The 121,896-nt window shown below is 38.9% G+C and overlaps 3 protein-coding genes across 7 annotated transcripts; 1 reads left to right on the top strand and 2 right to left on the bottom strand.

Moving 5' to 3' along the window:
- The first annotated feature begins 38,862 nt into the window (after window positions 1–38,862).
- On the top strand, window positions 38,863–47,355 carry paqr3a (progestin and adipoQ receptor family member IIIa). Its single transcript, XM_079815145.1, has 7 exons — window positions 38,863–39,444; window positions 40,427–40,649; window positions 40,850–41,012; window positions 42,361–42,516; window positions 44,289–44,486; window positions 45,820–45,910; window positions 46,140–47,355. Exons 2-7 carry the CDS (start codon window positions 40,462–40,464, stop codon window positions 46,280–46,282), a joined length of 939 nt encoding a protein of 312 aa, XP_079671271.1. The 5' UTR covers window positions 38,863–39,444; window positions 40,427–40,461; the 3' UTR covers window positions 46,283–47,355.
- A 60-nt stretch (window positions 47,356–47,415) lies between these two features.
- On the bottom strand, window positions 47,416–100,985 carry bmp2k (BMP2 inducible kinase). Of its 4 annotated transcripts, none has more exons than XM_079815144.1 (16): window positions 100,010–100,985; window positions 73,845–73,963; window positions 73,658–73,763; window positions 72,653–72,795; window positions 66,065–66,186; window positions 64,600–64,681; window positions 63,550–63,682; window positions 62,956–63,059; window positions 61,742–61,821; window positions 61,507–61,655; window positions 61,216–61,406; window positions 56,848–56,976; window positions 55,622–55,770; window positions 55,028–55,185; window positions 54,696–54,815; window positions 47,416–49,957 (listed from the first exon to the last, which is right to left on the bottom strand). In XM_079815144.1, the coding sequence occupies exons 1-16, from the start codon at window positions 100,152–100,154 to the stop codon at window positions 48,570–48,572; spliced, it is 3,318 nt and encodes a 1,105-aa protein (XP_079671270.1). In that variant the 5' UTR covers window positions 100,155–100,985; the 3' UTR covers window positions 47,416–48,569. The 4 variants fall into 4 exon arrangements, with proteins under 4 accessions (XP_079671270.1, XP_079671269.1, XP_079671268.1 ...); XM_079815143.1 differs by having other exon boundaries at window positions 47,416–49,954; window positions 55,028–55,182; window positions 100,010–100,943; XM_079815142.1 differs by having other exon boundaries at window positions 55,028–55,182; window positions 100,010–100,943.
- Window positions 100,986–108,866: 7,881 nt separating this feature from the next.
- On the bottom strand, window positions 108,867–113,254 carry anxa3a (annexin A3a). 2 transcript variants are annotated; one of them, XM_079814388.1, is made up of 14 exons: window positions 113,178–113,254; window positions 112,808–112,836; window positions 112,666–112,716; window positions 112,388–112,475; window positions 112,176–112,270; window positions 111,976–112,089; window positions 111,704–111,794; window positions 111,545–111,624; window positions 111,399–111,455; window positions 110,427–110,520; window positions 110,236–110,331; window positions 110,077–110,135; window positions 109,857–109,979; window positions 108,867–109,461 (listed from the first exon to the last, which is right to left on the bottom strand). In XM_079814388.1, exons 2-14 carry the CDS (start codon window positions 112,823–112,825, stop codon window positions 109,402–109,404), a joined length of 1,026 nt encoding a protein of 341 aa, XP_079670514.1. In that variant the 5' UTR covers window positions 112,826–112,836; window positions 113,178–113,254; the 3' UTR covers window positions 108,867–109,401. The 2 variants fall into 2 exon arrangements, with proteins under 2 accessions (XP_079670514.1, XP_079670515.1); XM_079814389.1 differs by having other exon boundaries at window positions 108,909–109,461; window positions 112,808–112,897; window positions 113,178–113,248.
- Between the last annotated feature and the right edge of the window lie 8,642 nt (window positions 113,255–121,896).

A 121,896-nucleotide genomic window follows, 5' to 3' on the forward strand; every position in this document is an offset into this window, starting at 1 on the left:
GTATTTGAACAAATCGGTTGAGTGAATGAATTAATTCCTCAATTATAAAGACATTTGTCACCACCTACTGGCTTATTGATGTAACCTGCAGAGTTACTGAAAAATCCTCACCACTAATGCATAGACTAATGGTCTGTCTGGATTGACAAACACAGACAAATGGAGTTATACAAACAGTCTATTGTATTAAATATCAGCTCAATCTTGGAACACTGCTCAGCCAATCAAATCAGAGAAACGGACTAAGTTTTGTATGAAATTAGGCACATGTCAAGTGAGTTTATCACAAAGCCTTTATCAAGTGACTAGTCTTTGTGTTTCAGAGCTATGTAGCTTTATGTGGATGATTATCTGTTGGGTGGGTTTCCGAGTAGCTGGGTCCCATCACTTCTCAATGTGGGCCTCAGAGAGACAGAGCTGACAGAGTGATGCAGAGAGCCTGTCCCTGCTAATGGCTGCTCCATTCTCCATCATTATCCCCATCATTAGGAAATTAGGGGGACAGAAGGTATTTACTGTAAACCTGCCACCTCCCCAGAAGAGATAAATAGAAACTGATAAATGTGACTCTACTGACGTCGCCCGTCGATTAACCTTCCAATTACCCAACTCCAGCATATGCACATTTAATAATCATTAATACTTGATTATTGGTACCGATCTCTGAATGTCACTGGTGGGTGTACGTGTACAGTTTCGTTGAGAGACACAATACAATTCATCTTTTTGTGTTGCTCTCTGGTTTTTCATCTGGAAGATTCGGCGAGGCTGGTGTGTTGTTTCATGGAGAGTGGCGATTCAGCACAAGGGCAAAGATCTTGTCGGTTTTAGAGGGAACATTACATCGATGTGCAGTCTCAGCATTTGTTTTACCTTTGTACGTTATATTTGACCTCTTAATGAGACAGAGCTGGGGGCAATGAGAAACACTGGCCACACACACATATACATACAGAAATCACACTGACGTGTCCTTGAATAAATGGATTTATACACAGCACTAGATATTCAATCATACCCACGTCTTTCATCGCATCGGAACAACGCTAGCATAATGAGATGTTTCATTGCACGTGAGAATAAGTTGATGATTACTTACGCCTCTATTGAGTTTGCAATCGAATAATCAGGAAACAGATCAAGATGCTCTCGATGGATCCATTTGATTGATGCAAATTTGCAAACAAACACTTTAAGATGCATAATCACTGCACCTGTTTAATGAAATAATGCTTAGCGGTGATTATGTTCATATTATGGTTACCATTCGAAAAGCGGTCCCTGTCTGGATTTACCATTGAGTGCCAAATCCAAATTCTAATTCGTTCCTGTATCAAAGGAAGGGAAGATCTGCCCGAACAAATTAGATAACAGAAGAGTCATTTTATAATAACAAACAAAAACAGGCTTTGCATGGGATGCCGCAATTAGGAGAGCTCTAATGATGGTAATTTAAGTTTTCATTCTGATCCCTCTAGTGACAGACAGAGTCTATCAATTACTGCATTAAACCACAGAGCAGCTGCAGCTGCAGTCGCCCAAATTGTTGTCTAAACTGCTGTCGTCTCCTTCCCTTCCGTCTGCCTTAATTGCAGTTCAAGCAGTTCATCATAATCTATTTGCGCACAGCCAGTTATTCCTCTTTCTAGGAAGGGGAGGTTGGAGGTTTCAGTCATTAGCGCGCTAGCCGTCAGGTAGCAATGCTGCAAATGAGGTAGAGGGATGAGTCAAGATAAGCACTTCCTGGGACAGTTAATGTGTGCATCTCTTCAAAAAGAATCTGAAATAAAAGTCAAAGATGATTTGCTAATAAGATGCTTTGCTGTTTAGCATTAGCATGTGTAAGGTGTATTGTTTACAGTCGCATTAACATCTTGCCAGGGCCACGTTCACCAAGCCGACTGGGGCTAAATCGTGTGAAATCTCAAACCACGGTCTGACTGCGACAGACAAAAAAAAAAAAAAACAGGCGCTAGCTGCCAAACACTGCTTAAACATGGCCTTTTCCCTCATTTCAAGCCACAGCTTCTGCCTTTTGTACAAGCACTGATCGGTTGTTGCAGGGTTATCAAGTAACAGATTTCTGAAGCCTGTATTTGACTCAAGGGCTTTCTCCCTACGACTTCCTTCCCGAAACGCTCCGGCCCAGTGGACCATGAAGCTCTCAAAAATTCAAGCATGTCCAAAAGTTTCCAAAGGAGCAGATGAAGGTAGCCGGGGAGAGGATCAGCTGGCCTGCGGTTTTCTTCTGCGTGCCAGACCGTGGGATTGGCTGCAGGGCTGGGGGGCCATCTTGACTGGCTGGCAGGCAAGAGGCTTGAACAGTTTTCTTGTGGAGAGCTGTGGAAAAAGAGGGAGAAGTGTGTGGGTGTTTATATGTGCAGATCTGCTGAACTGGCGAGCTGCAAAACGAGACAAAGCAAATGTTTGCATGTGCGTTTGACAGTGCTTATGATACTTTGAATATAGCTGTCTGATTTCAATTTGAAATGTTCTGTGCAGCATGCAGTATTATAATTAAATTTTGTTATCAGTTAAATCACCACATCAACTATCTATTAAAGCATGAATTAATAATAAGCCCTTGTAAGAAGGTATCCAATATATAATTTGAAAATATCCAAAACCCCTGTTCTTGTGGGGAAATGTTTTGATCCCCATGAGGAAAACAGCTTATAAATCATAGAATAGGGAAGGGGATAGAATATACAGTATAAAAATCATTATGTCTATATGGAATGTCCCCATAAAACATGAAAACATGCGTGTGTGTGTGTGTGTGCGTGTGTGTGTGTGTGTGTGTGTGTGTGTGTGTGTGTGCGTGCGTGTGTGTGTGCGCTAGTGAGCTTGAGTCTCAGATGGTCAAGCACTGCCGGAGGAGAGATTGTCAGTCTGTGGACTGAAGCAGCTTGCCAGAATAGCAAGTGCAAGCTTTAGGCTGTAAGTGGGGACATGGCTTGGGCGAAATGTTAAACCAAGGTCCTTTGTGTTATTGCTGACACTGAATTTCATCCCTCCCCCTGGAGGTACAGGCTATGATTGGTAAAACATGGTCTAAACATCCCAGCAATATGTAACACAGACACTCAAGAAAGAGTCATTGTGTTCAGCTTTATACAACAGCTACTGTATATCTTCACATCCTGTGTGCATCTTGTGTCAAAATTCTCTTTAAATACTTTCTTGCATTTCACTTCTGATGAGTTTTGTTTCATTTTTTTAAAGTGCACAAGACATGTCCTTACTTGACCTTTACTAACCCCAGTTGTCAAAATTCCTGTCAAAACGTTTCCAAAAAGGACATTTTTAGATGAAGGCAGACAGTATTTCTTACAAGCAGTAACTTGCGATAGTTTCCTTATTTTATATTTAAATCATATCTAATCTGCCAACTTTTGTTTACATAGTACATATAATATATTTTAAGAGCCACCATGTTCACGACACCACCTGAATTATGTAAATCGTAACATTTACTTGTAGAACAACTAGTTGAATAACAGTGGTCTAAGGTTGTCTAAAGGCTATTTATGCAGCGAAAACTCTGCTATGTGTGATTGTTCTTCTTGCCCTTGTGGAAGCTCTACAGACTGAGAGCCTACTTGCTGCTGGGGCCCAAGATGTTTTCAAATCTCCTCTGTTCATGTCTTGCTGAGGGTGGCCATCTGTTTTTTCATCTCCTGGTGAAACTGAATCTGTATGCTCTCTCACAGTGTTTGTCTCTCTCTTTTTAATTTCTCGCTGTCTTTCAGGTTATGAGGACATTGTTAGCACACAGCTTGTCATTTTCTCACAGCTATCATAGCTGATAATTTTTTGTTTTATCTGCCTTTGGTTGCATGGGACAGTTTAAAAAAATACATAACAAAACACATGAATATATGAAAAAACTTTACGTGTAAAAAACTAAATAAATCCATGCAATTTTCAATAGCTTGAATGCTATTGTACTAGGTTTTGTTTCCTTTTTTAATCATATTAGATCATCTCAAATCTGTCTTTTGTTTTTATGTATATTTACTTACAAGAATATATCATGTTTCAAATGTTCAAATGTGTTATTAGATTTAAGAATTTGTAAAAGAATGTTATAATCAGATTCTGTATTCTCTTATATGGCCTAATAAATCAGCATATACTAGATATCTGATGAACCTGAGAACATTATGAGCTTGTCATCCCTCACAAAACTCCTATTTCCACATGAGAAGATTAAGCGTCAGGGGTTGTCCACTTGAAATGTTCGACCTGGAAAGTCAATTAATTACTATTCAAATTAATCAGGACATTAAAAAGCAAAAGCAGGGTCACAGTCAGGTGCTTCTTTCAGTAAATGTGCAGATTCCAATACTAATACATGAAAGGGTGACTTCAGCCATAGATCAAGGTAATTGCTGTATTAGGCAGCAAATTGGAGCTAGAATAACCAGATGCAAAGGAGATGGCCATATCCCACTTGTGTGATGGTTATTCTAAGTTCAAGGAGAGTTCAAGCATAGAAGAGATAATCACAGAGGGTCAAGTGCATTGAGACACAGAAGAAATTATCTTCTGCAAATACATGATTTTCCAAAGGGAATAATTTCCTTTGTGCTTATGGCAGTTCATACCTCATTTGATTTTCCATAAGTCTTTATTTTCCCTTCTCTATTACAGACGGATTTCTATAGCATGGGGTAATGTGTTTCCATTTCAGCATGCGGAATTTCCATCCATCGCATATGTGAGCTGTAATATAAATATATATGCATTGAGAGCACGCTTGTGTCTGCATGAAGGTTGGTGTCACTTTACCGAAAACACATTAAACAAGCTATCGACCATTATACGGTCAAAAGTCATGGTCTTCAGTGCAAATGTCTGAATATTATCTAATCTAATAAATACACAAGGTGTATATATACTTTTATGTGTGTGTAGCAATGAAAAAAAAATCATTTTAATATCACTTATTTCACATCACTTCATCTTATAACCAGAGAGCAAGTCAAGCTTGACAAAAGCCACTTGGAAGAGGATTCCTGCTGTGAGGTGCGACTACACAATCAACCTCTCCGCATCCTCCCACATCAGCATGCCCTTCAGTCTCCTACTAATTAAAGTGATACAACATCTCACAGGCCACTGCACACATCTAATGTCTATGTGACACACTGAAGTCCCTCTTTTTCACATTCTGAATTTTCTGTATTTAGATTTCAGTTTCTCTTCATTGGTGATGGCTGACAGTATCTGCATGCAGTTTCCTAGTTTAGAACTGATCAAATAAATGGCAGTTTCCATGATTTGAGTAGATACAAAATCAGAAATTGATTTCTGTTAGATACAAAAAATATTTTCTCAATTGTGTACACAATGTTGAATTCTAATGTTGAACTTGAATACATTTGTCAAGTTCTGACTATTTAACCCTGTAATCCAAGTTATTGTTTGGAAAAATTATAATAATAATAACTTTATTTATTTATGGCATATATAAATGTATCAAACCAACATTCATCCCCAAGCTAAGGCAGCATGTGGCTGAACATTTTTGAAAACGATTAAATGTCAAAATTATTTGTAATAATTACATTCTAATAATATAATTCTAATGTTTGTTTAACCCTTAATGCATAACTATTTCGCCAATCATTCTTACATATCCGGGTCCATAGCGAACCGTATCTATATCTAACACCGATGGATCACTACCTGTCATTATAATATAAAACTCTCCTGAAATTAGTTTAATAATTACAGAAGAATAAAATAAAATATATTTTGTTATCTTTTGGAGCTTGGAAGGGGTCAGTTTGAGCAGATGTTTTATACTATCATCACTGTCCTCGTCCGAGCTCATTTCCCAGTACATTCGGCATCTGTCTCATATTTGCCATCTCAAACATACCTGTTCTCAAAACTATCATTCGCCATCAAGTGACAGTGACTCTAATATCTGATTGCGTTCAGTAGGCTACTTTCTCTGCAGTAGCCTAAATCGCTGAGCCATTTCCAAATTTTGTAGATTATACTTATTGCTACACTCTACACACCTTGGGCCGTTAACGACCCTACACAATTTTAACAAAAAATGAATGGATAAACAGGCATTCTTTTATAATTTGATTATTTTTTTCTTGTTATATTGTTTATAATGAATCGATTGAGGATCACTAAGAAAGTTGATGTCTAACTTTAAAAAATGACTGAGGAGGAGGGTAGTGAATGGCATCCCGGGTCGTTAAAGACCCGAGGTATGCATTTAAGGGTTAGTGTTTATTGCTTAAAAAAAAAAAAATCACACAATCAGGATTTAAAACTATATTTAGACATGTCCCACATTTGGATAAAAGGGTGCAAACAAATTAAATAACCAACCCGATATCACGGCAATTCGTATTTTACAAGGTGGCTAATTCGTTGTACCATTTCGTAAGATTTTTACTAAATCGTCCGTATTTTACGAGTTGCCCAATTTGTTTGAATAACCTACTCCCAACACCGCCCCTATACCCGTCACTGGGGTTTAGACAAATCGTACGAATTCGTACAAGTGAGGTCGTATGAGTGAGGTCGTACGAATTCGTACGAATTAGCCACCTCTTAAAATACGTTGTTACATTGTAATTACTCAAATAAGTACTAAGTAATATTAATTAACTACTTTTACTTACTATAGAGTTACAGTTAGGGTTTGGTTTACGGTTAGTTACTTGTAATTATGCATAATTTAATCTAATTACAATACGAAGTAGTAAAATAAAGTGAAAAACATATTATGATATTTAGTTTAGTCTCCTAAGGTTGACAATCGACATTTCCAAAGTTAATTCTTATATTCCCAAGGTACATATCAGTTAATCAGGTGTTGCTGTTGCCTGGGGAGCCAGTCAAAGTATCTCCTAAAGTACCAGCTCAGCTACAGTGTAAGCTACACTGAACAGAGTGACCTACTGTATATGTAATGTGTCCCTGACTCACCATTAACTTTGCTGAGATAACAGTTTTGATTGTATGACTAAATTGGGCCTCAGATTAGAGCAAGTACCGACTACAATGTTTTATACCCTCCGTCAGCGAGGTTCCACCACATCAGCCTCAAACAAAGGGACGGTGATTTATCCACCATTTAAAAAAGCCAACTAGGAATTATATGGAAAGGTCATCCTCAATTTCAGTATAGAAATGATCTTTTCCCAAAATGTAATAAACATTTATCTGATCCTTTTATTAGCTTGATTAGAGATGACAGCTTAGTTAAGCCGTTTTGCCTGGCCGTGCAGGGTCATGACAGTTAACGTTGCGAAAAGTTTCACTGGCCAGGTTTGGTATTCATTGAGGTTTGGAGAGAGAGTGAAAAAGGCAAGGACAGCGGCCCGACTCTGTATTATTACTGATATGGGCTGAAGGCGCTGCCTGACCTGGTCATATTCATTTAGATGCCAATAAATATAGCCTTTCATCTTCACCTGATGCTTGCTCTCGTCTGCAGCTGTGTGTGTGTGTGTAGACGTGTGTGTGAACAGGATGTCGCCATTTCCTTGTGTTAGTTCAAGGTTTTATTACATGATAAACTCTCATAAGCATCTTAAATAGCAAACAATGTAATAGGATTCTGCAATGTAGTTAGATTAAATCTAAAGCATGTGGTTTCTGTGGCATTAATATTACCAAACAAAGCTGCCAAAATAGTTGTTTTCATTTTTTTTTTTTTTCGGACACGATTTCTATCTTCTATTGGCCAGAAAGAGAGATAGTCCCGCCCTTAAATTATAACATTTGGGTGTGCCAGTGTTTCTGTGTCAGGCTGGTCTGTTTGCTTGATGGAACAGCACAATCTTGAAAAAGATCTGCAAAGTTACAAAGCACAAAGTCCGCTCCAAAGGCAGCTATTCTATATATCAGTAAGCACTTTTGTTGAAGTCCCTAAAACGCCTCGATAGTCTTGAGTTTTTCTTCTAGGAATGCACACATCACAATATCCCTCATTTAAACAATTCCCACCCATATACAAAAAAAAAAAAAAAAAAAAAGGACGAGGCCTGGTTGAGAGTTGAAACTTGCGAAAATTGTGAATCACAGCGATTGACCTTTTCCGAAGGAGAGGCTTCATAGAGACAGGAACTAACCAGAGCACTACTGACAGAAGTGGAAGAGCGGTGCTGCAACAGTATAAAATATGTGAAAATGTTTTGTTTTTTTTACATTCAAGCATTCTAGTAGGAACCATGCTGTGGTAAAGTAACCTTTATGTTATTAGATCAATTCACTGTACACCGATCAGGCATACCATTTTGTTTTGGTCCCCCTTTTGCTGCCAAAACAGCCCTGACCTGTCGAGGCCTGGACTCCACTAGACCCCTGAAGGTGTGCTGGGGTATCTGGCACCAAGATGTTTGCACCAGATCCTTTAAGTCCTGTAAGTTACAAGGGATTGCGATGGATCGAACTGGTTTGTTCAGCACATCTCACAGTCTTGCTCGATTGGATTGTGATCTGGGGAATTTGGAGGCCAAGTCAACAGCTCCACGTGATGTAAAAGCAAACTCTGTGGTCCAGTTCTGATACCTGATCGGTGTAGACCTAGGGCCTATACCATGAGGCCGGTTTAGGTGGCTAGCCAGGTATGTTTCAGTTTAGTTTGCGCCAACCCTGGGTTTTAGAAAAGTGGTTTGGCTTTTAGCAGTGTTCATCGCCATAGTAAATTACTCTCCACGGATAACCTGCTCCGGGGCGGGGTATGTTCCAGGTAAGATGGGGTGATGGGGTGCTCAAACCAAAATTGAACCAATCAGCTGCGAGCAAAGTGACACATGACTGATGCAAAGTCACTTCCCTCTGTTTCTACTCCCAATTAAAGGTCACAACATAGCTAATTATTTTCAAAGACAAAATCGTCTGGCTTTTAGCGATGCTTATTTGTCATAATTGATTTGAATACTATTTATGGAATTATTATACCCTTAATCAATTACACATGCAATTTTAGTTGATCAATTATTATAAAGCACTTAGTTTAAATAAATATAAATCTATAATGGTAATTTAAATAAGCTTTAGAATCAATAGATAAAGCTATAAAAATTACTACATGTGAGTTTAGATGTTCGATTCTCTCTATACCTATATCAACTATAAACTAACTTTTACTTGCACTGATATAGCACGTTTTTTTCTTAGTTGTCCTTTTTCATATACTGCTCTTTTCTTCTTGCTGCATGTGTAAATTTGTTTAAATTCTTAATGTTTTTAAATCTCGTAATAGTCTGCAGAAGAGAGGACAGAAGTGAATCGCACTGCTTCTCTTGCGAGAAGTGATTCACAGTTCCACAGAATGTGAGTGGCACACCTAAACTCTTAAACTCAGGATTAAAGCCTGAGTTGACAGAGAAAGTTGATGATCAGTGTCATGGTACCAACAAAGCCTGTGATTGGATTGAATTGGATAGGTTTGTCAACTCAAAACTAATCCTGTAACCCTGAGTTTGTTCAACTACCATAATGGTACAGGCCCTTGGAATACAGAGAAAAAAAAGATTGAAACAAACCCAAAAGAATTACACCTATTATGTGTTTCTCAGATAGTCCCCTTAACATTATTGTTATCGTTTGAGAAGATGTAATGGCACGGCACAGCTTTCAGTCAAAATCAGCGGCTCACAGGGGAGAGGAGCAGTGACGTGGCATCATTTACCTTGGAAATAGATTAAATAAACCTTTCATCTCTTTTCATGGCTCTATCCTCAAGGACGTCTCCCTCGCCTCTCAGATTAAATGCATTCTGTCTCCTTTTCTATCATTTGCACAGATGAATGTCAAGAAGCCTTTGAGAAGAGCCATTATTTGTCTGTTTTAATGTTGCAGTATATTTATTCAGCTGTCAGGCACAAAGTCAAATGATGAGCCCATTTTCACAGATGTGCTGATAATCAGAGTGCATATTTTATAAACCTATAGCCCAAATAACATAAAAGCACAAGTGAATCTGCGTCTGGCCTCTGTGTTCGTATTTGAAAAAGATCCACTTAATGAGATTTATTGCAGACCTTGCCACGGTTGTAGTGGGTGAGGTGTCAGAATTAGTCATTGCCCTACAAGGTTAATTAGGTGATCATGTCTTTAAATAGCAAGATCACATTGCTCTTCGTCATAGCTCCTTTCTCCCTCTCTCACCCTTCTCCTTCTCTCTCTGCCATTCTTCTTGCTTCCCTTGGCCAATGCCAGAGCTCGGGGAGCCCCCACTCAGAGAACCTGTCAGCCACTTTAAGAATGCTTGGCGCCCAACGCAGGGCAAACGGGTAAGTTAGTGCGAAAGTGAAGTTGTCACTCAGCGACAGCAGAGGTGCAGTGTGGGACGGAGGAGCTAACGGCTCCTGTGCTGCTCTGAATCCAGACCATCTGTGGCCCCAGCTGGAGCTCCGGCAATGGTCTGGCACTTGTTCCGTGCCATATTTACAGATCTAAACACAAATGGCTACTGCCTGATTGTTTCACGATTCATTAGTCAGACAAGCTCCAGTCTCTCGCCAGCCCAGCTGTTACAGAGTGAACCTTTGTCACTTAATAGGGCTGATTATAACTTTCCATCAAAAGTATTGATCTGTGGCTCCGGACCTTGATGATAGCTCACAGGAATTGTCACAAGGTAAAACAGGTGAAATTGTACTGTGTATCTGTGTATGTATTTTACACACACACACACACACACACACACACACACACACACACACACACACACACACACACACACACACACACACACACACACACACACACACACACACACACACACACACACACACACACACACGTGTGTATATATATATATACTTATCAACTTCTTACCTAATTGCCTGTGGCTCCTTCACCTAAAATAGCGAAGAGAGCAAGAAAGCATATCTTCAGGTCAAGCGTTTTATTCCACAGGGGCCTATTGATTTCACATTAAGGAACAATAATAGCCCACAGTAAAATAACTCACTGATCTGGGACTCCAGACATGAGTTTGTATTGGCTTTCTGCCATTCTTGATCCTGCTCAACACTATGTGTTTAGATCTCTGTGTCAAAAAGGAGCAGGAAACATATGGTGGTTTAAATGCCCATCTGCAGGACTGATCAAATCTTCATTTATTACCACTTTGCTTTGCTAACACACTATGATTGATCAGAGCTGAGGAAATCAGGCGACACACTTCAGAGGACGGAACGCCGTGTTTAACATTATGAGAGTAAATTAGAGGAAGAGAATACTTCAAAGAATCTCCTCCTCTCTTTCAAACTGCTTAGACAACAGCAAGAATGCCTTTACGCTGCCTGAAGACTGAGGCTTGCACGCTAGACTAAGCATTTCATGCCTCAGAACCTTAAATAAGAGATTTAATTAACATGTTATCAGCTAATTAGTTCATATTGATTAATGGACTATTAATTTTCTCCAGAATCAAATGAGTCTTTAATGACTACTGGACATCAAAGTACCGGTTGTATAATTAGTGACACAAGGCTTTTTCAGTCATTCAAAATGTTGGACATAAAATAGCATTAAAAATTCAATTATATTTTACACACAAGGGAAAAGAATGCCAAAAAAAAAGATTAATCTAAACTAAAGTTCCATAAAGAAGAAAACATTGGGTTTTGGGTTTTTTTTTAATCTGGCCTGTCAGTTTGGTTGTAACAAAAAAAGCACAATTTGTTTTCGATCTGTCTTCATTCGGTAATCATTCAATAAATGATTTGTCTGCACATAACTTAACAGTTAAAGAAGCGGGCTATAAGTCATCAGGTGCTGGGTTTGATCTTCAGGGAAGGATGCATGTGACAAATTTTATCCAGTTCTGTCCACTGCCATTGCACACTTGAACTGGGCTCTTGTCCCCCATGTAACCCCAGAGACACTGGACTGGGCGCTTTCTGTGTGCATATACACAGCTGCAGAAATCAAAAATACAGACGTGCAAAATGACCACTCTGACCTCTTTTTCTCTTAGTGCTGAAATCAAAAATGCATATACTGAAGACATTCTGCATCTGTGCAGTATTTTGCACTGTCAAGCTTGAAGGGGCATCACTTCAGGATGGCTCACAACCTCATCCTTTCGTCTTCTTCCATCCCACGTAAGTGCCATGGTCCAAAGTGCATTCTACAGGGACCCTTCTGCCTCCAGTGCATCTGTCATGATGGTGACAGTTCCGGCCCCTCACACTGTTCTAAGTGATGTCTTCAGTATGGCTGCTTAGGAAATAATTGATAGGGTGCTTGGGATTTTTAAGGCGAGGAGCCGTTAAGCATCCACTGAAGGAGCCGTTCTAATGTGACGCGTGATTCACTCTTTAGTGAGTCATAAAGGCCGTGACAGAATAACAGAGATCCCTCGCTAATCAGCCACTGATGCATTCCCTCAAATTTAGCCTAAAAAAGGAATGATAATGGGTTTGTTTCAACGAGTTGCTCTGTGCCACAAGAGGAGAATAATAACAATAATGATGAATATCTAGAGCTCAGTTAGACCTATTTAAACTGACTGATACACTATGAATCAGATTAGATGTTAACGTGAAGTATATTTACCAACAATACCAAGCTGATTCAAAAATAACTTCTGGATGTCATTTTTACTGAACAAGAGCTACTGAGGAGTACGTTGATGTAAGATCCAAGACATACACTTAGCACAAAAAATATGATTGACTGAAAAAAGAACAGATTAACAAATGAATGAATGAAATAATGAAATGGGCAAATAAAAGAACATTTTGCTCTATCACACCAACCAGCCCCCACAGCACCCGCATCACTACATCCTGGCCCAGTGAAAACATGTTCCAGTGCAGAGGTGTAGCCTACTGGCACTGAATCTCATTGCCTTCCATTGGTGTTATTGTCCATCAGGCCGAATGGAAAGGAGGAAAGGCTGCAGTACCTTCCCAGCAGATGGACACCAAATATGTGCATGATTTATCTGCCCAGTGATTAACTGTGAGAAACAACACCCCACCACATGGGTGAGATATATTCATGAAAATGCATTTATTAAAAAAAGAGCAGAAGATGGAAAAAAAAGGAGAGAGAACGATTATTGTGTTTGAAGCCGAACTCAACAGATGAGTCAATAAAACAGCTTAAATTGACAAGCGCTTGTTATATGGACAGCATTAACGCTAGCAGATGGAGCTACAACAACTCTGCATCATGCTGATGGACTGTGGAAAGAAGAGTGGGAGTCCCTGAAATGTGTTGTATTGCATTTGAATATCACAAATCAAATCAATCAACTCAGAAAGTTTTTAATTGTAATTGTTTCTTATTCTGGGTTATTTGTTAAGTTTTATTTATGTAATCGGTTCATATAGTGAGGGAGTGGGACAGAAAGAAACATTTCACCACCTGAGGCGTTTTTTAAGCCATTGACAGGTTGTAACAGGGATTTGGCTACTGCTGAAACACAGATAAATATCCACCATTATTTCCACCAGTGTGTCTGGCTTTTGGACGTGAGATGCTTTTGGTCTTTGGCAAAGTATCGAGGAACATCAGCTCGAAATGCAAATTAATTATTACTAACAATATCCAACTAAAAATGAGAGGATTCGTTTTGTTTCAGCTGTTGTTATTTGGTGAAGTTTCACAGGGTCCAAATTAATGACAGGGAAACCTAAGGGAGTGATGTCTTTGAGGTCCTGCATGTGGATTTTTAACCTAGTATGATCAATGCACGGTAACTGATTATATGCCATCTAGATCATATTCCAAAAAAAACCTTGTAAATTGTCAATTATATTACGTTTTAAAATACTTATTGTTTACATTTAATATTCACAAAATGGCAGCCAATTATTCAGAATTTATTGACTCTCCCTAATTCTGCTTTTCTATCTTAAAAAAAAAAAAATAGTTAGTGCTTTATTTTCAAATAATTCCTTAATTAGAATTTAACTTTTTATGAATTACTTATTAATTTTTCATACATTTTTGAACATTTGTGCATTTCCTTCCCAAACACCTTACCGTTACATAACGTAATGTTTAAAGCACTTAATGTTGTTGATCACAAAAATAAAATAAAAAATTATATATTTTTATCAATATGGTACAATTTTATACTATTCAAATCAATGTTTATAAACAAGTTAGGTCAAAAGTAATCTAAAAATAATCAAAAAGTAATCAGATTATTTTACCTAAATGTGTAATGTATAGATTATGTTACTAACTACAGTTTTTATCATTTAATTTGTATACAAAAATTTGTAAGTAATCTACCCAGCACTGGACACAGCAACAATATCCTGAGTGTCTTTAGTGAAGTGTGAGTATGTGTGTGAATCTGTGTTTATTATTTTACACAAAACCTAAGATAAAATAAGCGTGCCAAATATGTGTCATGAGCCAAACATAGTCAATAATCTTATCACTGTTGCTAATATTACAAATTATTGTACAAAGAACAGTTTGTAAATATACTGTGTGTATGTGTGTGTGTGTGTGTGTGTGTGTGTGTGTGTGTGTGTGTGTGTGTGTGTGTGTGTGTGTGTGTGTGTGTGTGTGTGTGTGTGTGTGTGTGTGTGTGTGTATATATATATATATATATCAAGATCAAGATCAAGAGTTTTATTTGTCACATACACAGTTATATACACAATATACAACTGGCAGTGAAATGTAAACAGGTCCGCTCCATGGACAGTGCAAATAACAGTTACAGAAATTAAAATAGAAATAGAATAAAATTAGAATAAAAAGTATTAACATAAGTAGAATTATAAATAAATCAAGTAAAAGATAAAAATAGGAAATAAGATAAAAATAAAAATATAAAAATTAAAATATAAAAATATAAAAAAATATAAAAAAATAAGTGGATATGATAAGTGAGATAAACTGTAGACTTAGAAATAAGTGGTTAACATAAATATATATATATGTATATATAAAGAAGTATAATGTGCAAGGTTTATTACAGGTTGTTACGCAGTAACAATAGGAAAGTAAAGTGCAGTGCAATGGCAGTATGTGGATGTTAATGTTTAAACTGGATGTTTATGTGTGTGCGGGGGTGAAGTGAAGTCACGTGACTGAGTTCAGGAGTCTGATGGCCTGGGGGAAGAAACTCCTCCTGAGTCTTTCAGTCTTTGCCATCAGGCTACGGAAGCGCTTACCAGATGGCAGCAGGGTGAAGTGAGAGTTTGCAGGGTGATTAATGTCTCTGATGATTTTAGTAGCTCTACCTCTGCAGCGTTTGGTGTAGATGTCCTGCAGAGACGGGAGAGCTGAGCCTGAGATGCGCTCGGATAAGCGCACCACTCTTTGCAGGGCTTTGGAATCGTGACTGGTGCTGTTCCCGTACCACGCTGTGATGCACTGAGTCAGGACACTTTCTATCGCCCCTCGATAGAAAGTTTTCAGGATGGCTGGTGAAACCCTGAATTTCCTCAGCTGGCGCAGGTGGTACAGTCTTTGCCTGGCTTTTTTCACCTGTGTCTGGATGTGTGTAGTCCAGGTCAGATCCTCGGAGATGTTCACACCCAGGTATTTGAAGCTGCTCACTCTCTCTACCGGTGTCCCGCTGATCATGAGAGGGGAGTATGACCGATGCTGTCTCTTCCTGAAGTCCACAATCAGTTCTTTGGTCTTGTTAACATTCAGAGAGAGACAGTTGTCCTGGCACCATGATGTCAGTTGCTCCACTTCGTCCAAGTATGCCGTCTCATTGTTGTTGGAGATGAGACCCAGGACAACAGTATCATCAGCAAACTTGATGATCGAGGTGGAGCTGTGTGTGGACAAACAGTCATGGGTGTAGAGAGAGTAGAGCAGGGGACTCAGCACACAGCCCTGTGGAGCTCCCACACTCAGGGTGATGGAGGTGGAGGTGAACTGGCCTACTCTCACCGCCTGGGGTCTGCCAGTGAGGAAATCTTCAATCCAGAGGCAGAGAGAAGAATTCAGGCCTAGATCCAGGAGTTTGTGTGTTAGCTTAATGGGAACTATGGTGTTAAAGGCTGAGCTATAGTCAATAAATAGCAGCCTGACATAGTTCCCCCTTTTGCTGTCGATGTGAGTGAGGCAGGAGTGAAGGACGTGAGAGATGGCATCTTCAGTCGATCTATTGGGACGATAGGCAAACTGAAGAGGGTCCAAAGTGTCAGGAATGGAGGAGCAAATGTTGTTTTTAATGAGTCTCTCAAAGACCTTCATGACTAAAGATGTGAGAGCCACTGGACGATAGTCATTTAGGCAAGAGGGTTTACTGATCTTAGGTACAGGGATGATAGAGGATCGTTTGAAGGAGGTGGGGACAACAGATGTAGCAAGGGACTCGTTAAATATGGATGTAAAGAGCCCTGCGAGCTGATCAGCACAGGACCGCAGAACACGACCTGAAATACCATCCGGCCCAGCAGCTTTCCTGACATCCACACGTTTGAGTGCCCTCCGAACCTCGTCCTCCGAGACAGAGATCACGTGACCGTTGCTGCTCTGAGGGACTCTCTCTGACGCGTCACTCGCCGGAGTCGCGCTGCCGCGATTACCATCAAAGCGAGCGTAGAAAGAGTTTAGCTCGTTCACCAGCAACGGATCAGCTCTCACCTCTGCAGAGGATTTAGTTCCAAAAGCACAGATGGTCCTCAGTCCCTGCCACATCCGCCGGGAGTCGTTGAGTTGGAAATGAGATTCCACTCGGTCTTTATAGCGGAGTTTTGCGGCTTTAACGGCGCGCCGGAGGGCGTAACATGAAGCTTTGTACTCCCTCATATCCCCCGTTTGGAGACCGGCATTGTACGCGATAGTGCGCGTGTTAACTGCAGTGCGGATTGAACTGTCCACCCACGGTTTCTGATTAGGGAAGGACGTTATAGTTATTGTTTGTGTGGCTTGCTCTGTCAGTGTGTTAATAAAGCAGAGCGCCACTTCTGTGAACTCGCTGACGTCTTCAGAACTCGCGCGGAACATGTCCCAGTCGACGTCATCAAGAGCTGCCTGTAGCGTGATCTCTGAATGGGATGACCAGCGTTTGACTTCCCTCCTCACCGGGGGCTCTTGAACGAGCCTTTGTTTATATTCCGGTGTGAGGAAAATGGCGGCATGGTCCGATTTGCCAAAAGCTGGCTGTGAACGAGCTTTGTAGGCGTTCTTAAACGGAGAGTAGCAATGATCCAGTGTGTTTGCTCCTCGTGTGGGACAGGAGACATGCTGGTGAAAGTTTGGCAATACTTTCTTTAGGTTAGCTTTGTTAAAATCACCCGCGACGATGAAAGCAGCGTCGGGGTGTTTGTTTATGAAGCCGCTGGTCACATCATGGAGGGCAGATAGAGCCAGCCCCGTGTCTGCCTGTGGTGGAATATAAACGGCAGTGGCGATGACCGAGGAAAACTCCCTCGGTAGGTAGAAAGGCCGGCACATGAGAGTTAAATGTTCCAAGTGAGGCGAGCAGGATCGCGAAAGAATGGAGATGTTCCTAGGATCGCACCATTCCTTGTTTATCATGAAACACACTCCACCGCCTTTAGATTTCCCGGCCTCGGCTGTTCTGTCCATCCGAAAAACAGAGAAGTTCTCGGACGGCGTCACGGCTGTATCCGGGACCGCTGGCGTGAGCCATGTTTCGGACAGACAATAGATGTTGCAGTCTCTCATGTCCCGTTGAAAACTTATCCTGGCTCTAAGATCGTCCATCTTATTCTCCAAGGATTGGACATTTGCGAGCAAAATGCTCGGGAGAGGAGGACTGAATGCTCTTTTTCTCAGTCTGTTGCGGATCCCAGCGCGTTTCCCGCGGTGTTTTTTGAATCTTCGCCGTCGACTCGAGTGGCCATTGTTCAACTCGGCGTCCCGGCGAATCTCAGATGGAAGATTGGAGAAAGTGTCCTGAAACAGGTCAGTGTAGCGGTAACCAATTTCCAGAAGTGTTTTGCTGTCGTAACAGATCAAAGCAGATGATCCGTTGGAAAAAATAGAGAGTAAAAGAGAGTAGAATAATAAATAAAAGCAAAGTCTTAGCGGAGCGACCTGAACGGCGACCGAGCACGGCGGCGCCATCTTATATATATATATATTCAAACCCCTTTCATGTTATCACATTTGCATGTTGCAACCTTATGCTAAACTCATTTATGACTGGCAAAAAACAGATTTGTAATATCCATTAGGCTATCTGTACTATGTAATATCTTGTACAATATATATTTCATCTTTTTTTTTCCTCAGATATCCACTAACCTTTCTTATACTCCTGCTGAACAACAGGAAACTGATTTATTCTTCCCCTGCCGCCACCACCACCACCATGCTCCTCTCTAAATATCCATTGGATATTGGCTGCCAAAATGAGGGCGAGAGAGAAAGCATTATACCTAATGGTGCTTCCCTTAGAGTTGCTGAGTGTGAGACCTGGCATGAAACAGAGATATATGACCAGCGTGTCTGTGTTACTGAGACGATGCATGAACTCAACTGTGAAGATGGACCACCGCATGAAGGTCAGTGCTCAACCCCTGAGGTCCCGCAGTACTGCAGACATGCCACCCTCCTGCCCGGTCCAAAAGTCATTTGGAAGGAGACACCTGCTATTCGCAATCATATTAGAGGCACGCGGTGAGAATATGAATATTTCATATCTTAGAGTTGGTGTCAATTATTCAGATAACCCCCACTTGCAGGCTAAATTAATTATGTTGATAGAACAAGAATAGATTTTTGGAGGTTAATATGATAATGTTTATATTGAGTGTGGCGTGATGGATACAAGTCATTACTATTAATTGAATTAATGACAGAACAGGAGGGTCATTTATACATTGTCTTTGTATGTAGAACGTAGCCTACTATGCTGTATGTCAGTATTGTATTACACAGCTTCTCACCAAATAAATATATATGTGAATTTTTTTATTGAGCTGAAATTATTTTATAATTTTTCTAATTATCTTAAAGCTTCCACCAAGAAAGAAAAATCTGAAGTAAAAAAAAAGTCTGCATTAAATCAAATGCAGAATTTACTTTGTAAACTCACAGTACTAGTCTTGTGATTAACAATTAATCTGCAATTAATACACATAATATGAATTCACACAAAAAAATATGGCATCTATATGGTTCTATATGGTGCTAAAATTGGTTCTTGGCTCGTAATCATAGGGGAACCTTTTTAAGTGCTATATAGCACCAATTTTGGTGCTTCAGTGTTTCTTCAGCGGTTCTTCAGAGGTTCTTCGCCAGTTCTTTGACTAAGGTGCTATATAGCACCGCTAACTACATTTTAAAGAACATTTTAAGATATGGTGCTATATAGTACCAAATGCGGTTCCTCTATGATTATGACGAAGAACCATTTTTTGGTGCCATATAGAACCTTTTTTTTTTAGAGTGAATGTCTAAAGTCTAAAGTATTGCCATGGACAATAGACCATTTTCACAGAACGGTAAATTTGACATCTTTCTCTCAAGACGCTGTGAAAGAGAACTGGCGGTACTGGCATGCTGTGATGGATTGTTTCTGTGCACCACATACCTGAAGCATGCACACAGAAAGCCACCTCTCAGCCAGCATGCGAGTCCCGATATGAGTTATCTTTCATGCCTTCTTGAGCAAATACACACAAAATGATGTCAAAATTCCTGTTTTGACGAGTATCCACTTAAACACAGTCTTAAAGGGTTAGTTCACCCAAAAACTTACCATTACTTCTGTCATTACTAAAGACGTTGTTACAAAGTCCATCTTACTACAGTGGTTCTACAATAATTTTATGAAGCGACGAGAATAGTTTTTGTGCGAAATAACGACTTTATTCAACAGGTGCTTGTCTTCCGTTTGGGCCTCTGACGTGAACTCATGAAGAACCACGACGCATGCGCGAGAATATGACGTAGAGCCGGCGTTAGGGCATCCAGGAAATGCACACTTTAGCCCCATTTTGACCACTACGCCAAGACCTAAAGCACGATCAATGTAGAATTCAACAGCTTAGATACGGCGAGTCTTCCTCTGCTTGTAAACAAAGCTCCTTGCTTCCGGATCATGTGTCAGAACGCCGGCTCTGTTCTCAAGCATGCGTCGTGGTGCTCCGTGAGTTCACGTCAGAGGCCTAGACGGAAGACAAGCACCTGTTGAATAAAGTGTTTTTTTTTTTTTTGCACAAAACAATGAAAGCAATTACTATTTATTTATTTAGGCAATTTCACCGAATGTTTTGGCAGGGCAAGTTAATAGTGATACTTGTTAATAATAATGATATGATGACAGTTTTTATGTACCGCATTGAACTGTACTGCAGAACGACTGGTAAAAAATGTTGTATTGACTTGACCAATTTAAAGGGTTAGTTCTCCCAAAAATGAAATTTCTTCCATTAATGACTCACCCCAATGTTGTTCCAAACCCGTAAAACCTCCGTTCACCCTCGGAACACAGTTTAAGGTATTTTAGATTTAGTCCGAGGGCTTTCAGTCCTGTGAATGTAAGTCTGTGCACCCTTTGCTGTCCACGTCCAGAAAGGTAATGAAAACATCATCAAAGTAGTCCATATGTGACATCATTTGGTTAGTTAGACTCTTTTGAAGCGTCGATAATACATTTTGGTCCAAAAATAACAAAAACTAAGACTTTATGAAGCATTGTCTTCTCTTTCGTTATCTAGGAATACGCGTTCACGAGGCTCCAGTGACGCTGCAGACGTAAGACGCTGTGACGTGTTAGAGCTTCGTTTGTAGTCTGAGGGAGACGCACGCTGTACTGAGTCTCCCTCAGACTACAAACGAAGCTCTGTTGCACCAGATAACACGTCACAGCGTCTTACGTCTGCAGCGTCACTGGAACCTCGTGAACGCAGATTCCTAGATAACGAGAGAAGACAATGCTTCATAAAGTCTTAGTTTTTGTTATTTTTGGACCAAAATGTATTGTCGACGCTTCAAAAGAGTCTAACTAACCAAATGATGTCACATATGGACTACTTTGATGATGTTTTCATTACGTTTCTGGACGTGGACAGCAAAGGGTGCACAGACTTACATTCACAGGACTGAAAGCCCTCGGACTAAATCTAAAATACCTTAAACTGTGTTCCGAGGATGAACGGAGGTCTTACGGGTTTGGAACAACATTGGGGTGAGTCATTAATGGAAGAAATTTCATTTTTGGGTGAACTAACCCTTTAAGTACCGTTAGGCAACTTTTGACTTACATATTAATATATTGGTGTTGTTTTAAAGGGGACATGTTATGCCCCTTTTTACAAGATGTAAAAAAAAAAGTATCTGATGTCCCCAGTGTGTGTATGCTCAAAGTACCACACAGATCATGTTTTATAGCCTGTTAAAATTGCCACTTTTTTGAGGTGAGCAAAAACACACTGTTTTTGTGTGTGTCCCTTTAAATGGAAATTAGCTGTTGGTTGCCTGAGGGCAGAGTTTCAATAGCTTGTGCAACAACAACAGAACATGTCAGAAACTAGTGCCGAGTTCACACTGCATGATTTTAGCCCCTGATTTTGACTCGCCGACAAGTTTTGCGAAAATTAGTTGCCTACGCCGTGATATTTTTGCCATGCTAAATATCTGGACCTGTAGGCGATTCAGAATCCTGCTGTGTGAAATGTGTTCTGATGTCCACGTGACCGCTGTACCTGCCCGCTGTAGATTCATTTTTATAGTGTTGCCATAGAAACCATAATTCAGAGTTCGAGGACTTGAACAGCTCCGAATAGAACATCACGCGTTGTCATCTCAAAACAACTGTGTGGCTTACAACATGGCGTGAACGCAGCTTAGATACAGGGCAGCGGGAAGTTCGGGGAGGAGTTATAGACCACAATATCAGCATTTTAATAGATGTATTTACAATTATATGAACTGTACAATTACAGAAACACAGCACAAACATTTGCTTGACCAGCCGCAACAGCAGCACATTGATTGCAAAAGTATTTATTTACCTCCAACTCTCTTTGCAGAACACAATCCTTGCTCCCCACATCTCCCCAACCATTTCCTCCTCCAGGAGGATTTTTTTTATTTTTCTCCTCTTCGCTGTAAATCAGCGCACAGACAATTTGGATAGCAAGCTTCTAGTGGGTTATCATTTTTAATAACAATTCCAGACGCAAGCGTGATCTTGCCTTGTTTCCTTGTCACATCTCGTGTGTGAACCCTAGACTGTAAAAAGGTGTGAACACAGCAGCAAATGAATGCTAACCCAGATAGTCATGCAGTGTGAAAGGAACTGTGATCTGGCGACTTTTAAAATCGTGCAGTGTGAACTCGGCATAACAGTGTTCAGTTCGAACCAGTTCGGACTCAGACAATAATGCCCACGGATACAGAGAATATATGCTGCATGGGGATAGAACAGGTATAGTTTAGTTTAATTCCCGTTTTTTTTTTACTTATGTTGCCATCTTGCTTTTATCCACTATAGTACAAGCCTGTTGTAGCGGACCCTGTCCGAATGATGGCCAAAACTTTACTGATGAGTTTTATGAAGTTTATTGTTCATTACACAAAAGACATCTGTTTTCACTCCAGAAGATCACTGTAAGAGCTGAATAAAACAGTACAAGAAGTGTGCATTAAAGTCTTATCCATAAACTCTCTTTCCCTTGCATTATCATCAGCATACACAGCGAATTACACAAAAACACTCCTTACAACTAACAGTAATCAAATAAATACAGACCTTATACCTTTTCAGTGGGTGCTTAATAAACTGGTAAACTTTATATCCGTAAAACAACTCAGATGAGCTGTAATAAAGTGCACAGACAGTGTACAACTCACTCTAGGTTGAAACTACGCTAATATATGGAACAGTCTGTCAGCGCCGTGGGTGGAAACGTGCAGATTAAGGGGCGATAATATTATAATAAATCCCCTTCCTACGTCAGAAGGGGAGAGAAATCTGAGCGGCCCGTTGTTTCACATGCTTGTAGAAAAAGGCTTACCAAAACAAACTTACTGGGTTGTCCTTTACCACGTTTTCTGGGTTGGTGGATGCACCAGGGACCCGATTATAGCACTTAAACATGGAAAATGTCAGATTTTCATGACATGTAGCACTTAGGCAATGGTCTCTTGCTACAGATTCTCCCTGAGGGCTAAGCCCCCCCTAAGGATGAAATCCTAGATCCGCCCCTGGTACATTCCTGCTGTATATAATGCTAAATGTAGGTCCTCTCTGCAAGAATTTGATCAATGACCTTGCTCAGCTCTTAGTGCAGTGATAGTTCAAAGCTACTGAATGTTTAACCTGCTAGGTGGGAGTTTCTGTCCCAGAAAAGCTTAATTAGCTAATTAAAGCTCTTCTTCATTAAACAAAATGAGAAAGGAATAGAGATAGAGTGGTTGGTGTTACACAGATGTCCGCCGACCTTATTAACTGGCAGTAATCCCACATGTAAATGCTGAACAAGGATTTTTCTGGGGCGTATAGGAGCATCCGTCCCCTTATAAAAGCTTATACTTTAAGGGTCTGTGTAGTGCATGGAGGGAAGGGGAAGAGAAGATTTTTGTACATCCCCTACGCCAATATGACAGATCTTTAAAATCCACAAGCCAGATCCTGCGTATGAATTTCCTTTCTGTCTCATCACAGCGCTATGCGGTACAGCCTCCTCTGACTCATATTAGCTCATCATACTTAATCTTGAGTAAAATTTACTAGTCTGTGCTAAATGACTTGCAGCCTTCATAGAGAAGAGATATTTATTTTTCTCAGGGCTAATGACCTGTCCCTTGGACCCACCCTCTGATGGTTATTTACTAGGGCCCAGATGCTTAGGCTCAAAATGAGTGGTTATGTCAGCAGGGGCCATCCGTCATGGCTGCCTCCTGATTGAATCTGAGAGATCCCATTGACATTGACTCTGTGACTTTTAAGGCCATTACCTACCGCCACTGCAAAATGATCGGCTCATCATCACTTGTGAGCTGACAGCTGATTAGCAACAAATTACCATCAGGACGGCGCTCTGACATCCAGGAGGAACAAAGCAGATGAGAACTAAACAGTCTAAAGTAATAGGCCGCGTCTGGGTTGCAGCGGTAGGTGTTGCATGCGTCATGAATCTTATGATAATCAATGCTACTGTTGTTAAAGTTTATTTGGTATGCATGCCTATTTCAGGTTACTGGTGAGAGACACAATTTACAAATATTATAAAATGAAGACAGTCAAAAAAAAGATCAAAAATCATCAGTGTTCTGTCTCACACTGTTTGAAGGTTCATCAGGAGAGTCGGGGGACAATTTCAATAAATCATTATCCACCCTGTATGTTCAGGTCTTTGTTGAAATACATAAAAATTCCACATGTAATAAAGACATACTCACTTCTGCATTCATATGCTTATGTGTGTATTTATGCTCGAGTGTATTAGTGAAGTCTTTTCTTAACAGCTGTCACAGTTTTCCTCTAGGAGCCGTATGATCTCTGATGAGTTGAGATAGTCCATTTAGTGGCTGGGATTCATTTTTGATGCCTCTGGTGATCTGAAACTCCTTTAATTGCACAAAGCTCCCATTGCCCCTAGAGTGGAGAAGTGCATTTCGCTTTTCATCTTTCTTTCAGACTCTGAGCTGAAGTGATGGAAATACCTTGATGGTGATTCTCTGTCCTATTTAAAGCCCATGAAGACACTTCACTGCTGCAGTGTGCTTGCATACTGACCAACCAAATGCTTTATCCATAAAAGCAAAATCCCTTGACTTGAGCTGCCAATTATCAAAAAACTGGTATGTGATCACCGATTTGGTGAACGTGATTTCACCAAGTACAACATGTTCCTGGATCAACATCCACCAATCAATCCATCAAATTTGAGGGACAATTTTACATTTTATGCCAAGTTTACTATGAAAAAGAAGTTTATTCAAGCATGCTATTTATTATACCACATTAAACTAAAATCTCCCTGTCTACTTTTTATGTACTTCTCAGAAATACTTTATGTACTTCACATACTTAAAATTGCACTTACTGTATGTATACTTGATTTATACTGATGTATTGTAATGGAGGCCAGCTAGTAGTTGCTGTGCGAGTAAACCTCACTCCTCTAATCTCAAGAGATGCTCTAGTGACTGACACTATAGGTTGCAGCCTTTAGCCTCCTTGTTAGAGCGTCTGACTCTCATGCCGGTGGACCCGAGTTTGAGTCCCGCTTGGAGCGGGCGGTACGAACAGGAGGGGGGTTACATTTATTGGTGCCATGACCCGGATAGGAGTGCGGTTTACAGCGTGTCCTAACTACACGCGACACGATAAGATTCCAGCGACAAGCAACATGTCTGTCCACACCAGACACGACAAGACTGCAAGATGCAACAATTCAATCAAAAACCACAGCCAATCTGAACAGCGTGTGGGCGGGCTCTCACGGCTAGTGTACGGCACCAGAGATTAATCTTGACGGCACTCGCAAGGAAATGGATAAGTACATAATCAAATTCACAAATATTACACCATTTAAACATAACTAAAAATACATACTGAGTTGCTAAAACAATCTTTGACATAGAATATACTTGTTTGTTGACACTTTGAACGTTCTAGTTTCAATTTGTTTAATTTCAAGATCTGAGGTGAATAATCCTTTGTTGGTTTTAGTACGAATAACAAAGCTGGGAGCACTAAATGATATTCAAAGTCACATTGCACGCTTTTAACATTAAATAAAGGACATAAACATTACCGTTTCTAAGATAGATTAATTGCGTTTCGCCGTCGTGGCTGGTTAGGACAAAAACTGCCTAAGCTACCTATCAACAAAAGCTACCTATATATCTATACACTTATACTCATCAAGCTGCATTTATTTAATCAAAAATACAGAAAAAACAGTATCCTAGTATTGTGAAATATTATTACATTATGTTCTTTTTAACTTTTTATTAATCAAAGAATCTTGAAAAGAGTATCACAGTTTCCATCATTGACATTAAATCCTCATATTAGAATGATTTCTGAATGATCATGTGACACTGAAGAGTGGAGTAATGATGCTGAAAATCCAGCTGTGATCACAGGAATAAATTATATTTTAAATTATTTTAAAATAGAAAACCATTATTTTAGTAATATTTCACAATATTGCTGTTTTTTATCAAATAAATGCAGGCTTGATGAACATAAGAGACTTATAATGCTGCATAATATTCAAAAATGGTAAGTTAATATAATAAAGTCATTTCACGTAACCATGTCTTTGATTAACTTCACATAATAGGCCTGTAGGTGCCGGTGGCACTTGGGTTTTGTTAACTTTGATAGTTTCGTGAAATAGTAAACGGTGTATCAATATACATAAATACAAGTGAATTTAACACTACTTACCATTAATGCGACGTTTGCTGCTGTGGTTTTGTGCAGGGATTTGTTTGTTGTCAGTTAAAATCCATTTAGTTAGTGATGCAATTTAAAAAATGACACAAACCGCAGGAAATCGTTCCACAAACGTTAGTTCGTCTGTCCATGTAATTTTCAACCGATTTATGAATAAGAACAGAAAATTACCGCTCCACTTTACATCGCCCAATGGAATTTGAACGTGCTTTGCCAGATCACGATTGGTTGGTGTATATGACAAACGGGCATTGGTGAATTGTGTAATACTTATATAATATATAGATTTGTAATTAAATCAACACATTAGCTCTGATTATGGATGAAAAAAAATATTGGTTTACTTTTTTCCCGTAAGGCCACACACTCTCTGAAAGGACCATATTTGGCTCGAGAGCCGCTTCCGAACAGTGGAAAATCAGCTGTCAATCAAAACGCACGCAACCCATAGCAACGCGTTATGGCAACGCCTCAACAGAAATTGTCCGACTTTTGAGCCGTCCGTTACTATTGTATACATTGTCATGTTATTATAATCACATTTATTTAGTTTTATTGACAACGATATTATCATTGATATTTGTCTGAGAGGGGCACTTTTGATTCATTTTGAAAAAGGGCAGGGGCTCGAGCACCCAAAGCCCCCCCCTCTGCACGTGCCTGCTGTGCGAGTAAACCTCACTCCTCTGATCTCAAGAGACGCTCTAGCGGCTGACGTTAGAGGTTGCAGCCTTTAGTCTCCTTGTTAGAGCGTCCGACTCTCATGCCGGCGGACCTGGGTTCGAGTCCCGCTTAAAGAGGGCAGGTTCGAACAGGAGGGGTTACACGATCATCAAACATTAAACAGCATAAAAGTTCAAAACTGTCTACCGAATTAAATGTCGAACCCGTGAAGAGGAAATGACTGTGAACTTTGGAAGTGTTGTTGAACTCTACTACTCCATTTGTGTTTTGATAATCGCTCTGAATCCCATCCGGACGTAGGGCCCTATTCTAACATTCTGAGCGCATGGTTTGAAGTGCATGGCGCAGGTGCACTTAGGGCATGTCCGAATCCACTTTTAGTTTAATGACAGAAAAAGCAGTCGGCATGCCAGGCACATGATCCAAAGAGTTGTACCTAGTCTCTTAATGAGTCATGGGTGTGTCAGAGTCTCATCTCCCATTCCCTTTAAAAGCCAGTTGCGCTTGCTCCATGGCGGATTTGCTATTTACATGGCGGAATTTGCAAGCAGGAATACTGAACGCTTCTCCAGAGAGGAATCTTTTATTTTTAATATTTAAAAATATTTGTAAATATGCTGCTGTGTGTATGCGCTTTGTGTACCCGCCTATAGGCGCATATTACTAATGCGCCCTTTAAATAACACAAACAATACTTGCTGTATTGTTGGCGCATTGCTATTTTGAGGCAACTGAAATCATGCATTTGAGAATTTGAGTTGCCTCAAAATAGCAACGCCCAACAATGTGCCTGAACACACCTCATTTTCAGACCAGCAACGCCCATGGGCGAACTATTTATGCTATTAACAACACTGGACGTGAAAATGATAACTGTGTCGGGCTGAAACTAGCAAAAACACTAGTGTCGTGCCTGCGGTTGCATTGCGCCTGCATTGCGCCGGGTGTATAATAGGGCCCGTAGTCTTTGACAAAAATTATTTTCTCAGCTTTTTGTTTTTTTATGGAACTTGCCCACATTCAAGTGTTGACAAAAAAGGATGCATGAAGCCAGAATAAAATGTTTTTAAAATGGAAAGACTTAAAGTATAGTTAAAGGTATATTTAAAGTATATAAAATTAATACTTGAACATAGTATACTTAAAGGTGCCCTGCCACATTTCATTACTTTTGTGGTAATGTCTGAAGTTCTACCGTGGACTCTCTAACATTTTTTGTAGAAAAAATGCCTTGGTTACCTTGTTTCAAGCCATTCTAGTGTGGTATAGAACGCCTGCAGGAAGACTCTACTCGATTTTGCCAGTTCTCATTAATTTTCAACGAGCTAAGCTGCTTGACTCTGATTGGCTAACAGCTAGCCAATGAGAGCCTGGCTATCAGCATCCTTTACCAGCAACAAGTAGAGGAACTTTACTATACTGTTTACTATCGTCTGGAATCGCTGCAGAAATGGCTTCTATATTGCCTTATATATATGACCCTGAATCTGAAGAGGAGACAGAAGCACCACAAGAACCGCAACCAGCTTGTTTAGCCATGGATGTGTCTGAATGGTAATGTATGTGTAAGTAAACCATCAAACAGATTGACAAGTTATAAAATGTATTCGTGGCAAATGTCTTCTGACATTTTCCCTTTTAAAACATTACACTATTGGCAAATGGCCAAATATGCAGAGGTGGGTAGAGTAGCCAAAATCTGTACTCAAGTAAAAGTACAAGTACTTACTGAAATATTTACTCAAGTAAAAGTAAAAGTAACAATCGTAATATTTACTTGAGTAAGAGTAAAAAAGTATTCGATGAGAAAACTACTCAAGTAGTTAGTTACTAGTTACTTTCGATCTGATTGATAAGCGAAAACCCTGAATTTCAGGCTACTTGGAGAGCTTTCACACACCTCTCTGTAACACTTTACAATAAGGTTGTATTAGTTAACATTAGTTAATGTATTAGTTAACATGAACTAACCATGAACAACACCTCTGTTCAGCATTAGTTAATCTTTGTCAACGTTAGTTCATAAAAATCCAGCAGTTCATGGTTTATTCATGTTAGTTCACAGTGCATTGACAAATGTTAACAATATTTTAATAATGCATTAGTAAATGTTTAAATTAACATAAAGATAAATAAGTGCTTTATAAGTGCAGTTCATTATTAGTTCATGTTAACTAATGTAAGCTAATGAACCTTATATATATATGTATATATATATATATATATATATATAATATATATATATATAATATATAATATATATATATGTGTGTGTGTGTGTGTGTGTGTGTGTGTGTGTGTGTGTGTGTGTGTGTGTGTGTGTGTGTGTGTGTGTGTGTGTGTGTGTGTGTGTGTGTGTGTGTGTGTGTGTGTGTGTGTGTGTGTGTGTGATTAATGGTTAAACAGTGTAAATTAATGGTGTGCTGGGCTAACTAGAGCTCTTCTTAAAACATACTTTGTTCTTATATTTGTATAAGTATATAGGCTATTCTTTAGGTAGGACTAAAATACAATACCGTTTTTATTCGTATGTATTTTCTACACTTCAGACAGGTGTCTGTCCGGATTTGTGTATAAATGCAAGACGTCACATTAGGCTGTTCAATTTGTTTCGTTTTGTGAAGAAAAGGATATGTAAATGTGAAGATGTGAACGTTTGTTCGTGGACGTGTATTGTTTGGAGGATTCAAACGATTCATTGCTTGCACAAGAGCGCATATGAGGAAAACACTCGGACAGTGTGTGAAATAGTATTATAATAGGGGAAAATTTCCCATAGTTACCAAATGACCGTTAATAGTGTTCAAATATAGGCATCATTGTGACACTTACCGCTACATGTTCTTTTCAGGGTGGAATTCTTGTATGCTGAGAGATGTCAGTTCGTTTTGGTGCACACAACATGCATCGCATTATGAAACTATTCTTTTTGATATCTTGGAGTGAAAACATAGACTGAACTTGAGGCCACGGGCAATCTGCCTCCCGTAGCTCACATCTTCCGACTAAACGCGCGCTAATTATAAGCGGGTGATGCGTAGCAACCTCTCGCGAAGCAGCCTCTCCAACGTTTCGCGAGACTTGCGAAAGTTATTCACTTATTTTAATATATATAATATAATTATTACCATTTGACAGTAACGGAGGAACGCCACCGAATGTAACTAAGTAAAAGTACAGTTTTTTCACAAGAAATTTACTTGAGTAAGAGTAAAAGTACCCATCTTTAAATCTACTCTAAAAGTACAAGTTACCCAAAAAATGTACTCAAGTAAATGTAACGAAGTAAATGTAATTCGTTACTACCCACCTCTACAAATATGTTTATATGACAAAAAGGGCCATGCCTGCATTTGGAGAAATATAGTATATAATGCCCAATGGAAACGGGTTTTGTGCTTTTGATTCACGTCTTTCATATCATTCCGAAAGAAGTCAGTTCGCTTATTGCAATGGAATTTCATTGAAAGTGAAAGTCAGCTAGTAAGACGTTGCCTGAAAACCTGAAACTGTCAAGCTCTATCTGTGTGGCGAACTATTTATTTTGCCACGAAACACTGGAAAAATCTTTTTTAAAGACCCGTTGTTATAAGTTTCTTTTCTCGTTTTGGCAAGTAGCCATATAATAAGCGGCATAATGTATTGTCCGCCAGCAATTATCGGAAAATAAGTCCCTTCAATGTGCATTGTTGACATTCTATTTGTGCATAGGGCACAAGCCCGTTGATGTTCAGCCATCCTTACTGTATATGAAAACTGTCAATGAGCTAGACGAATTATGTGGGCGCGGTCTCAACATGAAAAGTAATGAGCTCAAGCAACACCACTTCATACTGACCAGCTTTTGAAATTGGCTTGATTTCTCCACTGACAGAGTAGGTAGCGGTTCATTTTAGCATTTACGACATAACACAAACACATATGTGTTACAATCGTTGGGTGTAGCAGGGAAGAGTCAGAATCAGAGCTTTCGAACAACATCAAGATCGGACAAGGAGTGCAGGGAAGTGAGTTCAATAAGAAGGGAGTGCAAATGATAATCACCAGGTGCAGGGAATCCAGGGAGAGCGGGAAAGATGATGAGGGAGTGCATTCAGGTGTGAGGCAGGGAGGATCCTGGGAAATGGAATCCGGGAGTGGAATGTAACAATATGGACCTAACATATTATTTTTAAAATACAAGTAAAAAAGTTTTGTGTGGCAGGGCACCTTTAGAGTGCAAAAATTATATAGTAAACCATAAGTAGGATGTTATGTTCCATTAAAAAAAGTATTCTTGCAGTATAAAACTACTAAACTAGTTGTTTACTAAGAGTATACTTAAACGTGTACTTTCATAAACTAAAAAAATTTGCTACAAGAATTTGACCATCAGTATCAGTATACCTAAGTTCACTTTATACTGTATAGCTGCAGTATAAAAAGTTGTAAATTAGTTGTGTACTCAAAGTTTACTGCTACACTAAAAAGTGGGCCAATTTAGTTAAGTATTGAAACAGTACACTTAAAAGTATACTAGTCATTGATATTAGTATCCTTACTACATAATTAAAAATATACTTGAACTTTTGTTTGTTCCAGGATATATATTTCACGAGTTCACACTTACATATAATTTATGGAGAGTAATTTACATGCGTATTTGGCGTGCTGTCCGGGGGGAGGGCTTCGAGCTCGGAATTTGGCCCGAACCCAGAGTACCTCCCGTGTATGTAAGTGGTTGATGAATAAAAGTGTGGAGAAGGGGTGGTGGAGGGATGCTGGAAAACTGTCAATGAACAGAGGTAAGACTGCTGCGTGTATATATACCTCTTATTGTTGATTAGCTGAGTGCTCTCCCGAACCTTGTTTATAAAACATCATATGTTGAAAAAATGTTGGGGAAAAAAAGTTTATCTGATGTTTAGATTTTTTCTGAATGGAGAGAACTCTGATCCAAACCACCTTTGTACAGTTACTGCTTTGAAATTCTCTAGCTGTAGCTCAAACAGTATAGCACTACCAATGCCAAAGGTCATGGGTTCAATTACCATGCCATGCATGCATGGAAAAAAATGCATGTAAGCCACTTTGCATTAAAAAAATGTTTTATAGTTTATAAGATCAAATTATATTCACTGTGTTACCATTACTCAACAATGCAAATGCCTCAATTAAAGATTGCATATCAGCCTTTTCAGTTTTTAACACAATTTTCTGTGAAGAATTTGGATCCTGCCTCCATGAAAAAACACAATCAATGGCGAAGCATCTCACTCATCACAAGTCTCACTCATGATGAACCTACATGAGTTTTCATCATTACTATGACAACCAGCGTAGAAAAGCAACTACATGTAAATGAAAAAAATCGGATCTGGCCAATCTAAAAAAAATCACTCTATCAATCAATCAGTCTAAAAAATTCACAGCACAGGATGCATTTCAGATCATTTCCTGCCCGCTGTGGCTCCTCAAGCACTGCTATGCATCTGCTGCCTGTTCAATAATTGTTGGCCCTTCATGGATGGGCTTAGAGAGGCTTAGGGACAAGGGTCTGTCTCAGGGCCCCTTGACACCAGTCAGTAGTTGGAACAGTGATGGAGTTCCCCATAGCATACAGTACACTGGCATGTCTGACACTCCGTCAGGGCTATGCTTGCCTTAGTAAAGCTGACAATGTGGCCGCCCTGGGACTAGCTGTGCACATGCTAAATTTCCATTTGTCTCTCTCAGTGGAGATCCTGGGCTGTATTTCAAAACATAGCTTCACTGTCACACCGAGATGCTACCAACAACACGAGGACCCTCATAAAACATCATATCCGAAGGAGTGCAGCAGATACAGCAGAGGAGGCCTTGTCAATCCAAACGGCCTTCTTTTAAGTGACTACTCTGTCAGACTGGACAGGCACCACATAAACACATTTCAGGGCGAAATGATAGGTTACCCTGTTAAAAAAAACACACACAACATGGACCACTATACAAGCAGCACAGAGGTAATAGAGCTGTAAATGCAGTCCTACATTATGGTTGATTTCATGTCGTCCTTGTGGCCAAAGGCCATTACTAAACATTTATGTGGGGCCTGAGCCCATGTTGTAAGGTAAAACTATGCAGAACGAAGACATATCTGATTGTCTTATGTCAGCATGAAATAATAAATTGCAATCGTCTTTTTTCCCTTTCTACACAAGTCATCAGAGAAAAGAGATGTTGTGAGAAGGGTATGTCAGTGTTTTTGATTAAAGATTATGAGGGCACATTATTTAGTTTTTTCCAAAAATGATGTGACCAATAAGTCACGACAACAAATGTTTTTCCATTACTTACATGCATTACTCATCAAAATGTGTTAAGCAATTTTCAATTTATACAAGATTCAACTCATTTTAATATAACTCAGTTTAATATAATTCAATTATATTATATAAATAATATAATTCAACTCAGTTCAATATAATTTAAGTTGAAATTATTTATACAGCCAATAAAAAAGAAATAAGAAGGGTCAATTTTGATTTCATGTGACTTTAACAAAATATTCATATTTCAAATCTAACTGGTCCATGAATCTGTTAATTGGCACCAAACAATCATAGTCTACTGAATATTAAAGCATATGCATGTTCTATATTTAACATTTATTTAGACCGTTTGATTTATAGTAGGATGTCTGATATTATAATAAAATTCTAATTACATTTCAATTGCATTTTATTTTGTTGTTTTATCAATCATGCATAGTGTTCCTAGATATTATCTTAATCCTTGTGCGTAGCCATTGTCTTTTTTCTTAATATGGAAATGAGGGTCCCAATTCGAATGCCTGGTGAGGTCTGGGACAGAATCCCTCCAATCATTTCAACCCCAACAGAGAAAAAGAAAGAGAGAGAGAGAGAGAGAGAGAGAGAGAGAGAGAGAGAGAGAGTACTCTGTATGCGTTATGTCCACATTGACGTGTCAAGTGTTAGATTAACTGCCCTCTCAAGATCCTTTTATTTCCCTGTGCAGGGCAACGCTCATTTACATAAACAGATAATCCCTGATAAAAATTTCCATTAGACAAAGGTGAAATGGATCAATTTTGTCTGCCAAGATAAATCTTACATTTTACACCGACAGGGTCATTACCCAGGCCACATTTCAGAAATAATGTATTTAAAAATCAGCCGATAGCAGCCATTTCCAGGTTTCCAATTACCTTTAAGAAAAGCTTATTCTGTGGACAATAAAGCACATTACGGCACAATATGATACAGTCCATAAAGATCACACTGTTTGATGAGAGGTGAGAGAAAGCTCAGCATATTTAGGGGGAATGTCACAACCCCGCGTTCCCGCAGACGGCTCTCTGCAGGTGCCAGGCAAATGTTCTATTACCCCAGTCCAAATAGATTAACAGTCCTGTTAAAAAAATAAACAGTATTTTTCCTCCGCTTTTTCTCCGCCTACACCCCTCTGTCCTTCTCAGCTGATGAAAGGTGGTAGATTGACAGGGGGTTGCAAGGTGATGCCACCAGCGCTGGAGAGAAAGAGAGAATGAAAATCTCATTAGTCTCTCCTTCCACCCCAATTCCCAGACCCCCCTAACTGACCTTGAGACACCCCCACCTACCCAGCCATCCCTCCCCTCCGCGGTTGAGGTGAATCCCTCGCATCGCCTTGGGTCTTCTCGGAGCTCGGAGCGCCGCTGCCGCTGAGGTCAGACGCAGGCGCTGCTGAATTAGTGCCAATCCCGCAAACAAGCCTGGGCGTGAGGTAGTCCTGTGGCGGGAGGAGATACAGGGCCGCGGAGGGCAGACGGTCCTCCCTCCCCTCCACCGTGCTGTCTCTTGCTCTCCCCTCCATATCAGGGAAAAGCAGCAGGTCCTAGACAATCTACCTCAATCACGGCCGTCGACGTGCAAGGATGCATCAAAAACATCAGCGTAATTCGGTCGCTCAAGAGAAGGCTGTAATTTTCATTGGCATCTGTGCTAGATGGAGTTATCGTCCACAAATGAAAAAAAGAATCATCATTTATGCCCCGTGATGGGAGAAATCCATTACTGTGGGTTTGCCAGCTAATGCTAATCTGTGCAATGAGCTGACCCCCAGAATAAAAACAATTCAGTCATGGTGTTGGAGGCCACAATGACAAAACACATTTCTGTGATAAGGGTCAAAGCTCTCAAATAAGAAATGTATTTCTATTCATAAGTATTATTAAATGCCAGACAATGTGTTTGACGAGCTCGTCTGAGCTAGTTCTTCCTCGCATTTGATTGATCTAATTTACAAACTAATTAATACATTTAGTTTCAGATCCCCCGTGCTGTTTGATAATGTTTCCACTGGACTGTGATTGTATGAAATGTTATATTCAAAAGTGAAGGAAAGATTTTAGGCCATTTATAGGCTACAGCATAGATGAGCGGTGACGGTTAATAGAAACAAAATGAGTTACCACAGTACCATCTAGTGGAAATTCTTAGATATACAGATCACAATTATCACAGGACTTCAGCTCCTAGTCAACACGAGAACCGTTTCTTTTGAGTCACTTTTTTAAAATTACTGTTTTACTTCTTTTTAAACAGGATTGTGTTGATTTAACTCTATACAATTGTATTAAACAATTTAATTTAAAGTGATTATAATATTAAATTTTCAATGTCAAAAATTCCTTCAGACTTGTATGCTGTGCTATTAGTCTATAGCCTACTAATAAATGCTGTTTATCTTCTCCGTGAATTTATTTTTAGAAATACAAAATGTATATAGTAGGCTAGCCTACATTGAATAGCAATTTAGAGGACGAATTTTTGTAAAAACAGCTGTGTAACAGAAAATAGATACAGGGTGACATCTACAGGAGGAAATATGATTTCACTCAGTAGGCATTCTCTTTTTGCAGATTCTAGCATTTACAAGACCAATTTTTATTCATTTAAAAATGTACATTGCAAAGAAGTTAAGCATTTGTCAAGCATTTTTTGTGAAAAAAAGATTATTGATAATCATATTGTTCTATAATTTGATGCTTTTATTTTTTTCTTACCGTATCATATCATGGTCCATGTCAAAATACATTTCTCATAATAAATGTTAAAAATAAAAAACAACAGAACTTTATAGTGAACAAATTCCCCCTCAACAGCAGCTGGTCTTTAAATTCCCGAATATTCTATTTATTTTACGTCATCAAAGAAAAATAAGGCTTTGTAAAGGCAATATGCAATAACAATCATTTTTATAAAGAAGTGCGCATTTGGCATTGTTAGAGGGGTTAAAAAAAAAAGAATAATAAGAACCCAGTGCCAAAAAGCTTAGTATGTCTGCTTGAGTCCCATAGTCAGGCTTAAGATTTTCCCCATAAATGAGGATTTAGAGTATTTTATGCTGACAGAAAAAGTGACACAAGGCAAACAGTCATTAATATTACAAGATATTAATCTCGTTTCAGCAAATGCTAAATGCAGAAGAACAATTGCATTGTCCGACCTAATCTCTTGCTTATTTTTTTGGGGAAATTGTTTTCCCTTTCTTTTGGCCTCTGGGGAATTATAGTCTTGGGGCCAGATGTGCATCTTATTGAAGAGATAACTGTAAGTGAAAAAAGAGGATGCCTTTATATTAAAGCTCAATTCCTCCCAATATTGTTATGCAGATGGAACTTTCACTAAGCTGAAATCTCTGATCATTGCCCCAATTGAACGTCTGTGAAGCAGAAAAAAAAATTATGAACACAATAAAAGACTGCCAGTAAACAGTTAAACTATTTCATGTGGTAGCATACTGTTCTTGTTAAAGTCAGAATTATTTTTTCATATGACTGACTGAGTACTTATAAGTTATTATATTTTACTATATTAATAACTAATTTATGCATAATTACTGTACGTGCAACCCTTAACCAACCCCTATTCCTAACCGTAAGTATTAATTGGTAACACTTTATTTTACAGTGTCGTTGTTACACGTTACATGTAGTTACTGTAGAAATAACTAAATTATGCATAATGCAACTAACCCTAAACTAAACCCTTACCCTATAGGATAGTTAATTATTATTACTCAGTTATTAAATGTATAATTATACTGTAATATTGACACCTTAAAATAATGTGTAACCTAATTATTATTACTCAGTTGTTAAATGTATAATTACACTGTAATACTGACACCTTAAATTAAAGTGTAACCCAATTGTTTCTTATAAGTAACAACTGCACATATTCACTTACAATTGAAGTCAGTGCACTAAAAATATTAGTCATTTAGCTGCATTTATGTTCATGTGAAATCTATAGATCTGAATAAGGGCCTCTTTTTGATTTTATTTAATGAAATTATGACTATTTCTCTTCTATACATGCATGTGCATAAAAGTGTATAATCTCTGGATAGGATAAAAAATGAATTAGCTAGTTTAGTTATTTCTTTGAGGAAAAGCAAAGCATAGCAAATGGCATTTGAAACTGCATGTGGTCTTCTTTATGCTCTAAAACACAAAACTGCCTGTACCATTTTGCATCAAGGCCGGTGCAGTGGCCTTCTTGACTTCCCACTGTTCAGGAACTGGCGGCAAACTAGGTCTCGTCAGATGGCTCCAGAGCTCTCTCAAAGTGTCAGCTCCCCAAAATAGTCTTGTGACTAGACTACAGACACCAAACAAACAAAGGCACTCTGATCATGGACGTATCAGTCTGAGTGCTCCCGAAGCCTCCCTCCGTTCCCCGTATCGTGTTAATCAGTCTCCAGGGAGCGGGATCGGACACGACACACATCCTATTGGAGCAAAGTGTGGTGTCTCCCGCCTGCGAGCTGGACTTCGGTGCAGGTTGCGGTGGAAACGTTGATGTGCACCCTCTGTGTGGACGGCAAGGACAGAGGCACGGCGGCAGCAGATGTCTCGTGGCGGAGATTATAAATAAAAGCGACCAGAGCAGGGGAGCACTGACGGGCCTTAGCGAGGCCGCTGTCAGGGTGGCAATGTCTTTTACTCGCTGGATAGTTTCTCAGCAAGACACTTGGCCAACCTCTTCTAACAATGACTGTGTCCTTGTTATTGGACTTGATGCCTGCTCTTGGTTGGGGGCCATATCATGGGCACCAGTGGAGAACCGTGTGTGGCGGTTGGCTTGCTAAGAAGCATGAGGTTGAGAGGGCGAGATGTAATGGAAAAATGATTGAGTGTAGAGAGGTTGAAGGTCCAGCTGTATGTAGAGTTGTTGTGTCTCCTCAGTGACTAGTTAAGTTAATTATAAATCCAGTCAGTAAGGTCAAGACAGATGTGCAACCTGTTTTTAAGATCAAATCAGACTTCTAAACGTCCTCTCAGTTCCCCCAAAAAAGGTTCAATTAAAAAGATAGGCTACGTCAAATGCCTAAGCCTATTTCCACCACATAAAAATCATGCAACATTATGACATAAAAAGACCACGCTATATGAGATTAAACATTTAAATTATGATAAATAAATAAAAAGTCATATTATATAGCCTTAAAAAAGTCAAAATTATGACAAAACAAAAAAGTCGATATTTTGCTTTTTATACTATTTTTGACTTTTTACATCATAATTAAGGTTTACCAAAGCGTGATTTTAAATGGACTGAGGAACAAACCCAAACTAGTTATCATGGACGTTATCATTTACAAATAATTTAGATAAAAGACATTAGAACCACAAACGGGATGGAACTCATTGCTGACATGGTGGATTTGCTGCAGTCAGGCAAATTGCCTTGGCATGCTGTTGACAGCCTGTTTAAGAATGAAGTGCTGAAAGGTGAATTAGGAGTGCTAATGAAGAACACACTCCCACTTGAGAAGGTAATTATCTTGGGTGTAATAGCTGAGGGAAGATTAAGTGTGATTCTAGCCCCAGAGGAGTATCACACAAGATTACACCTGAGATGTTTATGAAGAGAGAAAGTCTTCTTCAAAACGTGTTGACAGCAGTCTGCCACCTACAGGTCTCAATTCAGTCGACGAAATGAAGGAAAAAGGGGTGTTTTCGTGGCTGGCTGGTATTTTCAGTGGATAAACACTTCCAGCGATTAAACATTCAGCAGGAAGCATTCATTTCGAAAGATAAAATTCAATTCTTAAACAGAGAACAAAGAACAGTGTGTGACAAACTCTTTTTTTGGGGATTGTATTAGGTCAAATGAAAAAATAAAAATAAAAAAATTGAATTTCTATTAAAATTAAAATTGTTTACAAATTTTATATTGAGAGAATTTATAAAAGATAATCACTGGATAGAAGAAGGGTATTAATGCCTGTGGTTACATGTGACATGAAATAATCTCTCTATTAGCCTGTTAGCAGCTAGTAACAAACAGTACAACTTCCTGCTGCTCTCACCGGGCTAACAAGAGTCTGAACATGGGATATTAATAATACTCATGAGCTTTATAGACACCAACGCGGATTCTTCGGTGCGGATATTTATCTGATCAATGGTAAGTTAAGGATTAAACGAACACTTTAATCCGTTTCTGTAATAAACCCACGAGATACAGTAGTGATTAGCATTTAACGTTAGCCGTTTACAAAATTTAGACGGTACTGTGAGTTTGATAGCTAATTTAGTGATAAATGTAACGTTGATTATTTGGCTAGTTTGGTATTGATTTTGTTTAAATGAATAGTTTGATATCTTAGCAGGTTTATACGCTGTTTGTGTAAGTATTTTGCTATAAGCTTAGTCAACTGTTGGACAGGGACAGACACGTCTGTTTCTGTAGCTCAATTGAAAGCTTCGTTCCATGCTATTTCACAACAGTTTCGTTCTAAATAAGGTTTGACATTTGTATTATACAGCCCCGATGCGTTTTTATTTATTTATTTATTTATTTATTTATTTATTTATTTATTTATTTAAAGTGGGTTAAACGTGTAGACATGAACACGAACAGGGCTGCGTTTCCCAAAACCATCGTAAGCTTAAGTTGATCGTAGAACAATTGCCACCAATGGTCTCTACGATCAACTTAGGCTAAAGATGGTTTTGGGAAACGCAGCAATATTTTTAGTTCTAATATTATTTGTTTAAATTTTAGTGATTTTGTTTTGTGCTTTTGTCATTAATATTATTTTGTATTTACTTTTAGAGCTTTATTTCAATTTAAGTTTTATTTTTTGATCATTTTAGTACTCCAGCTTATTTTATTTCAGTTAGTTGCCAAATGGCATTTCTAATTTAAAGTTTGTCATCTTATATATTTATTTTGGCTTTATTTCAATTAATGAAAACAATTGCGAATAGTTTTAGTTAGCAATAACAACACTGATATTATGGCATTGCATTATCATCCACTACCCCTAAAACCATCTGCCCTCAGATCATAGCTCAATACTTAATAATCAATAATCAATAATCAATACTTAATCTTGTCAGATATTTGTGAAGACATATATCCAATACATTTTGTGTGTCTGTAGGACTCTGAGTGTGAGATTGGGTGACATTATCCATCATGCCATCAGCGAAGGTGCTGAAGAATACCCAGTACATTGAATTGGGCAGTTACCAGTACTGGCCTGTTCTGGTGCCCAGAGGAATCCGCCTGTACACTTATGAGCAGGTGCCGGGATTCCTACGGGAAAATCCTTATATCACTGATGGCTACAGAGCCTATCTGACCTCTAGACTGTGCATTAAAAGGTAAGGTCAGGTTTTATTTGTAACCACCTTCTAACTGTGTATTTATGCAGAGTATATTTTTTCAATAGCAATATTTTTTGCATAATTTTAATGATGTAATATTGATGCATTGCTAAGCCTGTTTGGAGAAAAAAAACAGACCTTAGCTATTGGAAGAAATGGTAATATAGACGCCTGATATAATCTTACCTGTTTTGTAGCCTTTTCATTCTGTCCAATGAGACTGTAAACATCTGGAGTCATCTGTTGGGGTTCTTCCTGTTCTTCACGCTGGGAGTTTATGACCTGTTGGTGGTGTTGCCGATGTTAGGAGCTTCCAGAGAAGACTATGTCATCTACTCTATAAGCCTCTTCTGCTTCCAGGTATGTCTGTGCTGCTTGCATCATGCCCTCACAATATCACCTTTAGGGAGAAAACTCAAAATGAGGAAAAACCTAAGCAGTTAAGGGTGCGTTCACACTTGGCATGTTTGGTTCAATTAAAACGAACCCTGGTGCGATTGCTCCAGGTTGTTAGAGCAACCTGGAGCGATTGTTAGTGCGGTTTATTTGAACATGTGTGATCCGAACCCTGGTGCGCACCAAACAAGCGGACCGAGGCCGCTGAAAAGATGGGTCTCGGTCCGCTTCCAAACGAACTCTGGTGCAGTTCGAATGATATATGAACGCAACACGGACCAAAGACATGTAAACAAACCAAAAACAGGAAGTTGTGAAATGCTCATGCATATCGGTAGTCGCGATGTTGGCCATCACAGTTCAGTACTGGTATAATAACCACATCCCAGATCTTTGTCTGTGTTTGTGTGTGTGAAGGAGGGATTCCTGCTGCTGTTTTGACTCCTTTACACATTTTATAAGCTCTTCACAAGTTCTCAGCTGGTCAAAATACCATCATATGCAGGCTATGCACACACAACAAGCGCATTTATCCCTGCACACAGCATTGTTTTGGATGTTCGGTAAGTTCCGTCTGAAAATAGGCAATACGTCATAAAAGCTGACCAAGTAGGTTGTGAAATTATCCCTATGCCTTTAGTTTCGGTCATAAAAATGCCATTCTGAACGCTAATCGGACTTGGACTAAATGTTTTTTTGGGGGTTTTTTTGGGTTCGGACCAAACGAAGCAAGCAAACTGAACTACAAGTGTGAACGCACCCTTAATAGTCTCTGTTTGAACTTGAATAGTTAACACAGTAGTTAGCAGTGGATAAAGTGTTTCTTTTTTTTGGCACGACAAACAAATCATCTCTAACCATGGTTGCTTGTTTGGATCAGCTCCATCCTTTTCAATAAAAACTGATCTTTGATCAGCACTCTCAATCAAAAAGTCTTCCTATGATCCTTGGACTGTTGAAGGCCTTTGCTAGCAGGCTTTCCACATTCACTGTTGCCAGGGTTTAGAGTTAAAACTTATGATTTTATCACCTAAACTCAGGCCCGTCTAATTCTAGATCTGTTATTGGCTGCTCTCGTGCCATCGGTAATAGACAGAAATGGCAGCTTCTTTCCTTGGCAGCCTTTCACTAAAGCATCAGGATTAGGCAAAGTGCCTCTGCACCACCCTTGCTTATTCTCTCATGAAGACATAATTATTGTAGTATCTTTGTTTGGCTGTATAGGTTCATCGTGTGAGTTTGAGCTTGTGTATTGTAATGTCAATCTGCATATATGGCCTACAAAATCGTCAGTATCTGAACATCTGCTCAGGTGTGCATGCTGTGTTCTGTGGGCTATCACCTGTTCTGCTGCCACCGATCCGAAAAAAACAGCCGCCGATGGATGGCACTGGACTACGCGGGGATCTCCATCGGAATCATTGGCTGTTACGTTCCAGGAGTGTTCTACGCATTCTACTGCAATAATGTACGTGCAGGGAGCACTGCTCCAGTCAAATACTATCTGATCATTCACATAATTGCCCTCTGGTAAACAAAATAGGTTACTTGCGTGCAATTTTTAGGATGTATTTTTAGGAGGTTGAATTGTCTAATAATCCAATAGGCTTGCGGTTGTTGTCAGCTTACTGATGAAAAAGTCACTCGCATTGTGTATGTATTGTGGAATGGAAATGAATGGTCACTGGTCAGTGTATATGGGAGTGCCATTAGTCAGGACAAATTTCCCTTTGGGCACAATGAAGTGTACTGAACTGAGCTAAACCATTCTGGCTTGTGGAGGTGGTACTGGAGTATGGTACTTCCCATAACTTCATAAATGAAGTAATTAGTGTTTATTGGTGGAGTCTGATCCAAGTAGGACACATAGGATTTCATAAGAAAGACACAAAGAGTCTACACTATGTATGATAGGCGGTCATGGCCAATGTGGACAGGGGTAGATGAATTAGGTGGTTTGAGGTGCATCGTCCCACAGTGGTCTCTAGCAGCAGATGGTTGGCCTGCTTTTGTTGTGGGCATATGTTACCTGTGCAACAGATACAGAGCAAGAGTTCACCTATTCCTGGGGAAAACAGTCTGGTGTGTGTGTGTGTGCGCTGTGAATACTGCATGGAGAGACTGGTTATACGTGTTAAGTAAAGAAAAATTGCCATTATTCTATTGGAGTAATTACACATTAATATTAATTCCTTAATCAGATGCTTTTATAAAAAGTGTCTGAAAGGAGTCATGCACCCAAAAAGGATGCTTGTCACAATTTGCTCACCCTCATGTTGTTCTAAACATGAATGACTACTCTTTTCTTCCAAAGAAGATATTTTATAGAAGACTGGAAATTCGAACAACATTGGACCCCACTGACTTTAATTATACCACCAAAAAAACATTTTTAACAATGTGTTCCACAGAAGAAAGTCAGGTAGGTTTGGAACAACATGAGGGTGAGTAAATGACTCATTTCGTGGTGAACTATTCCTTTAAAAACGAGGAATAGTATGAACGATTTAATAGGAAAGTTGGAAGTGCAGACACCGAGAGCTGTCGCATGTTGACTTTTCTCATGAGATTACTGTAACACTATGGTAGATTATCTTTGGTTATGTTGTACGATAGTTTATTCCTCCCTTCCTGTTAGTTTGCACAATGGACCCCCTGTGGAGCGGCTTTGTACTGCCTGTATAAAAACGACGAGGTGCCGCTTGGCGTGAAATCTTCTTTGTTTCAAGATTTTGGTGCAGTTTTCTGAAAGCTTGGATCTTGGATATCCTGAGCAAGCTGATTGCTCTCGTCCCCTCTCCTCCCACTTGCTGTTTGCTGAGCACCAGCGCTTTTGGCCACACTGCTCCACATGGTTCTCCCCACATATTGGAAGTGCTGGCTTATTGTGCCCCAGAATGCGGCAGAAATCTGCTCCAGCCCAAAGCAGATGGCCGTGTTCGTGGACCCACTCCGTCACTCCTGTTCCCCACCATATGACATTCACACGTGGGTGAGCCATCTCCACTCTCCCCCTGCCAAGTGTTTAGCTTTGCTTTTTGGATGACTACTCAATCAGCCAAGCGCCCCAAGAGAAAGAGAGACTGATTTCTCCATAGCTTTTTTTTTTTTGCACTGGTTTTTTTTTCTTCATACAGAACAAGTGATTTTTTTTGTGTGTGTCTGTGTTGTGCACATTAAGATGACTTCCATGTGTTTGTGGTTCATGTTGTTTTGTCTGGTTTGTGTAACTGTCTGTAGTACTGGCGGCAGGTGTACCTGGTAACCGTTCTGGCCATGATGCTGGCAGTGTTCTTTGCCCAGATACACCCTCATTACTTGACCAAGAAGTGGCAGAAGCTTCGCTCTGTTATATTCTGTGCTGTAGCGGGATACGGCCTAATCCCCACCTTTCATTGGATCTGGCTCAGTGGGGGGTTCAGCTCCGACATAGTCCAGGTAAGAGTCCACTTTACAATAAGGTTTCTTTAGTTAACTACATTAGATAATATGAACTAATAATGAAGTGCATGTTTTGATCTTTAATGTTAATTTCAAAACATTATTAAAATGAGTTAATTAGTTAATGCACTGTGAAGTAACGTGAACAAACAATATATAGCTGGATTTTTAACTGACGTTAACAAAGATTAACAGATATAGTAACAAATGTATTTCTCATGGTTAGTTTAAAGGGATAGTTCACCCAAAAATGAAAATTAGCCCATGATTTATCACCCTCAAGTCTTCCTAGGTGTATATGCCATTCTTCTTTCAGACGAATACAATCGGAGTTATATAAAAAAAATGTCCTGGCATTTCCAAGCTTTTAAATGGCATTAAAAGGCTGTTTCTGTTTTGAAGCCCATAAAAGTGCATCTATCCATCATATAACTGCTCCACACGGCTCCGGGGGGTTAATAAAGGCCTTCTACAGCGAAGTGGTGCATTTGTGTAAGAGAAATATCCATATTTAAAACTTTACAGTCAGGACATTTTTTTATGTAACTCAGATTGTATTTGTCTGAAAGAAGATAGTCATATACACCTAGGATGACTTGAGGGTGAGTAAATCATGGGGCAATTTTCAATTTTGGGTGAACTATCCCTTTAATGCATTAGCTAATGTTAACAAACGTTAAAGGGATCGTTCACCCAAAAATGAAAATTAGCCCATGATTTACTCTCCCTCAAGTCATCCTAGGTGTATATGAATTATACAATCGGAGTTATAAAAAAAAATATCCTGGCTCTTCTAAGCTTTATAATGGCAGTGAATGGCAGCCCAAAATTTGAAGTTAAAAAAGTGCATCCATCCATTATAAAAGTAATCCACACGGCTCCGAGGGGTTAATAAAGGCCTTCTGAAGCGAATCGATGGATTTGTGCAAGAAAAATATCCATATTTAAAACTTCATAAAGTAATATCTAGCTTCCGGCAGACCACCTTCCGTATTCAACTTACGAAGTAAGTGTAATGCCTCTTGCAGTTTAAAATTCTTACGATATGTCCAACATCATAATTACACCACGCTTTTTTTCATAAGTTGAATTTACTGCCATTATAAAGCTTGGAGGAGCTGGGATATTTTTTTAATATAACTCCGATTGTATTCGTCTGAAAGATGAATGTTGTATACCTCTAGTGAGTGTATCAGGGGCTAATTTTTTTTCTTTTTGGGTGAACTATCCCTTTAACCTTATTGTAAAGCATTACCGCTTTAAGTATTTATATGCCAGTATATATATAAAGTAAATACATGCACACCAACATTGTCTCCTTTTTTTTTAGGAATTTATTCCCAGAGTGCTGATAATGTATGTACTTGCTGTAGCTGCTATCATCTTCTACATGTCCAAAGTTCCAGAGCGTTATTTTCCAGGTACTGTAAAATGTAATATTTCTTACTCTTTCAGCCTTCACATTTGGAGAGCTCATTGTGGCATTCTGACATAAAAGCAGGGCTGCATGTCACTTGTCAAATTGAATAGTAATACTATATCCAAAGTAAGAAGTTGTTCAGAGTGATGGACTAAACCAAAGGCCATACCTGCCTTACCCAACCTCAGACAAGTTAATTAATGGTTTAATGCTCTTTTTGCAATCTCTAGGTCAGCTGAACTACTTGGGCTCCAGCCATCAGGTCTGGCACATGTTGGTGGTGCTCATGTTCTACTGGTGGCATCAGTCTGCACTTTTCATAACCAACTACCGTCACTCTCACCCTTGCTTAGACTACCGTCTTCGTTCCTAGAGGAATGTGGGATAAGAGGAACACCACTGAAGACTGTTGTATTTTAAATTATCTTTAAACTGGAACACATTCAGTGTTCATAAAATGTTATTGCGAGGTGTATTGTTTTTCTTCTTCTTCATTGTAAGCTATTTTGACACTTTTTTTTATACATTTTGTATAAGTGCCTAGATGTGTCAGTCTAATTAAAAATGATAGGCACTTGATAAGGTAAGCAGTGTTAGGCTTTTAAAAGCACTTTTAAAAATCAAGGTTAAGCACCATTTTACAGCATCTGCATGCGTGGGTTTCTACATCTCTATAGATGTACTTCTTGGCTAACATGCAGGTTATGTGGGGTAAAGCATTCAGTATTATATCTGTTCAATTGTATTTGTTGTTTACTGTTTGTATTTGAAACTAAAATTCAATGACTCACAAGCTTAATAGTACCACATTTTGATTTGGGTTTGTGTGAACATTAATTTTTTTTTAATAAATGTATATAAAAGTCTAAATGAGACTTTTAGTTGTATAGTCTTGTTTACAACATTGAATAAACCAAAGAGATTTGTTCAGTATTCGTGAAATAAACACATCTTAAAATGGTGAAAATCATATTTTGCAGGTTGCCGCACAGCATTGTCATGTTGTAAATAAACGCATCAGGATTATGTGTAACGATGTTGGCTTATTTACCTTTTGGTTTAGTTTATCATTACTAACAATGGAAATTTAAAAATTCTCTTGTGCAATTGTGTTTAACATTATGTATTGCATTTCAGCAGTTTGTAATCTCAGTACAACTATTGAGTCACAAAGTTAGGATTGTAATGTGAAATACAGCTAAATGTTTTCAGTACATTTTCTGCCTTACAACAGCGAACAAGTGTACATTTTTTTTTTCTCCATAGACCAATGTGTCTTCAGTGCTTAATGGTAGGGTGACGTGCTGTTAGTCATTTTTGTTAGCTGTTGATTCATGACGCTGTATAATGTAACACTATTTTAACTTATTTTTTTTTACCACGTTGGTAATATGTTGTGATATGCGTTTAGAGCTGAATAAACTTTCACTTTTTCCTTTTCCACATAAGCTGTAGGCTATTGACCATTCTTTTAATGACAGTGAAAAAACTAAAATGGACTCGATCTCCAAAAGAAGCTTTTATTGCATTGTTAGAGTGTAGTACTATGTAAGAAAAAAAAGAAATCTTGCAATGTTTGAGGAAAAAAAAGAACACTTTTTTGCTCTTGAATGTTTCAACTGCAGATATTCAGTGATGATAAATGTATCTAAATGGCCCTTTTCATCAGTTACTTTGTAATACCCTTCATGCGTCATACTCCAAACAAATGACTGGTATATAAATACACAAAACTGCATTTAGCACATTCTTTTCCCTTTCTACGAGAGCTCTAATTGTTCACGATTGTAGGTTACCGGTAAGTACATACAGACGTAGTGGCAAATCTGATTATTGATAACACCAAAGATGTAAGGTTATGCTTGGGGAATTATTTCTACAAAATCATAATTAATACAAACAACAACAGTTATAACAATGTTGTCCAATAAACTGCAACTTCCCTTGTGTGGTCAATTTACTAAAGGGACAATAATATTAAGTCCCTTTTAATGTATGTAGGAAGGACAGTCAAAATATAAGAATTTAAAACATCGAATGCACTTAAAAATTTAGACATATGCACAAAATTGTCTATGTGAATGTCTTTAACATGGAGAATGCCTACACTCAGATGATTCCATTGACAAAAACAGGCTACAGCCATTGTGTATTTGAGGTACTGTTACAGGGCGGGGAATACCCAGATAAGGCTTCATGGTGTTCATGTTGGTAGATTGGAGTTTTACCAACTCAGTGGTCAACGATGGACTACTAAATTGGCATTTTTCCTCTAAATCCTATTGAAATGAAGGATTATACACACATCTCTGACATTTTTTCTTTCTTTTTTTACTGAGCACAGCGCTTATTGTAATGCAGCATAGAAGGCTTTCTAGCACGTAAAGGCTAAAGAATATGCTTCAAAAGCCTATTCAAAAGCATCCATAAACCACAGGTTTAAGTCACCAAAAGTAAAAGAGGTGTTAACAGCTGTCCAGTTAGGTATTAAAATACTTGCAAAACTACAAAAGTTGAATGTTATCTAATTTAAAGGCCTGCGTCCCAATGGACGGCACACAGAGATCACAGCACAAAGCTGCCGTCCGTTAAAGACATTTCAAAAGGCTGCAAGTACTTTGCATAATGTAGCGCTGTGTGTGTGCCGGAAAACACGACATTCACTGCTTTGAGGGGAAAGGTGCTGCTCCGAAAGGGTCGAGATCCATTTGTGGGGTTTGCGGAGCTCCGCTTTGGACCACCATTTCTGTGAAAGGTACAGCTCCAAAGTCATCCATCTTATTTCCGTCAAACACTCCGTGCAGGGAGCTGGTCCTCTGCCTGCCATTGGTTGAGTTGATCTCACTTTTGTTGTCTCCCAAGCTCTGGTGCTGACCGTGTCGAGTGCCATCTTGCGGATGAAAAGGCTTGGCTCCAAACGGATCCAACAAGACCTCCTCTGGGGGCAGCGCAGCTCCTTTTTCCATCACCTCGCCCAAGGAAATACTGATGTTCTCTTTGGAGTCGGACGTGCTGAGGAACTCGTTGCTGCTCTGCGAGTCCCGTCGGCCTACCTTCTTGTGCCTTCGCACCCGTTCGGGGGTACGGAAACTAGGCTTGTTGCTCTTCCTGCCTCCAGTAGGTGTGCCATGGTGTCGCTTCCCATTGCTGCCACTGGCCTCTTGCTTGGTGCGCCTCTGCCGTGAGGAGAGTTTTTGAAGGCTACGCTGCTTCTGCCTCTGTTGGGGACTAGCTGCTTCATCGAAAGGTGTCTGGCCAAAAACGTCGTCCTGGTTCTCAGAGGTGGGTATTACGTGACCGGGCTGGAAAGGCGAGAATCCAAATACATCCACGCTGTCGGGGGAAATGGGTGGCGTCTGGCCGCTGGGTCCATCGCCACTCCTGCTGGACCTGGATAGGTTTCTGTTGAAAGGAGCTTTGGTGAATACGTCAGGCTCTTCCGCAGCGTTCTCCTGGCTCGCCTGCCTAAAAGGGGCTTTGGCAAAAATATCTGTGCTCTCTGGTGACATTCTGGGCTGACCACTGCCAACAAAAGGAGCAGCACCAAACACATCCATAATGCTCGCGGCAGGCATGGCGACACTTGGCGAATTGGGAGGAGTGATCACACTGGCTCCAGATTCAGCTTTCACAGTTCCCGGAGGAAAAACCGCAGCCTTCTCCTCCGACGGGCCAAGTTTTGCTTTCCTAGACTCACAATCTGAGTCTGAACTGTGTTTGTCTTCCTCTTCCTCGATTTCTTCCTCAGAGTCCATGAGTAACGGCCTCTGACCCAGGTTCTCAGGTTCGGTGTCTTCATGTTCACTGTTGAGACCTTCCTCCTCTTCTGCCTCCTCGTCTTCACTACTTTTGGGAGAGGGCGGGTCTGACTCAAAATCACTGTCTGATTCCTCGCCTGCTTTCTGAGGCAGTGAACTAGTGGAGCTACTTTTTTTTGTCACTTTGTGTTCCTTGACAGATGACAGGGTTGTGTCTTGCATGGCTGGAACAGCCACAGCAACACCCGGCTTCTCAACTGGATGCTCCGCTGTCAACCCACCAGCTCCTGCTAAATGAACACACAAAGTTGACAGTGAATGCCTGATGTACACAACATGTACATTTTAAGATGCTCGCAGTGGGACAGGTGCCTATACTGCAGTTCTCCCATAGATGCAGAGAATTGTCACATAAAATCACTGAGAGCTTTTAAAAGAAAGAGACCTACAATCCTACAGCAGAAGGTTTAAATATAACAATAAATTAAATGGTGAGTACAAAAGTGTTTTATTAAAAGCTGAAACTAAGAGAAAATTATTCATTTAAAAAAAACCTGTAAAATAACTGGAAAACTGATTTTTAATCAAATACCTTTTCATGACTCCCAAAATGGTAATGTATATTACAAATCTAGATTTTTTTACAAAATATATTAAACACACCACTATATAGCAGTAACACTAAACCAGTGCATTAAATTCGACAGCTCCAAAATACAAAAACAAGTGAAACTAAAAGACTTTACACTGACAATTATAGAAGTATAAAATGAGCACAGAAAAAAAAAAGAAAAAATTCTAAACTACAATAACCCTGTCCAAAAACAAAAAAGGCATCATTGTACAATGCATTTAAAGCTACAATTATAATTTAATTTGGATTTTGTTAGTGTAATGATGTTTTATATCCTATATGAAGTAATTTTACAATTGCAAATTTTAGGACAAAGCTAATTTTTGAAAATGAGTTGAAAACATTAAATTTACAGTTTACCCTGCAGTCTCACCTGACGCAGTGTTCAGTGTTCCAAAGATAAATTCTCACCCTCAGGCAAGACTTTGTGATTCTTATTGGATAAAAAAAAAGATATTGAAACTAATCATAGATATTGAAAATGAAATAGACTATTTTGTATTTGTTCCTCAAGTAATTAGTTTAAGCTAGTATATCTTGCTACATCATATCACAATATTTGTCAACATGTATAATTATTGAGATATTTGTCTAATTTCAAAAGACTGAAATTCTCGACATGCTTAGGCAGTGCCATCCTCCCCCTGCTGAGCAGGCAGAGCTGCGGATCTGTTATCATCAAATCCATCCAAACTGGCAGAGCAAGACACAGGATTAGCCAAACCCAGTTCTATGTATATGATGAAGTCCAAAAATATATAAATAAAACAAAGTTAAATAACTAATTAAATAACTTCTACTACAATTGGTAGGGAAGGGGTAAAGAGAAGAGCAAGAACAGCACGGGAGGAACGAAACTGTGGTGCTTTTCGAAGAAATCTGAAGCTTAGAGGGGGAAAAAAAATACACGAGCAGACTGTTTAGACTGTCCGGATTACAACACATCTAATCACGCCTACCTCCTGGAATAAAACAATCCACAGCACGGCATAATGGAACATCCTTAATCACATAAGAAGATCGTGACCAGAAGAAGAAGAATATTGAGTGCTCTTTTCCAGGCCCATCCGATTACACACTGATGACGGCTCTAGTAAAAACGGCCAGAGCAAGTGGCCAGCATGTGGATGTCCAGACCTCTCCCTGCTTTGTTTGAATAAGGAACATAGGAAATGTCATATTGCTCTGAAAACCACATATCCATCCAGTGGATTACCCAGACCACCCTTCACCCAGCTCAGCAGATGCTAAACTGATTGTCTTTCGGTCTTCACAATATATGCAAATGATTTACGGACAGTTCAGATAGTTCATTGTCTCTTACCTCATTACGTCCAAATGCCTCTGTTCTACATGCAACTTTACCAGGGATTTCATAAAGAGAGAGAGAGTTTATTCTATTGTTTAAGAGCCATTTTAATAAGCTTCCCCCTCTGAAGACCAGTTACCTGCTAAATAAGGTTTACGGTGTTTTGAGGTCCTCATATGTAATCATATATTAGACTTGAGGGCGTTTTCAAAATCAAATTTAAAACAAGAGGTACCCCAATCGTTCCAGAAAGGCTACATTGCATGCAAGCTTTTTACCGTGTTAAAAGGGGGGTGGTGAAGTCTTGCAACATTTATTATTCAGACCAACAACCTTTTGCTGCTGTCCATATTCTAAACACATTTTATATTAAATTGTATATAATATGTACATTTAATGTTATCATTAAAGTTTAAAATTAAAACCTGTGATTGGGCTGGCGATACTGTTGACCAACCCACCACTGTATCAATGTCATTCAGTTTAGAATAAAATTGTTAGACAAAGACAGCCATGCTTTTATATAATAGGAGGAACATCTTGCTCTCGTGGTATAAAGGTGGAAGACATCAGAACATCTTATACTCAAAGCATTAGTCAAATGCTCCTGATATGAGGTTCTATAACAAAAATCAACAAATGTAACATTGCTTTTAAATAAGCTTTATTTATAATTAGCATTGTATAAAGAAACATACATTATGATACATGATATGATAGTATGATAGTATTTACATCAGTTTGTCAACTGCAGACTGGACATTAGCAGCTTATGCAACTGATGCTGTATGTTTGCAAGTATGTACAGATGAGAGGTCACTGAGGAATGGTGGGGCTGTGAACTTTTGTCATCTACAGGAACATATGCAACAAAACAAACAGTGTTTTACACAGCTCGGACACCGGTACCATGATCTCTGGGGCAACAAAAGGCATGAATATTAAAAGCTGTTGTAGGAGAAACTTTATGTATTAGCGTCAACAAAACTATTAAGAAATATTAAAACAAAAGTAACCTACAACTCCAATATGCAAGTGGATTTAGTCACTCAGATGTTTTGCGTACACTTGCTTAATTACAAAATGGCTCAAAAGACTTTTAATACAAGTTGTGTGTTCACAAGTCTGTCAGTTTTAACTGTCCACCAATATCCCACTCCATCAAGATGTCTCTGAAAATGGCTGTCTTTATCTAATACAAAATGGTAACAAGCACATTAAACTTTAAAAAATAAACATACATTTAAAAAAACCAAACGTGTTCTGATAAAGCAAAGTAACTTGAGTGGGTGATGAGATGAATGAGTACATAAAATTAGGAATCCAGAACACGGATTCGCTGAACTTTATGGTCAACTTACCGTTGGGAAAACAAAGGTTCAGTAAACATTATGGTAAGCCCTTGTGTAAACTATTACTAAATGCACAGACACAGTACCTCTAAATGCATGTGACATTTACCATTAATTAAGGCTCAATGCTGCCAATGTGAGTGAGACAGCAACAAATGGCATGTGATATGTGGTGTGGTTAAAGTAAAAAGGCTCATACATTATTAGACATAGCGTTTTCTAAGGAAAACATAATCTGTGACCAGAAGAGTTCTAGCATAGGCTACATAATAATAAGACATCACATTATGCAAAAGAATGGGGGGAAAAAAGGGCTGCCAACTCTTAGTTGCTTGTGTAGATGCAACAGTTTCTGATTATTCGGCTAACCTCCCTCAAGTTAACCTGCCAATGTTCCCTAAATTGGCAACTTAAAATATCTTCACAGTAAATTATAGAAAGGAAAAAACAAGTCTCAATGAGGAATTTAAAGCCAACTCTAACACTGGAAGAGAGACTTGTGTTCAAATCCATGAAAAATTGGCATGTTTACAAGTAAACAAAGTGAATATGAGGATCGCTGAAATGTTCTATGGTCTGAGGTCCATAGAAATTGTACCTGAGAACGTTTGGCACTCGCTGTTGCTATCAACAACTTGCTATCAAGCACATAATAACTGATTTGAAGAAAAGAAAAAGAAAAAATACATATCTAGTAAGTGGAAAATTAGGTTGCTCAAGAATATGAAAATCTATTCCATCATGCCAACCTGATGCCTAAATGCCAAAATATTAGAAAAAAAAGAAAGAAAATTCCCTTAAACTTGTACATTTTCTTCTCCTAGCTAAAGGAAAACCACTTTTTTCTGCTCTGTTCATTATAAACATACTAACATAAAAATATGGTTCCTGAGAGAGAGAAAAAAAATCTAAACTGACAAAGCAGAGTACAATCCACACTGATAATGAGATTAGACTTGCACGTACATCCCTACACCACTATATAAGAGTTAGCCCACACTATTAAAACTAAATCTATTAAAATATTTTTAAAAAGATGGAGATGTGAAAAGAAAGAGCATAGCATACATTTACACCTATAATATTGCAAGTGCACAGACAAAAAAAAACGAAAAATAATAAAAGAAGAAAAAAAAAAAAATTACAAGGCATGAGCAACAAGCATGGAGGCTATAAAGCTGTGGTTTTGTGAAGTATAAATAAATCCCTAGAAGAAAATAAAAACTTAAACCAACATATCATGTGAGTCTATATTTCTCATCTCTTATAGTTCCAGATGCATTATTTTATAATCTGCAAATTCGCTCTATTTATATGCTTGCATTTTACTATTTACTATTTCCAGCCTGTCTTATCTATATATAATATCTAAAGCTATGCATATACCAGATATATAGTGTCTTATTTAATTCTTATCCTATGAGCAGTGATAAATGGAATCAAAAACAGTTTTCTAAGACATAGGGTTTGTTAAAATGACAATATTGTAACTGTCTAAATGTATATATTTAAAGAGGTTAAAGGAATAAATGATAACATTGATTCGGTTTGTCTCCCAGCTCCAGATGTGACAGCGATATGTGGTGTAGAGGTGCCACATCCAGCGAGCAGAGAGACAGAAAGGGGTTCGGGAAGAGCAGGAATAGGGGAGCACAGATATGAGGAGAGAGGAGGAGGACGGTAAACAGGGAACTTTGGTGAGGGTCCTTTGACAGCCGGCTGCTAGAACTTGCCTGCGTTGGCCAGGAAGGGCACAGAGCCAAACGGATCCTCAGGGAGTGAGGGCTGCAGTACCGGCTGCTGTCTGTCTATGCTGCTGGCCTCCACGCTGACAGATCGCTCTACTGGCTTTTCTATGGGGAAGAAGACACATTGAAAGTGTTAATGTAGCAATAAAGCAGGATGTGTATGCCCTCTGCTGGAGAGGGTGTAGAATACTAGAAAAGGATAGATGTGTGGATGCAATTCTAAAAAGGAGAAAAAGCGATGGAGAGAACTACATTAAGAGCCACTGTGACATTTACAATGGTCAGGATCTAAAGAAAAAACACACAGAGACACTTGCTTGCTCTTAGAAGGTCAAACTCTCGATCGAGAAGCTCCTCTTCTGTGAGTTTGGAGAAATTGTCTTCTCCAAATGGGTTCCATCCAGACATATCAGGAGGGTTATTGACAGTCTGAGGAGAAGGGCTCAAGACCTCCACAGTGGACACTGGGTTTCTACTACAACAGAAAACGGGAAATGAGTGTATTAAATTGATGTATTGAGAAGACATGTATTAAAAAAGTGACAGTAATAGAAATACAATTAAAAAAAAAAATCTATTTCAAATAAATGCAGAGTTTTTTGAAGGATCATGTGACACTGAAGACTGTAGTGATGGCTGCTGAAAATTCAGCTTTCCCATCACAGGAATTAAATTACATTTTAAAATATATTCAAATGGAAAAGTTATTTTAAATTGTATTAATATTTCACAATATTAATGTTTTAATCAAATAAATGTATCCTGGGTGAGCATAAGAGATTTATTTAAAACTTTTGAATGGTAGTGTAATTCTAAATTCTATCACAGGACCAAAACGGCAAACTAAGACTCATTCAGTAGTGAGACAGTTAAACTGAATCTACATCAGTAATAACGTCCAAGGTGCTTGCCTAATGTTAGTGAAAGGGGTCTCTACTGGAGAAGGTCCGGGAGGGTTAAAGGAGGTCAGCGGGGCCTGGAACTCCAGAGGGGAGATATAGGGCACCTGGACTGGAGCACACTGCTGCTGCTGAACAAAGGCCTGCTGGTACTGATGCATCTGTAAGAAGACAAGCAAAAGAACTCAGTTAAACTAGTAATCCGTGGCCCCATTTTCATAGGCCTGCGGTTGTGTGCTAGTGCTCAGAACATATACAAGAGACATGAAAGAAACAGCCGTATCACACCGCAGTTATAATATTATTGCAGCATTTGTTGTGATGCTAGGATAATTGTTGCAATGTACTATCCTAGAGGAAGATTTAAGATAAACTCAAACCGATTTCACGTGCATCGATATATTTGGCAAGTAGTTGCGTAATAAACAGGATAGAATGTAAAATAAAACTCTTTCGGCTAATTCAAGACCTGTGGTCATGCTGGATATTTTGTGATAATGACTAGAAAGATGGCTGTTCATCATCCCTTGCTTAACTTTCCGCTTAATATAAAAGTGCTTTCTTCATACAAAATGACCATGAGGACACAGGGAGATAGAAAGAGAAACACAGACAGAAAGAGCGCCACAGAGGCCCTTGAATTTCCCTACAGTGTAATTGCCTCATATGTTACAATTTAACACAGAGAATCGGTCGATTTCACCACCACATTCAATCCCCTGATGGTTTTGCATGGAGCAGATTGCATCTGAAATTAAACAGATGGTAACCATTCGGTGGAAAATGAGCTAAAAATTGCTCCGCCTTAACATTATGTATTTAGCGAAAGTCAGTTAGCAACATTTCCTCTTTTAGCATAAATACAACTCAAAGAAATTATTGACGGCTACGATTAGGCGACATTCACTTGGATGGAAAAACAGTTTGGCACTGATTCAGTGAGTGAGTGGGGCCAAATGAGTATTTGAAGGCAAAGACAGTCTAATTTCAGACTTCTAGGAAAATTAATTAAATACAATATACAACATAACCTACTGACATGCGCATAGTGGATACATTTACTTTTTAAAAAGCAGCACCATCCTTCTCAATGCATTTTACTTTCCTTCACAACTTTCATTTATAAATAAATCTCTCCTATATTAGAACTGCATCTATTTCAAATTGGGCAAAATTCCTCTTTAAGAAGTGAACAAATGGCCCTGCCACTAATGTTCTGGGTGTATGAGGCGTCTCACCAGGGCAGTGTAGTGAGCCTGCTGTTGCTGCTGGGATTGATATATGGGCTGCTGCTGCACCATCATCTGCTGCTGAAGCATATGCTGCTGCTGCTGCATCTGAAGACTCTGTTGCATGGCCTGATGATACTGCGAAAGAGAGAGACAGAGATGTCAGTGGACAGTCGTGATGAGTGTGGGAGTTTAATTTATGCTTCTCAATATGTTCAGTAACACAGTGCTGTCATAGGGTTTACACCATCACATGGTATAAACCTACAGCATCGTACATTTAAAATTCAGACCAGCAGGCTTGAACTCGAGACGACAGGACATTTAACACAGAGAGATCACAACACTGCCAGTTTTTTTGTTGTTGTCGCAAATAAGAATGCATTTTTTAATTTAACAATATGATAATAATATGAAAATTTGCAGTTTGCCAGCTTGGCTAGAATTTTCTTAACCACTCCCCTCCAACCATCAGTCTGCTATGAGCAAGAGTTGAAAAAGGGGTGCACTAAAATAAAACCCTGGCCTTTATTCAATATTACGTTTTAATAGGAAATGTGTCAACACTGAAGTAAAGTCATTTGCAACGTCCAGTTCACGCAGACTTTAAAAAGGTGCAATTCACCCCTGGCAAGATGGGATTTTAATAAAACTTGGCTGTCTAAATATTTAATCCGTGCAACATCACTAGAGAAAAAGGGCTGTGGCATCCTCTTTTGCCAATATCCTCTTTATACCCATAATGCACTTGATTTTGGAGCCATCCGACTATCTGTGGGCAGGAATGCAAAAATGCAGAAGTTCGACTTGTAGTCTTAAAGGGATAGTTCACCCACAAATGAAAATGTGATGTTTATCTGCTTATCCACAGGGCATCCAAGATATAGGCGACTTTGTTTCTTCAGTAGAACACAAATTAATGAAACAGAACAGTATTTATATAATTTTTTAGTTTCGCGAAACTCAAGGCTGTTGGACATAAATACTGTTCGGTTTCTCGCACAAACCGATCGTTTGGTGTCTTAAGACATCGATGTGCCATCACAAACTGCAGGGTTTCATTTGGATTTGTCCGTGCATGTTTTTTTTTTACTCATAGATTTTGTTACATTTTGTTACCATTCACATGCATTATACGACAGCGACTGCAACGGTTGGAGTTAAAAATCTTAATTTGTGTTCTACTGAAGAAACAAAGTCACCTATATCTTGGATGCCCTGGGGGTAAGCAGATAAACATCACATTTTCATTTTTGGGTGAACTATCCCCTTTAATAAAAGATCTCAAAAGTAGAGGTCGACCGATAGTGGATTTTACAGATACCGATAACTAGGTTGGACCGCACTTGCCGATAACCGGTTAATCGACCGATAGTTTTTTTTTTTATGGATACTGGAAAAAATAAAAAAAACAGAAAAAAAACATTAAAACAAGTAAAACAGTGCTGAACTTTATTACAAGGAATAAAAGAACGGTACTGATCCATGAAAATGTGCCAAATTAAAAACCTATGAATATTAAAATGAGAAGTTCTAACAGAAAAAAAAAATTCTGAACTTTTTAACATTCCAAAAACATTTAAATATTACAGGTCAAATTTGTTCCTTTAGCTATAACCTAGAAACATGCATGCAACAAGGATGTATTAGCTTACATGAACTATAAAGCATTACGCAATATACATTTTTACAGCATGTATTATATGAGCACTATAATTGTACCTTGATCATACATGTTAGTCCATAGTGCATTAACCAAGGTTAACAGATAACATACTAACAATGAACAATACTTCCACAGCATTTATTAACCTTAGTTAATGTTACAAATGAAGTCTTATTGTAAAGTGTTACCATTTCATATAAATCCAAACAGTCTGCTTTTTTAGAAGCCGATTATCGTTATCTAAAAAAAAAAAACCGAGTGCGCTTCTGCTTTCTTTCGGCAGCATGACGATACAGTTTGCTTTCTCACGTCACTAATTTTATATATGCAACATTTGGGGCGGACTTGCGTGTGTTTTTATCACATTGTTTAGCCTGCTTTAGGTACTGCTAATGTTAGCGTCATCTCAGCCTCGACGACAAACATACACACAGCTGTTCTTCACCTGTTAATGCAGCATCTAGTCAACAAATTAATTACTTTATAATGATTTGTCAAAAAGTACTGTGGTGTTCTGTATTCGTACCGTTTCGCTGTCGTGTTTTAAACACGCATCTGATGTGTCAGCACTCTCTGTGCAGCGCGTGCAGCCACACGTGTGAATGTAAACAACAGTTTTTATTTGGCCTCTAGAGGCCGCTCTCGTGCTATATAATGCCAGCAGACCCTTATCAGAGCTCTCATACTGTGTAATAAGAGCGCACCCGTCTCTGCCGCTCCAGCAACGGACGCAACCCGGAAAAACTATCGGTTGACCTCTACTCAACAGTCCACCGGATGATGCAAAATGACGCAATTTGGCAACTTTTGCTGATTAACCTTTACGTATATTACCGACACTGTAACAATGCTGATTGAATAACGGCTTACCTATCTTTTATGATTGCTTGTAGTTTCAGAGTTGGCCAATGGCCATCTGACCCATTAAAGTCGGCATGAAATAAATTCAAATGAATTCATCCATGCTTTTTTATTTTGAACTCTTAATTCTTAATCAAAACGTCGTAACTTCCTGTTCTGTGAAAATAACCTGCTCATTTCCTACAATCAACTGTAAGGTTTCATCCAATTCACAACCGATGGACAGAACCAATCCATTTCTCAAATCTGTCACAATACGGAAGAAAAGATCTGTTGCTACTGTATTGTTACAATATGACTTGGAGAGATGCATTAACCAGAGAACCAGCAGCTGTGCTTTGATAGTCAAATTAAAAACACAAGGCACCACCTGTTTGTGTAGCGCTGCAATGCCAAGAGACGATACTGACAAATGTATTATTATGGATTCACCGAGTATTGCTATCTATTTCTGATGCAGAAAAGTTAGTTCATGCATTCATGACCTCGAGACTAGATTACTGTAATGCTTTATTAGCTGGTTGTCCTGCATCATCAATAAACAAGCTACAGTTAGTCCAAAACGCAGCTGCTAGAGTTCTTACTAGGTCAAGAAAATATGATCATATAACACCAATTTTATCATCTCTACACTGGTTACCTATTAAGTTCCGTATCAATTACAAAGTATTGCTACTGACCTATAAAGCCCTAAATGGTTTAGCTCCAGTGTATTTAATGGATCTTCTATCGCCCTACAATCCATCGCGCTCTTTAAGATCACTAAACTCGAGGCTTCTGGTCATTCCTAGGATATCTAAGTCCACTAAAGGAGGGAGGGCATTTTCACATTTAGCTCCTAAACTCTGGAATAGTCTTCCTGATATTGTTCGAGGTTCAGACTCGCTGTCCCAGTTTAAAACTAGATTAAAGACGCATCTCTTTAGCCAAGCATTCACATTAAAATTACCTTTTATACTACAGTTAAATCGGATCAAAAGCATTAATATTCTGAACAGCAGCTATGCAAATTATTTCCCATCTGCTTTTCTGTTGTTATCTCGGGACACTAGTCCCGAGGTAAATAGTTTGTCAGCTCCAGTTTGTATCCAGCCTCTCATGGAGACTTCAGATGCCCCAACACCTGTGATGAGACGACTCAACGCCTGTGAAGAGACGACTCAACGCCAGCGTTGTTATGGCCTAAATTAATACATGATTGATTCTTAGATCAATCATGTAGCTCATCAATCATCTTAGATCGTTTTCTCAGATTTTGCTTTAACATTCTCTTTCTAACATTTTTCAATGTACATTTATGAAATGCACTTTCTGTAAAGCTGCTTTGAAACAATGTGTATTGTGAAAAGCGCTATACAAATAAATTTGAATTGAATTGAATTTCTAAGCAATTTCTGAATGTAACACCTATCAAATTAATGTTCTCAAACTAGGAAGTCATTCCTTAAAAACAAAATCAAAACATGATAATGTTTATCAGAAACAACTAAAATTGCAGAAAATAAACTGTTCCACCATATTCTTGGTAGTTTATTATGTGTAAACAAGTCATCCATCATGTGCTCATGAGAAGACCACAATATTTCATCCAAATAAGAACAAAACTGTGTCACAGCAAGGTCACAACACACACACGCTATTTATGCCACTAGGATTTTCCAGTTTCTTAACTGGGTCAATAAATATAAAACATACACATCTGATGCTGATATGAACCCTTGAAACTGCGCTTGTGCCTTAATAGTCATTTTAAAATATCTGCAGGAAATTGGTTTAAACACATCTACAAAGAGCCTTCAGTAAGGCCCAAAACCTGCACACTGGTCTTGACCTCCTGAGCCACTCATTACCTGTTGTATGTACTGTAGCTGCTGCGAAGTGACTTGCTGTTGGTGGTGGATATTGTGCTGTTGCTGCTGCTGCTGTTGTTGATGATGTAGCTGTTGTAGTCGAAGGTCTCCAGGTTGCAGTTGCTGTAACACTCTGTTCTGTTGACTGTTGCTCGGCATCTGCGCAGCCGACTGCTGTCCATTTCCAGGAGCTGAGACAGGAACACACACCGTAAACGGTCAATGCTAATTTCTCCAGAGGAAAAACAGTGCACAGACCATATTTAAGAAAATATGGATTATATTGTTCACCTTTCTGGCCGTTGCTAACTGTGCCTGAGGATACAGTCATTTTCACAGGAGTTACAGAGCTGGACAAGGGCAATACATTACTATTTGCAGCTTTGGGTCTTTGCCTGGGTGCGATTGATGTTTCTGTTGGTCCAACTGAATCTGTTATTCTAATGAAAAAAGAAAGGAAAACATGCTACTTAAATGGTCTGTTGAATTTAAACCATGAAAGTAACACAAAGCTCTAATGTGTTACCTGGCTTTTGTCAGGCTCTTCTTAGCAGCAATATCACTAGCAGTAAGGGGCTCCGGCAATGAGGTGGGAAGGGGAGAGTTCTGTGTGGTAGAAACCCCCCCAAAAAACATAATCAACAATGAAATAATTAGAATTCTGAATCATACTAGGGGATTTACAAAATAAATAATCAGTTCAATTAGCTTCCCATAATCTATGGCTACATTCAAACTGTCTGTACAAATCCGATTATTTGTGTATGCGATTAGAATCTGATCATCCTTACTGTGTATCTTGATGGTTCAGATCCGATTAGTGTATTTCTCGTGGTGCTCTGTTTTTTGTTTTTTTTAGAAAATCTGTATTTGTCTCTTTGTCAATGTTGTGTAGGTATGCCTACATCAAAAACAACAACAATACAGATGTTGTCTTATGTCAACATGCAGTCTCGTGTTTTAAGTCTTATGAGGCAGCGGCAGAAACGTAGGAGGCTGGAATGTGCAGCTTTATTCTACCATTTCCAGTGTTCTCAAAATTCAGAGTTGTGTAGAACAGGCTGACTAACAGTATATTGTAATTTTCCACTCAACCTGCAATTCGATCTGCAAAAAAACCCTGTTTCCTACAACAACATCTGACATTTTATGTTGCATAAGAAAGTGACATAGGCAGAAAAGCCTGTGAAATATCAGCAGAGCAGTCAGATGTGATTTGAACAGGATTTCAAAACACATATGATTTTACTTTTGGATTTTTTAAAATTGTGTAATGTCATGTAATTTTTTGCAGCTAAATAGAATCAGATTACAGTCAGATATGCACAAAAATTGAATGATTTGGACTGGCAGTCTGAACAAGGCTTATGTCTGGAAGCTTGTTTCCGCCACAGAACAAAACATTTGAAAAGATAATTGGCTTTTTTTCTCAGAATTGCAAGATATAAACATGCAATTACGAGTTATAAAGTCAGAATCGCAAGTTATAAAGTCAGAATTGAGAGATATAAATGTGCAATTCTGACTTCTTTTCTCACAGTTGCGAGTCCAATTCTGAAGAAGGAAAAAAGACTGACTTTTTTTCTCAGAATTACAAGTTTATCTCACAATTCTGACTTTATATATAGCAATTGCATGCTATAAAATCAGAAATGTGAGATCGCAATTGTGAGAAAAAAGTTGCAATTACCTTTTTTAATTCTGTAAACAAGCTTACATTCTTATGTGTCAGTAACTTACAAAAAGATTTGGCACTGGACACTCCTTTCCAGCTAACCGAAAAGCAAAGTAAGAAACTTGATAGATGTCAGGTCTCTTGTCTTGATCAGGCTCTAACATGTATCCTGTGGAATGACAGAAAATGGCCATTATCAGATGAGTTAAGGGTGCTTATATTCAATCAAGAACAGATCACCCAAAAAAAGAAAATTCAGTCATTCCTAATCAATGGAAAATTATGACAGAATCTGTGGGCCCTTTTTGGATGAACTACCCCTTTATGTGGAAATGTATAAACAATCATAGACTCCCCAGATTCTAACCAGCCCAATCATATGCCAAGAAATTAGAACATCTCAAAATATCATATTTTATGTTTCAAGAAAGTCATACAAGTTTGGAAAGACCTAATAGTGACAGAATTGTTATTTTTGGGTGAGTTCTCTCTTTAAGAGGAGCTGGGACACAAGTATGCAGTACCGCTATACTACCAGAGGGTGACGCTATTTTTTATCTTAATTTTAAAACTCCACCACAGCCTGTGCACACACCCACATTAAACCATTTTACACTAAATCATTTCAAATCTCTTGGGAATATTTGAAAGCTGCTTACTTATTAAACAGTGCAACTTAGAGGAGAATTTTGAACCGTCCTGAACAGCAAAGGTTCCGTCACATATGGCAACTTGACTCTCCCCAAATGGAAGTGTGAAGAAACACAGCTTGTACAACAAGCATCCAAGCGCCTGGGAAAAAGAGAAAACAAGAAACTGTAATTCCACACAAAGACATTCAATGCATCAGGTTTCACTGCTCTAACAAGTAAATACTGCACTGTGACAGCACTTTTAATGGCTGACAGCTGCTCAGTGGCGTATGAGATTAATTCTGAGAATTTTCTTCTATTTTCAGACGGAGCAAATGGGCAGGAAGTATTGTCATACATTTCCTCTTCCTACCCAAGCAAGTTCTGACACGATGACCATGAACTGCTACCATCTGCACTGGTGAAATGAATCACAATGTGAGCTTTCCACTGAAGGATGTTCATGGGAACTGAGGGCAGACCATTTCTTTTCTATTCAGTCCAGCATTTGTTTGGAAGGAAAAGCAGTGAAAAGAGGCTAGATTACCTACCTTTTACAGCATGTCAAGTTAAAGAGGAAGTTTGCCTTCATGAGGCCCTCATTCCTGTCTTTACAACACTGCCAGAAATCAGGAAACTCTTTTCTTTACTGCTTTCCATCAGGCCCACATGCACATAACTGCTCCTCAGCTCTAGTAAACATGTCTGAAATGTGTCTGATTGCATCTTGTTACAGACTAACTTAAACAAAATCTACTAATTTCTACACCAGTGCACCTTGATACATGCCTCAATTTTTCATGACGCAAAAGAAAACATAAACAAAAAGATCAACTTTGAAACAATTTCAAGGATAGCTGTAAAGCACACCCCTGAGAGCCCTCATTTATGGAGGAAACCGGTTTCTCATTTGTGTCTGCTTTGTCAGTCTGACCAAACCAGCTCCCCAGCTTGTTTATATGTTGGAGACTGACATGGGAGGGAATGAAAGAGAATGAGTGGGTGGAGGAGAGGGAGAGAGAGAGAGAATATATGTATGTGTATGTGTGTGTGTATATGTTTGAGTTCAGTGCCTACCCAGATATCAGCCTTTGTGGTGATGGCTTTCCCTTGGTACAAGTTAATCATCTCTGGGGCGCGGTATGACAGAGTCGTGTACCTAAGCAGAGAAGAATGAAAACAACGGAAGGATTAAACGCATTAACTCCCTGGCACCAGAACTAGTAACAAGAAATGACATCATCTGGACAAGCTTAACACATTTTAAAAATGTCTTTATATTACATGGACAAAATGTAAATTCGCTGAATATACAAGCTTCGAGAAATCAACCACAGCCATTTTCTGTTATTTTGTCCACTACAATATGCAAACTTTGACTCTCTAGAACTACAATGCTCAGAATTCACAAACGCACTATCATAGAAAAGTTTGGGGTCAGTTTTTATTTTTTGAAAGAACATTTTTATTAAAAAAATACATGCATAACAAATGCTTCTTGGAGTGAAGTGGACAATCATGAGATCCTGCCTTGTATTTGTATTTTAACACGGTTATACTACAAAATAAAATTATATTAACAAAATCAACATCCTAAGTTTCTCACACAAAACATGCCTTGAATGAAGACTTGAATGGACTATTCTTTTAGAACTTTAAATGTCTTTTTTGGAGCTTGACCACCTGTTGCCCGCTAGTCCTCACCCCCTTGTTACATGAAAAACAACATCCCTGCATTAAGGAAGCCCCTCTATGATAAATGAGTAAATAAACACATTTCTACCGCTTCAGTATTCAATAATTTGTCAATTATTTTTAATTTATAATGATACAGATGATTTCTATTTTAAATGAATGCTGTTTTTTTTTTACTTGCTATTCAAAGAATATTGAGTTTAAACCAAAAATATTAAGCAACACAACTGTTTTCAACATTGATAATAATTAGAACGGTTTCTTGAGTACCCAATCAACACACTAGAATAATTTCTGAAAGATCATGTGACACTGAAGACTAGGGTTTTGATGCTGAAAATTCAGTTGTTTTGCCATCGCAGGAACAAATTACATTTTCAAATAAACAGTTATTCTAAATTGTTACATTTCACAATATTACTGTTTTTACAGTATTTTTGTTATAATAAATGCAGCCTTGGTGAGCATAAGAGACTTCTTACAAAAAATTCTTACCAACCCCAAACTTTTGTACAACTTGTACAATCGCTTGCACAATACCCCATTTCTGGACAGGGAACGGATTAAATTTAATTAGTCATTTGATGAAACAAAGTAATGTTATTTCAACAGTAATACTAGTTTAGCAATTACATAAAAAAAAGTTAATAAAAGACATAAAACTGGCATGGTAGTAAATGAAATATACAGGCGAGGGTTTATCAAACAAAATATTTGACTGCATAATGAGTCCAATCATTATAATAATCCTCAAGTCCTGTGCTTGATGTTACAAAAAAAAGTGAAAGTACCATTTGTAAATCCCACTGTAATTCAGAACTCCCCACTGTATTGTAGAAAGTCTTACTTCTTGATCTCATCCTCCACGGCAGCTATACCATCTTTATGTGGAAGCAGAACTTTGTGCGTGGCACTTCCAAAATCACACAAGACGTAGTTTCCCTGGTCATTCAAGAGGAGGTTTTCTACCTGTAAATACAAATTTGTTAGTGATCTTTGTTAATAGGTCAAACTACTGTAAATTCCAACAGTCAAGAGACAAAGGCAGGAGAGGAAGGACATTTAATGAAGACTATTCTTATAGTACTTTAAATGTCATTTTTGGAGCTTGACCACCAGTGGTCCTCATCCCCTTGTTACATTTAAAACAACATCCCTGCATGAGGACAAATGAGTAAACAAACGAATTTCTTCCGCTTCAGTGTTCAATAATTTCCCAATTATTTTAGACTGTGATTGGTTTTGACTGGTGGGAAAAAGTGTTCGTTTGAATGGCACCATTGGCCTGTTCCCACACTTTTCTGCCAAAAGGGCGGCCTTGTTTCTTTCAAGCACTGCTGTTTTTTACAGACACAGCATAGCATGCCCATCTTTGCCTGGGCTTTACTAATGTTTGACACTAATAATGTTTGTGAGCAGAGTAATTGGTTTGGAAGATCATGTCTGGTATCACTGTGCTGAACTGGTATGGTGAGGACATGCTTCCCTAAACTAATAAGGAGTGTCCTAAATGTACCCTTTCAGCTAGTCAAACACAGTCAGACAAAAGAGAATCAGTGATCAGCCAGAGTGGCTTATATTGCTTTCCAAGATTTATGAAATCACATACATGTAGATGAAAGTGCAGACACGTCAGTGCTTGTGTCTACAGCTTTACACCTGCAGTGAACTAATTTAATTGGCTGCGAATGAACTCCATGAAAATAATTTATATCCAGGGTTTGACATTAACTTGTTTGCTCACCAGCCACTGTGGCTAGTGGTTTTTCAAAGTTACTAGCCAACTCAGCATTTTCATTGGCCACAATTTTTACAATGATACCATGGGCAAAAACTGCCATATAGATATTTTTTATATAAACTTATAATTTGGCAGCAGGTATATTAGGCTGCTGTCACCTTAAAACCTGACACATGGATCCATTATACTGTTACACATGCGTTTTCTTTCTCAACGGTTTACATTCACTTAAAACATAACGGTTTATGTGAATACTCACCAAGACCAGCATTTTGACATTATTTTGTGTGTATTTGATTGTTTAAGCGCCATAAGCACTGAAAAATAAATTAAATTAGTGCTGAGAGGCAACATTACAGGGAGTGCAGAATTATTAGGCATTTTTTTTCCAGGCACATTTGACCAATTCCAAACCACAGTAATCCTAATAACTACTATTGATTTAGTATTTAATAATGTATAAGTGATATATAATTGTTCATGAAGGCTGGAAATGAAAATCACCTTATATTCAGGTGTGCAGAATTATTAGGCATGTTTTCTTTTACAGATAAATTGAGCCAAAAAAGAGATTGAACTCAGACTGAAAAGTCAAAAAGTATTAAATGCCCATGAGAAGGATGCAATACTAATGCAATACTAGACATTGCAGTTAAGGCGTGACCATTGGACAGTGAAATGCTCGTTGGGTCAGCAGGATCTGACAAAAACAGGTGGTGAAGAAAAGACACCTGTTAACTGCAAAAAAAGAAGTCTCAGAGACTTCAGTTAGGTAAAGAATCCTAAAAAATGACCCCCACTAGATAAGAATCACAAGCTGAAGTGTTGTAAAATACATGAAGAAGGTTTTTTATAGGCTTTATGGACAGATAGGTTGAGAATGACTCTTGAAGGACCAGCTCCTCATCCTCTAGTTTTGGGAGTTCATTTTTAGTCCATCTCTGAAAAACGGACTTCAGGATGGACTAAAATGAACTCCCAAAACGTACTGCCAGATTCTGGAAGATGAATTCTTCAAACAGTGGTACTAGAGGATGTGGTGCTGGTCCTTCAAGAGTCACTCTCAACCTATCTGTCCATAAAGCCTATAAAAAAACCTTCTTCATGTATTTTACAACACTTCAGCTTGTGATTCTTATCTAGTGGGGGTCATTTTTTAAGATTCTTTACCTAACTGAAGTCTCTGAGATCCTGACACCTTGCACTTCTGGAGACTCCAGGTAGGTTGCAGCTCTGGAAAATGGTGGCGCTGGAGACTAAAGGGTTCCTGATGGTTTCACCCTTAATTCTTCACCTTAATTCTTAATTCTTTTGCGGTTAATAGGTGTCTTTTCTCCGCCACATGTTTTTGTCTGACCCTGCTGACCCAACGAGCATTTCACTGTCCAATGGTCACGCCTTAACTGCAATGTCTAGTATTGCATTAGTATTGCATCCTTCTCATGGGCATTTAATACTTTTTGACTTTTCAGTCTGAGTTAAATCTCTTTTTTGGCTCAATTTATCTCTAAAAGAAAACATGCCTAATAATTCTGCACACCTGAATATAAGGTGTTTTTCATTTCCAGCCTTCATGAACAATTATATATCACTTATACATTATTAAATACTAAATTAATAGTAGTTACTAGGATTACTGTGGTTTGGAATTGGTCAAATGTGCCTGGAAAAAAAATATGATCAGAAAATCAACGTGCCTAATAATTCTGCACTCCCTGTATGTGCGCGCAATTTATGTGGGAATGAGTAAAATTATGCGCAATAAGTGCAATTTCACTCAGAAATTCAAGCCCTGCTTTCCTTGCCATTAATGCTTAATAACACTCCTACCCCGGTGGCTGGGATATACATTAACCTACCAACATCCGTGGCATAATTTTTGGAATGACTTATCGAATATTGCTGAACTACTGAACAATGTTTCAAAAGAATGGAAAATACTGAACAAAGACTTCGTTTTGGCGAGCGATTCGTTAAATGTCTCTAACATGACTGTTGTAGCTCGGCAAGTTCTCTCATGTGAGATGTTATGCGCACACACTGAATTTGGCTTCTCAGCGAGCGCTAAAGTTGTTTTTCTTCTGCATTAGCCCATGTTTTAAATATTTTTTTTGTGGCTCTAACCAAAGTAAACTTTTTTTGCTTTAAAGACATTTTTTGTTCAAATGTTCTATAGAAACTAAAAAATTCGTTGCAAATTGAGAACTGTTTATTCTTAAATGATTGTTTTTTGCAATTGTATGGCTTACTATGTTTCATTAGAGCTTGTTAATCTTGAATATAACTTTGTTAATAAAATAAAAGTATTGAAAGAAATCTTCATAATCATTTTTAATATGGCAATACTGTCAAACAGACATTCTAACTATAAACAAAACTGGAGCTAATATGTTTTTTGGTTAAAATGTAAAGTTCATGTATTTGCACAGCAGGATAATTAGTTACCAAAAATGTATGTTAAGAATCGTTTTGGGAATCGGATCGTTACTCCCAGAATCGGATCGAATCGTTAAGTGCCTTAAGATTCCCACCCCTAATATATATATATATATATGTGTGTATGTATTAGGGCTGTAACGATTTGACCAAAAATAAAAACCTCGATTAATTGAACATTTGACCTCGATTACAATTAATGAACGATTATTTTGCTCTTTTTTTTTTTTTTCCCTCACAAGTTTTTTGAGTAAGTTCCTGATAAGGTTTGTTCTGTAAATATTTTCTACTATTAAAGGTGGATTTTTTTTTTCTAATGAAAAAGTGCATTTCTTTGTGATTTTAAAATACTTGAAGGAAACGGTTCACTTTCAGCAGTTATTGTCTATGGAGCAGATTTCTGTTTGTTGTACATCAGATACAGATAAATTAACACTGTAGGCCTACATTACATTTATTTGAATGCATTAATGAGAGTGATTGTGTGTGTGAATTACATGTCTCTATTCATTATGAAGCTGAGGTTTGTACTTAATTCAAGGGTATTAAAATAACGGTTGAGTTTCTAAGCTACTTTAGTGACTTTACTTTAGTCACAGGACAGATCCTGCATTTCTGTGCTCCTCTGCGCGTGATCTTCACGTGATGTGCGAGCTTCTGTCGGAGTGTTCGTTTGTCACAATAAATCAGGCATTAGTTCAACATAATACACATCTGATGGTCGAAACTCGCTTTAATGTTCAAACTGACAGGGCTTAAACCACATTCAAATGACAAAGCTTTGCGAGGACACAGGTGAAAGAGGTCTGCCTTCAGGGCGCGCGCGTTGTCGCGTTTAAACGCATTTACTTGACAAACTTTACGAGCACGAAAGTGAAAGCGGCTTCGGGGCTTGCGCGCGCCGTCTCTCTCTGTGTGTGTGTGTGTGTGTGTGTGTGTCAGCGCGTAGGCTATAAGAACAGCAATTAACTGACCTGTATAAACTGTGTAAAACATGCAGATACTAGGGATTCAGGCCATCTATAAACACAGATAACTGCTCCTGCATCTCTCTGTGTGCCTGCAAACTGCACTTGATGTGACTGACGGGGCGGAGTCACGTGAAAACCGAGATAACCGACATGGGAAAAATACGTCGGTTAGAGGTTCTGAATGTCGGTTTCAGTTATTTTTCGATTAATCGTACAGCCCTAGTATGTACAGTCCCCTCCAAAAGTATTGGAACAGTGAGGACTATTCCTTTATTTTTTCTGTAGACTGAAAACATTTGGGTTTGACATCAAACAATTTATATGAGACAAAATATCAACATTTCAGCTTTTATTTCCAGGTATTTACATCTGGATCTGATACACAACTTAGAAGATATAACCTTTTGTTTGAACCCACCCATTTCTCATGTGACCAAAAGTATTGGAACAGATTAACTTAAAATAGATTAAAGTGAATAAGACTTAATATTTAGTTGAAAATCCTTTGCTTGCAATAACTGCATCAATCCTATGACCCATTGACATCACCAAACTTTTGCATTCTTCTTTTGTAATGCTTTTCCAGGCTTCCACTGCAGCCTCTTTCAGTTGTTGTTTGTTTTGGGGGGTTACTCCCTTCGGTCTCTTTTTTAGCAGGTAAAATGCATGCTCTATAGGGTTTAAGTCTGGAGATTGACTTGGCCAGTCTAAAACCTTCCACTTTTTGCCCCTGATGAACTCCTTTGTTGCTTTGGCACTGTGTTTTGGGTCATTATCTTGCTGCATGATGAAGGATCTCCCAATCAGTTTGGTTGCATTTTTCTGTAAATTGGCAGACAAAATGTTTCTGTACACTTCAGAGTTCATTTTGCTGCTGCCATCATGTGTTACATCATCAATGAAGATCAATGAGCCCGTCCCAGAAGAAGCCATGCAAGCCCAAGCCATGACATTAACGTTACCTCCACCGTGTTTCACAGATGAGCTTGTATGTTTGGGGTCATGAGCAGATCCTTTTTTTCTCCAAACTTTAGCCTTTCCATCACTTTGGTAGAGGTTAATCTTTGTCTCATCAGTCCATAAAACTTTGCCCCAGAATGTTTGAGGCTTGTCTCTGTAGTTTTTGGCAAATTCCAGCCTGGCCTTCTTATTCTTCTTGCTAATGAGAGGTTTGCATCTTCTGGTGTAGCCTCTGTACTTCTGTTCATGAAGTCTTGTGATACCTTCATTCCTGCCCTCTTGAGGTTGTTGCTGATGTCACTAACAGTTGTTTTAGGGTCTTTCTTTACAGCTCTCACAATGTTTCTGTCGTCAACAGCTGATGTTTTTCTTGGTCTACCCATTCGAGGTCTGTTACTTAGTACACCAGTGGTTTATTCCTTCTTCAGGACATTCCAAATGGTTGTACTTGCTATGGTCAATGTTTTGTGCAATGGCTCTGATTGATTTTCCATCTTCTCTCAGCTTCACTATTGCTTGTTTTTCACCCATAGACAGCTCTCTGGTTTTCATGTTGGTTACACGTCTAACTATAAATGCAGTCTGCACAGGCAAAACCCAAATCTGAAACTGAGTGCAGACATTTAGTGCTATTTATTGTTTGAATAATCAATGTAATAGGACACACCAGGGCAACAAAACACACCTGTCAGTCACATGTTCCAATACTTTTGGTCACATGAGAAATGGTTGGGTTCAAACAAAAGGTTATATCTTCTAAGTTGTGTATCAGATCCAGATGTAAATGCCTGGAAATAAAAGCTGAAAGATTGATCTTTTGTCTCATATAAATTTTTGGATGTCAAACCCAAATGTTTTCAGTCTACAGAAAAAATAAAGGAATAGTCCTCACTGTTCCAATACTTTTTGAGGGGACTGTATGTATGTATGTATGTATGCATGCATGTTATATCAAGATAAAAATGTGATGATATGTATCGTTGATGTAAACAATATGATTTTTGATATAGGAGTTAGATTTATCCTGTCATCATGTACCAAATCCAAGTCTTCTGAAGAGACATGATGGCTTTATACGATGAACAGATTCAGTATTCCGTATCGCATTTTGTATCGAATCATGACATGAGTGCTTCGTTACACCCCTAATATATTATATAGAAAATTCAACCCACCAAAGTGGCTAGTAGAAGAGACTGCGTTACACGCCACTGCTGAAATCCACCCACAATTGGTGGGTGTTAAATGTCAAGCCCTGTTTATATACATCTGGAATTGCTTAGAAATATCCTGTAGTTGTCTTGCTAAAGCAGTGACTGTGCTGTACCTTCAGGTCTCTGTGGATGATTGGAGTTTTACACTGGTGGAGTCTGGCAACAGCTTCACAGGCATCACAGAATATGTTGAGCACCTCCTCTTCAGTGAATCCTACATGCAGCCGTTGGTTCATCTGCTTCACCACCTGACCAGCTAGATGGCACACATTAATTCAGTCAACAAAGTAGGATCAGATTAGGAACATCATGGGGGTTAAGGAAAACCAAGGCCTTACATAATCCATTAAATCCAGATTTGTTCAGTGTTATTTTAGTATTATGTATATATTATTAGAGTATTTATTCATATCTTGAATTTTCTTTTATTTTGTATAAATTTTCTTTATTTTTTTGTGTAAGTTTAAGTCATTTTGTAATTTTTTTATTTCTATTTTTTATATTTCTATTTAGCTTTAATTTATTTTTATTTTAGTTTGAGACATTTTGCCACTTAAATTAAGAAAACAAAAAAATAGAAATGTTTAAGTTGAAGCAAACATGCATATTATATTTAAGTTTTATTTCAATCAACAAAAACATTTTCAAGTTTTTGTTAATAATAGCAACAATGTATTTGTTGTCTAATTTCAGTTGCCTGCAGAAGCCAGTTATAATCATCTAGATAAGAACATCTTACAGATACATTTCAAGGTATCAAAGCAATGCATTACTAAAATTGGGAACCAAGAACTGGCTCTTATTTAGAAATACCGGAAATTGCAGGACATTCAGTTCTGCTAACAGTTCTCTAAAACAGCTGCCTCTAAAACTGGATGTAAAAACCAGAAAAGGTAAACAAATTTAAACAAATTCAAACATTTATTTATTAGTTCGTATTTACAGTTGTAAAGGTATTTCACTTTAAGATTAATGTGAGTCGAACAACAGTCAGAGGGCTGTTTACTGTGATGCAAGTATGAGCTTGTATTTCAGGAAAATTAAATCACACAAGGACACACAGAGATAACTTTAGATTGCATAAGGACCAGTTTAGTATGAATTTAAACCTGTATTACCCTTGCAATATTCCATCAGAATCAGAACCTCCCATACACTGTCTCCCACTGCACTAGTGGTTGAGTCCAGATACCGCACAATGTTCTTGTGGCCCGACAACTCTTTCTATGGGGACATAACAAAAAAGATTTTATGTGTGTGATGTATTGATGTACTCATACAAAAACACATCTCAGCTTGACTCACCATGATTGTGATCTCCCGCTTGAAGATGTTCAGATCGTGGATATTGTTCACATACATCCTTTTCAGGGCACATCTTACACCGCTGTGCGTGCGGGCCAAAAACACCATGGAGAAACCTCCTGGATACACACACACACACACAAATATATACAGAAGGTTCAGATGTTTATCTGGTCAGCGATCTCAATCTTCTCAATCTTAATGAGCAGTTTGACCAGTGATAGACATTAAGCAGTTTAAACGAGAGATATCATAACGATACGATAAATCGTTATTTTGAAACATCGTGATATAAAAATGTGACTATGTATCTTTGATGGAAACTGTAAATGATATGATTCACAATAGAGTTACTTTCATCCAAGGCTCGGCTTACTGTATTTATAAGGTATAATGAAATAATGAAATCGGAGCGATTTCTGTCCCTCCATTACAGTCCATTCCACTATAACTTAAAAGATCCCAAAGAAAGTATCATAAAAGCATCATAAAATAATAAATCGAGTGTCTAATCCAAATCTAAGCCTTCTGAAAAGAAACGAGGGCTTTATATGATGAACAGATTTACAATGGCGTGCATACAAGGACGTTCAAATGTTTGCGCCACACGCGAAAACAACATGAGAGTGAGTAAATGCAGAATTAAAATTTTTGGATGAACTAACCATTTACAGTTTTGCTTCCTTGCGATTAGAACTGTAATTGATTGGATTGATCAAGACTGACATCTTGCACTGATTTGGGACCTGAGTCTGCGCAGTAGAGAGCAGGAAGTAGAGCTGCTATATCAAAACCCCACCCACACTCCTGCAGTATCTGTTAGTACAATTTACTGCAGAACAATTCATTATGTCAGTGTAAATAAACAGTTATGGAAATGTAGAAATTAAAGCTAAAGCTCCAATCTCCACCCAAAAATCCAGAAACAAGTCTGTTGGTGCCTCAGTGTCAACTTCGCTCAGAGAAGCTGTCAATCAAGTGCCACCAAAAGGACCTGTTTGGACCCATTATATATTATATAATTCATTGTACAACAGGCCTAAAGGTTTTTAAACCAATTTCAATGAGTAAACTAATCTATCTAATCTTATCCTCGCAGTGCGTCGGTTATGCAGTGATGCAAATTAAATAGTAATATTAATTTAATAATAATCGTTGCCTAGTAAGAATAAGAATACAAAGTTAATACATTAATAATTGGAAATGCCAAATCCTCTTATAGCTAATGCATTTGAAGATATCTCAGGCTATCGTCAATACACAATATCATCGTCTATTGGCACAACCCTATTGTTTATACATTTTTATAAAAAAAAAAAAAAACGATTAAAATGAAACAAAACAATAAAATGCTGAAATGCCTTTGTAAATGACAATGCTGAAATAAGCAAAATGGCTGATATCACTGGCAGCAACTACACTGCCATTTAAACAGAGACAGTTGTGGGAAGCACTTTGCACCAGAAATGAGAGTCGGAACTGAACAATTTAAAAACCCATTACAACAGCCTACGTCTCATTTTTGAAGAAAATTGAAGACATCTTTTGTAATAGAGTTCCTTCATCTCACTAAACTAAAATTGGAAGACTTGGGGGGATGCTACAATGCTAAATGAGTGGACCGAAGGACAGAAAAGGCTGAACTTTATTTCAACCCAAGATGAATTTAGGAATGGTTCATGTTTAATGCAGGTATGAGACAAAGAGATGTCCTCCCAGTGCAAGTCCTCTGATATTGCTTAGTTGCTCAATACATAAAATGTATTTTCAGGAGGAAAGTATAAACGGAGAGAGGCAGTCTTAAGCCAAGTTAGGGATGGGCTCACTGTTGGCAGTCACTTGTGAACAAAGTTAGCCTCAGGAGAAAGACAACCTTATACGGTTGGTTCACCTGAAGTTGAAATTCTGACAAGTTTACTCAACCTCATATTGTTCCGCACTCATATGACTGGCTTTTTTCTCTGGAGAAGAAAAAAAAAAGATGACACTGCTTTTTCCCATAACAAGGCTGTCAAGCCGCAAATTAAGTGAAAAAGCACCTTAGAACTTCAATAAAAGCAGTTCATACAACTTGTGTGCTAAATTCAAACTCTTCTGAAGATAAAACGTATCTTTGTATTGGGAAATACAGGCAAGTTCCAGTAAAGGTCACAGAGATACTAAAACATGAAACATGCAGTAAACTGTAAAAAGTGATGAAGGTTAAAAAACTGATTCCATATGGGACAACAACAGTAGCTTGAATTTAAAGTGAGAGAGTGAATTTAAAATATAAAAATGCTCCTCATTAAAATGTTGTCATTATTTATTTATATCTAGCCACCTTGCTAAAGCCTCTGTGCTTCAGTGAAAGTCATTGAATGTGTGTATTGACCGCCTACACAGTGGTGAGGGGATCTGAACCAACATGCAGCAAAGAGGGGTGCCATGCCTCCGCAACACTTCTCCCATCAGTTCCAGGGTGAATGAATCCTGGCAACGTATGACTGGTGAGCATTTTCTCATTAACAGCATGCTGAGTCACGGAGCGGTCTGCAGAAAGAGAGTGCCCTGACACAAAGGAGGACCCACAATGCCGCACTTGTTGCCTAACAAACTCGTGCTTGTTTAGTCGCCCTGATTTGAAAAAGTAAAGAAAAACAAGTAGAGAAAGAGAAATATATATAATATATTTTATTGTATAGTATAGCATTATATATTATATTATATTATATGATATTATATAATTAATATAATATAATATAATATAATTAATATAATATAATATAATATAATATAATATAATATAATATAATATAATATAATATAATATAATATAATATAATATAATATAATATAATATAATATAATATAATATAATATAATATAATATAATATAATATAATATAATATAATATAATTAATATAATATAAACCATCCAGGTTTTCCCATGACCTTAAAACCCAAGTTGTAGTAATTCCCTTTTGGTGGCCCTTAAAGAAAACTATTTAACTTTCAGAAAGCATTTTGCAGTGGTCAAGCCTACAGTGTTATAACACTGACTGGAGGGGTTGGGCAATGCTATATATCCCTATTACCTAGCACAATCGTTGACCCACATTCAGAGGTGTGTCCCAATTTGTGTACTTAAAGGTCCCATGGCGTGGATTTTTTAATTATTTTATAATGTTTCGATTTTCAGATTTTAGCCCTGTGGCTTGAATGCTCTGTTTGAAGGGGCGTGTCTGCTGTGAGACGTCAGTGAAAACGCCCACTGTTGTGATTGGCTGACATCTTTGCATTTGAAATAAGTATTAGATTTTGTGGCGGAGGGGGCGTGGTTTAGTGAGGTCTGCAAGCCCTGCCAGAGAAAGACGGACTGGGCACTCGTGGACCAGAGAGATGGAGAGCTGGAGAAAGATTGCGGACTCAGTTTTATTGAATGAAGTTGTTGAGAGCGCCGTGAGCGCGAGTTAATTTTTTTGTATCTGAGAGTTCTGAATAAACACGAGTCCCAGTCACGCAGACCCGGTCTTCTTCCTCCTTATTCTATGAACTTTGTTACACATGTGGAATACTTTTACTATGTTTTTTTTACCATTACAGCTGTCGATATTAACGAATCATTAAAGTGTTGATTATAGCATTATTTTTAGATATTTTCCCATCACATGAAAGGCTGCAGTGATGAGCATTGAGTAGACAGACATGGCTGTCTGTTGATCGCGTGAATGCAGTGATATCGTCATTGCAATGCGTTTTCTCTCACAAAATGCCTTCACCACAACTAACAGCAAACACAATATCGATATGAATACAGTAAGAGCTTCGTTGTGCAGCATAAAAGCGTCATTCATTATAACGGCAGTTTGGGTAAGTGTGCAGATACACTCGCGACGTGAGATTGACAGCTCGGAACATTATAAGAGAGTGTTCTTTGATCGCTCTCCGTAGACAATTTAAATAAAAGACATGATTTTGCTCATTTCGGTATATGCTGCTGTTCCGAAGTTCGCCGCTAGTTGTCAGTGCACTCCCAAACTGACGCAAAACTGGCAAATGTGGCAGCATAGAACAAAATGAATACCGCAGTTGAATCTCACTCAACGTGCCCAAAACTAATTATTAAAGAGAGGAGTAGAAGTGAAATTTGGAACTTTGCTTATAAAACTGGAACCATCAAACCTTGCCAAGCATCGGCCATCTGCTCATCCTGACTTGTACAAAACATTAAGAGATCGACAGGTGAGTGGATAATTCAAAGATTTCAAACGATCTAATTTAGACATTTATTTTCTCTTTTAACACTGATCAACGCACATAAGATCGTCTCGTTTAAATATAATGAAATCTCCAGCGTTCGTTTCAACCAATGATGTTTAAATTTCATAATATTTGCATGCATACTATTGCACTTTTTACATTCGCGTAATACATAACCGACTGCGTTTATGTGACTACTCACTAAAGATGGAAATGGTGTGTATTTGACTAAGGAAAAACAACTTAATTTGGAATGCGCAATCTCTTTAGAATTGTGTGTGCTTTGTTGGTGTGAGCGCAAAGAAAGCTCTCTTTCAAAGAGCTCCCATACCATGTATTACGAAATGCTATAAAATTGCTTGCATGTTCAAATTGGCAAGGTTAAAAAATATGTGGGCAGTGATTTCCATCAGCTGTCCCGAAACGAAAGCAAAAGTGTTGAATCTGAGTGTGCAGATTGCTTTTATAGTGCATGTGCGATGTCTGTTGAAGCCAGAATTCAATTTGCTCATTTTGAGAGCTAGGGAAGGGAGTAATGCTGAAGTTACTTCTCACAAGAAAGTTTTCACATGACTGATTTAATGTGATAATCTTCGTTGATTAATTTAATAATAAACATTTGCGTTAATTTTCCTCGCTTTATAAACCCCAAACTTGCGTGAGTGAGTAAAATTATCAATGCCAAAATTCAGACCCTATATGGTATCGATTTAATATCGGTACTTCGGTATTAAATTGTGGTATCGAGCCATCCCTAGTCTGAGCTTTCATTTTCTCAAAGGCAGAGCAGGATACCCAGGGCTTGGTTTACACCTATTGAAATTTCTAGCCACTTGGGGACCATACAGGCTAGGGGAACTCATATTAAATGTTAAAGGGTAACTTCAGTGATTTAGCATTAGGCTTTGTATCAGAAGAAACCCCGTAGTATATTTGAATTATGGTACTTTCCCCCCTCATTTCCCCCTGAGACGAGATAATTAGGCATTTTATTTCTGGAAAAAATCCTCCGATGACGCAAATATCGTCATTTTGCGTCATCGGAGGATTTTTTTGGCCAGAGGCTAAAAACTACAGCCAGTAGAGGGAGCTGTTCCGCATGTTTTCAACCCGCCCACAGGGGAGAGATCTCACACACAGAATGTAAATGCGCTCGGCCTCGGGCATTCATAACGGAGTGGTGCAGATAAAAGTGAGTGTCTCAACTTTTCAATGAATTCCTATGAAAGTTTAGCTTCCATATATGCGATCAGAAAGCGCGCCAGACTGGACACGCGCTGAGAATGACTGCCGCGCTTACCTCACCTCAGCTCTGCTCAGCTCTTACTTCCCTCTCGTGATTAAATTAAATCTGATTCCTGCAGCTGCGTTTGTGTCCGTGACTTTTGTTCGGCTCACTCACACTTTATTGAAAAGACACGTTCAGATTTTAATTGTATTAAATTCTCTAACTGAACGAAATTATTGTATTATGAAGATCAAAACGACGCTGGGGGCGGTGTAGGGAGTGGCCTCGTAGGGCAGGGAAGCAAGTGCATTGGGAGTTGTTGTATGGGAGTTGTGGGAGTGCATGGGAGTGCATGGGAGTTGTTGTCTTTCACCCACATGAGACAAAAATAAATTTTCTGTCTTTTCTCAGTCTAGAAGGCACCACATTCAAAAATAATTTCACATTTCTACTACATAAATGACACAGTTTAAATACACATTCATCTTCCCAGCACTGAAGTGCCCCTTTATAAAAAAAAACAAAGTGAAATGTTCATTTCATGGGACCTTTAATATGCACTGCAAGTCATTTTGTTGTATAAATAGTGAGAGTAGTGTTCACACAAAAAAATTCCAACAAGAAAAAGTGCCTTTTAAATACCCGTGTATTTAATCAAAAAAAAGGAAGTGAGAAATGTTGCACACTTCATGCTCTCATAGCCAAAGGGGAGGGGCTATCAGACTCAATGCCAGATGCCAAAATAAACTAAACCGCATACACTAGATAGTTAAGTACATACTATAATGCACAGCATAAGTGCAGGTTCATGACAGTGTGTGCAGCAAAATGGAGGGGCATGACAGAGCATTCTTGGCATCATATGATGGACATCTAATCCGCATTGTGCTCCACATTCAGATACAAATATACTTATAAGCTCCTCAGAGTCTGAGGCCACTGTAGAAAGCACGTCATATTGGTTTGCAACCATAAGAATCGAATTATGAGCTTCCAAATATACTAAAACGATTACTGCCTGGTCCTCTCTGCCAAATATCCCCTTTGCACAGGCCCACCTTCACTTCCGCTACATAGCTTTGAGTGAAATTTCTTCAATTTAAAGAGCTGAGGTCATCTCAGGAGGCTACACGCAAGTAAAGAAAGAGCTTTAACCAATCCATGCCTGTTCACAATGAGTTGCATATGCAGCATGAGGTCCTGCAACAGTTCCACTAACACTGTGCACAGAATAGAGATCTCAGACGCAGCTCAGAAAGTGTGTCATTGTTCACCATCATTGAGCAAGGAAAGCAGTCGCATGCAGCTGATGACTAATACAGACAAAGAACAGTTCAGTCTCAAACTAACATGCCTCACATCACAAAGCCAAAGTGCTTCTAGAGGTGCAGATATGCACAACAATTGGAGTCCTTACCCCAAAAATGACAATTCTGTCATCATTTATGTCGATCAAAACCTATATGACTTTCTTCTTTGGAACACACACAAACATTTTTTGAAACATGTTTTTGGTGGATACACAATGAAACCCGTGGGTTCCAATGTTGTTTTGGACTCCATTGATTTTTACATGGACAAAATTAGTTTTCCATTATCCAAAATATCTTCTTTTGTGTTCTGCATAAGTCATACCAGTTCTTAACGACATGAGGTTGAGTAAACAATCACATTTTGGGTGAACTACAGACATACACAGCAATCTTTTGTGCAAGCAGCACAATAAAGTAAAAAAAAAAAAAACCTCACGGGCACTGATTGAAAGTGTCTTGAATCACAAGACATGTTGTGCAAGCAAGCAGTTTTTTTTACGAGAAACAGGAAGTGTAGCCAGGCCATAAAATCATATTCGTATATACTAGCTTAAATTACACTGGATTATTACTTATATAGGTCAGGTGCTATTCTGACATACTTGTCGTGATCTAGAACAGAAGCAAGGGACACATCACTCTGTTAACCTAAGGGACATCAACAAACATACACACACAACGCAGCTGTCTCCTTCCTGAATGAAGGTGGCCTCGGATTCCGCACACAAGGGCTCATGGTAAGGAAAGCAGTGTAAGAAATCCAAAATGTTGTACTATGGCCGACTCTCAACTAGTATACGCGTTCTGCGCCTGTGTGTAAATGAGACAACTAAATATTTCTGCAGATATTTTTGTCCATATTCTTCATTCAAAAAGGGATACCAACGCTGTAGGCTGCAGATACACAAATTTTGAGCTATGATCAAATGCTTTTCTTATGCTTTATTTAAAATGCTTGCAGTTTTCTCAATTTTGTTGTGCGTTTATTTTGTTATTGAAAGGAAAGCGTAAGGCACAGTCACATTCATCTAAACGCCGCTGTCAGCAATGTGGGAGGCGTCAGATGTTCGCCAACAGTATAATCGCTGCTCCTGTATCTCGAACTACGTTTTACCCCTTAACAAAGAACAAAAAAGAACTTTGCCATGAGTCTATCGCAGCCTTTAGCTTAGGGATGCAGTGGTGTAAAGTAACAAATTAAAAATACTCTCGTTACTGTAATGGAGTAGTTTTTCTCAGGAATTGTACTTTACTAAGTAGTTTTAAAACAGTGTACTTTTACTTGAGTACATTTTAAGTGCTGTATCGGTACTTTTACTGCGCTATTTTCCTTAAACCTGCCGTCGCTACATTATGTTTATATTTTTCCTGTCAACGTGATTGGCTAAGACTAGGGGTGTAACGGTACACGTATTCGTACCGAACCGTTTCGGTACAGGGGTTTCGGTTCGGTGCGCGTGTGTACCGAACGGTTCCGAATGCAATCTTTAACAGTTAACATTTGGCTTGTCTTAAGCGTGGAACACACTTCAATCCTAGTTCCCACTCGAACATATTGAGTATTCAGTCCATTTCATCACGAAATTCAAACGATAAATGCCGCTTTGACGCTCTTTAATGTGACGACTGAACACTGTATAGGCGCGTCAATTCCGGCCACGGCGCGCGTGCACGCGATCATCTCTTCCAGAAGAATAAACATGAATTAATATCTTAAGGTATGTTGAGGATACATTAACACTTACTGAAACATCATATGTCGTGTAATCGCTCAGTCAGTGTTTCAACCGCGGAAAGATGTCAAACAGCTTGTAAACAATGTCATTCAGTGTCCACAGCTGTTAATTCACTAGAGAAATCAACTTTCACTAAATATATGCACAATATTTATTTATTTATTTATTTTAAATTCTACTTAACATCTTAGTGATGTCTTCATTATTTAATGTACGTTTAAATAAATCTGTCATGAAAATGACAGCCACTGTGTATAAATGATTATAATTTCAACAACGAATTGAAGAAAAAACCTAATTTTATAATTAGATTTAGGAGTTAATGCAAAAACTGCCTTATGAGAAGTTTACATGTTTGCACAGTGTTATTTGAGTGTTGATTATTATATCTAAACATGATATCAGCTGAATCTAGGCTCATAGTTTGGGCTCTGTTGTTAACCTTTAATATTATAGTAATAATGTACAAGGGCTCCCTATATAGTTTACAGCATTATCCTTTATAAACTTTTAGTTATAATTGAATTCATTTAAGGTCAGACAATTTTTTCAGTAAACCACTGTTTATTAAAAATATAAATAAAAAGCAATTTTTTAAAACTGCTGTACCGAATCCGTACCGAACCGTGACTTCAAAACCGAGGTACGTACCGAACCATCAGTTTTGTGTACCGTTACACCCCTAGCTAAGACAAATAATCAGTCCTGTGACTCCATGCGTCACGCGTGTGACTCCCGTCATATCAACCATAGCGTTAGTGAGTCGCGAACAGCCTAGAGTGAGAGGCACGTGTGCTTTATGAAAGGGGGTTGTTGCTGGTTACTGTATGATCACCGAAATCGTGAAATTGCCTTAAAAAACACAAAAAATTGACAGCAGAATATTACATTTTCTAATACAAGCACAAATGGTACATATTCTGTTAGCGCTGCATGAGCTTGCGGTGCCATCTGCTGGAAACACTTCATTTAGCTTAATTGTTTGCCAGGCTTCAAAGTGTATTAGGCATTAACCGATCGTCACTGCTAGATTTTTGTCCCTTACATCAATTTCGCTCAGCATGTAAACGCATTAACCTGCTTTCTGTCGGCTTATTGAAGTGCCTATTTTAATGTAATGTGTTCTCACATGGCGATTAAAATTTTTAGTCCATGTATATAGCAAATAACTTTAAAAAAACATCAGATTTAAATTTAAAGCAGATTTATTTTTTAATTGCAAGCAAAAATAATCAGTGGTGAAAATTGTGAGTTTCTTGAGTCTGATTTCTTAAGTGTATTCTTTTCACAGAGAAAACATCCATTGAAATTAAAGCAGTACAATAAATGTGTCTTGAAAAGAACGAACTCTGCTTTAACGTAAAATTGTTAATGTACAACGCTTTGCAGCCTTTTTTAATTTACCGCAAGAAAACCTCTACAGAATGGTTGTCATAAATGTATCCAGATTACTGGTTGCTTTCTCAAATATTGCATGGCTGTATTTTTAGTGCTAGCAGTCAAAAATAAAACTTGGAGAAATATTGAAATACTATTGGTGATCTCATGTTTTTTGTTCTTACTGAGAATCATCCATAAAAGAGTAAGCTACATTTTTAATTTGCAGGGTATAAGGTGGAATAACCTTCATAGCATAATAGTCACTACTCTTGAGTACTTTTAAAAGGGCTACTTTTTATTCCTACTTTGAGTAGTATTTAGGACAGGTACTTTTACTCTACTAGCACAACATTTTTTGACAAGTAACAGTGCTTTTACTTGAGTATGATTTTTCAGTACTCTTTCCACCACTGGTGAGATGTCAGCCTTAGCTTCATCTCATAGCATAGAAGGTTCCCCAGAAAGTTTCTGGGCTTGAAGCATTATGCTTTAAGCAAATGTGCTTTTTTCACCCAAAAATTAATTCAATGGTAAGTTTTGGTTACCATTGTATAGATATAAAACACTGAGACATTTCTCAAAATATCTTGTATCTTTTTTTCTTCTTCTGTGGAACAAAAAAACATGTTTGGAACATGAGGTCTTGGACATCTTGGTTACGCATGTAAACATGGTTTCCTTAATAGGGAACGAGACGCTGCGTCGCTGACGCTATGGGAACACCGTTTGTCTGAAGCCCTTATACCATCAGGCCAATTCATTGGCCAGTGGCGCTGTACGTCTCATAATGCCTCATAAGAGCCATTTCACGGAGAGAGAGAGTAAGCGAACAGAATTTACCTTTTTAATCGCCGGATCGTGTGCGCCTAGTAGAGGAGTGCTTATGCTGTCTAATGCTGATCTGTGCCCTGCTCCGTAAGATCATAATTAGATTCTTATGGTGCTCTCTTATGGCTTCATATGACGTGCTTTCTACAGTGGCCTCAAACTCTGAGGAGCTTGTAGGCGATTTGTGTGGTGCTCTCCCTCCAAGTCGACAGGAGAGACGCACTTCCCCATCCTGTAATGAGTCATTGGATGTGGTGACCATATGAGAATGGTATACCATAACTCCTTCACCTACCGGAGGATTAACTGGAAAGCCGGGGAAAGAGTTTACTCAACCTGATAAAAGGTGTGCGGAGAGGACCAACTTGCCGCTGCACAAATATCTTCTAAAGAAGAGCCATTCAAAAGAGACAGAGAAGAAGCCATTCCTCTGGTGGAATGAGTACACACAGCTAGAGGCAAAGCCATGCCACGCACCTCATAGGCCGTAGAAATAGCGTCAGTCACCCAATGAGACAGGGGCTCCTCTGTTTCGACCACCGAAACACACATGTATAGCTGATCAGACTAGACATGTGCCGGTAAACGGTAATACGATATACCGCAATAATGAACATGCACAATATTGTTATCGTGGGCACTTCAAAATACTGTGAATAATTATTTATTACGAATTATTCAGATTTTTAGAATGCATTTTAAGAATACTTTACCCATCAACCGTTTAAAATGAACAACAAGTCAAAGAGGAATGCGGAACGAGTGAAGGAGATGCGCAGAAGTGCACATTCACTCTCTGACAGCAGAGGGCGCTGACGGAACAGCAGAAATGCAGCAGTTTTCCCCGGTAACCCTCGTAAACAAAACGATACAGTGCTCGTCATCACACAACCTAATACTTAATACTTAAAGACTTAAAGCTATACATTTTCAAACTTAAATGTAAATTCAAAACTCAAACTAAATTACATGCCCTAGATATTGTTTGAATATGTTCTGACTGTTCTTCAATCACACACTTTACAATAAGGCTCCATTATTTAACATTAGTTCATTCATTAACAAAATGACAATGAAAAATACTTCTAAAGCATTTATTAATCTTAGTTAAATGTACATTTCAGCATTTATTAACACATTATTAAAATCATAAGTTGTAACTGTATTATTTAAAGGGGTCATAGAATGGTACATGCACTTTTACAAGTTGATTATACGGAAATGTGTGTTGGCAGTGCCTGTACACAACCATCCTATAATGATAAAAATACATCCAGTGTTTTTTTTTAATATCCTTATATATTTTCCCCTGTCTCAAAACGAGCCGTCTGATCGTGTGACGTTACACGGTGGACGCCCCCCCCTACGATTGTTGATTGACAGCAGCGTTTCAACACAGACCCGCCCTGAGCGAACTGTCCTCAGTCCGCCATTGTTGATACTCTGGAGCAGAATGGCGTCCAAGCGATTGTGGTGTTGTGTTTTATTAACCTTTATATTAATCTTTGCAAATCGCTTGCACGCTTCACGATGAATGAGGCTAAAGTTTACAGGGTAAGTTACATTACAGCATGCTTTCTGTGTATGACGTTCTCAATATAATTCATAATCCCACGTTTATAATGAACAACGCGTTATGTTTGTTATTACAAACTGTGTACTCGGGTGATAAAGTTAACGTGGTAACACTACACTAAGCTTACTTTTGTACATGGTTTATAACGGTGTCTGTTACTGATTAAGAAGTAATGTAAAAAAAAAAATCTTATAACATAACAGCCCCACAGAGCAGAGGGGGCGGGGTGAGCAAAGCTCATTATCATTTAAAGTCACATACACTGAAATGACTTGCTGAAAACGGAGTTGGTTTTGACCAGGTAAAATGAGTGTTTTCTTACAATACTAATGAGAATTTTTAATTAAAGTATATTACAAACTTTTCATTTAGACACTAAAGAATCATATTAACTTGTACAAAAATGTCATTCTATGACCCCTTTAATGGACCTGAGCTTACACTAACTAACAGCTGCTTTTTTAAACTAACATTATCAAAGAAGAATAACTTGTATTCTTGTAGCTATTCATTCTTTGTTATAATGTTAATGCATTAACTGGTGAGACATTATTGTAAAGTGTTACCTATTGTTCTGTATAATTCTTTTGCACTTAATCTGTTTTAAATATTTGTTTACTTTATACATTTTTGTGTATTGCTTTATTGTATTTAAATGTTTAGTTCTTTTGTTATAAGAAAGTAATTAAACCTGTTATAGTGTGACAACACTTTTTTTGCAACTTATTTCAATATCGTGATAATACCGTATACTGTGATAAAAGCTTCAGCAATTAATCACAACATGAAAATTTGATACCGGCACATGCCTAGATCAGACCTATGCCACTGGGCTGTGCAGTCGACATAAATCTTTAATACCCTTACCGGGCAGAGCCCAAGTCCAGTCCATAAGTCTGGAGGGGAAAAAACCTCCAATACCCATTTTCCACCAAAATGAACCGGGTGCTAGTTCAGAGCCGGTGCTAGTCCCAGTTCATAGTTGGTTCGACTGAGGAGCCTTCTAAGAACCGTTTGCTTTTCCACATGCTGAGAGCTACAACAGAGCCAGGTCTTACGTCACTGTATACGTCTAATCTTTCTCAGCAGCGCTAGCGAGGCAGCGGCAGGGTTGCCAAATCCGCGGTTTGCCCGCGGAATTGGGCTACTTCAACACTGTTGCCGCGGGCTGTTTTACATGTCCGCGGGTTGAAGCGACCCCAATTATGTGATATTTAGCCCCGGGAATGCAAATTTTTGTAGGCAACCATGCCAAAAAAACAAATTTTTACCCAAATGTGATTTTTTTTAATCGGGGAGGCCCCCCGAAACGCGATTGGGCTTGTTTTGAGTAACAATTGGGCGGGTTTTGTTGTGAAAACCTGGCAACCCTGGGCAGTGGGAAACACATACACACCAGACTTGTTCGAGATGCATCGGCGGTGCACAGACCGATCCACGTAAGATAAAAAAAAACGCATGAGTGAATCAAAAGCATAAGAAGTCAAATATGCTCTCGCTGGACTCATTATCATACGGCGATCGGTCTGCACAGCACCGCTGCGAACAAGCCTTCGATCAAATAATGCAAACGTTTGCCTTACTATTGATTCACATGGCTTTACGATCCTACATCGGCATCAAAACAAAACGAAAATGCAGCAAATCCAACGCATTCACGCAGCTCTGCGTAATTTGAATAGACAGAGATTACAAACAAGCAGCAGCAGTTAGCTCCATTTGCTGCTATTTCAAAAATGGCGAATCTCAAGTTTGTGTTTGACTTGTTGACCCCGTCCCCAGCGCCTGACGTAATCGGTTCTTACTTCTAGCCCAGCAATGTTTTGGTGCTACTTAAGAACCACTTTTCCTGGCTCGGAGCTGGTGCTTTGGGTGTGGAAACACAAAGAACCGATTTGAAACTAGGCTCTGGCTCCGAACTAGCACCAGCACTGCCTTGGTGGAAAAGGGGTACAAGACCACCTGCTAGAAGCAAAATGGGGTCGAAGCGACCTTAGGAATATACCCTGGCCTAGGTGGTTGCAGCAAGACTTTAACAAGGCCCTGGGCAAAGTCCATACCAGAAGGGCTGATCGAAAGAGCCTATAGGTCCCCTATATTCTTAAGAGAGGTTAGAGCCATTATCTGATGGTAATACCAGGTGAAAACACTTTGGACATTTGTATTATGCAGCTCCTTTTGAGCTCTGTAACTTTAAAAAAAAAATTACAACAGAGGGATATTTCAGGGCTCCAGACTAACTTTTTTCACTAGGAGCACAGTGGCCCCCAACTGAAAACTTTAGGGGCACAACCAGAAATTTTAGGGGCGCACGCCGTAAATCAACATGCTAACCAAATCTACTAATTTCCACTGTATTACTAATAGGGATCGGTATCGTTAAGGTTTTAATGGGATTACTACTCTTACCGATACTGCTTATCGGTACTTTAACAGTATTCTTACCGGTTCTTTTTATTATACTTTATATTTTTTATTTAAAAAAACATAATTACGAACATAATTAACATGGCTTTATAATCTGAAAAGTAAAATATCTATAGCAAAAGAAACCGCAAAGTTTGAACAAAAATATAAAACATCTAATGTGTAAATGGACCAGTGTGCAGGCATTCGGAAGGTCTGCTAACATTAATATTACAGTAAAGAACAAACCTACAAAGAAATCTAATAAAGTAATGAAATGTAAAATAACACTGCATAGTTTTCACTGTATAAATTGATAAATTAATGCTTATAAAAGCTAAAGTATTAATTCAAGAGATGTGAATATTTTCTATTTGCCTTTAGTCGATTCGAATTAATGGCTCAATCGTCAACAGGTTTATTAGACGCTGCCCCTTTAAGACCGATCGACTGTAGAACTAATAATATCATATTCTCCTATTTCTCCAAACTATTTATGCCCATTTAAGATATAAACTGTTAAAATAACTACTCTACAATCTGGTCATTTTGACACCGGCTATTTGTTTTTTATTTGATGGTTTAGACGCGCACACGAAGCCTAAAATATTAAGTGCAAGTCGGTCCATTTCTCAGCACACACACATAAGCCGCGTTGAAGTTGGAAACAGCGTCTCTTGCGCGGATTATTGTGCATTTAATAGCTCTTTATTATCAAACACATCCCGCAGTTTAGCAACAGTAGAGACTGCAGTTCACAACAATCACTGAATCTGACGTTTAGTTTAGGTTTAAGGAGAAATGACAACGCAGCTGTGAAGGGAAGGATGAGCTCGACTGAACACGGAATAGTTTTACCTCATACCATCTTTTTATAATTCTTGGAAGCCAAAATTGAAAATAAAATTCGATTAATATCACAGCACATCCCTAAAGTTTAAGCAGACTAAACTTTTGTTTAGTTCTTGGCCATCGTCCCTCATTAAGCTGACTGTGTGTTGTGTTCGCTGTAGCTCCACGTGAGAGAGCTCGCTCGCTTTCTCTCTCTTCTGGATTGCGAATGGCAAAAATGCATCACGGACAAATGGTTTAATATTATCTCGTATAGAAACGACTGGCAAAGATAGAATTTGCCAGACATAACGTCTATCAATTATAATTAGTAAGTGTATTTTCTTAATTTCTCCAGTACCGACAGCAGGCAAATTTACTGGTCGCACATGTGCGACTGGATGTAAAATTCAGTCGCACACTCTCAAATTTTAGTCGCAAAATGCGACCATTTAGTCGCACTCTGGAGCCCTGTATTTAAGCATTTCTATCGAAAGGTATATACCAGACTTTGAGATATACGCTCTGGTGAAGCTCAAGGACTTTAATTATATAGTTGGCAAGAAAATAAACAGGATGAAACTTAGAATGGAAATGAAGAAAAGAACAGGATGCTGAACAGGATGAAACCCAACAGGATGAAAATAAAAATCTAAACTTCCCATGCCTCAGTGAGGGTTTGAGAGTTAGTATGAGTGAGTGTGTCAACTTCAAGACTATCTTTTGAAATGTTGACTATTTTATTGTGTAGATATCTGTAATTTTTTTAACCCTTGAGAGCAAGACCAACCACATAGGGATGAAACGGTATGGAAATTTAACATCACGATTATAGTGACCCAAATTATCACGGTTATCAATATTATCACGGTTTTGTTCAAGTTTTATATTTGAAAATCAACAAACAAACTAAAGCAGCTCTATGCACTTTTTTAAGCAAGATTCTGTGGGATTTTCTTCCTTATAATGGCCGTCGTCAATATAGCAACGCATAAATAATAATAATTTCTCGTAAATATAATCTCTAATATTATCTCTGTAAATATATTCTCAAGCAATATTCTCATCAGTGTTCAGCAATTTAAATCTAGCATGTTTTGTGTAAGAGCCCAAACAGTATCCTAGAGAAATAATGCATATCTATATTTCCATATGATTTGACAGTTTATTTTATTAAATATCAAAATGACTGCATCATACCTGACACCTAGATGATCACTTTACAGACAGTTTTATGACTTTCATTGTCTTCAAATGCTATTAAAGTTTCAAACGTGTATAACGTTACCAATGTTGTGTGTAACTTTAGAGACGGTCCCTAAATTCACCAACTTTATGCCAGTCACATCAGATGCGCTGTGGTTCTGCTGTGTTTGTTTGAAACTATTTTCGCTGCTGAAATAGAACAAAAACAGTCATCCACTGTATGATGAGTGAATCTCTTGCGTACATCACACACACATCTCTGCTTTTAGTGTAGATTTCAGCGTGTGAGCGGCGCGCGCTCTGAACAAAATTCCGGATAATCTGAACGCCTCTGATTATGAGACATTGCATTCATAAACTCAATATAAACACGTGTGAGTGGTTATAATGTGCAACGCGATTATAACAGATGGCTTTTGAGAAGACTATAATAAGTTCAACAGCAGAGTGGCTAGTGTGCAGCCGAAATAACGTTAACTTACACCCGCAAACGGCGGTTGTTAATGGCAAACCCTGATTATTATCCCTTAAATGTTACCCTAGTCTTGTCTGAACTTGTTCGTTCGCTTCATATTATTTGCCAGACATAGCTTTGGTATTGAGGTCAAAGTCCACTTGCCTTGCGTTCGTAGTTTTGAAGTGATTCCCTCTATTACAGCGACTTTATTCTGGCATGTTCTGCAGACAGGTGACCATCTTCGATTAAGTTTCCCTCAGGACTTTTGTAAAAGCCAAAATATGACCACGCCTCAGATTTGGTCCTTTTAGAGGCTGAACAATCTCCAGAGTGCTGTCACTGCCTTCTGCCATTTCTTCTCATTCAGAAAACAGCGGTGCGCGCAACAGACTGACGCTGACTGGACAAGATTTACCGCGAGTTTTAAAATCGTGATAATCACATGCGGTTTTAATGATAATTAAATTTTATACGATATTACTAACCGTCACTAAATTTTACCGTGGTTTATCGTGAAACCGGTAATCGTTTCATCCCTACAACCACATGACAAAGTTTACCATTTATTCCCTACATGCCATCTTCTCGGAATAATTTAGAGGATTCACAAATCTGGAAGAACGATAAGTACCCTAGCAAATGGCATTGTCCACAGGGATGTTCCAGCAGATCTAGCCCAAGTTTAGACCTTCTCCTCTCCAGTAATGGAGCCAGAAATGGAATCCCCCCACCAGCGGCCTGATGTGCTGACGATCACAAATGTTGATTCTGCTGTGTATAAGAGGGCAAACAGAGGACATTTGAACAGAGGACTGTTCTGGGTCATTCCTACAGCTCTGAAAATACTAATGACTCCAAATTAGAGCTAGGCAATAAAGCTTTAAGAATGTGATTTAGATCTTGATATTTATTTACTGGTCTGAAATGCCTTAAAGGGTTGTTTGTTTTTGTTTTTTCAACCAGATGAGCCATCATTTATATCAAACAGCCACTGAAAAAAGTATTCTAAATGCTCAGAGCAAATAAATATTTAATATTCATTTTACCTACTGAAATGCATACATTCTCACAAATGAACTCTGTATGTCTCTGCTACTTTTTCCCCTTTTCATAAATCCCTGACATCGCACAGGTCTGGAAGTTGTATCTTATTTTAACAAAGGAATCTTTCATAAACATCAACGACCCACATGCAGCTCACAAATATCTAGGGATGCAGTGAAATCAGTAGGTTTCAGCTACCGAAAATTTGTCCAAAACAGCTTTTTCAGTTTTGGGCCAAAATCAGTGACCGAAACACACTGATAAAAATTATTTTGTGGTGAAGTAAATACTACAGAAAAAAAAAACTATGTAATTTCTACATTAAAACTTTAGTTCAGGCAAGAATTAAAAAAGTAAGTAAATTCTATATTAGTACTCAATTCAAGCTTGTAGAAATTAAAGCGTAAATATCAACGTTGTAAAATTAAGTATAACTAATCAACTTTTCTGATACTGGTTTTCCCATCATCCACTGGTGTTTGAATAATTAAGGAGGTTGATTTTTCGTTATTTTCCAGCTGTACACTGTTTTACCATTGCTTTTGTTAGGTTTAGTAACTTGCCGTTTTGTGACAGTTGAGTTGAGTAGAAAATGAACTCCAATACCAACTATTGAGGTCTCTGTGTTCAGTTGCCGCCTAACTTCTATTATGTAGATATAGTATCTACACAATATCTATTGTGTTATTAAATTAGATATTTCTAAGTAAAGCATACACTTTAAAGTGTGGTTTAATTCAATGTTATATTTTGAGTAAAATGTATTGCAAAGGAAACTTCAACTGTAGAAATTACTCAACATTTTACTGGCCAAGTTAAAATTACTTATATCTATATCTACTTAACTAAGTTAAGTAAAAAAATATATAACTTAATTCCATATGTGAAACTAACTTAAAAAATATGCGTGCAAAAACTTGCCAAATAAAAATTAATCTTATTGTTGTTTTTTCAGTGCAGATGTTTAATTAGTGCTTCACCGATGGCACGGTGTTCAGGTGATATAGTTTCTTAAATCTAAAATCTTTGGTGCTGTTTTTTTGTTTATGAGTGAACAAAACTTTTGTAGCGTGCCCGTCATCCAAAAGCTTTGTGCCTTGTTACTTTTTATATGAAGCAAAAGTCTCAACTTAAAAATGTCGATTTTATTACAAAATTCAAACAATAAATGTCTTTTTGGCACTCTTTAATACAGAGCAGTTCAAGATCAAGTGCACGTGAACTGTTCATCTCATCTCCTCTTTACTAGTTACAGCACGAAATAAACATGGGTGAACACCAGAAAGTCTGTTGAAAGATACATTACAACTTACCAAAATTAATTATGTTATGAATTAATTATGTAATAGCTCAGTGTTTTAACTCGGGGGAAGATGTAAAAAAAATAAAATAAATAAAGCTAGTAGGCTATACAGTGCCACTTAACGTTACAATTACCTCAAGAAAGCTATTCATATTCAAAGTTATTCATGTCCAAACTCAGTTATCTAGAAAAAATTACTCTAGAAAAGAGCATTTTGCTGAATAGAGGCACTGTACTACATATTTATTAAAGTATATTTTTTACTTGACCTGTTGGTGATGTCTTCATTATTTAATACATGTTTGAATAAATCTGTCATGAAAACAAGTTATAACAGTTTATTGTCATTTAAATGTTTATATTTTACCAACAAAATTGAGTAGAAGCAATTCGGTTATTTAAAAGTTAATATAAAAACTGCCCGTGTCCTCAATTTAAATGTTTGTTCAACTCAATTCTAGCTATTTTAGTGCTAATTACTAAATATGTTTGTTTGATTAATTAATTAATTGATTATTTATTTTCGGTTTTCAGCCAAGTGTATCCTGCATTTTTGATTTTGAACCAGAATTACAATTCGGTGCATCCCTACAAATATCTGTTAAAGAACGCTGCCTAATAATTTTCCCTTGAGTCCTCCAAATTAAACCACAATGATGCTCACAAATTTATCTCTGATACAGGCTGACCCTCTAAAAATAGAGACATGTCTGCGTTTGGAAAGAAGCTTAGAGATTCCACACTTTGCAACAACCTCTTTGATGGCAACATGAGATTGACGTCTCATTCTTTTTTGGAACATTACAGATGGTCTTCATTTTCTTTCTCGCAGCCTTGAGCACAACTCCGAACTCAACTATTTCTTTTTAAACAGTAGCAGGTAGGAAATGCTTAATTTACTTCGTCAATAAAAAGTAAAAATAGCAAATTTTTTCTATGTAAATATAAGCCAAATAAGCTTAAATCAGTCAGTCACTCTTTCTTCCTTTTCTCCTGCATTCCACAACAGAGCTTCACAATCATGACATTAAAGGGATCCCATGGTGTCAAGACTTGTATGGCTTAATAGAACATGCATGTTGTCTCTTACTGAAATATGTTGTAGAAAACCCATGAAAGATCCACGTTATTTAAAAAATCCATTATATATTTGGACAATGGGCATTTTGTTTGCGTTCTAGGTTGATGACGTAGAATGGTTGCACTCGGCAATCTACTGGCGCTACTCGTAGCTGTTTTTACCACAACACAACTCGAAAAATGTTTCAGAGTTAAATAAAACCAATTAATTGCTTTGTAATTGCATTTAAAACACACTAAATCCTTAAATTCAGCCATACAAGTCTTAACACCATGGGATCCCTTTAACAAGTACATACATCTAAGTAATGCACAACACAAGCATGCATCCATTATTTTTAAAAACAAGTTTTTAAATTTTGACAAAGAACATACCAGAAAAAAAATTATAACTGCCTAATGATTAATACAATTTGAAGTGCATGTTATTTAGCCTGGTCCTACCACACTCTTGTACATTTCATTTGTACAGAGTCTGGCCACTCTCCATTGACAAACGTTAACTTCCTTTCTGTTGAAGTTTAAAATGATTGGATCTGCCCAGAGCCACTCTGGATCTGCCATAACCAATCGCTAACGTTTGGTCGTGACATGTCATCTCAAACTAACGCACAACATCAACGTCATCGTTCTCAGCCACTCCCTCTGTTCGCAGATTAGACTGGTTAAAATTTGATCTGAGAAAACCAGAGAAAATACCGCAATCCCAGACGGAGTACTGAAGGAAAATGAAAATTGAGCGGAAGTAAGAGGGCGGAGCAAGGCTACATGTAATTAACAATTTCTTTACTTTATGGTATGACACTTGTCTGCTCCAACTCCCCATCAATATATATCAAATATAAAAGACTAATATAAGTCTCACTCTGCCGTCTAAACAATCTGCATTGTGCGGGACAACAAGTGGATCTGGTCAGATGCCAGAAAAAACACAAAACAGTTGCCAAAGACCATTCACCACATGCAACCAACAACATACTGATTTAGACAAAGGGATTAGAGCTAACAGTTAGATAATCTTCGAGTACTAGTGTTTTGACAGAGAATTGCTTAAGGAACTCTTTTGAGCCAACACACTGTGTGAGATGCCAACCCCACTCTGGCTCACAAAGCTTGAGTGACCTATTTTCTCAGAGCAGTGTAAGAAATGTGTCTGTGTGAGGTACAGCTGAAATGTTAAAAGGCAGAAATGGGTCCTCACAGAAACGTGAGGAAAACCTGACTATCATGTCTTTGTCATCTCTCACAAGAGCCACTGGGAGAATGTTGGCTTACGCCAATGCAGCCAGACCACAGAGAAGTTAAGATCATTTTTAGATTAATAAAATTAAGCAAAGGGCGATTTAACAGATAAAGAGGCCACACTACTGGTTTCAAACCTATATCTCGGCAGGTTCCTTTGCATGACTGTTTTAATTCACATGCTGCCACTGGAGGACTGTGCTAAATGTTATGTCATCTGAAGATGACACGGATATTAGAAAGGGGAGGTGACACACCAAAGAGAAACCATAACAACATTCAGCTGTTGAAAAAGACACAGCAAGCAACCAGTAAAGACAAACAGCACATGGATGAGGCCTGCAAAGAGGTCATTTTATAATCAAGTGCTGAATGAACTTCATTTCAAGGCCTTTTTCTAGAAGTAAATACTTTTTTACCATAAAGACTTTTACAATAGACTAGGCCTGCTGCAGAAGTTGGTGTTACCAACGAGACAGTATTTGGACTAGGGCTGTAAGATTAATCGAAAAATAACCGAAACCGACATTCAGAACCTCTAACCGACGTATTTTTCCCATGTCGGTTATTTCGGTTTTCACGTGACTCCGCCCCGTCAGTCACATCAAGTGCAGTTTGCAGGCACACAGAGAGATGCAGGAGCAGTTATCTGTGTTTATAGATGCCCAGAATCACTATACTAACTGCATGTTTTACACAGTTTATATACAGGTCAGTTAATCGCCGTTCTTATAGCCTATACGCGCTGCCACCGACACACACACACACACACACACACACATACGGCGCGCGCAAGCCCCAAAGCCAGATCGCTTTCACTTTCGTGCTCATAAAGTTTGTCAAGTAAATGCGTTTAAAGGCTTGCCAGTTTCAAAATTTAAAGTGATTGTGCACTATTCAAAAAAAAAAAAAGTACGTGTCCTATCAGTGCTCATGAGATATTATGTTGAACTAATGCCTGATATATTGTGACAAACGAACACTCAGACAGAGAGCAGCACAGAAACGCAGTGTCAACGCTGTCATGTGACTAAAGTAAAGTCACTAAAGTAGCTTAGAAACTCAACCGTTATAGCATATTTTAATACCTTTGAAGTAAGTACAAACCACAGCTTCATAGAGACGGTATGAGTGATTCACACACAATCACTCACTCATTAATGCATTCAAATAAATGTAATGTAGGCCAGCTGTGTCTGTATCTGTATCTGATGTAGACTACAACAAACAGAAATCTGCCCCATAGACAATAACGGCTGAAAGTGAACCATTTCCTTCAAGTGTTTTAAAATCACAAAGAAATGCACTTTTTCATTAGAAAAAAACATATTGACATATTGGCTATTTATTGGCCAACATCTTGATGTGGGTCTGGCTTGTCAGGTTAGTATTTTTGCGCTTGAATGGTTAAAATCACACGCAATTTTGTCAAAATGTCAGTTTTGGCATGTATTCAAGTAACAGTCAGTTATGTAAAGCTGACCATGGATCATGTATTAAATGCTTAATTAATACATTACAATTTAACAAAATTTAACAAAAACTAGGCTAAAACTAAAACAATTCAGGTGACTAAAAAATGACTAAAACTAAATCAAAATTTGCTGTTTAGCTGTGACGTCTTGTGCAAAGAATGAAACCCAAAGGACTTTGCTCAAGCAGCATGGCAAAAAGATCAAGTTATTAGTTTGGCAGTTCTATAAAACCAATGAGAAAGTTCATAGTTATCATTATTTACGTGAAACAAGGCCAGAAAAGTAAAACTGACAGCGACTGTTTGGACCTGTTTGGATACTGAAAGATACCTATCCATGTGAGAAAACACAATCGATGCTGGGAAACTAAAAGGACACGTTCCAATAACTTAACACAATAGAGGCCATAAGATCAACATAATTATGTCAAGAGACCAAAGCTGATGTAACTGGGAGACAAAATGACTGAACTCTCCTTCACACGTAGACTTACGCACACTTTCAACTGTCAGTAGGACATATGGGCCCTATAGCAGAGTAGTAAAGGGGATAAGGAAACCAGAGTGGCAATTCTACCAGCACATGCTCAGTGAGTGGGGCAACACCTCTGTACACGACTCATTCAAGGTCAGTAACGCTCTTATCGAAAAGTGCAGTAGAATGTTAAGGCACCTTACATTAGGAACCGCTCTCTACCGGTTTGGTGTCAAATGACAGGTTTTGTTTTAGTAAAAGTTCAAAGACCGAAGCAGATTCTGCCAGTCACATACTGAAGAAGTGAAACGGGAAAATACGGAAGTCACGAGTGGTTTGTTGACAAAAAGAAGTCCTTACAGGGTTTGTTGGCAAAACAAAGCAGACCTTACAGGGTTTGTTGGCAAAAAGGTGAGCAGGTGGCCGGCCATTAAGTGACCACACAAAGCTTGTTGATGCATTTTGCATTTAATACAAATGAAAACTAAATTACTCTGACAATTTTCAGACACAAAATAAATCTGTCCCCCGACAGGTGAAGAATCAGCTGTTTTACAGCACAACAGACTTCACTTCTGTTCAAGCCTCATAAAACATCTCATTACACTGCAAATCACATGGACAAGCTCTTTGAGAGCTACTGTAAAGGGAGAAAATGACAGAATTAACCCCCCATCCTGAATCGTAGTCCCCAGCCCAAATGCCAACCCATCCTTTGCCAACTCCTCAGCGGTCTCTAATGAGTTGCTTGAAATAATTTATTGAAATAATAAAAAGGGTCAGGCTCAATAAGCAAACACAAAAGAAGCAACTTCCATCACAGGACAGTGTTCTGTGCCAACACACTTTTAAACAACAGCAAAAGGGCTCATCTATTCATCACTCGAACAGCATGCAGATAATGTGGATTTGATTAAAAAAATTGTCATTTTCAGAAGCACAATTTCTTTTGTGGAATAACAAATTCCAACAAATTTTACTCCAAAAGTGACTGAGACCGTCATCCTCTCCTGTTGTGCTCTATAGAAGAAAGTCATATAGGCTTGAGCTTGAGTTGAGTAAATAATTTTCATTTTTAAGTAAACTATGCCTTTAAAACTCAAATTAACAGTATACGTTCAAAAACAGAACAGATTTTCATTACGGTCTCTTTTCCCAGGTTTGCTGAAAAAAGTTATATGATGGTTTACAGTACTGAAAGATGCCTATGCACGACTCAAAATATAAAAACTGATGAACATTCACTGCTGGGATATTGAGAAGATGCTTCTAGGGTGGCTCTATGTATTTTGTCCAAATGGACAAATTTAACTTTAGGAAACATTACATAAAATAAGAGTATATATATTAAAAAAAAAAAAAAATGATACATTATATAAAATTATCTAATGAGAAAGTAAAAATAAAAGCACTTCAAACTCAACAGCTGTTCAAAACTAACGAATAGTTGTTTGTGAGGGTGAACTTTTGCACTAGTGGCAAATTATATAATTGTGTGCAGTCAGCAAGTTCAAGGCTGCCAACACAGGACTGACAACATCTACATGGGAAACAAACACCCTAGCACTTGGCTTACAGTCACATTAAATGACAGAACTGTGAGAAATGATGAAGTATTTTAGATGACGCTGGGCAAAACAATAAAACAGACTAACCACTAGGATATACAGAACTTAACAGTTGAACATGCCATTAAATAATGTGCAACAACTGAGAAAGATAAGAGAGCCACCATACAATGTTTATAACTGTCCGGGAGAGATTATCATCAAGACACCAAACTACTTAAATCTCTGAAGTGAGAAAACTTAACTCTAAAAAGCTGTGCCCTGTAGAGAGAGAATAAAATGACATATGTGATCAAATTAGTTTTACGATCTCAATATATCAATAAGTCAGTGTAGTAATTGTGGGGCAATAAAACAATTGAAAGTTTGGGCCTGAGCTTTCACCAAACTTGAAGCTTAAAGTTTAACAAGGACAAGATGAAAGAGACCGGCCATTTCTTCTTTTTGTTTGGTATGCAGTGGTGACAAACATTAAGTCAAGATTTGGGTCAGCCCAGACCATCTGATCCAAAACCATGTGATCAGTAACAGAGGCACAGCCAAGAAATGACATTATATTATATTGAAGCATCATCACGGTCAATTTATGGGAAGGACAAGCACAAAGCAAGTTCCTCTTCTCATGGCAAGGAGTTACACTGCTTTTCTAAAGCGTTGATGTGGCGAGCTGCACAGTTCATCCTTTCTGAGTGAAGTGGGGGTGGGGGCTCTTATACACTCCACCAGTAGGTTTTTCCATTTCATTTTTACTGGCCTAAACAAATGCATCCATTACCTTCAGCGATCAGCTCCTCCACCGTCACTTGGTATCGACCGACAGCAAACACCTTCCCGATATAGTTGCTGCTTCCAGTACCAGATCCAGAACCACCCCCGAGACTTCCGCTCTCTGACTTCGGCATACGCGAAAACTTCTTCATTCTTGCCTCTTGTGTTCCCGCCTACCCCAAACGGACAGTTCCAAACAAGCCAAAGACGATTAAAACGCCAATCTGATCATCTCCGCTCTTTTGTCCAGCATGCTGAGAGATCTGCTCTCCCGAGATGCGCCAGGCACTTCAGTGCCCGAGGGACGCAGAAAGGCGTATCTGAATGCTTCCTTATTTCCCCCAAAGCCCGATGAAGCAACTGCATAGAAAAAAACCGTCAGGACAAGCGTTTTGTCGTTAATGAGTAACAACAGCACGAGTGATAACGTCCACGCTGCTGTATTTTCAGGCCGACTCCAGATTCGGCTGGCTAGCGAGCCTGTGCGAGAGCTGGAGAGACCATTCGCCTCGCTAGCTGGCTAACAACGGCGAAACGCTCTGTTTAGCCAAAGCATGCTTTTGTATTCAGCCGAAAGCTGAAGTTGGTTGAAGTCCAGGTTATTTGAAACCAGTGTGAACAACAAATAGGCAGAAAGTGGGTGTGTTAGGCGGAAGCTACGCTAGCGAAACTCTTAAACGATGACTGCAGCCACTTCCCCTTTGGATACCGTAGTTTAGTTAGCCAGCTCGCTAGCTGATTGGCTTCCTCTATCTGCTTGAGGAGGACACCGTGTATCATAGGAAAAAGTACTAATACAAATAATCCTGAAATCCTCCTAGCGGCCGAACGTTTTTGGTGTTGTGAGCAGCGTCTGTTATTTATTTTTTTTAACGGCAGAGCGGCTCCTCGTGCTCTGGAAGTCCCCCGTCACACTGATAAAGTTCGAACTCTCGTGACTCGCCGGAGAATTAGTGGGAGGTTTGTTATTACCCAATCCGACTGTCTGACAACCTAACTTTGTTTTGTCTGATTTCTTCCTATTGTCATGATTGGTGTGCGCGTGACGGGTCCTGTATATGCTCTTCTCTGATGGGATAGCACGGATGACTGTCTCTGCCTGCGTTTTTTTTTTTTTATCAGTTTGCTTGATAAAGATCTTAACCAATAGTCCGTTGAAAAGACTGTTTGGGAGTGTGAGGTGCTGAAGTAGTGCAACTGGCACATTCCACGAATACTGTAGCCTACACATGCACTATACTGTCCTACGGGGTTTTTCTAAGCATCAGAGGCACACATCCAACGTTTTGTTGTTGCTGTTTGTTGTTGTGAGAATTCATGGATAAACTATCATCTAACATAAAATTAACCTGACTTGAAAAGAAGCTTGCCCTTTAAATAGAGATTAAATGAAACAACGAATTTCAATTAGCAATATCTATTACCAAAATATCAAGTTCAAATTATGTTGACCTTTTGTACAGCATGGTACAGTTATTAAACAAATTGTAGTGTCGACTATATTTCTCCAGTTCAACCATTACAATTATTGTAATAAAAAATTACTAAACAAATATTTTTCTTTAATTTAATTGAAATATGGCATTATAACTACAAACCATCATTTGGTCCCAAAATAATCCTGCCTCTGAGTGACAGTGAGTGAATTTTCAAAGATGACACTCATAATTGAATGTATAAGTTATGTTTAAACAGGGAACTGATTCATCTCATATAATGTTGACAAAGATTACGTCAGATTGAGACAGTCACATGATGTTAACTAGTCTGGACTGACAACACAAGACCCTCTGAGGAAAAGGGGTATAACAGACATACCTGAGGGTCCTCAGGTATGTCTGTTAGTCAGTTCATGAAAATGCCCTGCCCTCTAATGGTCAAACACTGCAAAATGAGCAGGTGCTTCCTCATCCCAGAAAAAAATAACTGTAGATATTCGATGTTAAGATTTGTACTCTGCAATGTTCATACCACTCACATTTTGTGGATCAAAAACTTAGTTAATCTTTATAGTTAAACAGTCATATTTAAGAAAAATGTTAAGGGATGTAAAACGAAATGCATATAATGCTTAATACAAATGTGTGATCTGTTAATAGCTACAGATGTAGGTCAATGGAGAGGTAGAGGACTGAATTGGAGTTTGGGATTATTAGATGGGATTAATGAGGATCTGCTGTTCCCTCTGGTGCTTCTTCACCTCAATACAGATCAACTCCCCTGACTGTGCAAAGTTTCATCAGCGGCAGCTCCCTGAACAGATGACTCAACGATGTGCACATCACAAGAATGCCCAGATATCGTAGTCTACCTCATCATAATGCATGCAGTGATGATTTTTATTGTTGTTGTTTTTCAAACATGGCATAAACGCTTTGTTGACTGTTCAGGGCTTAACACTAGGCATTTTTCTACTGTCCTGCCTGGTTGGGACAGTGGTTAAAATTTTTACTTGCCCTACCAAAAAAAAAAGATTGTTTTCATTGTTTGACCCATGCAACCTTATTAAGGTTTATTAAGGTTGACATCAAATTTCATTCTCGATTACAATTTTGATAACACAGCATATTATATAGGCTAATATATACTGTGTGTATATACAGTAGCCTATATATATATATATATATATATATATATATATATATATATATATATATATATATATATATATATATATATATATATATATATATATATATATATATATATATATATATATATATATATATATATATATATATACATACACACACACACTCACCTAAATATTATTAGGAACACCTGTTCAATTTCTCATTAATGCAATTATCTAATCAACCAATCACATGGCAGTTGCTTCAATGCATGTAGGGGTGTGGTCCTGGTCAAGACAATCTCCTGAACTCCAAACTGAATGTCAGAATGGGAAAGAAAGGTGATTTAAGCAATTTTGAGCGTGGCATGGTTGTTGGTGCCAGACGGGCCGGTCTGAGTATTTCACAATCTGCTCAGTTACTGGGATTTTCACGCACAACCATTTCTAGGGTTTACAAAGAATGGTGTGAAAAGGGAAAAACATCCAGTATGCGGCAGTCCTGTGGGCTGATAGAAGAGCAACTTTGACTGAAATAACCACTCGTTACAACCGAGGTATGCAGCAAAGCATTTGTGAAGACACAACACGCACAACCTTGAGGCGGATGGGCTACAACAGCAGAAGACGCCACCGGGTACCATTCATCTCCACTACAAATAGGAAAAAGAGGCTACAATTTGCACGAGCTCACCAAAATTGGACAGTTGAAGACTGGAAAAATGTTGCCTGGTCTGCTGAGTCTCGATTTCTGTTGAGACATTCAGATGGTAGAGTCAGAATTTGGCGTAAACAGAATGAGAACATGAATCCATCATGCCTTGTTACCACTGTGCAGGCTGCTGGTGGTGGTGTAATGGTGTGGGGGATGTTTTCTTGGCACACTTTAGGGCCCTTAGTGCCAATTGGGCATCGTTAAAAATCCAATGGCCTACCTGAGCATTGTTTCTGACCATGTCCATCTCTTTATGATCACCATGTACCCATCCTCTGATGGCTACTTCCAGCAGGATAATGCACCATGTCACAAAGCTCGAATCATTTCAAATTGGTTTCTTGAACATGACAATGAGTTCACTGTACTAAAATGGCCCCCACAGTCACCAGATCTCAACCCAATAGAGCATCTTTGGGATGTGGTGGAACGGGAGCTACGTGTCTCCATCAACTGCAAGATGCTATCCTATCAATATGGGCCAACATTTCTAAAGAATGCTTTCAGCACCTTGTTGAATCAATGCCATGTAGAATTAAGGCAGTACTGAAGGCGAAAGGGGGTCAAACACAGTATTAGTATGGTGTTCCTAATAATCCTTTAGGTGAGTGTATACACACTGTTGGGGAAAAATTTAATCACAGAAGATTTAATCTTCCAGACCTGTTTTCTCTATTGTGTTTTAAATGAGTCAGATCAAAGAGGCCTCACCTGTGGAAGCCATACATTGTCCCTTTTATCTTTTATTGCTCTTGGAATCTGAGTTCCTGGCTAACATGCTTTGTTAGATGAAGATGAAGGACCATTGTGTTTCTTGCTTTTAATTCAAATGAGATCCAAGACAGGAGGGGGACCATTTGTGTATTGTCTCACCTCTTGCTCAAGGCGAAACCTTCAGTGGGTTTCGCCAGATGTATGGAAAATTACTGAGGGGGTTGTTGAGGGTATAAAAGTTTGTGCTTTCTTTTGTTTTAGCAGTTCACACTCAAGGTAGCCTCGAGCGGCTGCGTTTGACCGTGGCTCTTCCTTGCAAGGAAAATAAATCTTTATAAAGACAATTGGATTATGGTTTGTCTCTTATTAGTGATGTCAATGAATTAATTTTTGCCATTACAACACACACACATATATATATATATATATATATATATATATATATATATATATATATATATATATATATATATATACTGTATATACACACTGTGTATATTATAACATTGCTTTTCAGGTAGTAGTATAGTTTAAAGGTACAGAAATTGATAAATGTAAAATACTGCATATTCTTCACTGTATTAATTAAATATAGATTATTCCTTATTAAAGTTACAAAAGTTATTCGGTTAAGAGCAGTGAGTGGTTTATTTTTATTTGTCCTTTATTGTTTGATTAGCATTCAAATCAAACAGCAGCAGAAGTATTAGGACGTAATGCACGGATCAATAGTGTTACACATGCGTCTTATTTCTCAACTGTTTACATTCACTTAAAGGGATAGTTCACCCAAAAATGAAAATTAGCCCATAATTTACTCACCCTCAAGTCATCCTAGGTGTATATGACATTCTTCTTTCAAATGAATAAAATCGGAGTTATATTACAAAAGTCCAGGCTAATCCAAGCATTAGAATTGTATTCATAGTTGCTCTGTTTTTGAAGTCCATAAAAAGCGCATCTGTCCATCAAATAACGTGCTCCACGCGGCTCTGGGGTGTTAATAAAGGCCTTCTGGAGCGAATCGATGCGTTTGTGTAAGAAAAATATCCATATTTAAAACTTTATCAAGTAAACTTTCGGCCAACCGCCTTCTGTGGAAAAGTGTTGAATGTTGAAAGTGAAACTCAAGATGCGTACGTGACGTCATGACGAGCGTACCTGGTCGCGTTAGTCTTCCGATCGGCAGGGGAACTTTCAACATTTTTTCCATAAATTGAACAGGGAAGGCGGTCGGCCGAAAGTTTACTTGATAAAGTTTTAAATATGGATATTTTTTTTACACAAACGTATCGATTCGCTTCAGAAGGCCTTTATTAACACCCCAGAGCCACGTGGAGCACGTTATTTGACGGACAGATGCACTTTTTATGGACTTCAAAAACAGAGCAACTATTACTGCAATTCTAATGCTTGGATTAGCCTGGAATTTTGTAATATAATTCCGATTTTATTCATCTGAAAGAAGAATGTCATATACACCTAGGATGACCTGACTTGAGGGTAAATAAATTATGGGCTATTTTTCATTTTTGGGTGAACTATCCCTTTAAGACCTAACCGACTATGTTTAGGATGCTCGCCAAGATTACATAATTTTCTGTGAATTTGTTCGTCCAAGTGCAAGAAGTCATGAAAAATAACTCAATGCAGTATTTGCGCCCTGTCTGAGGCACGGCTTTCTGGGCGCATGCTTCGGATGTGTTGCACACAAAATGTCCCACACAATTGAGTTAACTTTCGCGTCTTCTTGCTCTTGAATATTTCAATTGGTAAGGCTTAAAAAACGAATGATAAACTTTCGTGATGATGCAGCATGATCATGTATGTCAGCTGTCCCAAGTGTAGGGCTAAGCGAATATGGCTAGAACTCTTTACTACCCTAGTACTTCAGAAATCCCTTTAAAAGTATACATGTGAATTAAAGGTCCCATGGCATGAAATTTTCATTTTATGAGGTATTTCAACATTAATATGAGTTCCCCTGGCCTGAATATTGTCCCCAAGTGGATGGAAATGTTGATCGGTGTAAACCCGAGTTCTGGCTGTCTTTCTCTGCCTTTGAGAAAATGACAGGCCAGACGAGCCAATCCTGAAGTCTCCTGGTTTGACGTCCAAGCAGGAACGGTTACCTCCCTTTCCTCCGCCCAGAGAATCTGGCACGCCCATGCAAACGCTCGAGAGATCATTACTTGTGAACGAGTGAATGCTGGCAGTTTCTCAGTGTTTGGATGTACAAATGAAAACAGAAGTCTTTTTTCAGTTCCTTCTGATCTGTGATCAGTGATTTCTTATGTGTAGCTAATTATTTATTATTCGTGCACACAATGCGGCTTCTCTCTCTCCCGACAGAACGGTGTTTTCGTGTTTTCTATCTTGTGAGTCAGTGTTTTTGTACGTCCTCGTCGCGTCTATCTGTTCTTAAATGTGCATACAGTCGGGAGTTTCTGCTTAACATCGGCAGAGCCACATCTTTAGAGATAAACCTCACGCACGCCGAAGCTCGGCCTTCAACATCCCCGACCCCAAGTACTGCTTCTGGCCCACAGCGGAGGCACCAAACACGGCGCGAGATTAAGCAGAAGGGGGGTAAGCGTGAGGGTATCCGGCTAGGCTAGCCAGCTTTCCCCACAATAAACTGGATTACATTCGATTACTGCTGTTGTGTCTTTGTTTGCGCTGTGTAAGTTACTCAATGCGCGTCACTGACTCTTTTCATATGATTGGAACATATCTAGAAATAATGCTTTAATCAAACTTACTAACTCGTTCATCTCGCTGTAATGGTACATTGCATGTGTTACAAAGTTGGTAGAATAATGATGAAGACGGACTCGGCGTGACTGGGACTCGTGTTTATTCAGAACTCTCAGATACAAACACAATAAACTCGCGCTGATAGACAGCGCTTTCACAAGTCACAACTCCGTAGTTACTATAAATAACTTTGTTAGCAATCCGGTTCGCGACCGAATCATTCTTTTGAATCGGTTCTTTTTAGTGAACCGAACCAGTTCACCAAATCAGACTGAATCGTTCTAAACGGTTCGCGTCTCCAGTCAGCGCTGATCCATAATTTACTAAAGTTACTAACTTTCTGACATGAGTGACAGCCCCTCCGACTAGAAATAAATGAATAACCTGAAGTATATTCTAGTAACTACAACAGTTCACCCTGAAATGAGACATGCTGAGAACTGATGAGAAGTGAACTCAGGTCCATCCGTCTCTCTGGCAGCAGCTCGTGCGTCGTAGACCTCGTTAAACCACGCCCCCTCCGCTCATTTCAAATGCAAAGATATCAGCCAATCACAACAGTGGGCGTTTTTACTGAAGTCTCACAGCAGACACGCCTCTTGAAACAGGGCATTCAGCCACAGGGCAAACCGCAGTATAGACAAAATGCCTTTTATTTCTAAATTATGACATTTTATGATGTAAAAATCATACTAACAATATAAGTACACCTCAGAAAACACTATACAATAATAGAAAAATGCCATGCCATGGGACCTTTAAACGTGGCACAATGGCCTTCATCATAACAGTATATGCTAATGCCTATCCACTGCAAGGGATTCATCAATATGCTGATTGAGGACTGTTGGGACACAGGCCGGTTTTGTTAATGTACTTCTCCCCCTCTTGATCACCACCCATTTGCTATATATTTTGGTTTTCAGTCAGTTAGTTTTGGTGTTGGTATTCCATGTTTAACAATGCTTTGCTCAGGGAATAAGAAGTAAAGGTAACTCTTGATCTAGGAGAAAGGTTTTCAACCTGCCACTCCCGCACACCAGCACTACAAGAAAGGCTTTAACGGCCTCTTCTGCACAGCAATGCATTATTTGTTACAGCTACATTTTTCTATACAGTATGTTGTTCCTTTCTACGGTCTGTATATTTAAACATGTAACTTAAACAACCTTACCTGCTTTCAAGGCTTTGAAAATCTTTCCTTTTACCACTGATAATGTTAAAAGCTAAAGTGATTGTAACTTTTGTTATCGAAGCAATACAGTTAAATCCTACGTTTTCAAATCAGTTTTAAGAAAGACTTTTACCTTTAAAGAATAACAACTTTAATGGAGTCAGATAAATAATAGATTATGCACGTCATCCTTCAACTACTTTTTGTTCCAATTATTGGTGTAAAATAGCAGCGTAAGCTTCTAGCCTTACACAATCATCGTCCACGCTTCCCCTGGGCCTTCAGCCAGTCCTTATTGTCGAGCCATGCAGTGTTTTATAAAACTTTTGGGATCTGTGTTTTTTTCATGAGTATTATCATGTATTATCATGAGTAGACACTGTCATATTTATTGACTTAACTGAGGTCCAATTTTTCTTTTTTTAACCAAAAAATCTACAAGAAAGTCTAGCTACAATTGAATATAAATTAAATGTGCAATGAAAAGGGAAAGTTCAGAAAGAAAAAAAAACAGCTCAAGCAGGAGCCATGTGGATGGAGGAAGGCCATTTAGAAAGCAACAATTGAAAGCAAAAAGGCTACCGGAGTATAACAGACACTCAATAAATTTTTCTTAATGGCATTTAGGCCTACGTCTGGCAAACTGTGCCATCAATACATAGAGATCAAGTGCGGCAGGTAAATTGAATTAAATAATAGAGAAAAAAACAGACATGGAAAGAAGGCCATAAGTGGAATAAATCATCTTACTGTTATGCCCAGACAGCATTTCAACCATGCATATATTAACCCTGCATTAGAAATACATTTAGTTGTTTTGTAAAATAATACATCAGCATTTCAAACTTTCATTCACTCTGCTGTAGTGTATGAAAAACAAAATGGAAAAAAGTTATATGTAAAATAAAAAGAAATTACAAAAAAACTGAAATGCAGAAATATGCATAGTACTTTTTTTTATTTATTTTGTTTTTGAATATTCATGCTTTATCAGAATTGCAAAATTGCAGTGGGGTTTAGTCTAAAATCACCTTTTTTTTTTTTTTACTTGCCAGCCATTCACCACCATTAAATATGAATCAATATGAATCTTATTCTGTACCTTTACCTACGGTGAACCAGACATATCAATGATATATTTCCTGAAAAAAAGCTTTAAAATCTAATGTTATTAAATACAACTATTTTATTAAAGATTAAGGCCTGGTTTCACAGGGTTTAGGTTAAACCAGGATTAGTTCAATTAGGACATTTAAGTAGCTTTTATAAACATGCCTTAGAAAAAAAACATTACTGGTGTGCATCTTGAGACAAAACAATGGCACTGACATATTTTACGATATGTCAGTGCAAGTTGCTGTGAGTTAAAACAGCTCAAACTGGGACTAGGCTTAAGCCTTGTCAGGGTACAATGGATCAACCGATTATGAGAGAACTAAACAGGACATCTTCAGTGGTATTTCTGAGTTAGTCTTCTCCTCCACAAATCATCTTCAGACAGTCACCATAGCTGCCAGACACATCCGACTGAAATGAAGGAGAGCAAAGTCACCCACAGTCAATTAGGACGGCCTGTACCACTACATCAGATACAAACTCTCAGTCATCAACAATGCATGAGTTTCATTTGCATGGAATAGTATCACAGAAAGAGGACAACAGTGACACAGATGAGAAATGAATCTTGTGGTCATTGTCAGATGTGAGGAACTGACTGTGACTTAAATCCTCCACTTGTTCATGTGCTTGTGAACTTTTCTAGTGATAATATATCATTAATGAATTTTAGGATCTCTTGAGAGCATGATTAAACAAATAAACCTGAGGATCAGGAGGTCAGGTACTATTGGGCTCAAGCATAATTCAAAGAAAGATGGAAGATGACCTGAACCTGTGTATTTATATCAGCAGAGAATACGTACATTTATTTCCTTGTGGAGTGAACACTTATAGAGCTTCTTGTATTCAGCTCTGATGTCCAGCATGTCGATCTCTCCACGGCTGACCATTACTCTGGTCAAAGTGGTTTCATCTGTACCTGCTCCCTGCAGGTTCACAAATATAAAAAAAATAATTTTTTAATACAAACATCAGTGTCGGTCAAACGCACAATGATAGAGAATAATGTGTTTCTTGCAGTACCTTCAAGCTTTTGTAGAGTTTTTCAGCAAAGTATGCAGGAGTACTCATCACACACTTTACTATAAGAAGTGTATTTGATTACAAATAAGTAGAGGTAAAATGTAATTTTTTTAAACTTTTTGTGTATTTGCATTCTAAATTCATAATTAAAAAATATACCAATGTCAACCAGCAGCTTCTCCAGGTTTCCAGACATTTCCTTCTCGATACTCTTCTGCAAAGTCTTGCCACTGACGTTTTTATATTCCAATATTGCTGCAACCGGACATGTCAAGTTATATTTAAAACACACCTGCCATTTCAGTTCTTATTAAAAACGCTTGTGTTTATATGGATGATTATGTTGTTACTTTGTCTCAGGTGAGGGATGCTCCTTTTACAGAGGATCTCAATGAACTTGGACTCATCAGTTCCCAGTTTCTTCTCGCCTGCTTGATAGAGGGCCTATGGAGGAAACGGAGAAATGTAGAAACTCACATCTAATCATAGTAAGCATAATCTTCAACATTGCTATAGGTAAACAAGTTTTGGCTGGCTGTTGTGATAGAAATATTTGATATAATGGCCTCAGAAGTGGTCAAAGGGTTATTTAACATGAAACTACAGAAAAACGCAGACTAAGGATGTTCAGGTCAAAGACCATGTAGACCAAAAAGTGCTTAAAACAATAGAACTGTCATATGATTAGCTTAGATCATTACAAACCAATCACCAGAACAAATCACAGAGAAGGACACTTGAGTGACATTGATTTTCACTCAACTGTAAGGTTTAAATGTACATGTTGTGACCAGTGATCTCCCGGCCGGGAATAAAACTTCATTTCTGCAAAGAGCAACTTGGAAAGTACTAAGGATTCTATACTCAAAAGCTCACAACAGAGACAGTGATTGTGTTGGAAGACTATAGAGCCGCTCTCGGGGTGAGGCTGTAAAACTCGGAGTTAGTATTAATGATCCTGTGGTGAATTCAGATATTCGTATTGAGAATTTCCACGACACTGTCCATCATGGTGGGCCTAATTATAGAAATAAGGACAAAATGGTGAGAGATTCAGGGACGTATTGTTTATATATCTTGTCATTGTGATTAGCAAGATAAATGAAGACTTGATATACCAAGCCTGTCTTGAGAAATTCTTATGCAAGATTCAGCACAAAAATTTTCATGCCACAGATTTTTAGGGCCCGAGCACCAAGGTGCGATGACCCTCCTGGAATTGCTCCGTTTATTATTATTTACCCAATTAAATTCTAATGAAAAAGTATTCTGAAAAAATGTATTCAGTACAGGATGATCTGATTTTTCTGAGATTTCTTTACCTTTGCGTCCACTTTAGCCTGGTCTGCATTCACATTGGTGCTCTCGTCCCGCGCACCCTTACAATGAGAGACAAATGAAATCTTTAATTTCCAGAGTATCAGCTTCATTCATTAGAATAAACTGTTATTCATGTGTATTTAATCACCTCAGCGAGCAAAAGGAGGGCTTTGCCAAAATGTCCTGAAACTTCAGTCTTTAGGTTCTGTGTCAGTGTTTTCTTTGTTTCTATAGGGCAACGGGAAGAGAGGCAATTATAACACATTTCTGAAACTTTTTTGTTACTACAATAGATTCCTCATCTCACCCTCAGCATATGCTGCAGACAGCTCCTTGATTTGTTTATTTGTCCGTGAGGAAAGTATTTCCATCAGGATACTTTCATCCGTTCCAGCCCCCTGGAAAACAATTCATAAATGTATAAGGAAAACAATGAAAAATATGTACAAACATTGGTAAATAACATGCAAAATATGTTCACAAAGATACAGCTCAAATGTGTCTCAGATTCTTGCTAAAATGTCAACAAAACAAAAAAAATCAATATTCAAATAAGAAAAACTGGGAAATATAACTTACTTTCATTGCTTTGATTATCCATTTAGAATCATTGACTCCAGGAGGTCTTGCAAGTGCAACAAGCACATTTTCAAAGTTGCCGCGGGTGTCGCCCTTCAAGTCATTTACAAGAATCTATGATCAAGACAAACAATTTAGACCGATTTTCTTCATATGCATTACGCATACATAGCAGGTATGAGCAAGTACACAGATTTTACCCTCTTTGTGGTTTCTTGGTATGCCTTTGAAATAGCCTGCTTTTGACTGCTGCTCCTTTGGGTCAGTATCTCTATCAGCGTCTTCTCAGTTGTACCTGGTTATAAATATATTACAACAACAAGACAACAAGGCCCTAAATATATACTCATGTACACATAATCAATAAACATATTACAGTATATAATGCACTTCAGGTATGTAGATTATGTACCTATGCCTTCAATTGCTTTACGGAGAGCTGCAACATCTTCACCGACGTTGAAGTTAGCTTGGGCTTTAATGGTACCCCTCTCCCCTGGCTGAGGAAGTAATCCATCAAACAATCAATTGATCAATAAAGTGTGACTTATACAGCTCCGGGAAAAAAATTAACAGACCACTTAACATTGAGAAATCAATGTTAAGTGGTCTCTTAATTTTTTCCCCAGAGCTATATATAGGCTGTATATATAACAAAATAACTTAATCAAAGTTATTTGTTTTATTTACCGCTGCTGTGAATGAAGCGGGAGCAGCATTCGCAACACTTTGCAATTCTTCCTGTAACATAAGAAATTAAATTTCAATTCGTACTCTTTACTTAAACTAGACCTTCATAGATGAGTGAATCTAGCTTTAAGATTTTACTTACCCACAACAAGCCTTCCATTTTTATGTATTCTAGTGTGATAAACAATTCACAGTTCAGAATCCATTATTTTTCACTTTCTTTTTAAATATTCTACATAAAAAGCAAAGGAAAACGACTTCCCTTCAGAAACAGATCTTAAAGACTTTACAGAAAAATAAGCTTTGATAGAAAACTCGTAGCATAATTAGCCTATCATGATTTCTGAGAAATTCTGACTGACTAAAGCAATCACATCAACGCAATTCTGTAGCAATCCCAGTCTGCTGGGCATCGAATGTTTATCGAAAGCTGAATTTAAGTTATGTCAAGATTTATTTTTGTAAGTGATACCTGCGCTTTTTTGTCTACTTTTTATTAAGTTTGCACTTACCTTTGCGATACAAATCTACTCTCAACGTGGCCCTCTGTCTGGTTTAACTTCTCCACCTGCTTCCTCAGGGCGTGAGTGACATGATGTCATCGACACAGAAGGCATTCTTACTGAACCTCTCCCTTCGTTAATATCCAACGAGCTACGAATTTACCATTTAACTAAAATTATTGCTTTTAGTGTTACATAACAATCATGTGGGGCCAAGATTATTGACACTGAATAAGACTATTGTAAACAAAAGGGTAAAATTAAGTTATTATGATGATAGTATATTAACCATGAATTAGAAATACATTTAGTTGTTTTGTTAAATAATACATCAGCATTTCAATCTTTCATTCACTCTGCTGATGCACATATGCCTAATGTATGAAGTAATGTATTGAAATGCATAACATTTGCATACTATTTTAGTTCCTAATATTATAATATGCATGATTTTTCAGCAACATTTTAATGGGTGTTCATTTTAAATCATAGTAGCCTAAGTAAAGTTGTGCCTGGTGTTGCGAGGGGCCATTCACCACCAAAAACCAAAGCTATGTTTTAAATATGAAACTTACATCAATATGAATCTCACTCTGTACCTTTTTAGCTGCAGTACATTTAAATGATATTATAAATGATGAATTTCTCCATGCAGACAGCTGGAAAAATTATTTCATGCAGCGATTTTATAAAGCATCTCGAGAACTTGGTTTTGAGGCTAGTCCTCTCCTCCGCAAATCATCTTCAGGCTGCCAGACACATTAGACTGAAATGAAGGAGAGCAAAGTCATAAGCACTAAGACAATTAGGACGGCCTGTATCACTACATCAGATACAAACGGCCTGTACCACTACATCAGATACAAACTCTCAGTCATCACCAATATTATTTTCATTTGCATGGAATAGTATCACAGAAAAGAGGACAACAGTAACACAGATGAGTAACAAGTCTTGTGGTCATTGTCAGACATGAGGAACTGACGCCTGTTAAATCATCCACTTGTTCATGTGCTTGTGAACTTTTCTAATAACAATATATTATTAAAGGGATAGTTCACCCCAAAATAAAAATACTGTCATCATTTACTCACCCACGAATTGTTCCAAACCTGTATGAATGTCTTTATTCTTCTGAACACAAAAGAAGATATTTTAAAGAATATAGGTGATCGAACAGTTGATGGGCCCCATTGACTTCCATAGTATGGGGGGGGAAATACTATAGAAGTCAATGGGGCCCATCAACTGTTTGGTGCAACTTTTCAGCAAGTAGACTATGGCATAGTCATTACATACTTTGCTATAACAATTATTTATGCATAAATATATAATTATATAATTTATTATAATATAATTATATAAAAGTGAAACCTTTTTGAAGATACCTTTGCGTCCACTTGAGCCTGGTCTGCTGTATAATTTATTTTGATTGCTTGGATTAGCCATTTAGCCTCATTGACTGCAGGAGGTCTTGCAAACGCTTACAACTTCTTTCTCTGGGTGTCGCCTTTCAAGTCTATAGACAAGATTTACAAGCCTTACAAGATTTTTGTGCGTAGACCTACACAAACACACATACAATTTATTAAGAGCAAGTACACTGATTTTGCCCTCTTTGTGCCTTTAAAATAGCCTGCTTTTGACTGCTGCTCCTCTGGGTCAGTATCTTTATCAATGTCTTCTTAGTTGTACCTAGTATAAGTGATATTGGTGATGTTTATCACTTACAAGTTACAAGTAAAACAAAGTTTATAATGTGAATGCAACAAAGAGAACACAAGGATTTCATGTAGAATATACTGTAGGTATGTAGATGTATTGCTTTATGAAGAGCTACAACATCTTTATTGATGTTGAAGTTAGCTTTGGCTTAAATTCGCTTTGGATAGTTGCTTAAATTTTGGCTTAAATTCGCTAGTGGTAAGTCGCTTTGGATAAAATGGATAAAAGCGTCTGCTAAATGATTAAATGTAGGCTAAATGTAAATTGGTACCCCTCTCCCCTAGCTGAAGAAGGAGGGGTAAATAAAATCTAAATGCTTCTGGGTAATGGAGGCTACATGGGGAAGTTTTAACAAGTTCTATATCTTAGTAATTGTTTTAAGTTTTGTGTTACTGTTTCCACTAATAGGTACATTTTTATTTGTTTGTAGTTATAGTTATAGTTTAAAGAACCTTTCTTTTAAAATTGTCTGGGTTGAATATCCAAAACAGAAGCTATGATAATAAAACAAACATTTTGAATTAGTGCTACCAACAGTTTTTGTATACTTTTAAATAGTCTTTTGCTCTTACCTTTATACAAAGAAATAAATGAAATGGCCCTTTAGTTTAAGACATGATGTCATGATCTCGAAAAATATGCATTCTTACTCCCTTCATGAATAACATGCTGCTAATAATTTTTTACACATAATTAATTCATTTTGTTCTGTTCCCCGTCTTGAAACCCAATAACATTTAAAATGCATCCAAGACTATGGTTAAGTTGTCTCACACTGCACACATAACTTTACATGCACATGAACTTTAATGACATCCCATTCTTAATCCGTATGGTTTGATATGAAGTTGGCCCACCCTTTGCAGCTATAACAGCTTCGAATCTTCTGGCAAGGCTTTCCACAAGGTTTAGGAGTGTGTTTCTGGGAATTTTTTACCATTCTTCTAGAAGCGCATTTGTTAGGTCAGGCACTGATGTTGGACGAGAAGGCCTGGCTCGCAGTCTCCGCTCTAATTCATCCCAAAGGTATTCTATCGGGTTGAGGTTAGGACTCTGTGCAGGCCAGTCAAGTTCCTCCACACCAAACTCACTCATCCATGTCTTTATGGACCTTGCTTTGTGCACTGGTGCGCAGTCATGTTGAAACAGGAAGGGGCCACCCCCAAACTGTTTCCACAAAGTTGGGAGCATGAAATTGTCCAAAATGTCTTGGTATGCTGAAGTATTAAGAGAAAACCAACACCACACCATAATCCCCCCCACCAAACTTTACACTTGGTACAATGCAGACAGGCAAGTACAGTTCTCCTGGCAACCGCCAAACCCAGACTCATCCATCGGATTGCCAGACAGAGAAGTGTGATTTGTCACTCCAGAGAACACATCTCCACTGTTCTAGAGTCCAGTGGCGGCATGCTTTACCTCACTGCATCCGACGCTTTGCATTGTACTTGGTGACATAAGGCTTGAATGCTCGGCCATGGAAAACAATAGGTTACTGTCGTAACCCCGGTTCTCTGAAACATCGAATGGAGAGATCCACCTATGGGAAGGGCATCCGTACCTGACCTCTGCAGCACCAAGTCTGACAAGACAGGCCCCGCCTCTTACCTGCGGGCATATATAGCCTGCACGCGCTACTGTACTCCAGTAAGAATAGTCGCTTCTCATGCGGCAAGCGGGGCAAAGCTGGTGGATCTCTCCACTCGATGTTTCAGAGAACCGGGGTTACGACAGTAACCTATTGTTCTCTTTCATCACATCGTGTTCGAGATCCACCTATGGGAGAGACATGGACAGCTCCCCGATTGCCCAATATACTCACAGTGAGGTCCTGTTAGCCAGAAAAAGACGGTCACCCCCAAGGGGGCGGTGCTTGACACGTCTCATAATCATGAACCCGCCAAACAGATGCACACACGTAACTGCGGTGTGCAAGCAAGACATTAAACGTGTGTGGCACACACAAAAGAAGGCAGGGTCAGGAAGACCCCACCCCCAAGATCGAATGTGCTACCGAGGTTCTGGTGACATCCAGCCTATAGTATCGCACAAACGTATGGGGAGAAGCCCAACTGGCAGCAGAGCAGATATCCTGCAGTGATACTCCCCTGAACAGAGCCCAAGAGGCGGCTAAGCCCCTCGTGGAATGAGCTCTGATGTCCCCTGGGGGTTGCACTCCCTTCGATTCGTAAGCCAAAACTATAGCGTCCACAAGCCAATGTGAAAGGCGTTGTTTAGACAGGGGATCCCCTTTGTGGGGAGGAGCCCATGAAACAAAGAGTTGGTCACTCTTCCGGAAAGCACTGGTCATAGCCAAATACGTCTGTAACGCACGGACCAGACACAGAGCATTCATCCTTTGATCCTCCGTGGAGGAAAAGGGCGGAGGGTGAAAAGCGGAAAGCTCCTACACCTCCGATGTGAACGCAGGAAAACATTTCGGCATGAAGGCTGGATTAGGCTTAAGGAAAACCTTATCTCCACCCAGAGAGAATTTAATGCACGAGGGGTGAACCGAGAGTGCATGTAACTCACTGACACGTTTGGCTGACGCCAAAGCTGTTACTGTACTGTATATGGGTATACTGTATAGTAACCACCACGCGCGGGGGTCGCCCTCTCACGGGCCAAGCCCAGAGAGCTACCCTGTCCGGGTGTGGGTGATAAATCTCCCCGTTCGCTTGAGACAATAGGTCTGTGCAGAGGGGGAGGCGCCACGGCTGAGCATGTAGAGGGATTATCTCCGCCAGCCTGGGCGCTTTGGGCCACCTGGCGCTATCAGGATGAGAGACAGGTACCCCTCTTTCACCCTGGCCAGTGTTGGAGTTATCAAGCACAGGGGAGGAAAGGCATACAGCAGCACTCTGAGCCACGGGTGGGCCAGTGCGTCCACCCTGAGGGGCGCGTCCAAGTCCTTTAGTGAGAAGAACATAGGACAACAGCTGTTTTCGCGCGAGGCGAATAGATCTACGGAAGCCTGTCCGAATCTCATCCAAATCATGTCTACTATCTGAGGATGGAGGCGCCAATCGCCAAGAGCGGGTTCCCCCTCGATAGAAGATCCGCGCCTCTGTTCAGAAACCCTGGAACATGAGTCGCGTGTAACGACAGGAAAAATCGACTGCTCCATACCAAAAGCTGGTAAGCTAGAGCAATGAGTTTCGTCGAGCGCAAGCCGCCTTGAAGATTGATATAAGCCACTGCCGTGGTATTGTCTCAGCGTACGAGCACATGATGTCCCTGCAGACGGGGCAGAAAATGATTCAGAACCTTCCAAATACTCAGGAGCTCTAAATAATTTATGTGCTCTGAACGTAGTTTGCTCGGCCACAAACCGTTCACAGTTCTGCCCTCTTGGGTGGCACCCCGGCCTGCTAAGGACGCATCCGTCGTCACAACTTTCCGCAACATAACCGACCCCAGAGGGGTGCCCTGTGCGTAAAAGTCTGCGCTCTTCCAGTGGCGCAGAGCTGCAGCGCAGGTGCGCGTCACTGTTACAAAGCGGCAAAGATCGTGTAACGGGCTGAAATGTAGTGACAAAACCCACTTCATGAACGCCCTCATTCTCAGGAGTCCTCGTGGCAAAACCTGGATAGATGAAGCCATAAGACCCTGTAGCCTGAGACATGTGCAATATTGCACCCTCGCCCCTTCTCTGAACTGCGACAGACAGCTCCTGTGAGAGACGCGCTCGAATGGAGAGTTCAGCTCCATGCCCAGGAATATCACATTCTGGCTGGGTGTAAAATTGCTTCTGTTCACATTCACCCTGAAGCCCAGAGATGTAATGTGCGCGAGCACGCGGCAGGTGTCCTGCAACACCTTTCCCCTCGAATCGGCTATGATGAGCCAATCGTCTATGTATGTCAGGATCCATAGACCGGACATTCTCAGGGGAGTCAACCCCGCTTCCGCACACAGACAGAAGCTGCGAGGGCGTAGACCCATCGCAAATGGCAGGATCGTGAATTCGTAACAAACGCCTTGATAGGCGAAACGAAGAAACTTCCTGTGCGGTGGATAAATGCTTATGTGGAAAAAAGCATCTTTCAGATCGACCGATGTGAACCAGTCGTTCCGTTTCATGGCGCGGGCAAGCGAACCATGGTTTCATTGCAAACTGCATACGATAACCCTGGGATATTGTGCGCAATATCCATTCGGGTGGTTCTGCAGCTCGCGAAGCCAACACACGGCTCGCGAGCGTGCCCACTCGCGCCGTGCTGGCTTCGTGTTTGCCCAGCTGGCTTATTTGTGATGCAATGACGCCCTCTAGTGGAGAAACTAGGGACCTCATGCGTGGGTTGAGAGAGCTGTCCACTCTTTGCAGAGAAAAGTGCTTTCCTGGCGCACTTTTTTTTTTCAACCTGGCGTGGGGCGGCCTTCCTGGGAAGGCACAACTTAAAGGCCTCATCCTCCTTCTTCTTGTCGTCACACCGTTGTTGCGTCAGTGCGACAGCGGGGCCAAAGAGAGCCCGGGCGCCTGCGACACGTCTTTTTTCGCTATCCGGGAGGCCCGAGAGGTTGAGCCAGAGCGCGCGCTCTCCTACTACAGAAAGCGCCATGGAGCGCCCGCAGGCTTGGACAGCCTGACGAGCGTTACGGAGAATGAGATCGTTAACCGCGATGATCTCCTTCCATAGTGCAGGCGAAGGAGATCCATTGTCCAGCTGTTGGCCCAGGTCGTCCAGAATCTCCGCCTGGTAAGCGGAGAGGAGGGAGGAGACATTCAGGGCCCTCACAGCCAAGGCTGAGGATTTATAAGCGGCCTGGTGCACTGAAGCGGAAAAACTGTCCATCTTGTTAGGAAGGACCGGTTTAGGGGGGGGCGAGGAGCCCTCTTTGGACTGGATTGAGGTGCCTGGCGATGGAGGGCTCAATAGTGGGCGGGAGCCGCCATATCCTTAACCTCCAGACCCGCGAGACCGTGTTTAAAGTCAAGCGGGTCGCTCCAGTAGTGCCTCATGTGCTTAGCACACACTGGAAGAACGGGAAAAAGTTGTTTCCTCTGGCCAGCGGGAGCTCCCAGCACTTCCCTGTCATAGATATCCCTCTCCTGGTCTGTGGCGCTCAGTGGAGCCGGCCACTCGATGTTGAGACGAGCGGCCGCTCGCTCACACACATCCATGAGGATGGACTGAGGCAAGGCCGAGGGGGCGCAGGCCTGGGGAATACCAGAGGGCAGGATGGCCTCCTCGTCCTCTGAGACCCCGAGAATGCCCGCGTCGTCTTCGTCACCGGACCCGGCCGGATCGTCGGCGAGCGGGAGATTACCCGCGAAGATGTCCTCTTCAGGGAACTCAGCAGTGTTGTGCGTGAACGAGTTCAAAAGAACGCGTTCATTGAACACGCTCATTTTTTCGTGAACGTTGAACTGAACGCAACACATTTTTTAATAAAGAACTTGAACGTGAATTAGTTCACATTATGTGTAATGAACGGCAGACATCACTGTAAATGAACGTTGGAATTTGTTTTCCATTGAAAACTGAGTGACATCTGTTTTCTCTTTTGAAACGCAACGAGAGAAAGTTCCTCCCTCCTGTATTCTCGCTGGTGCCGCTTAAATCACGTATCACCAGACAGAAATGGTTTTGACATTGTGTGCGCAATGCATTGCGGGCAACGTAGTGTCCGGCTGAGAATAGTTGAATAGCATACTGGCTTCCGCACAACGTTACCCGTGATGAATAGCAGCAGAGCGGGGTAGGCATAGCAACGCCGCGTAGCAGGCAACGACGAGAGCGCGGAGGGCTAGAGGAGCGAGAGAGAGAGAGAGACAGACCAAAGACGAGAGTGAGAGAAAGCGCTGCAATTTTAAAAAAAAATGGCTAGTGGAAGTGATGGCACGGAGACGGACACCGACAATTGCAGTGTCATGAGCAAATGTCTACAATGAGCAGCTTCAAAGAACGTATAGTGATTTCTAGCTCGTAGTGTGAAAAAAAGTATTTATTTGAATATCTCACGAAAAAAGTAAAATGAACTGAACTTTGAACTAGTTCAGAATTAAAATTGTGAACTTTGAACGTGAACTGTTCACTTTGAGCATGTATGAACTGAACTTGAACTAGTTCAGAAAAGCTGTGAACTGGCACAACACTGGAACTCAGGATTGGGCTGGTCAGCCCAGATAAAAGCAGTCACGCCCCGGGGGGTCCCCGGTAGCGCGCTGCCGTCACCGTGTTCCACATCTGAGTCTTCACACTCGAGATCGCCGCACTGGGTAGCGGCAACTTTAAGGCGGCGTCGCAGGAGTTTCTTTGGCAGCACCAGGCAGTGATTGCAGTTCTCCGGATTCTCTAAAGCCTCTTGCGCGTGCTTGAGGCCCAAGCAAACCACGCAGTACTGGTGAAGATCCTTAGCGGCGATGAGCGCACCACAAGCGGCCGGGCAGGCTTGTGATGCGCTACTGCCGGTAGAAGCAGAGTTAGAGAGCGACATACCGGCTGTAGCGTCTGGAGTCTCTCCCATGGGATCAAAGTGGTGAGTCGTTTGGAGAAACATCAGAGATGCTTTCCTCCATACAGCTCTGCATATAAATTAAATCCCTGCTCCAATGGCTCCAACTAGTCTGAGTCAAATTGCACCACCGACTGGTTAATGACCAGCTAGAGTGTGACCAGAAGATACTATGATGGCCCTTTTTGAGCTTCAATCAGATTCTAATCAGCCAGGACACCTACCTCACCCTTCAGTCTAGAACGGCCGGGGGATGACCTCAACACACACATACACAAGCATTCCTCTCTATTTAGCCTTTAATTAAACTATCCCAGAAATTAGATATATAATGATGATTTCTTAAGTATATGCATGCTCCCCATATTTCCTATGTTTGCGTGATGTAAGAGCTATCTTAAATGCTCAAAATGGCTCTGTATAGAAGATGCACTGCCTTTATGTCTTTAAACCAAGGCATGTTTGATGTCTAAAGGTTCCTCTTTCTTTGTCTTAGTCAATGGTACAAAGTATATGATTATGAGATGTACCGCTAGTA

The sequence above is a fragment of the Gobio gobio genome, assembly GCF_949357685.1.
Source record: "Gobio gobio genome assembly, chromosome: 4".
NCBI lineage: Eukaryota > Metazoa > Chordata > Actinopteri > Cypriniformes > Gobionidae > Gobio > Gobio gobio.

Bases quoted from the DNA above. Each gene is read 5' to 3' on its own strand.
- paqr3a (XM_079815145.1), top strand. From the start codon at position 40,462: ATGCCATCAGCGAAGGTGCTGAAGAATACCCAGTACATTGAATTGGGC. The intron at 41,013-42,360 runs GTATGTCTGTGC...ACATCTGCTCAG, and splicing joins TAAGCCTCTTCTGCTTCCAG to GTGTGCATGCTGTGTTCTGT. The intron at 45,911-46,139 runs GTACTGTAAAAT...TGCAATCTCTAG, and splicing joins TCCAGAGCGTTATTTTCCAG to GTCAGCTGAACTACTTGGGC.
- bmp2k (XM_079815144.1), bottom strand. From the start codon at position 100,154: ATGAAGAAGTTTTCGCGTATGCCGAAGTCAGAGAGCGGAAGTCTCGGG. The intron at 64,682-66,064 runs GTAAGACTTTCT...TTCTCTGCTTAG, and splicing joins GTGGAGGATGAGATCAAGAA to GTACACGACTCTGTCATACC. The intron at 61,656-61,741 runs GTAACACATTAG...TTTTTTCATTAG, and splicing joins AAGAGCCTGACAAAAGCCAG to AATAACAGATTCAGTTGGAC.
- anxa3a (XM_079814388.1), bottom strand. The intron at 111,625-111,703 runs GTGAGATGAGGA...GTTGCCCTATAG, and splicing joins GTCTGCAGCATATGCTGAGG to AAACAAAGAAAACACTGACA. The intron at 109,462-109,856 runs GTACGTATTCTC...CCTTCATTTCAG, and splicing joins CACTCCACAAGGAAATAAAT to TCGGATGTGTCTGGCAGCTA.